Source organism: Amphiura filiformis, chromosome 2 (assembly GCF_039555335.1).
Source record: "Amphiura filiformis chromosome 2, Afil_fr2py, whole genome shotgun sequence".
NCBI classification, from domain to species: domain Eukaryota; kingdom Metazoa; phylum Echinodermata; class Ophiuroidea; order Amphilepidida; family Amphiuridae; genus Amphiura; species Amphiura filiformis.
In genome coordinates this window covers 5,279,001-5,423,179 of record NC_092629.1, presented here as the reverse complement: position 1 = coordinate 5,423,179, position 144,179 = coordinate 5,279,001, and the positions used below count along the sequence as shown (strand labels likewise).

The window sequence follows — 144,179 nt, the reverse complement described above, 5'->3', positions numbered from 1 at the left end:
TTGACCTGGTGGTGAGAAAGTTCAGACGTGAATTTAAAGTTCTCTAAAGAATTGACTGGTTAAGACAGGTGTTAAATGTCTATCTTCTGGTCCAGATGATTTCACATCATCAATGTACCCCACCAAATCCATGGACCAAGGGGGCAGCATCCAACATCTGCTCTTCGCCCAGACATGAAGAGGCACGAACGACTGAGCCATGCAAGGTCCCCATCGATGTCCCAAATAGGCCTACCTGTAGATAGTGATCTCCCATAATATGAAATTGTTCTTAGTTAGTACATGATAGCATGAGAGTCTTCAGATCATCAGCATGGGGGACTTTAACGCCAACTGTACAATAGCGCTTCACAGGTGCTGAAATTCCTTCACTGATCATGTGGATGTTGGTAACAAGGATGACACATCACAAGTGCCAATATGGCAGTGCTGGGGATCTGGTCCCTCTTCAAGCTCCTGAGAAATCTGGGGTGTCGTATGTATGACGGAGTCTGAGAAACAAGGTTTAATGAAGTGATCAACATAGAGGGATATGTTCAAGTGGGCCATTACTGCAATGGGTCTGACCAGGATGTCCCAGGTTGTGGATCTTGGGCAATATAAAATCGACAGAGAATTGCTAGGAAAAGAAATGGCATAGTATATAGGGCAGTTAATTCATGGGCGTACAGTTAATTCAATTAACCCCAGTAATAAAGAAGAAACAATTTTGACGCCCTTCAAATTGGAACAGCCCGAAAGGTTGACTCTAATTTTTTATCGGTCGTTTGAAAATTGAAGAGCAAATAAAAAAAAAAAACACATAATCATTTTAGGCGCTAGCGCCCTAAAATCGGAATCATTTTTTGGGAAAATTTTTATGCTATTTTTATCGAAAAATTCATAAAAGAGGATAATCTAGGATCACGCCCTACTTTTAATAAAGTGACCGTATAATAATACTGGCACTTCGTTTCCTCTTCCCTGCTGCAAATCACAAATGCCGCCTTCTTCTTCCGCCGCCCTTCGTTTTGCCGCCCCTCTTTGACTGCCAGGGTCATGTTGTTAGATGCGTAAGAATACCAAAAAATACGCGCCTGGCTATTGCGGATAGGGTCATCTTATCGTTATATCTTGATCAGACGCACTTATTGATGTTCGACATCCCACTTGTTATACATGGTAAATCCTATAACCTTAACTATAACCATGCCCTAACCCTACTGTCCTAACTATAAACCTGTTGAAAGTCATACTCCTCGGTCTTTGTTTTGATTGGTTCAAGAGGGTGATCGTGTCGAACAAGCAGGTTGTCGGACAAGTGGAGGAACTCGTTCTGTTTTCATGCTTTGATAGGATACAACTACTATACGGTATACATATTATTATACAGCCAAGTCAATGGTATCGTCTACTCGTAAAATCCAAGCAGAGTCATTGTGACTAGGCTATTCCAGCTGAAATCCATACACCCCATGAAAGACATAAACTTAATCTTCTACACAGGGAGTGTGAATGTAACAATTTAACCTGGGGATACCTGAATGGGGGGGAAATGGGTGTTTTGCAAAAATATCGATATTTGGAATCTACACCCCCCCTGTGTGGAAGATTAAGGCTATGTTTTCCATAAATAACGAGGGCTGTATAGAGGGTGTTTTCAACTAGAATAGGCCACTGGCGCGGGTGCAATTTCTGCTTAAGAATCAGATCAATCTAAACCTACTCAAAAAGAAGTACCTACTAGAATATGCACGTGCCTTTTGAGTATTATGGAGAAAATACTATATATACGTCTGGACATTTTACAGAAGAAATTGCAAACTCAGTGATGAGGACTATTTATAACTTAGGGACCGTTCATTACTTACGACAGGGACCGTTCATTGGCCGTGGGACTTACTTGAACCACGAGGGGGAAAGTTAAGTTTTAAATGGAGAAAGGGGAAATAAAATGCATGTTTGAGTGATTTTGGGCATTGACCCAGAAACTTTTGAGTGTAGGGAGTGGGAGGAAATGAAAGAAAAGAAAGAAAGAAAGAAAGAAAGAAAGAAAGAAAGAAAGAAAGAAAGAAAGAAAGAAAGAAAGAAAGAAAGAAAGAAAAAAGAAAGAAAGAAAGAAAGAAAGAAAGAAAGAAAGAAAGAAAAGAAAGAAAGAAAGAAAGAAAGAAAGAAAGAAAGAAAGAAAGAAAGAAAGAAAAGAAAGAAAGAAAGAAAGAAAGAAAGAAAGAAAGAAAGAAAGAAAGAAAGAGAGACAATTACAAATATTATACATCTTGTTCATCGATACGTTAAACATGTTAATTAATTTTACTTGCAAACATCTTCTCATACAATGGTTTAATTCCAGTCAAAGATTTTACAAATTTTCATCATGTTCAATCGAGGCATAAAGATCTGCTTATTTGTCAACTTATGAAAAAAAGTTTACGCAACGAATAATAATTTTACAGAGTACTGATTATACGCAGGTAGGAAAATTGCCTATTTTATGTTGTCGTCCAACATGTCCAATAATATCATTAAACATTGCTGTCATTTAGTAGGCAGTAATTAATTGCTGTCGTCAGAATAACATTTTAACATGTCTTACACTGCTGTCTTCAGCAGAGAGTTTTTAACATTAAATATTCAATCAGTAATAACATTTTAATATTACGCAAAGTGTCTGCAATAAATAAAATGCCAGGATAACCCATAAAGTCTTGCAAATAGTAAACTTATTTCCATATGCTGTCTTCAACATAAAGACAAGGTTGGTGCCTGGGAATATTCGGAGGACTCAAACTGCAAGCAAAAAAGGTCTAAAGTAACAAATTAAAAGTATAAATATGAATGGCAAAGACTTGATAAAGGCACTTTGAGGTCAAATTTGGGGCAAGTGTTTTTTTGGCCCAAAATCCCCTAAAAGTTTTTTGGCAACTTCTTTTCGTTAAACGTATAAAATTCCAGGGTTAAGACCAATCTTAACTTTGGTCATAATGATGTAGATAACAAACATTGTTGTCTTCTGTAGCTAGCATGTAACATTGTTGTCTTCAATAGGAAACATTTAACATTGCTTCAGTAGATAACATTTAACATTGCTGTCTTCAGAAGATAACATTTAACAGAATAACAGTTAACATTGATAGAAGATAATTCTTTGATTTGTCTTCAGTTGATAACATTTAACATTACTTCTTCAGTAGATACATTTAACTAGTCTTCAGAAGATAACATTTAACATTGCTGTCTTCAGTATAATTATCTTCAGTAGAACAGTTAACATTGATATCTTTGAAAGATATTGATTTAACAAGATAAGACGGGGCCATTGCTGTCTTGAAAAAAATTAAACATTGATTTAGCCTTAATTGTCTAGCCCTGTTTTGGGTATCAAGAGATTGACAGTGTCCAAATTGATTTGACCAATATCATGATCTTCGAGGATAAGCTTCAAAATATAAACAACCATTTTGTTTTGAGTATATAAACTTAACGTTGCTTTCCTTTGTAGATAACAGGTGCTACAATTTAACATTAATGCTTCAGCAGATAACATTTAACATTGCTGTCTTCAGTATATAACATTTAATGCTGTCTTCAGTAGATACCATTTAACATTGCTATCTTCAGTAGATAACATTTAACATTAATTCTTCAGAAGATAACATTTAACATTGTTATCTTCAGCAAATATTAACATTGCTTCTTCAAATAGCTTTAATATTGCTCAGTGTCTTCTAATAACAAGAGAATCAACATTGTAACTTCCCCAGATAGATGTTGGTCTAGTGTGACACAAAGGTATTTTATGGATGGAATAGGATTAATTTTATGACCATTTAATAACATTAAAATGTCCAGGGTTATATGGTCCTGATAACGTTTAAAACGTTTGTAGGAAAACACTACAATTATATTTTTAAATGTTTTCAAAAAATGTTATTTAAACTACTTTTTACAGACTTATTTTTTGCCAAATATTGTTAATCAATTTGTTAAATAAGTACATTATGTTTAAAATGTTTGAACCCAGCAAGTTATGTTTGAACTAATTATGTTTTAAAATGTTTTTTCAAAAACCTTTTAATGTAACATAATAGTTAAATGTAGGTTCATATGGTCAGCAAAGTCTGACATCACGTTTTTTAAAACGTTATTGAAATATTTTGGGCAAACATTTTTCGCAAAATATCCTTTCAACTCCCAAAATAACACTGTAACAGCGTTTTGTATCAAGTTTTCAAGATGTTATAATGTTATCAAAATCGTTTTTATACCCTTTATATAACCCGGATCATATTAACAGATTCTGTAAAACAATCTGTTTGCATATGCAGTATATTATGTGAAAATGTTTTTTAGTTATCGTTTTATACTCTTAATATACCCTTTATATAACCCGACATTTAAACGTTTTGTGACAACCTTTTATAACCTTTTGCGAATGATGTCGAAAACGTTTTGTGTTTGCTGGGATAATTGAACATATTGCTGTCTTCAGTAGATACCATTTAAAATTGCTATCTTCAGTAGATAACATTTAACATTAATGTCTTCAGAAGATAACATTTATGAATTGTTAGTCTTCAGCAGATACTATTTTGACGTTGCTGTCTTCAGTAGATAACATTTAACATTGATCTTCAAAATATAGCATTTAACATTGCTATCTTCTGTATATAACATTTAACATTGCTATCTTCAGTACATAACATTTAACATTGCTATCTTCAGTAGATAACATTTAACATTTCTGTCTTCTGTAGATAATATTTAACATGCTGTCTTCAGTAGATAACATTTAATATTGCTATCTTCAGTAGATAATTTTTAATAATGCTGCTTCAGTATATAACATTTAACATTGTTGTCTACATTACATAACATATATCATTGTTGTCTTCAGAAGATAACATTTAATATTAAAACAATGCTGTTTTCAGTAGATAACATTTAACATTGCTTTTTGAGTAGATAGCATTTAACATTGATCTAAGATGCCATCTTCAGCAGATAACATTTAACATTGCTGTCGTCAATAGATAACATTTAACTTTGCTATCTTCAATAGAAAACATAGCATGACTAGTAACAGTTGGTTCGTAAAATCAGTGCGGGTAGAGTAATGCTGTGCTATCGGATACGCAATGTGATATTGTTTTCTCATTCTATGTGACCCTAATAAGAAATAGAACAATTCAAACAGTGTCTTTACGAGAATTTGTTTCTGGCGGGTTATTTTAAAATTAAAAAGTGAAATGATTTAACATTACTGTCTTCAGTAGATAAAATTTAACATTGATGTCTTCAGTAGAAATAATATTTAACATTGAAGTCTTCAGTATATAACATTTAACATTGCTATCTTCAATATAACATGCGAACATTGCTATCTTCAGTAGATAACATTTAATATTGCTATCTTCAGTAGATAACATTTAACATTGCTTCTTCAGTATATAACATTTAACATTGCTATCTTCTGTATATAACATTTAACATTGCTGTCTTCAGTAGATAACATTTAATATTGCTATCTTCAGTAGATAACATTTAACATTGCTGTATTCAGTAGATAACATTTAATTGCTATCTTCAGTAGATAACATTTAACATTGCTGTCTTCAGTAAAAACATTTACATTGACCAGAACATTTAATACATTCAGTAGATAACATTTAACATTGTTGCCTTTTAGTAGATAACATTTAATTATTGCTGTCATCAGAAGATAACATTTAACATTGTGTCATCAGAAGATAAATTTAACATTGATCTTCAGTAGATAACATTAACAAATGCCTTCAGTGATAACATTTAACATTGCTGTCTTCAGTAAATAACATTTAACATTGCTGTCATCAGTAGATAACATTTAATATTGCTATCTTCATTAGATAACATTTAACATTGTTGCCTTCAGTAGATAACGGCTAACATTGCTGTCTTCAGAAATAACATTTAACATTGCTGTCATCAGTAGATAACATTTAACATTGTATCTTCAGGATACTCATTTAACATGCTGCCTTCAGTAGATAACATTTAACATTATTGCCTTCAGTAGACCACAGTTAACATTGTTGTCTTCATTAGATTATTATATATCATTGAAGAAGGTAACATTGAACATCCTTCAGTAATAACAGCATCGCTATCGTCAGTAGATAACAAACATTGTTGTCTTCATTAGATATCATATATCATTGCTGTCTATGAAGATAACATTTAACATTGCTGTCCAAATATTGAACATTTAACATTGCTATCTTTAGAATGATGTCTTCAGTAGAATAACATTTAACATTGGTGTCTTCATATATAACATTTCGCATTGCTATCTTCAGTAGATAGCATTTAACATTTTATGCACCTTCAGTAGAAACATTGCATTAGCTGTCTTCAGTTGACAACATTTAACATTGCTATCTTCAGTAGATAGCATTTAACATTGCTGTCTTCAGTAGATAACATTTAAATTAGCTGTCTTCGTTGACAACATTTAACATTGCTATCTTCTTCAATATAACATTTAACATTGCTATCTTCAGTAGATAACATTTAACATTGCTGTCTTCAGTAGATAACATTTAACATTGCTGTCTTCAGTAGATAACATTTAACATTGCTATCTTCAGTAGATAACATTTAACATTGCTGTCTCAGTAGATAACATTTAAATTATTGTCTTCAGTAGATCTTCAGTCTTCAGATAACATTTAACATTGCTGTCTTCAGTAGATAACATTTAACATTGCTGTCTTCAGTATATAACATTTAAAAGACTCTTATTGCCATTTGTTTAATGTTGCCTATGGACTTAATTTTAGGTTTATGTTTATAAGTACAATTTTTGGTTTTAACTATTGCTGTTGTATTGTATTGTATTGTATTGTATTGTATATAACATTTAACATTGTTATCTTCAGTAGATAACATTTAACATTGCTGTCTTCAGTAGATAGCATTTAACTTTGATTTCTTCAGCAGATAACATTTAACATTGCTGTCGTCAGTAGATAACAGTTAACATTGCTATCTTTGATAGATAACATAGCATATCAGTGCACAGTTGGTTCAGTAGAAACAGTTAACATTGAACTGTCTATCAGTAGAATTTGATATTGTATTCTCATTCTTTACCCTCAGTAGAAATAGAACAATTAAGCAGTGTCATTAGAGAGGATATCATATTAGAGAAAGTGAAATGATTTAACAGTAGATAACATTTAACATTGTTGTCTTCAGTAGATAACATTTAACATTGCTGTCTTCAGTAGATAACATAACATTGCTGTCTGCAGTAGATAACATTTAACATTGCTATCTTTAGTAGATAACCTTTAACGTTGCTATCTTTAATAAACTCCTCAAAAAAGTTTGGAAACTTTCAAAGACAGCTGTATATCAGATATTTTTGATATTATCTTACATTGTTTCATACCAGTGAAACCATTGTTGTTTCCTGTCAACAATGACACCTCATTAATAATTATTCCATTGCTGTTTCTTTGAAAGACAGATAACATTTATACATAACTGCTATCTACAGAAGATAACATTTAACATTGAAACTGTCTTCAGTAGATAACAATTAATATTGATATCTTCAGTTTAGATACAATGGCAGATTTTGGCACATTTTGTTTGAGACCTCCTTGTCTTCATTAGATTACATTAACATTGAGTTATGGTCTTCTGTTTTGACAGGAAAGTACAATGTTTGTATTGATATATGAAACAATATGGAAATAGATTTCAAATATATCTGATATAAAGCTGTTTTGGAAAGTTTCAAACATTTTTGCTGTTTAGATAATATTCAACATTGCTATCTTCAGTAGATAACATTTAACATTGCTATCTTCAGTAGATAACATTTAACATTGCTGTCTTCAGTAGATAACATTTAACATTGTTGTCTTCAGTAGATAACATTTAACATTGCTGTCTTCAGTAGATAACATTTAACATTGCTGCCTACAGTAGATAACATTTAACATTGCTGTCTTCAGTAGATAACATTTAACATTGCTGTCTTCAGTAGATAACAGTTAACATTCTGATTAGTACATAACATTTATCATTGCTGTCTTCAGTAGATAACAGTTAACATTAACTGCTCTCTTCAGTAGATAACATTTAACATTGCTATTAGATAATATCTTGATATCTTCAGTAGATAACAGTTAACATTCATTAGATATCATTATCATCGCTGTCTTCAGTAGATAACAGGATTAACATTGCTTGTCTTCAGTAGATAACATTTAACATTGTTATCTTCAGTAGATATCATATATCATTGTTGTCTTCAGTTAACATCGCTATCTTCAGTAGATAACAGTTAACATTGTTTTCTTCAGTAGATATCATATATCATTGCTATCTTCAGTAGATAACATTTAACATTGTTGTCTTCATTAGATATCATATATCATTGCTGTCTTCAGAAGATAACATTTAACATTGCTGCCTACAGTAGATAACATTTAACATTGCTGTCTTCAGTAGATAACATTTAACATTGCTATCTTCAGTAGATAACATTTAACATTGCTATCTTCAGTAGATAACAGTTAACATTGATATCTTCAGAAGATAACAATTTAACATTGTTGTCTTCATTAGATTTCATTTATCATTGCTGTCTTCAGAAGGTAACATTTAACATTGTTGCGGATTTAACATTGCTGTCTCAGTAGATAACATTCAACATTGCTATCTTCAGTAGATAACATTTAACATTGCTATCTTCAGTAGATAACATTTAACATTGCTGTCTTCAGTAGATAACATTCAACATTGCTATCTTCAGTAGATAACATTTAACATTGCTATCTTCAGTAGATAACAGTTAACTTCATTAGATATCATATATCATTGCTGTCTTCAGAAGATAACATTTAACATTGCTGTCTTCAGTAGATAACATTTAACATTGCTGCCTACAGTAGATAACATTTAACATTGCTGTCTTCAGTAGATAACATTTAATATTTCTATCTTCAGTAGATAACATTTAACATTGCTGACTTCAGTAGATAACATTTAACATTGCTGTCTTCAGTAGATAACTTTTTTCATTGTTGTCTGCAGTTGATAACGTCTAATTTGAGCTAATTTACTCATTTCTAAGTAACCAATGTCTTCATATGGCCATAAAATGTAATAATTACATTTGGTTGACAATCATCATGATTGATATCCAAGTTGTATAGTGTAATTCGTCGCTACGGGGCATAGATTTAGAAAATGTGAAATACTTTTAGTGCAATTACTATCAATTCTTGTGAGCTATGCTTTCATAATTTTAAGAGGGAAAATCACATATAATTTGATACATTTTTTGCTTATTGTGGGATTCTTCTGAATTTAGTAGAAATGGAGTATACTGTTATGATGTAAAACATCTAAGACCCTATTTCATTTGAACCCGAAGATAAGTTACGGGTAGTGGTGAGAACAAAGCTCTCCGTCCAACTTGTACTAAATGCACTGGATGAAAATAGTATGTGAAATTCAAGCTATTTCGATTTAAAAAAAAAAAAGCATAGATTCCTTCTTGAATAGCAGAGAATTCCCTCTTAAAAGAGTGAGAGAGTGAGAGAGAAAGAGCTCACAAAAACGTGGAAATAATAAGAAATAATGGAAATAATATTTAAATCGAGTAAAATTTCACTTCTTTTTTTTCTTTCTTTCTTTCTTTCTTTTTCTTCATTTATTTTCCTTGAATTATTGTATTCTATCTTCTCTTCTTTTTAATTTTGGTAAACATAGTAAAGGCAAAAAGAGTCATAAATGAAATAATTGGCCTACATGAAGTTGAACATTGCACCTTAGTTTTAATGCGTTAGCAAGCAGATCATTAATGTAAACCAATATACCAATATGTATTCAGATAATCCCGCCATGTTTACACGCTAAAACACACGCGTACAATTTAAGTTAATTAATTTAAATCACCACTAATTGTCGATCAAATATGTTTACCTTTGTTTTACGCCAATATTTATTTAGACTATACACACTTTTTCGATACCGCTACAAATTATAATCCGAAATATTGTTCCAATGACATTTGTAATAATTGCTATTAGTATTACAACATTGCAACAAGTGGTAGGTCTATTAAAACAAGCACACATGATAAATCATAATTTTCTGCGTAAGATAGATGTACATGATCAATATGGATTATGCCCACAAGTTGTACGTGGTGGCTAAGCGATGAAACACGTAAAAAAAAAAAACAAATACGGAGTAAAGACTAGTTGAATACTGAGTCCCTAGGCAAACAGCTTCACTGTGCAATACGCTACTTAAGTAAATATAGAGCAATTAGAAATAGTGGAAAGTGTCAAAAGAAAGCTAGTAATTGATTTTAAGGGTACAAGCAAGATTGACATGTACATTGTGAATGGGGTTTTATGCGGAGGAAGGGGGGTTAATTTGGGATAAGGAAACTACAAAGTCTGGAGTCAGGTGCAGGGCTATCTGGTACGGGGAGAAATGGGATGGATGAGTGCGTAAAATGGGCTAAACATGCAACCATGTGTTTCCGCCTGTTTCGATTGGGGCAATATAAAAGTGGCAGTGGTAAACATGATAAGTAGTTCATGTATACACCATACATCATTAATGACTGAAGGGTTAAACCTACTTTTGGCACACTTTGAGTACTAATCAAAATGTTGCAAATTGCATTAATGTTCAGATGATGGATGGACATTGTATTCGGGTTGTTTTACTTTTTAATTTTAGTGTACGCGTGACCAATATTGTAGTGTCTAAACTGGATCTAGCGGGGCCTGGGGCCCAGCCCCTCTAATAAATAAAAGGAAGACAATTTTAACGAATTTAAAGCGATATAAAAATTAGGACCCTGACAGTCCGGATCCATGTATTACACCCCACCCATATACCATTATTTGCAAAATTTTCTCACTTAATTTCTTCTTTTAAATTGTTTTAATCTTCCCCTGTTCCTCTAGGCTCCATTTGGCCCTGTAGTAAACCCGGCCCTGTCTGGTTCACGCTCCTACATGTGTGTCCTCAGATTTTAGCCTGGTCCAATATACTCTAGAGTGAAAAAGATCAATGCTCTGGCTGCATGTAAAGTATTAATAATATCATGCCCGTCAATTCAGATATCGCTCTTTGCTAATGTGAGAAAAATACAATAAACAAACAAAAGAACCAATAAGGACAATAACCTTACCTCTCACTAAAAGTGTAACAAAACTATCGAAAAATCTACATGCGTTAAGTACATGAATACCCATTGAATCTAGTGGAGTAATTTGTCAATTTTAGCCTCTTTTCAACTTTTCATCCGTATCCGTCTGAAGCACACCTGTGTTCAAGGAGAGGATACTTTAAGTATTTCTTAAGAAGGCTGTGAGATGATGAAAGAGGTAGATTTAGATAAATAATTGTTGCTTGGTGTGCTTTTTGTTTAGCCTTTATAGTTCCTCATAAGCGACGTGAGAGAATCAAACATATTCATAATACAAGTGTAGTATATATTGACTTAATTGATATACTTCCGAACGTCAGACCAGAAAACTATTTACTATCATTTTATTTTTAGGAAACAGAGTTATTTATTTATTTATTTATTAACCATATTTAAACAGGGTAAATCCTACTCAACAAATATTACAATGTTGATTTTCAGTCAGAGTGGCCCTGAGACAAACATATAAAAGCATTAAATCCAGATTATACATTATTAAAACCATAAAAAAGTTGAGCTTACATAAATATTACAGAGCATGAAAATACCTTATATAAATATTATACAGCATGAAAACCTTTTTGGTAATTAAAAATAATTCTACACGAAGTATTTAAAAAACATATGACATGTATGAGCTAAATTAGTTGTTAATAATTTCAGGTCTTTTTGAGTTTCTAATTGCATTAGTGAGTTGACTTTGACGAATATCTTTCGAAATAACATTCCATAATACGCTCCTTTTGTATTGGAAAGAGCTTTTACCATAATTTGTATTGCACTTTGGAACATATAGATCGCTCTTACACTACCTCTAGTGTTAACAGAATGAATGATATTAACTGGACGAAACAGATCATTGAGGTGGAGGGTAATTTCAAAAACATCATACATCCAGTTAAGAAAATAAACGGTCTCTTAGCATTCAAGAACATGTCGTTTATAAAGAGTTCTGGTATGGTACACGCCAGTATACAATAACCGTGTTTTGGAGTTTTTTTGAAGACTTATTTAAGCTTATTACACTGCACTAAAAATTGTGTAAAAATATAGTAATCAATTCTCGGGACAAAACGGCTTAATTCTTCCTCATGAAAATTTACGACAAATATGCTGTTATTTCAAGTTACATGACCAAGATACCATTGAATCTCAACATTATTCATATACACTTTAAATACATTAATTTTACTAGTAACAGAGTAACAGCGCTTTTGTTTCTTCTTACATTTGCTTACATAGATTATTATCAAACAATTAGTGTATTAAGATCTTTTAGACTTATTTCATTTCAACATCTTTGCTAAAGATAGTAAACATAAATCAAGGTATCCGTCTGGCATAATGTCAATGAATGTTTTAGATCATTTTGGCATGTCGTTAAAATAAAAGAAATAAAAAGTATTCCATAAGTATAGATGATACATAGGGCAAGAAATTTCAATTGGGTACGTATTGTTTCAAACCATTTTCTTTCAATCTTTAACTAATTCAATGTGCAAGAGTTTATGATTTACCATGTCAAAGGCTTTACTTAAATCTACAAAGACTGCTCCAACATAATTATTATCTATATCTGATGATCAATCGAAGGAGAGCTGTGCTTACAGAGGTTGATTTACGAAACCAGATTGTTTACAAAATATATTGTTATCGCATAATTATAAACATTGTAGCTTAGAGATACTTTTATAGGTAAGATAGAAATGGGCCCAGAATTGGAAAACTTCTTGATTACTACCTTTATAAATGGGAATGCATATCTTTAAATCATCTGGGGAAGCAACCTTTGTTTAAGAGACATATTGAATATCTTACAAAGGATAGGAACGTTTGGAAGTTTAATATGTGAATCCACTTCCGAGAATTGGTCCATAACTTCCGATTTGTGACTTTTTAAACTTAGTGTCAACACCACACCTTCGAACATTATTTGATTGTTATTTTACATCACAAACGAATTTGACAACCAATGTGAGAAATGTTCATTAAAATCAACTTAGATGTTGTTGGATGCATGTTACCTTTTCTTTACTTGGACATTCTTTAAGTGTTTTCCATTTTTCTTTGTATCAGCAGAGCTATTGACAGAGTCCTCTCTTTGCATCTTTCATCTTCTTATTTATTTGAGAATTTTATATTCATCCCAATGTTTATTTCAGCAGCACCATTAATTGCTTTTTGGTGGTGATAATCAGCCACGGTTTTTATGTTGTCCTTAAATCTGATGTTTTAGGAACATGGTCACAAACCTGGTAGTAATTCAGAGGTCCTATTACACTCTTAGAAAAAATGGTTCTAAATCAAACTGGTTCTTCAGCTGTCCTATATGTAGAACCTTAATTCTATAGGTTATAAATGTTTCTGGAAAGGCTAGAAAGAACTATTTTAGACCCTAAAAGGGTTCTTGAAAGGTAGAATCATTTTGGGATTCTTTCAATTGTTAAGAATACTTTCTCTTGAGGGCTTTTCATACATCATTACAGACAAGAACCCTTTTTCTAAGAGTGTCAAAACAGTGGGACCAGAGATGGATATCATGGATATTGGATTCCGATGACCAAATTATCGGTAGATAGTAAATATAAATCGAGTAATGGCAATAATTGGTCCGAAAATTAAGGTACATATCCATTCAAAAATACTTGATGAACAAAGTTTCAAATATTTTCAGAACAACGTAAGAAAGGGTGATATTTGGAAAATATTGATATGATCTTTTCGATACATTCTGTACATGTAGCCTAAATAAATTCTGCTTCGAATGCATGTTCCACATTTTGCATATGCAGTACGATCAACCGTTTTGGAATAATGTGAATTCATTCGGGGAGGAGGGATGACTTTTTGGTACATGTTGATATCCAAACCACTGGAGCAATTATGTCACAACTTGGAATCATAGTCCAAACATAGCATTGACAAATCGGACCAGCCACCTTTAAGTGTCATCATTATTCAGGCATTATATGGAAACCCGATCAAGCAGGCATCACGAAATGAGGATGTGTAGTAAGTAGGACAGATGCAAAGGCGTAGATCGGGGGGGGGGGTATTTTGCCAGGGGGTGGTCCATACAATCAGCCTCCCAATGTTGACGCCTCTATGTTGGTTTCTGACCAAATCAACATCATATTTGGCCATTTTAGCCCCAAAGGTGCATTATTCAGACAGGCAAAGAAATTGACAGACAGACACACCGACACACAGACAGACAGGACAGCGGTACTGTATAACTGTAGATATCATAATTAATGAAAATATCTGAAAAATGTCAGCTATTTTCATTTAAAGGGACACTTCGCGATCCACAGCCTCATGCCCCAACGAATCCAAAAGGTTGAGATTTTTACACAGCGAGACCAAATTAAAGAAGGTATGAGGGATGCCGATGTATATTTAATTTCTTGAGATATTTCGTAGCTGAAAATGCGACGGTGCATTAAAGATTTGTAACATGCGAGCACATTGAAATGCTGGTATCAAAGACCCACCCTAAATTGTGTCGGATTGTAGAATTGTGCAGCTTCCTACAGAGAGTTTGGGCCAGAGAGGTTTGCGATTATGAGCTGCATGGACATGTTGAAGAAGGGGCGTAGCAAGAACCTCGGCCCCAAGGACACGGAGCAGTATGGTGCCAAATTCAATTTTGGAATCAAACTGAAGTTTTGGGGAGATGTTTTGTTGTGGATATATCTCTATTGAGCCATATCCTAAAAAGAGGGATGCTGTAATCACAAAATGCCCTTTTAATTGTATCAAAAGTTAGAAATGGCTCTCTCAGGAGCACCAGGGATTTTAGATCACTAGTACAGTGCCAATTACATGGATTAATTAATGTATACTGCAGCAGTTAGTCCTAAATCTTTCATTGTCTCTGTCTTGTCCCCACATCAAGTTGGTTTATCGTTCTTTCTATCATACAGTTAGTAATAAGATAAATATGTTTTAATACTTCTGATATAATTTTTCGCTTATCCTAACCAATACAAAATATGTTTGTCTCAAAAAAGAAAAAAAAAGTACAACTTAAAGTTTCTTAAGGTCAACTTCAGTTCATTGATTATGCCAATGAAAATGAGACGAGTATGTATATTGCAACAACACAATTACTATTATAACAGAATGGCAAAGAAATACAAGTTGCAAATTAAAACCAAGGCAAGCGTATTTCAAAAGAACAATCACGACTAAACGAAAACAAAATGCCGAAAAAGTCGTCAAACAGAAGAAGTCACAACAATGCAATCAAAGACCTTGGCGTGGCTGGCTGTCAGTCCATGGAGCAATCTTTGATGTTTTTGTTTTTAAGCCTTTCAATGCGTATGGACTCTGAGCGATGGGCGAGTGAGTTTCGATCAACGTATAAAACTACAAACGCTTTTAGAAGGTCACGTTCATTTACGCCGCAATTGCTGATGCGATGTGCGTTGCCGATATATCGATTACTTTTTTGCCGCAACTCACCGCAACTCGTCGCATTTCAAGTTAAGGTCCGTTCATACTACAATTTGCGAGCGCTTTGCGATCCGTTTATTCTAGAGCGATATCGCAATAAGTTATACATGTTGCGACGAGGTAATTTAATCGTAGGCATATCTTGCTGGTATATATGGACAACTAGTGTGTAACACTGCTATATTCTGTATAATTACTCGTTCGTATAAGTATATAAGACACTGCTACATTCTGTAGAAAGTATTTTTATCATGGTCTAGAATACGTTAAAAACTATCTTCTTTTTTTGTGACCGATGGTATACAACACTTCAATGGTGTTATATATTCTGTAGATGTAGTACTTAGTTAATAGTAACACTATACTATCATCTGTAGATAGACACTATTTAACGCTATCTTCACATCTCCTGTAGATATCAAACAATGCTATCTTCTGTAGATAGCATTTAACACTGCCATCTTCTGTAGATAATGCTTTAGACTATCCTCTGTAGATAGTAATACCTACTATCTTCTGTAAAATAATTTTAGACTATCTTCTGTAGATAATGACCCTGCTGTCTTCTGTAGATATAAAACACTGTTGTATTCTGTAGACGGCATTTAACACGGCTATCTTCTGTAGATATCAAGCACTGTTATCTTCTGTAGATAATTTGTATCATTGTTATCTTCTGTACGATAACAATTAACATTGGTACCTTCTGTAAGATATAATTTAACATTGCTATGCATGCTCACAAACTTACTATAAACATGGTTTTAACGTCACGATAATCTTTGCATATTTATATTATAGCAAAACATAATATAAAGATTATGTATATGTTGATCAACTGTATAAAGGCAGTGTTACAAAAGTATCGTGATCACATGGTGATACAATTTGTCATTGCATATTTTGTTGTAACAAAGTTTCAAACATCAAACAAGAGTGAAAAGAAGATAAGAGGAGACAAGCTGTAATTAATATTAATCAAAATGCCAAAAGAGACAACAAAAAAGTATAACTGCCAGACTCTCCCTTTTACATATACAACGGGATAGAATTTGACAATGTGCGGGAGTACTAGGTAAAAACAGGACCTCTCAAAAGCTGTTTTATCGTAGCCTATAACATGTATGGTGGATAAGCGGCGTGAAACTATCGCATTAGTAAGGAATGAAACTATGCATTGACCTGGCTACTTTTTGAATTGGTACGCGTGCGAGTAACATATCATTCACGGCATCAAGTTTACTATAATGCTCGTTACATACGCATATTATTTCTATTATTACAATTGATAATATACATCAGTTATACTCTATGGGTGAACGATCACATGTAAAAAAGGGCGACAAAGATTGAAAAAAGAAGAAATAAGAAATTGAAGAAAGCGTAGTATAGAAAGTCATGAATGCAGAAATCAGTTGCGATGCCAATGTTGTGTATAAATGCATTTCAAAGGCCCGATATTCTAATGACTTTTGTTCACTTTTAATTTGTAAAAGGCCTGTAAAATCAAATTATTTGTTTCACGTATTATGTCGGGGTATATGCTAGGCTATATCCGCGTCATTTTTTTTCTCTTCCAAAATTGTACATGAAAGAAAATTGAGTATAAAGCAACTTGTAAATCGCAAAACCAAAACATCCATACATACAACAAACTTTAGAACATAATTTCAAAGTTTTCTTTCGTTCATAAGTTTTCTTTCGTTCATATCATCATGTCATACCGCTGCAGTTTGTTGTACAACGATCGGTTTCATTGCAAATGGACACAATTGCAACTTTATCAGTCACAAATCAACACTATTCACAAATAATTGTTCCAACTCATTATAAACCAATAACAATGCTTTCTGCCCAATCAGGAGTGTTTGAAATATTAGACATTTTATATTGTCGAGGTATACGTCTTAATATTATTGTCATCGATACCTTTTGTTAAGAATCAGTTTCTTCTTTTGCCCAACGTAAGGGCATTGCATTGAGCGCAACGCAGCCCATATTCATTTCTTGCAACCCGAATTCGCCGACCAAAGGGCCACGCGTTTTATAGCCTATATCCATGCTTTAAACCTGCATTAACCACACGAATGCGAAAATGAACAGGATTTGTTTGAAAACTTTTTATCTGGTTAAAAGTTTTGCGATAAATGATAGATTGCGTTTTTATGAGAATCTGTGTTTTGTTTTTCGCTTGATTTTTCCCCCTGTGAAACATGAGACTGTCTGTAGGCCCCTAACATTGGCCTAGTTGATGACGATATTATTGTACATGTCTTTCTGTCTTCCTGTTTTTATTATGGCAAAGTCTGTTAGGCCTATTTTTAGAAGAACCGGTAAGTCTATTAGATCTAGGAAAACAAATAGGATAGGCTTGTTGGGTCCGTGTAGGCCTATATGACCGGCAAATCGTCGTTTTCGTATTTCCTTTTCAATAAGAGAAATCCGTATTTTTTTATACTTAGTGTTATCTAGAACGGAAATATGATCATAGATGGCTTTTTTCGTTTTTATTGGTTGAATTGAGAACGATCAACGATCATATTAGTCGGTGTTTTTTAGTTGAAAATGAAAACGATTGGCCGGCTATATACACGGACCTTATTGCCTACTTGTGATATCGCCAATATCACCCATTTGATCGAATGTAGGCGAATGTAGGACTAGGCCTGTTGTCGAATTTCACTTTTCGACATAAGTTCTTGAAACTCAATTTGAAGTCCAAAACTCCCCCCTGTGGTAACATCTCCATTCTCCCATGCACTAAGTAAGTTTCGTAAGAAAATTAGATTTTATCTTTTTCCCAACAAAATTTTAGTTTTCAGCAATTATATACGAGTGCATATAGCATGCATGAAGTTAACGAAATTGTGTCGAAAGGTTCGAGCTTTTACGAGAGCTGTGAACTCAACCAATACGAGCTCGCGAACTCGGGTATTCACGAGGATAACGCTGTTTTGACCTACGCATTCGTCAGTGTTACTTTGTCCTGTATTTTAACCCCATTAATTGCCCATGTATCATTGCCAAAACGCTCTATTTGTGCACGTGCAAAATTGACGGCAAAATTTGAGCCGCAGCATGCGGAGTTTTCTGATAAATATTTGCTTCCTGTAAATGGAATTATGGTCGTAGTTAAGAATGAAAAGAAGCGGCAATGGCTCTTTTTAAATATGGGAAGAAACAAGACCTTTCATGTTATTACTATCAGCATTTTTTCCAAAGTACAGAATTAAAGAGCAACGGCATAAATTTTCCCACTTTTTAATGTCTGGGCTACCAGAGGAACTTACGATTAGCAACTATTTTAAACTGTTTGCGATTTCAGTTTACAGCATCTTGCGAATGGTAGTGAGCTTTGGCAAAAATACATTGATCATTTCATAGCGAGTGTGTAGAAGAATTCAAATATCACAGATATACTTTTTTGTAGGCTTGTGGTTCTTGAATTATGTAGTAAAGAAAGCTGACACAACATCACTTTTTGTAAAACGTAGGCTATACATACCTCATTCAAAACAATAAATCAAGCAAGTTTTCCAAAGTATATACTTAGATTTGTAGAATGAACTTTTGCAAAACATCAAAGTGTTATTTTTCAATAATATAGTGATTTTGATAATTAAAATCGATTTTTTTGGCTGCTTCAACCAACAATACCTCATCTACCCTTAACTTGGTTTAATTTAATGATCCTGTTCAAAAGCTATGTCCGATTATAAGGGTCTAGAAAACGAGTTGGCTTAATGTAGGCTACAGTCTTTTCAAATGAGTTCGGCATTCGTTTTCAAACCCGATTTCTTGGCATATTTCTAATGTTTACACATGTCCCAACTTACCATACCTTACACCTAAAATGGAATCAACCAAATTCATTGTGTTTTTAGGACAACAGAACAAGTTTGAATTCAAGTCATAATTAGGCATATATGAGTATTATTTGATATTAAAAGGACTCCTTGCATTCAGAATACAATTCAATATGTCTGATGTGCTCTCATGTAGGTCCCAAAAAAATACTGTTCAAACGTTGCTATCCGAGCCCTTAAGGGAGTTATTTGCATATATTCCATAGGTATATTATATTGCAGTTCATTAGTTCATGCAAATATATTGAAAAAGAAAATTAGGTGTTTCCTCCCTCCGAGAAAAATCATGCACATGGGGAGGGAATAACACCTCTTATATTAAGCCTCAGGATCAGAACCCATACCATTTATCTTGTGCGTCAACTTTATTTGTCTCAATTTGTGAGCGCAAACACCGTTAGGTCGTGCTCACTTTGAATAAGACTCAACTTTGAATAGCCAAGGACAAGTCTCTCAAAGTCTCTCATGGAAATCTTGAAACTCTGTGATATCATGGATGAAGTACTATACTCTACGGTTCTATTTGGTAGGTTTACCATCCTGCAATGGATAAACCCTTCTTGAAGCCGCTCATGGAAATCTTGAAACTCTGTGATATTATTTAGCCTATATAAAGTACTACTTTACGCTACTATTTATCCTCTGCAATGGATAAACCCTTCTTGAAGCCGCTCATGGAAATCTTGAAACTCTGTGATATTATTTATATATAAAGTACTACTTCACGCTACTATTTATCCTCTGCAATGGATAAACCCCTTCTTGAAGCCGCTCATGGAAATCTTGAAACTCTGTGATATTATTTAGCCTATATAAGTACTTTACTTACGCTACTATTTATCCTCTGCAATGGATAAACCCTTCTTGAAGCCGCTCATGAGGAAATCTTGAAACTCTGTGATATTATTTAGCCTATATAAGTACTACTTTACTACCACTATTTATCCTCTGCAATGGATAAACCCTTCTTGAAGCCGCCTCATACGAAATCTTGAAACTCTGTGATATTATATAAAGCTACTTTACGCTACTATTTATCCTCTGCAATGGATAAAACCTTCTTGAAGCCGCTCATGGAAATCTTGAAACTCTGTGATATTATGTGCTACTTTACGCTACTATTTATCCTCTGCAATGGATAAAACCTTCTTGAAGCATCTTCTTGAAGCATGAAATCTTGAAACTCTGTGATGTTATGGATAAAGTATTACTTCACACTAATCAAGTAAAGAGGGTGTTGTTATATAGGTTTATTTATTTACGATGTCATTCATATAAGTGAAGAAAAGTCTCTTAACTCCATGCTGATTGGTTACAAGGAGACTATTATGATTTGTTGAGCCAATCAGCAGCATGATAAGAATGATGGTAGGGCTAAAAGAGGCTTAACCCATGAGGTACTACCATTGGTTATACAAGAAGACTATTATGATTTATTGAGCCAATCAGCAACATGGTAAGATTGGTGGTCGGGCTGATGAAGCGTAACCACATATATACTACCCGCGCGTTGATTGGTTACAAGAAGATATTGAGCCAATCAGCAGTATGATGAGAATAATGGTACGCCGAAGATTAAGCTTAAATATCTATAAGCTGTATTTTAATTGGTCACTCAGATGGTCGTATCGTGTAATTAACCAATCAAACACGCTGTAAGAAAGAACAGTGTAGGCCCTATAGAGTTAAACATAGTAGTCGTAAATCGTTTAAAAGTACTGTCAAATTTTAAAAGAAATGAGTTCAAACCAGTTCAAAACACCATGGTTTTATAAACTTTCAAAGCCATTGATTGTTAGCTATATCATCTATGGAAATGAGAGTAAGACTTAGCACCGAATACATGTTGAAATTTGTGCTTTACTGTTACATAAAACAGGGAAAAGAATCCGGATATAGCTTCGTTTAAACACCAGCAAAATAGCCAAGAAATTGAAGACGGTTTTAAAAGCTTTTTCAAGTGCTACCATGTGGCTGCCAGATAAACAGACCAATATAATAGAGCTGCACAATCAGCTATGAAATACGTGGAGTTTATATAGGGAAAGAACATCATTTTATCGCCATCAGTAAAGCGCGCAGTTTTTTCTATACTATTATGTATACAACTATATACGTAAAGAGAGTGAAATCTGCGCGCCAAAACGAAGCTCAAATTTCGTTCGTCTGCCTTGCTGTAGCACTCGCGGGATTATCACAGCTGACTAGAGCACTACTTGAACACCAATTGGATTTAAACAGGCGTCTCCTTCACAACTAAAGAAAAAAATACTTCTACTTTATCTTCCTTCCAAACTCGCTAGATTATAGATCTGTGCGTAAGTGTCTTCAAGTGTTCATTTGATTTTGAAGGTTTGGACTAGTTATTTCATTACTAGATTTTCAAATTATTCTTTTGGATCTTTTGTTCTGTATGTGGCGATGGTGCATATATGAGAATAAGTGGATTGAAGTACCTCAACAATTTGAAGCGTGGTGTACTTAAGCCAAGTTTGTGTATCATTCTATCTTACTAATTAAAATATGTATAGTGAAACATTGTGTGTGTGTGGTTTAACGGACATGAACAAGTTTTGAGATGGACATGGGGTGGCTTGGACTATCAAAATTGCAGATAGAGTGCCATTGGTCCATGTAACAAAGTTGAGAAATCGAACACAAAATAAGAAGGAAACGGATAAAACTTACAAATACACAAAACTAAAAACAAAGCAAAACATCAGCTACCATACCAAAAGAGCAAATAAAAACGCTAACGACTAACATAGAAGTACTAGTACTGCGTTACTTTTAACTATCGATGAAGTATCTATCTACTGCTGAGATTGAAGAACCTATTGGTATTGATGAAGTAGCTATCTACTGCTGATATTGGTAGGCCTATTGATGAAGTATAGCTATCTACTGCTGATATTGGTATTGATGAAGTACCTATTGGTATTAATGAAGTAGCTATCTACTGCTGATATTGGTATTGATGAAGTACCTATTGGTATTGATGAAGTAGCTATCTATACTGCTGATATTGGTAGGCCTATTGATGAAGTATATGCTATCTACTACTGCTGATATTGGTATTGATGAAGTACCTATTGAGTATTAATGAAGTAGCTATCTACTGCTGATTGGTATTGATGGAAGAACCAATTGAATATTGATGAAGTAGCTATCTACTGCTGATATTGGTATTGGTAGGCCTATTGATGAAGTATTGATGCTATCTACTGCTGATATTGGTATTGATGAAGTAGCTATCTACTGCTGATATTGGTATTGATGAAGTAGCTATATACTGCTGATATTGGCATTGCTGAAGTAACTACTGGCTGATATAGGTGTTGACGAAGTAGCTATCTACTGCTGATATTGGTATATTGATGAAGTAACTATCTACTGCTGATATTGGTATTGATCTAGTATCTGATCTATCTAATGCTGATATTGGTATTGATAAAGTAGCTCTCTAATGCTGATATTGGTATTGATGAAGTACCTATCTACTACTGATATTGGTATTGATATAAAGAAACTATCTACAAGTACTGATATTGAATATTGATGAAGCACCTATCTACTCTGATATTGGTATTGATGAAGTACCTATCTACTGCTGATATTGGTATTGATGAGCACCTACTAGCTACTGATGATATTGGTATTGATGGCTAGCCATCTACTACTGATGATTGATGTTGATGATTAAGTTATCTACCTGCTGATTATATTGGTATTGATGAAGCAGCTATCTGCATATTGATGATTAAGTACTTTCTTTCACTGCTTATATTGATATTGATGAAGTAACTTTATCTACTGCTGATATTGGTATTGATGTAAGTAGTTGGTTCTCTACTTGCTATTGATATTGTTACGAAGCGTGCTATCTACTCAGCTGATATTGATATTGATGAAGTACTATCTACTGCTGATATTGGTATTGATGAAGTAGTTTCACTGTTAATTTCATTGCATTATCAGACTGCTGATATTGGTATTGATGGAAGAAGCTAGCTGGTATTGGTGATGATGAAGTAGCACTGCTGACATGATATTGATGAAGTAGGTATATTCCTGAACACATTGACGCTTATCAGACTGCTGATCCGAGGTGACGAGTACATAACTTGTATTGGTATTAGAACACTAGTGTATTTGAAAATATGATAAGCATCTTGCAATATTAGTGTTCTTTAGTATAATGTAGAACACAAAGTATTGATCAGACATGTTTTCACATTGAGTGTTCTACTGATAATGATTCACAGTATTCTAGGGAAAATGGAACGGCATGACAGAAGTGTTCTGAAAACGACTCCTGGAATATTCCGTCATTGATCAAGATGGGATGATCGATGAGTCGTGAATTGGAGTGAGAGTACAGAAGGATTTGGGAAGTGAAATATTGGGCATTGGAACGCTATTCCTATGATCTGTTGACATTCAAATGATGAAGCATCGGAGAGTAAACAAGAAGGTGAGATGGGCGAGTGAAATTAGGCGTTGCACTGTTGGCCAGGATTGATCGGCCCGTATAGTTGACAGCGATGAACAAGCATCGGAATTCTTCGAACAAGCCATTATCTTGTTTATACTACCATGCGATTTGTTTATTGCACTGTCGAGCCGGAAAACATAAAGGAACACCAGGCGATGAAAATCAATGTAAAATAAAGGTTGAACCTAGCCTTATCTTGGTATTTATGGAAAAAACCGTTACTGATTTCATCTTCTTGAACATGTATCATCTTGATACTACCATGCATTGAACACCGAGTTTAAAGGATTAGAACAGTAACTGAGATGTAAAATTGTATGTAATAACCTTACATGTTTAACACCAGTGTTCTGAAAATAATGTTTGAACACGTGTCATGTGTAAAAAACCGTTACATTTTGAACGCGTTCCATGTGTTCTGTCCAATTTACTAGTGTATCTAGATGAGATATTGGTGATTGATGAACACCATAGTATCTACTAATGATTTGGTATTGATGAAGTAGTTATCTAGTGTTAATTGTGTTGATGAGCAGTTAACACTGTGTTATTCTAAATGATATTGGTATTGATGATTGTGTCATGTGTTAAAAACCGTTACATTAATGAACGCGTTCTATGTGTTCTGTCCAATTTACACTGTATCTAGTGTTGATATTCTTATTGATGAAGTATATATATACTGCTGCTGATATTGGTATTGATGAAGTAGCTATCTAGTGTTGATATTGGTATTGATGAAGCAGTTATCAACTGCTGATATTGTATGCATGAAGTAAGCTATACCTGCTGATATTGGTATTGATGAAGTAGCTATCTACTGCTGATATTGGTATTGATGAAGTAGCTATTATACTGCTGATATTGGCATTGATGAAGTATTAATCTACTGCTGATATTGGCATTGATGAAGTACCTATCTACTGCTGATATTGGTATTGATAAAGTAGCTATCAACTGTTGATATTGGTATATCTACTGCTGAAATTGGTTTGGATGAAGTATTGAAGTACCATAGTTATATATTGCTGATATTGGTATTGATGAAAGTAACTCTGCTGCTACATTGGTATTGATGAAATACCTATCTACTGATGATATATTGATGAAGTAGCTATCTGCTGATGATATTGGTATTGATGAAGTAGCTATCTACTGCTGATATTGGTATTGATGAAGTGCTATCTACTGATGATATTGGTATTGATGAAGTAGCTATCTACTACTGCTGATATTGGTATTGATGAAGTAGCTATCTACTGATGATGGTATTGAAAGTAGTTATCTAGTGTTAATTTCGGTATTGATGAAGCAGTTATCTGCTGATATTAGTATTGATGAAGCTATTTACTGCTATATTGGTATGAAGTTGGCATATATTGGTATTGATGAGTCGCTATATTGGTATTGATGAAGTAGCTATCTACTGATGATATTGGTATTGATGAAGTAGCTATCTACTGTGGTATTGGTATTGATGAAGTATATATCTACTGATGATATTGGTATTGATGAAGTAGCTATCTACTGCTGATATTGGTATTGATGAAGTAGCTATCTACTACTGCTGATATTGGTATTGATGAAGTACCTATCTACTGCTGATATTGGTATTGATGAAGTAGCTATCTACTGATGATATTGGTATTGATGAATTAGCTATTTACTGCTGATATTGGTATTGATGAAGTTGTTCACTGCTGATATTGGTATTGATGAAGTCGCTATCTGCTGATATTGGTATTGATGAAGTAGCTATCTACCTGATGATGTTGGTATTGATGAAGTAGCTATCTACTGATGATATTGGTATTGATGAAGTAGCTATCTACTGATGATATTGAAGTAACTATTTATGAATTAGTAGCTATCTACTGATGATATTGGTATTGATGAAGTAAGCTATGCTGATGATATTGGTATTGATGAAGTAGCTATCTACTGATGATATTGGTATTGATGAAGTAGCTATCTACTGCTGATATTGGTATTAATGAGTAGCTATCTACTACTGATAATATTGGTATTGATGAATTGTATTATCTACTGATGATATTGGTATTGATGAAATAGCTATCTACTGCTGATATTGGAATTGATAGTTAAGTTGATATCGGTATTTATGATGTAGCTATCTACTGTATTTCGATGAGTAGCTATCTACTGATAATATTGGTATTGATGAAGAAATAGCTATCTACTGATGATATTGGTATTGATGAAGTAGCTATCTACTGCTGATATTGGTATTGATGAAGTAGCTATCTACTGTTGATTTTCGGTTTTATGAAGTAGCTATCTACCGTGATATTAATGGTATTGATGAAGTAGCTATCTACTGATGATATTTGATGAAGTAGTTATCTACTGTATTGATGAAGTTGTAAGCTATCTACTCATTGAATTTCTAACCGTATACAAAACAGGATGAAAATAGCTTTTTACAAAGATGATGAAGTATATTCTATTGATGAAGTATTGGACAGTATAAGTATGCTTTTCATTTAATGACATATATTGATATTGAATTGATGAAGCTATCTATGGCAAAATTATGTGCTGATATTGGTATTGATGAGTCATTCTACCTGATATATTGGTTATTGATGAAGTAGCTATTTACTGTTGATATTGGTATTGATGAAGTTGATAGTGATATTGCTATGAAGTAACTATCTCACTGCTTATATTGGTATTGATGAAGTAGCTATCTACTGCTGATATTTGGTATTGATGAAGTAGCTATCTACTGCCGATTTACTATATGAAGTAGTTTGATGAAGTAAGCTATCTACTGATGATATTGTTATTGATGAAGTAGCCATCTACTGCTGATATTAGTATGATGAAGTAGCTATCTGACTATTGACTACTAGTGAATTGATGAGCTAGCTATGCTGATATTGGTATTGATGAAGTAGCTATCTACTGCCGATATTGATGAAGTAGCTATGAAGTATTGATGAAGTAGTTGCTGATATTGGTATTGATGAAGTCATATCTACTGATGATATTGGTATTGATGAAATAGCTATCTACTGCTGATATTGGTATTGATGAAGTAGATATCTACTACTGAGTGATATTGATGTTGTATGAAGTACTGATGATATTGGTATTGATGAAGTATTACTGCGTGATATTGATGAAGCAGCTATCTACTATCTGCTGATATTGTTATTGGTATTGATGAATTAGCTATTCTACTGCTGATATTGGTATTGATGAAGTAGCTATCTACTGCTGATATTGGTATTGATGAAGTAGCTATCTACTGCTGATATTGGTATTGATGAAGTAGCTATTGATGATATTGGTATTGATGAAGTTGCTATCTACTGCTGATATTGGTATTGATGAAGTAGCTATCTACTGCTGATATTGATGAAGTACAGTATTGATGAAAGTAGCTATCTACTGATGATATTGGTATTGATGAAGTAGCTATCTACTGCTGATAATTGGTATTGATGAAATAGCTATCTACTTTTTATATTAGTATTGATGAAGTAACTATCTACTGCTGCTGATATTGGTATTGATGAAGTAGCTATCTACTCTCACTGCTGATATTGGTATTGATGAAGTAGCTATTTACTGCTGATATTGGTATTGATGAAGTTACAGCTATCTACTGCTTGATATTGGTATTGATGAAGTAACCTATTCACTGATGATATTGGTATTGATGAAGTAGCTATCTACTAACTACTTTTATATTGGTATTGATGAAGAAGCTAACATTTTGCTACTGCTACTATATTGGTATTGATGAAGTAGCTATCTACTGATGATATTTAATGTTATTGATGAAAAGATTTTATTTGTGCTATCGATATCATAGTATTTTGATATTGGTATTGATGATAATTGTATACTCCCAGACGCCAACCAAACAACATAAACTTAGCAAAGTATTGCTAATTGTAACAACTTCATATTTTATTTTGTGGCATATTATACGATGCTCCATCTATTAAATGTGGTATTCTAGCTATATTCTACTGATATATTCGTTGCATGAAATATTATTTAGTTCAATTATTTCAAGCTGATATTGGTTTCGTTTGATTATGATGAAGTATGTCTATTTCTTATCTATATAAACTGCTGATGTACATTGTAACAAAGGCTTTGATGGTATAACGCTATTTACTGATGATATTAGTATTGGCAGTCAAATTACAATTATGTTATGGAGTATTCAATTACTTCAATTTTGTTACGTATGGAATATATGCTGTAAATTGGTATTGATGAAGTATGCTTATCAGTATTGGTCACCATATCTATTTACTGTTGATATGGTATTATATGTGATAATGTGATATACTATTCATTGATTGTATTGATGAAGTAGTATCGTATGATTATGGCTATTGATGTAGTTATTCACATATATTGTGGTATGATATTGGTATTATTGCTGTATGAAGACTATTTACTGTTGATATGGTAAGCTAATTATCTGCTGATATTACCATTTGATGAAATAGCTATCTACTGCTGATGATATTGGAATTGGTGGTAGTTATGACTAGTTGATATAGGTATTGATGAATGTAGCTATCTACTGCTGATCGATATTCGGTTTTCATGCTGATAGCTATCTACCGCCATGATAATGGTATTGCTGAAGCATTGCCATCTACTGCTGTTGCGGTAAGTTTTGATGAAATAAGCTATCTACTGCTGATATTGGAATTGATGAAGTAGTTATCTACTGTTGATATCGGTATTTATGAAGTAGCTATCTACTGTTGATTTCGGTTTTATGAAGTAGCTATCTACCGCTGATAATGGTATTGATGAAGTAGCTATCTACTGCTGCTGCTATTGGTATTGATGAAGTAGTTATCTACTGCTGATATTGGCATTACATATCAATTTGTAAGCGCTCTTTAGCAAAGTCATAGTTCATTGAATTTCTAACCGTATGACAAAACAGGCGAAAATAGTAATTTTTGCACAAGATTTGCAATTGAAAGAGAATTGGCCATTGCTCATTAAAATGAAGCTAGTATATGGACAGTATAAGTATGCTCTTTCATTTAATGACATACATTTTGAAAAATATTGTAAGAAACACTGAGTTTTTGAGTTTTAAAACCTACATTTTGGTCAAAAATTGTGCTGGGATTAGGTACTGAGATTTACTACATTCGCCTTGCTATAAACATTGAATTGCGTTATCTGTTGACCTAATGAAAAAAGTGTTTTTAGGGGAAGTAGTTGGTATTGGTATTGATGGCGTAGTTATCTACTGCCGATATTGGTATTGATGAAGTAGCTATCTACTATCTACTGCTGATAATGATGATATTAATGAAGATAAGTAGCTATCTACTGCCGATATTGGTATTGATGAAGTAGCTATATTGATGAAGTAGCTACTGCTGCTGCTAGTGATATTGATGAAGTAGTTATCTACTGCTGATATTGGTATTGATGAAGTAGCTATCTACTGCCGATATTGGTATTGATGAAGTAGCTATCTACTGCTAGTGATATTGATGAAGTAGCTATCTACCGCTGATAATGGTATTGATGAAGTAGCTATCTACTGCCGATATTGGTATTGATGAAGTAGCTATCTACTGCTAGTGATATTGATGAAGTAGTTATCTACTGCTGATATTGGTATTGATGAAGTAGATATCTACTGCTGATATTGGTATTGATGGCGTAGTTATCTACTGCCGATATTGGTATTGATGAAGTAGTTATCTACTGCTAGTGATATTGATGAAGTAACTATCTACTGATGATATTGGTATTGATGAAGTAGCTATCTACTGCTAGTGATATTGATGAAGTAGCTATCTACCACTGATAATGGTATTGATGAAGTAGATATCTACTGCTGATATTGGTATTGATGGCGTAGTTATCTACTGCCGATATTGGTATTGATGAAGTAGTTATCTACTGCTAGGGATATTGATGAAGTAGCTATCTACTGATGATATTGGTATTGATGAAGTTGCTATCTACTGCTGATATTGGTATTGATGAAGTAGCTATCTACTGCTGATATTGATGAAGTACCTATCTACTGCTGATATTGGTATTGATGAAGTAGCTATCTACCTCTGATATTGGTATTGATGAAGTAGTACTTCCTATCTACTGCCAATATTGGTATTGATGAAATGACTATCTACTGCTGATACAGGTATTTATCTACTGCTAATATTGATGCTATTGATGAAGTATATCTACTGCGGATATTGTAACACCCTAATGCTGATAATTATTGGTATTGATGAAGTACCTATCTACTGCTGATATTGGTATTGATGAAGTTACTATATACCGCTAATGTTGGTATTAATGAACTAGCTTTTTATATATCTACCGTGTTCAAATGCTGGTTTATATAAAGAGTATAAGGGTTTTCATAACATTTTTACTTACAGCAAACTTACAGAAAAATGACGTACTTATTTTACAATAATATGTTAACAAAAATGTTGTTGTAGCGTTTTAAAACGTTTCCACGGCCTTTATCAAACCCGACATTTAATGTTATTAAAACTTTTACCAAAACAAAGATTTTAAAGCGTTTTTGTGCTGGGTCGATATCATCTCACTATTTTGAGCAAAGAGACAATTGAGTAAGAGTACGCTCAACCTTTTTAAGGATGATAATTCTGATACTCCCAGACGCCAACCAAACAACGTAAACTTAGCAAAGTGTCTAATTGCTAATTGTAACAACTTCATATTTTAATTTTGTGGCATAAATACGTGTTGCTCCATCTATAAAATGTCATTCAAACTCGTCCAAGATTCATGAGTTTTCTGACTGTATATATTCGTCTTGCATACACAGAAATATTATTTATTCAACATTTCAAGCGTTACTTACATTTCGTTTATTATTGACAATACATTTTTACTGTCTTTTTCATTTCTTATACAATTAAGTGTTCATATAAACTCCTTCACACACTACTCTAATGCGAATACGTATAACAAGGCACTCACATCGCAACGCTTTGGCAGTAACGCTATTTATAAATGATAAGTAGCATACTTGTAGCGTCAAATTCAATTCGTATGTTATGCAGTAAAATTCAAGTATGTACTTGGGTTCAATTTTGTTTGTACGTATATTAGTACGGTAAATTGTGTGTATTGATGAAGTGCTTTAATAGTGAGATATAAGCACCATTCATATCCATTTTGTTGAAATATTATTACATACATACAATATCGTGATAATGTAATAGATATACTATTTCTATTATTGTTATATGTGTGTTTGAAGAAGCCAAGTACGGTTTTTAAAACATGTATATAATATGAATGCTAAGTGTGGTTTTCTTGTGGGCCTACATATCTGGGGTTTTGTAGTCATCATGGCCATTGAGCTGGACCCGTAAAAATGTTCAGTAGTTACTCGTCGTACTAATGGAATAACCTTTTAAACTAACACACCCCTCCTCACCCTAACTTCGTCACCAACACCCATACTTCTGATAGCATGATAAGCTAATAATCTGCTGATATTACCATGGTAAGCTATCTACTGCTGATAGCATGGTAAGCTATCTACTGCTGATAGCATGATAAGCTACTGCTGATAGCATGGTAAGCTATCTACGGATGATAGCATGGTAGCTACCTACTGCTGATAGCATAGTAAGCTATCTACTGCTGATAGCATGGTATGTTATCTACTGCTGATAGCATTGTAAGTTATCTAATGCTGATAGCATGGTAAGCTATCTACTGCTGATAGCATGATAAGATATCTACTGCTGATAGCATGGTAAGCTATCTACTGCAGATAGCATGGTAAGCTAAGTACTGCTGATAACACGGTAAGCTATCTACTGCTGATAACATGGTAAGCTATCTACTGTTGATAGCATGGTAAGCTATCTACTGATGATATCATGGTAAGCTATCTACTGCTGATAGCATGGTAAGCTATCTACTGCTGATAGCATGGTAAGCTATCTACTGCTGATAGCATGGTAAGCTATCTACTGCTGATAGCATGGTAGCTATCTACTGCTGATAGCATAGTATCTACTATCAACTACTGATAGCATGGTAAGCTATCTACTGGTGATAGCACGGTAAGCTATCTACTGCAGATAACATGGTAAGCTATCTACTGCTGATAACATGGTAAGCTATCTACTGCTGATAGCATGGTAAGCTATCTACTGCTGATAGCATGGTAAGCTATCTACTGCTGATAGCATGGTAAGCTATCTACTACTGGTGATGAAGGGTAGCATCTACTGTAGCAGCTATCTACTGCAGATAGCATGGTAAGCTATCTACTGCTGATATTGCATGGTAAGCTACTGCTGATAGCATGGTAAGCTATGTACTGATGATAGCATGGTAAGCTATCTACTGCTGATAGCATGGTAAGCTATCTACTGCAGATAGCATGGTAAGCTATCTACTGCTGATAGCATGGTAAGCTACTGCTGATAGCATGGTAAGCTATGTACTGATGATAGGCATGGTATGCTATCTATGCTGATAGCATGGTGTAAGATTCAGTAAGCTTCAACTGACATGATAGTATGGTACGGTGAGCTATAACATGGTAAGTTATCTATCTACTGATAGCATGGTAAGCTATCTACTGCTGATAGCATGGTAAGCTATCTACTAGTGATAGCACGGTATAGCTATCTACTGCTGATAGCATGGTAAGCTATCTACTGCTGATAACACGGTAAGCTATCTACTGCTGATAGCATGGTAAGATATCTACTGCTGATAGCATGGTAAGCTATCTACTGCTGATAACATGGTAAGCTATCTACTGCTGATAGCATGGTAGCTATCTACTGCTGATAGCATAGTAATATCAACTGCTGATAGCATGGTAAGCTATCTACTGCTGATAACATGGTAACCTATCTACTGCTGATAACATGGTAAGCTATCTACTGCTGATAACATGTAGCTATATACTGCTGATCGCATGGTAGGCAATGTAGCCTACTACTGACAGCACAGTAATTGCTATATACTGCTGATAGCATGGTAAGTAATCTACTGGGGATAGCATGGAAAGTTATCTACACCTGAGGGCATGGTAAATTGTCTACTGATATTAGCAATGTAGACTATCTACTGATAATAGGATAGTAAGCTATCTACTGCTGATAGCATAGTAAGTTATCTAGGCCTACTGCTGATAGCATAGTAAGCTATCTACTGCAGATAGCATGGTAAGCTGATAGCATGACAATATATCTAGGCCTACTGCTGATAGCACAGTGAGTTATCTACTGCTGATAACATAGTAAGCTACTCTACCGATGATAGCATGGCCTGGTAAGCTATCTACTGATGATAGCATGGTAAGCTATCTACTGCTGATAGCATGGTTAGCCTTCTACTGCTGATAGCATGGTAAGCTATCTACCAATGATAGCATGGCCTGGTAAGCTACTGATGATAGCATGGTAATTAAGCTTTATTATGTAAGCCTAGCTAGCTTGTTAAATCATTTACTGCTGACGGATATAGCTTGGCGAGCTAGCTATCTGCTACTCATATCATGATAATTTATCTACCGATATGTCTTGTAAGAAATCCGTGTAAGCATTTTGGTTTGGTTTGAACGGCTCTAATAACATGGGATAGGCCTACCTTTGCTTTCATCCGGGTGCAGATTATGTTTGTAAAGGAGTGTTGTACCTATACAGGAGGCTTGAGATAAATGGTCGATACCATGTAATTCCGAAGACAATGCAAGAAATATCAAACATGCAAATGACACTCAAAAATAGCATGTGACTTATCTTTTATTAAATTGACTCATTAACCCTGATTAAGATCGGTGACCCAGTTTTTTTTTTTTTTAAAAAAACTACACAACACATAGTAGTAGGTTCTGGCATACCAAGTTTCACCAAATGGGTCAAATGGTTCAGTTTTTTAACTATATATTCTAGACAAAGTGTTCACTGCTTAAACCACCGAAATTTGGATTTCCGTTCTTTTCCGCAACTATTGTTTAACAACAACAAAAAAAAAAAAAACAAAAATTAGAAATAACTACTTTTTTATACTTAACTCCCAAATGACGGGACTCTATTTCCGTAACGTGGACAAAATGGTTTAAATTTAATTTGGTTTTCGCTGGTTGAACGCCGGTATATGAACGCTGTACAAAATTTTCTTCAATAATGCCAAAGTTTGTGTACATGATCACACTATTTCGCCACAAAATATCTTAGTATGTTGCTTCCGGTACGGGTCATGTAGGGTTAATTTTGTTTGTCACTTTTTGAAGTCTGTGCAACCAACTATAGCAATATGACCGTAAAAGGCACATTTCCAATGAGAATAGTGGTTATTGTCACTGTGAGCAAGTATCTTCTGCCATGTGTTTTTGGTACAACTTTCTGTGAACAGCGCCATGGCTGTACTTCAGCTAGCAATCACAAATTAAAATGAGCGTAGTGATGATGGCGCTATTACAAACAATTTCTTGGTCTCATGTTGCTGTTTTCTGTGTAGCCGAGCTATAAAAACCAAACTATAGTATTTTTTTTTAAAGTTACAATTAACAAACATGGAATTGTGTTTTATATGTAATGATATTTGACTAGATTGTCCAAGTAAAATAAGATGTCACTCAGGGGTGTAGGCAGGGGGGAGGACGGAAAAACATTTTTATGGTTTTTCGATCAAAATTGGCAAACTGTAGCGACCAAAAATGCTTTCTTGGCCCCTGATTTCACCAGATTATAGCCAAATTTGACCAGAATTGGACAAAATGGAACTCAATCTTGTTTAGGCTTAAACAGGATCATCTGTCGAATTTGACTAGAAATCTAGTGAGATCTTATTTGTACTTTGAATCCAAATGAGCGGACTAGGTGGTTTTAAGAGTGGGAAATGGGGGAATGTGGGTGAAATCTGGGGGTTGGGATTCGAAAAATTGCCTAAAATTTGGAATAATTTTTCCTCCCAAAAAGTGGGATATTCGGTGACCTTTTGCAAGCTGTCAATTTCACCAATCATCTGATTTCCAGACAGTAATAAACATTAAAATGCCAACAGATTCAGTCAAATTACTGTCACTTTTGTCTCCATAGAACGTTTCTTTCACAACTTTAGTTTGGATTGGCGTACTTCCTGTCTGATTTTCTTGAGAATGGGGTTGTTATCTCTCGTCGAATGTCGTTTCATCGTACAGCGTAACATCGCTTGTCGATCATATCTTTCCTCTCGTTTGAATTTCCTATACTGGAATGACAAAAAAAAGGCAAAATAACGTCTCATTTACAAAAATACATGTAATCACACACTTCACACTTAGATTTGATGGGTTAAAATGAAAGGTTCAAGCCTTTTAGTTCCCCATATCCGGCATTCTTGTTCCAAAACCTGCCAATTTTGCCCTTAAATTGGTTTGTTGTCTTGACATTCACCACATCTTCAGGAAGATTCGATTATTCCAGGTGTCAATCACTCTCTGGGAGAAGAAAAACTTCCTTAAGTTTAGGCCTTTGTGCAGCTGCTTCTAATCAGTAGCCAACGTGGGTGGGGTGGGGCGGTGGTGGCAGAGTGCCCTCTTTACCAATAAAGAAAGAGAAAATCGGGAAGGCAGAGGAAAAGAAATGGAGAAAAGCCCAGGAGTCCGTTTCCCAACATACCGGTACCGAAATTGGCCGGCAAAATTCATGGGCCAAAATAGTGTGAATACCAAATGTTGCGCGTTATATACGCGCCCACATTGTCCCAATCAAGTCCTTGTTTGGAAGCTTGAAGACTTATGATCTCTCGCAAAACACGACATACGAATAAATCCCACCCATAATAAGAAAATAATGATCATGTGCAACCAGGAATTTTTATCGTTTTGTCCCACACTAAAACCGAAAAGATTGTTTTCAATACTTTGTCCCACAACGACTAAGAAAGCTGTTACACCCCTGCACGTAACCGTGTCAAGATTATGTGTCTCACCTTTAATCTATGGACGTAATTATACCATCGTCTCATACTGTCGCCTCCTTTGTACCTGAATGACTTCATCAAGGCAAGAGACAGGTTGTCAAAATCCAGTGATTTGGCTTTTGAAGGTAGGCCTACCACATAACATGATGTACTTCTTCTAAGGTACGTTGTTGTAGCAACAGGTGCCTCACACCCAGAGGCAGATGTTCCAGGATTCATTGCTTTAACGGATGACTCTTCATCAGAGACTAATGTCGGGAGATTCGGCTGTGAGCGCGAAGATGCAGCGTCTTTAATATCTATTGAGCGTGTGCTGTTTGAATTCAAAGATCCCGGATGACGAAGAATGCTATAATTATCCTCATTAGTCAAGTTGATCCAAGTTGTTCTGGAATCTGACATATTTTGTCTGAAATTGATAACATTCCGCATCAAGGTTAAATATAATTTTATCTATGCAAACATACCTTTCAGTTTATTCGTCGAACATGCTTTATTATGTTTTAAAAAATCACGTTTTATCGCTCTTTTCGTAAAAGAGCTAAATGAAAAAACCGCTGATGCCCGACCGGGCCCGGCAATCATTGATGTTTATAAAAAATTGATATACGGTACTTATAAATAGCCTCACTATTATCATTTTCTGAAGATAGCTCACGTTACATTCATGTTGCCACATGTCTGACCGTGCCTTCCGTGAACCGCGAAAGCCGGGTAATCGGCTAGTTTCCATTCTCATTGGTTTCATTCGACTCAACACCGAACAAGAATTTGTCTTTTAAAAGACAAGTTCACGGATCAGGTGTATAGTACATGTACTTTGAGCTACTTTGGTCTAACATTTAATATTCAAATCTAACCTACTCTGCACTTATTCGACAATAAATAAGTGATATGACGCTGAATAATGATACCTGCGTCTTGACTCTGGAAAACAATATTTTTAAAAAACCTCATTTTGAATTTTTTATGTGTGGCCAGGTCTACTCACTGTTGGTCATGTTGGTTGGCTTTCTCAGAAATGGAGACCCTCACAGCATCACATGAAGCGATATCACCATTCTCACGTTCAGCTTCTTCAGCTCTGTCTTCCTGAGGACTCATACGCCGAAAATGACTTGCAAAAATGTAGGCTACGACTAAGGTTGTTCCAATCATTCTGTAGACAGTTAAGCTATTGGTACTGGCGAAATGATTCAACTTTGCCCAACTTTCTAAACACAGACTTAGTCTTACATGTCTTAGCTCACTTAATGAAGATTGCTGTCGTTTTGGTACTTTTGTTGATGCGTATCCGCAAAGTGTTGCCAACACTTTAAGTCGACGACTTTAAAAAAACCCTTTTATTATATTAAAACAAAATCTTTGTCCAAAAGCATGACAAGATGTAAGCATTTTTTTATATTGAAGGAAGTCCAATGAAGCAGATAAGCTGCGAAAGTAAGGGCTGCGAAGTTGATAACACCGTGCCCGTAACCAAGGTTTAAAAACGCGCGCGTAATATTTCACGCTTAGGACACGCGTCAAGCGTGTCATTTTTAATGTACGCACGCACCAGTTGGGAAATTTCGCTACACGTTCAAGAGCCCGGAAAAGTTGGAATAGTTCAAACTTGACTTGCCATCGATTGTCATCATTACTTTTTTTCCTCATAAAACTGGCCCAAAATCTTTACATAAAACTGGCCAATCTTGTCAGACAAGAACATTGAAACACGTGCCTGTAGGGGAAAAAATCGGGACCGACCGGTTAAGCTGGTTAAATTGGTTAACGTGGTTTCAATACAAAAGATAACTGTGTCGACTCTCATTCATGAGTCTTGAGACAGCATTGCATTTGTAGCTATATCACAGCATCTTTTACGAGTGGTGGGATCAATTACCTTTGTTTTAATATCCCTCATTGCCATGATTGCAATTTATTCGAATGATTTGCAATTAATGGTTGCACTTTAATGTTGTAGTCATGTAGCTGACTTAAAGGGGACTGGTGGTTATCTCGATGTATCTTTCTCCACCCACCAGTTCCAAGTAGGCCTACAGGGCAATAAAAACAGAAATAAAAAAATGAGTCTTGAGACAAATGATAGCATAAATAAGCTGAGCTACCGCCTACGCTTGTCCTTGGAGGATGTGCTGTGCATTGGTGCAAGTAAAAAATCTTGGCTGCCTACAGCTTCTGGTCAGAGGATGATTTAAGCACTTCCCAGCAAGTCTTGCGGTTAGCACAGCTGTGTGAGTGAACATAACACCACTGCCCGCCCACTGCATACACACGTGCATGGTTAAATTTGAATTTGGACAGGCGGCGGATGACATGATCGTGCCGGCAACTCGTGAAACCGCCCGGCCGTATGGCATTTTCCATATACTCGGTTAGTTTTGTGGGGTTCATTATCGAACCCCAACGGTTTTAGCTTGTATTTATGAAAACATAGGCCTATTTGTTTGTGATATTTCAAGCGTTTTAAAATTTCAAAATAATCCCATTCAATTACACGGTTGCCGATGAAAATTTACTGAATTTAGGGACTGCACGTCATACACCACCTGAATTTGGACAGATATATTTACAATAAAAACACCTTCAAAAGTTGGTCGATTTCACATTTTATGTTATCTACAGAAGGTGTGAATTATCCTTCATGCATACATCACTTTAGATCTGAAATCGACGAAGTAATAATGACACACGGGCAATTCTAAAACAACATCTTTTGCCCAGAGTTCAATGGGATTTGAAAAGTAAAGTGGCAGTTGAAACTCTAGTGATAACACTTTTACAGTGCATGATGGGGCTTCCTTAAATCATCCTCTGGCTTCTGGTGGAGGTACCATCTCCCTCAGCACTGGAAGAGCTTGGAAGGGCCAGCGTTCAGCCAGCGTTTTGAAATTGCCGGACGGAAGATATTTGGAAACATAATAGTTTTAACTATCTAGGGTGATTTCTTAACAGACAGGTAACACACTCGTCAAGGTCAAATGGACCCAAATCGGTATAATTGTCCTATTTTGATGTGTTACCAAGGTAACGAAACATCCTACATCGCACAAACTATTATTTTTTTGATTATCAACATGATCATTAAAAGACAAATAAAATAATTTGAGATTATTTTCAACAAAATCGGGAACAATCCTGTGAAGCCAAAGTTAATTACCCATTTACTCCAAAACCTTCAGAGATACTTCCATCTACCATAACGGCACTATTGGAGTCCTTGTAGAGCACCTGGATGGCATTGACCACAACATTTGGTATTCCATAATGCCGCAGCACTGAAACATGACGGTCCTGTAAGTTGATGGAGTCGAAGGCTTTTTTGAAGTCCACAAAAGTGACTGTCAAGGGAAGTTGGTACACCTTGAAGCCTTTCATGATTATCCTCAAAATGTGTATTTGCTTAGCACAGCTGTGACCTGATCTAAAGCCAGTCTGGTTGCTTCTCAGTACAGGATCAATGTGAGGTCGGATCCTATTCAGTAGGATCTTATTGTACACTTTTTTTTTTTTGGACATAACCTTACCTAATAGATAAGGTCTAATAATTTACACCTTTTCTGAATCCTTATGACTAAAGGAACACAAACGTTTTGCTTTTTTTTACCAAGTCCAAGCAAGTTTAAATCTCTTCTGTTACCTCAACTTCTTTATCAATTTTCAGTGTTGTCTATCTAGACCCCCAATTTGTTTTTGATTCAAGAGAAAGGAGGTGGTAGTAAATCCAATCTCAACTGCCACTGAGGTTATCACTCTACTCCTAATATAACTCCTTATTACACAAGAAAGAAAAGGAGACAGAGGGGAGAGAAAAAGAAAGTATGAAAGACACAAAAACGAAAGTAAATTGATATTATAGGCCTATAGAGCTATTTAGGTCCAGCGGCTGTGAACTATGAAATTGTCTTTTTTATATATTTGACTCACAAAATACCATAAGTGGAAATAGCCAGTTCTAAATCCAAGCCCTCGGTAAAATTATCTATAACAAATTCAAATAATCAGACTTATGACATGTGTAATGATTCATTTTTTAATAACTTTATTTACAGTATGTTCAGACTCAAATCAGAGTACTATACAAATGTTGGAGTCAGTGGCGGTGCAATAACAGGAACTTCTTAATCTTATGCTGCAATTTATTTTGTAGACATGTTGAATCTAAAAGATCCAGCCTGCATCAGGCAATTGACCTGTTGGACTGGTAATGTGATAGACGACTGCATACATGAGATACACATGCTGGTAGCAAATAATCCCATGACAAGTCAAACAGGTCAGTTGCCTCATGAAGTCTGGTGCATGTCTACAAAAGTAAAACCTGATTTCAGCTACAGTATCAATGAGTACATTCACTTAGCTTTTACAGCACCTTGCTAGGTCGGGGGGGATCCTCGACTTTGGTTTGGGTGGGGATGTGCGACTACCCAACTTTTGATGAAAAACAGCCCCAAAATTATTTGGAAAATGTTCGCCAATTTAGCTAAAAAAATATAAAACATTGAAACAACACCCTTTATTAAACCAAATTTTCATGAAATCAAGGGCTATTAATAAACCAAAATGGCTGAAAATGCATGCAAGTCTAAACTAATGGCAGAAATGCACCCTGAAGCACACCCCATACCATCATTTCCACTAAGTACCCCCCCCCCCGGCCCAGGGGGGATAGAATCCACGACTATATTCTCTTCATGACGTCCACAACCCACATTATCATTTCTTATCAAAATGGACATTATCTATAATTAGCCATGTGATTAAAAATAGCTTTCCTATATTTTTGAAAGATTTTTCTTGCAGTAACATGACCAAAATCGATTTCCAGTTACATGATTTATGCCAATTTTTATCCCCCCAAAAATGTGGGAATCTGGGAATTCATAGCACCCTCTTTTATGTCCCCCTTGAAAAGGAAGCTCCTTTCTATCAACAGAATTAAAACCAGAGAACCCAGACTCCTCATACCACCACATACAATAGCGCCATTGGCTATGGGGGGAAATTTGTGGTATTCGGATCCTTGCACAGAAATGAATGAAAACAAGTGTGTGTCTTGTCTGAAGCGTTAGGTATCACATACAGGTCGCATCAAAAGCACCTCTCAAATGCGTTTAGTATGTGATGTTGCGCTCACATGACAACGATTGCCTCAAGCCAATTCTGAGTGAAACCAAATACCCCAATTTTTGCTCCATGCATGTATCAAGATGGCAGTCAAATTCAGGTTCTCATATTTAATTCTGTTTTTCTACCTTTTGCCTTTCACAAACAGTCACATACATATGTTTGCCCACTAATTAAGTAAAAACAAAATAAGCAAATATAAATATCTTTGTAAATTTCCACACTGCATGAAATTTTAATTTAGCAATGTGGCTTTACAATATTATTGTTTGTATACCTTTTTCACTGTACTCCAGATTCAAAATTCAAAAGGTTTATCCTCTTAAAAACAACTATACATTAACCTTCTCTGAGCCACTCGCTTAAATGAGACACAAAACAACAATGATAAGCAACAGTTAGCCAAAGCAGGTTTCCCCCAGTACAAATGATAACAATTATTTCATCAATTTCTGGCATAAAACCAAGTGGATCACATCAGGTCATGCTATTAAGGCATTACTGCATAATTCTACCACTGACTCCAGTGGTGGCCACTACACCATTTTCCACTCTGATGTGGCAGTGACACGCTGAGGCAGCTATTTTGTGTGCGCATCTATGTAGCATCTTTAAGTGTGTGCGTGTCTATGCCAGTACTTTGAGCGAACACTAGTGATTTGAAGCTGCGTCCAGTGATAGGCGCACTGACGTCACTGCCACATCAGGGTGAAAAAAGGTATAGCTAATCAGCTCTGCCACTACATCATAGCATACGCTAGTGGCAAACTGAAGTTAGTGGCAAAATTATATGTTAATGCCTAAATCTACTTCCTGGGAAACATTCATATAGTACACAAATGTATAAAAATAGTAAAGTGTGCCGCCTGTGAAGCACCATATCTTACACCAATAGTCATAATGATGTCACCTATTGAATATTTATGAGTGTGTTAAATCACAGCAGAAGATAAAGCATTCCCATGGTGCATTGCAAGAAATTAGCTAGCTCGCACATGGACCTCAAATATTCATTGCTTTAGAAGGTAGCCAAAATGATGTCACCTATTGAATATTCATGAATATCAAGTCTTCCCATGGTGCATCACAAGAAATTAGCTAGCTCACACATGGACCTCAATAGTCATTGATTTAGAAGGTAGTCAAAGGGTCAAAATGATGTCACCTATTGAATATTCACAAATATCAAGTCTTCCCATGGTGCATTGCAAGAAATTAGCCAGCTTACCCATGACCCTAAATATCCATTGCTTTAGAAGGTAATCATTGGTCATCAACAGGTATCAGTTCCACATCTTGGAAGTACTATCTCAGACCAAAAGAATTGTCTCAGTCAAATAACTGTCTCAACTTTGGCAACATAACATTATGATTATGCTGGTTATTGTGACTGACATACTGCAATGCATGATGGATATGCATGCTTGCAATGCTATTATGTTGGATCTCATCAAAGGAGACTCATAGCAGAGATTCTTAACTTCCCATTGTGCCTCAGTAATTCCAGTGTTTCTATAAACTAACACATAGACAATTGTTTTCACTGTGGTTTAAGATAATGATTGCAATATGCATAGGGCTATCCCAGTTGAAATTCATACACCCCCTATGGAAGATATGTCCATCTCCCACACAGGGGTTATAGCAGGGATGCCAGTGGCCTGAAGTGACTTTGCAGGCAAAGCCTAAAAAAGTGTGCACATTTGGCCTGTAAAAGCCTTAAGGGAAGGGGGTATGAGCGTTTGGACAGTATTTATTTTGGGACATTAGAGCACATCAGACATATCAATTGCATTCTGAATACGAAGAATGTCATTCTGATATCAAATAATTTTGATTTTTTGAAATTTGCAATTTAATACACATTTTATGGCAAATCATTAAAAATTGATATTTTTGATATTTAACAGTACTCAGTAAACTTTATAAATCTGATGATTTATAAAAAGTTATGTAGGTGGGATGAAAAGCCGACGATCAATTGTAAATTTTGACCTTTCAGTATTGAATATATGGATTTTTCCCCAAAACACACACACAAAAAAGGTCTTTTTGGGGAAAAAATCCATATCTTCAATATGAAAGGTCAACATGTTCAATTGACCATCGGCTTTTCCTCCCAGCTACATACACTTTAAGAATATATCATTAGATTTATATAATTTACTTTGAGGACTGTTATATATCAAAATTTGAAAAATATCAAATTTTTATAATTTGTCATAAAATTTGTATTATATTGTGATTTTCAAAAATGAAAATTATTTGATATCAGAAAGACATGCTTCAGTATTCAGAATGCAATTCGATAGGTCTGAGGTGCTCTCATGTTCCACAAAAAATACTGTCGAAACGCAATAAACGCTCATTCTAGATCCCTTAAACTGGCTGAAACTAAAAGTGCAGAAAGCCTGAGTAACAGAAAGCCTGAAATCAAGCTATTACCTGAAAACTGACATTCCTGTTATAGACTTAAAAATAGGGGTGTAAAGTGGAGTCACTCATTTCATTTGAAATTCACCCTGTGTGGAAGATTAATGTCATGTCTTCTAAAGGGGTGTATGGATTTCAACTCGAATAGCCTGATCTGTTCCAATGAGGCCAAATGAAGGTATTTTACCATTTATAATCAACTTGCACAGTATTATATCATATTATGTACTATTATTGGTTACAGGGCAATAGTCCAAAGGGTCATTAGTCCAAAACCCCAATAATTTTTAAACCCTAACCCTTACCCTAAACTTCACCCTAAACCTATAAACATAACCCTAACCCAAACCATAACTCTAAACTTAGCACTTCCCTTTACCCATACCTAACCCTAACATTAACCCTAATGCCAACCCTTAACTTCATGCCTAACCCCAATCTTAACATAAAATGCCCTACACCCCACCTTTAACCCTTTTCAGACTAATAACCCTTCAGACTAATGGACTGTTCCCGTACTATTCTTGAAATCATCACAACCCAAAGTTTGTTTGGCTTATAATCGGCAAAAAGATGCACGCAGTTGAGCGCAGCACTTACGCTAGTTGCGTAATGCAAGACTGACGTGCGCAGTAACAAAAACTGAATAATTTTCATCAAACTTCAGCATCTTGCTTTTTGTCTGTATCTCAATTTCACACTGAAATAGGCTATTCCATTTGAAACCCATACACCCTGTATGGAAGATATGACCTTAATCTTCTACATGGGGAGTGTGAATTTCAAATGGGGTTACTTAAATGAGTGACTCCATTTGAAATCTACACTCCCTGTGTGGGAGATTAAGGTCATGTCTTCCATAGGGCAGAGATGCCAATGGGTTGTGAAAAAAAAATCTGAAAGTTGCGAACGTAGGGAGCGAAGCTTAAGGGCCTCTGGTGGGGTCCAGGGGCAAAGCCCCGGTGGGGTCGAGGGGGCAAAGCCCCTGGAAGCCAGAGGGTTTGTACACATTTTACACTGCAGGAGACACCATTTCTGAGGGTAAAATTACATTCAAATGGATTAAAAAATAAGGTTATTTTGAGAAAACAAGCCTAGATAACAAGCCTTGAAGACTATCTATTATGTATATATAAATTGGTGTGTTTCATACGTACTGATATCTGCATTGTAATTATTACTTGATATGTGCAGAATGTCATAAATAAAAAAAAAATTGACATTATGGTTAATGTTTGAAAAATATACTGATACCCAAAAAGCCTGTTTCGGAGGCTTCACATGCAAAAAACACCATACTTAACAAATGGGTGAAAAAATTAACATGTGATAAATCTACAATATCTGCCGCATAGAATCATTGATTCAATACACACAAGAAAATAACAGCTTAGATGATCCCAACACTGTTGTTTTCAAAAAACTACTTCTGCAATGTTTAACAATTGTTAACATGAAGCCTCGAAACAAAAAAAAAATGACTTGCTGTGATAATTTAATTTTTGTCACAACTGAAATTCAATACTTAGAAGCAAAGCATGAAAATTGGTAATTGTGATATTTTTTACCTATTTTTTTATGTCAACTTGTAGTAGTTAGCCAAATATTTTACTTTCATGATCACCTGTGTTGTTAACTGAAGCCTCCGAAACACAAATCGCTTGAATTGCCAATTCTAAAAATAACTCCAATTTCTGTGAAACTTGGCTGGGAGGTTCCTTTCATCAAGTAGTATTTGTACATGAAGTTAGACATTCAAATTATTTTAGGAACCCAATTAAAACTTAAAAAATATGTTTAAGGTTTGGAAATTTCCATTGTAAATGACACTTGATGTTAAAAATTTTCAAAACTGCAATTACAAACATAGCAAAACATGGTATAAAATTTAACTTATATCTGTTGACTTACTTTGGAATGGGATTTCACATGTATTCCAGCTTTCATCTCATAATTTTCTGAGGTTATGTAAAATACATTTTTTCTTAGATTTTAACCAAAATGTTATGCAAATGTCAATTTTTTTTATTAGAAATCAAAAGGTTTAAGCCTTGAAACATTATTTTACTGGAATTTAAGTTGCTTCTATGTATGATTTCAGTAAACAGAAACATATTTAAGTGGTTTGAAAGTTTGACCCTAAAAATCAAAAGTTACACCCTTTACTGTGAAAATGACCGTATTCTTCAAGGCTTGTTTTCTCAAAATTATACCATGAAATATGCAAATTAGGTACCTAGGCCCAGGCAATTTTAGCAGAATTAGCACCCCAAAAGGCCATTTCTAACATAAAAAACTGTTTTAGACTTTTTTGAAAAAATGCTTCCTTCATCCCAAAAAAGTGGTTTTAAATGTTCAGTTTCCTATACTTTTGTACATGAGAGACATTCTCCAAAGTATTTTTTGGCCTAATAACATGGCCTACATGGCTGAAATGGATATATATATAATGCGCAATATAAAAACGATGATTCATCAAATTGTTGACCCCCCCCCCCTATTTTGTTGTTAAATTTTCAAAAAACATTTTTGGCCAAAAAAGCAAGTTATATGCCCTAAATTACTTGTTATTTAATGTTGGAAACCATAGAAATACTGCTACTTTAAAAAAAAATTGCCAATTTATGTTTACAAAGTTGGATCAAGTTGTACATTTTAATTACTTTTACTTCTACTGAACAGCTAGCAATATATACTAATTCAATGTGTTCCTGACTGTTCAATAGAAGCAAAAGTAATCAAAATGTACAACTTTATCCAACTTTGTAAAATAAAATTGGCAATTTCTTTTTAAATAGCAGTATTTCTATTGTTTCCAACCTTGAATAACAAGTAATTTAGGGCCTATAACTTGCTTTTTTGGCCAAAGATATTTTTTGAAAATTAAAAAAAAAAAAAAAAAAAAAGATTTTTATTTTTTTTTAAATTTTTTTTTTTTAGAAAATCTGATTTTTTGGGAAAAATACAAAAAATCGGTAAAATCGGAGGATTGGCATCTCTGATAGGGGGTGTATAGATTTCAACTGGAATAACCAATTGCTGCTTTTGGCCAGATTGTATCAGATGGCATCACATTTTGTCTGCAACATTTCATTATTCATTGTCATGTCACTCGTGAATTGAAGTGACTTATCCATACTGAAAAACCAATCGCCAAACTGTACACAAGAACTGTGTAGTATACTGTATAGAGCTATTTCAGTTGAAATCTACATCCCCTATGGAAAACATGACCTTAATCTCCCACAGAGTATAAATTTCTAATGGATTCACCCATTCAGGTAACCCCATTTGAAATCTACACTCCCTGTGTGGGAGATTAGGTCATGTCTTCCATAGGGGGTGTATGGATTTCATTTGGAATAGCTTGTTGGTACACTTACATGAGGCAATTTCTTGATGCAATTAACACAAAATGTGGCAATTGACATGCAAAAAAGGCAACATTTCAAAAATGGCAAATTTCCCTCCTTATTTGATAAGGATCACTGTGGCGTGATGGTTTAAGGAGCTTTGCTCTGTGTTCATTATAGGTCCATTGGAAGGAAAAATCAATAGAAAATGTTGCCATTTTTGAAACTCTACTTTTTTGTCAAATAAATGGATTCCAATTGAAGGAATTAAGTGAGCAGGTATCCCACTGTGCAGTACAAATTTACCGTTTTGTTTTTGGTCAAATCGTTTTAATAACATATAACGGGTTATATAAAGGTCATGAAAACATTTTAAAAACATTTTATATGAAAAAATACTACAACAGGATTTTTTACATGTTGTCAAAATGTTATTACAAATTATATTTTGGAAAATATTTTTGGCAAATATTTGCATCAATATTATGTTAAAATGTGTTGCAGCTAGTTTTCAAAAATGTTTTCGGAATGTTATTAAAACAATTTGTACCGGTTAAATAACCTGTCATTTAAACATTTTTGTAAAACATTTTGTGTTTGCTGGGTTATCTTATTGAGTATTATTTTCTCCATGGAATGGCCTCTTCGTTACGTGTAACGACACTTTTAGCATGCAGTGGTTCTGACAAAGTCACTGGGCTCAAATTCCTGAGACATCTTCGATGACACAATGTGGCAGCTTCATGTCCGACTCTCCTGTCAATCAAACTCCCCACGGCCCATGATTGGCTAGTATCAGGCAACTTGGGCGGTGCTTTCCTTAGTTACACTTTACTAACCAATCACAGGCCATGGGGAGTTTGATTGACATTATCGTCAGATGTGAACAAGTTTATATTTAATGTTGACATTTATTACAGGTGCCGTCAATCTCCTTGTCCATAAATCTGTAAGAAGCTTCCCATCTGCAATAGCTGCCAGGTGCCATATATTTATGCAGATATTGTCAAATGTCAATAGGGCAGCTGTAATTGCAGATAGTAGCTTCTTGCATGTTAAATAAGCCCTCTCATCTTTTTATATTCGTCTAGATTCAGTGACCGTCGTGGTGCTGGGCCCAAGTTCAGGCCATCCGGATCATCTGGGTTAAGTGCTCTGGATTCTGCAAGGTACCAAGATAAAAACAAATTATGAGGCCGGGTTGTTTGATGAGATCATTAATTAAATTTGCTAACAAAACATAATGTTCAATTCTAGACTTGGATAATTATACCAATAGCTATCACCAATAATATACCGGCACACACATAGTTTTTTAGCTATTTTTGACATAGATTTTTGTTTCTTATCAACTTATTCATCCTTTCTGTATTTATCGTGTAAAACAAACATATGTACATGCGACACTGGTGTGATTTGTTAAACTTGCATGACTGAATGATTGGACCTCATGGATAAACAACAGACTTTGCCTGTTTGCAGATAGGCTGTGTCTCTATGTTAATGCTCACCATCCTCAAGACATAAGGAAAGAAAAAGAGCAAGGTACAACAACTTGACTTGGGGAAACAAGTAAAATACAGGCTAGACAGTACGCAGAGGGGGGACAAAAAGGTAGTTAGTGGTAGTGAACTTGCTTTCATTGAGTAAATACACAGCTTATTTTGCTCTGGGCTTGTTGTCTAGCTGTTTGCTGCCAAATTCTTTTTGAACTTGCCTTCAGTTTTTTACTTCAGCAATTTTTTCTGTTGTCTGTCCCTGAAGAAGAGCAGTTTATCTGCTTTAAAGTCAGTTAATTTTTTTGTCTGTTATGTGCACAGTGATTTTCTTCACTTCCAGTGTACTGTTTTCCAGACACTTCTGTGGGCTCCAGAATTGGCAATTTTTGGCCATCAAACTTTGCCTGCTTTTGTCCCTGCATTGATTGTTTGGTTTATCATGTCTGTTTATGTGCACAGTGATTTTCATCACTTGTTACAGTGCACTTTTGTATTCCCCCAGGATCCCTGTTGTTTTTGCAGGCTTAACACTTCTGTGGACCTTAGAATTGGTAATTTTTGGCTATTGAACTTTACCTACTTCCATGCCTACATTTGTTGTTTTTGTCCCCTTCTGTGTACCCTCTAGTCTGTATTTTACTTGTTTCCTCCCGTCAAGTTGGTGTACCTTGCTCTTTTTCTTTCCAGTTGATCATATATTCAAGGTACCCTCTTGTATTACTTATTGATGCTTGATGTTGTTTTGTGTCCTCGTTCGTTGAATTTACCATTGCCCACTTTTCCTCAAGACATAAGACAAGAAAGGAAGTAACTTTTCTACTTACCACTCATAGGAACATCCAGATCTATTTTAATTTCAAAGTCATGAGCTTTAAAGAGGTCCTCAGAGACTTTCCTTTCCCCCACCTTGGCTGGTGCACCTTCTTGACTTAGTGCTGCTAGTATATCCTACAACAAATCAAATACATACATATTGGGATATTCTAGTTGAAATTCATGAAAGAAATGACCAAGGCTTATATTAACCAGGCACCCAGGCTTTTTTTACCCCATGGTTGCCCAGTTTTGGCTCCTAGTGTATCCAATATTTGACACTACAAACTATAGGACCAGGAGCCTTTTGGGGGACCAGGAGCTCATTTTAGCTCCTGGTCCAGGCATACTTAATATAAGGCCTGGAAATGACCTTAGTCTTCCATACAGGGTTACTTGAATGGGTGGTGACTCCATTTGAAATCTACATCTCCCTGTATGGGAGATAAAGGTTATGTCTTCCATACGGTATGAATTTCAACTGGATTTGCCCATTAGTACATTACAACATTAACAAATACACATATCTGTGATTTAGAGGAGTGCCAACTCAAAATTGCAGTGTACAGGGTCTTAGCATAGATTTGACAAGTGTCTGCCATTTTTACTAAAACTGCCTGTCCAGGGTGGTTCAATCAGTTCAAATAACATATAGCCTTGATTTAATAGCCTGGTATTTTTTTGAGTTCACAGAACTTTATATTCAAGTATTATCTTCATAATATGTCACAGGCCTTAAATTTGCCTGTTTCAGGAGAAAACTGCCGGTCTCAAAATGAAAGGTGGACTGGTGGTGGTTATCTAACACTCTACCTGTAATGCTATATGAGCCATATTGGTTTGTTGGAGGGCAAATAGTGTACCTCCTGCGTTTATCGTCTAAAGCCCAAAATGTGACAGTACTTAAGCGAGAGCGTTACAAAGAACTTTGAATCAAAGTTTCCCAAAGGGATACTGCATGCTACATTGGATTTTAAAATCTTCAGCTTTGAGACAAACTATTGTTTGCATTTACCTACTACACTTTGATCAGCTCGTAATCGACGGGCCTTATAACATCACGGATTAATATTAAAATATTTTATTTAGAGAATGATCTTGTGGGTGATGTGGGTGTGTACTTACATCCTGCATACTCAGCTGTGCTTCCTTCTTTTTCTTCTCCGCCTCTTGTTTTTTCCTCTTTTCGTCTTCTAGCTTCTTCAACAACTCGGAGCTCATGACATTCTCCTCTCTGGTCTGAAAGTGGAGAAGATAAATTCTATGTTAACCACAAATTATTGGCCTCTAAGAACTATTTAGATTGATTACAAAAAGGGGTATATAACACAAATAATGCTTAACTGTCAGTCCTGTGTACTGAAGATCGAGCCATACCTGTACAACAGTCAATTTCGAGAAGAGTAGGGTGTTATCCCTTGACTGTCTCAACCTGTCCCGGTGTTAATTGGACCCCAATGAAAATAAGCTTCACACAAGGCTTTCTTGGTTTATCCAGTGTTGTCAACCCCCCCCCCCAAATAAATTAAATTAAACAAAATCAAAATCTGACAAAAAGATCTCCAATTTCCTGAGACGTCACTCCAGCCGAGTCACAAGTCAACATTTCAGCGCCAGCCCATTAGGCATGAAGATGTGTCTCGGATGAGACGTGATACTGTAGTATGAATTTCAAATGGAATTAGCACATTACCCCCCAATTCTATTTGAAACTCACCTTCCCTTTGTGGAAGATTTAGGTTGAATCTATCTCAGAGGGTGTATGGAATTCAAATGGAGCTGCATAATGTGTTCATTCCATTTGAAATTCATACTCCCCCTGTGGGATATATTTCCAAAATCTTCCATAGGGGTAGTGTGGATTTTAAATGGAATAGCCCAACATTATTAGTTACTAGATTTCATGGTTCTCGGGTCGGGCGCTTCTCGTGATAGGCCTATTTCTAATTACCCAAACCCGTTACCCATACCAAACCTGTTACCCATATAACTGCCCTGACTTTTTAAACCACTATGAAATGCGTCTCTCAATGATCAAGACCCAACTTGACACAACTTAAGGGTAGATGTGGTATTGTTGGTCGAAGCAGCCAAAAATCGATTTTTATTGTCTAAATCAATATATTATTGAAAAATAACACTTTGATGTTTTGCGAAAGTTCATTCTACAAATCATATACTTTGAAAACTTGCTTAATTTCTTGTTGTTAATGAGTTATGTATATTTTACAAAAGTGTTGTTGTTTGGAAACCCATCATTCGCCTCTTCCAAGCCCTATCTGGACGTGGATGTAGGCCGTTACTAAAGTAATGAAATCAATCGCGAGAAACGTGAACGGAAAAAAACGGTTATAGGCACTGTACTCCGCGCACACTCCCGTTGATACTCGCGATAGCGCACCGCGAAAGCACGCGATAGTGCACCGCGAAAGCACGCGATAGTGCACCACCGCATGAACGCGAACCGCAGCGGACAGAGGGACGGACGGATGGACACGCCGTAATTAGTATTAAGATTAGGTTCAGCGTCGGTATGGTATGGGAAATTATTGTACGTATAACAATGAGCCAACGGTAATTTATCATACCATATCGACGCTGAACCTAATAACTAATTTATCATACCACTAAGTCATTCTAAATATTGAAATAATTGAGTTTCTAATTGTTGCAAAAATGGGAAAACATTACAAAAATTGGATGATTGCTCTGCGTATTATGAATCACGTGCATCTTACGTGCCCAGGATACGCGAATCACTTCATGCCAAAATGTGACTAGATACAAAACTATATTTAGTTGGCAGTGTGTTTATGTTTCCCTTAGTGGTATGGTAAAACCTTATTTCCAACAGGCCTAAGTAGCCTACGCAACAAAGACTTATGAGAGGTGTAAGGCCAAAATGGAGATGAAGCAGCCCTCAAATGAAATGGTCACAGCCAACATTATATAGAGTTAATAGACTTGTAGCTCATGAGCTAGCTCGACTGTTAAAAAAATGAATGACTCGATTCGTGTAATTTTGCTCTACTCGACCATGAAGTGACTCAACTCATTGCAACTCTTGTTTATAATGAAAGGCAGAGATAAAAAGACTTTATCGCCTCTGACGTCATCTATCTTGAGCACGGTTTGTTTACAAGTGTTGTGATGATGACTTGCTGAACGTGGCGGTATAACCGGGCGCCTTGTTGTTAATTTTGCACCTTCAAACATACAAACCATCTCAAAAGTCAGGTCTTTATAGTAGGAAACTTTCTTTCCGGAAGGCACAATGTCAATAATGCCTAGAAAAGTTGCTATTTGCCTTATTAAAGTACGTAATTTTTCGCCATTTTCTGCTATTCCTTTTCTCTGATCGGCACCAGATAAACCGGCCTTCCTTTTACGTGCTATTAACCAATCAAGGCTCGTAAGGAATTTGATTGACGGTGACGTCAGACGCGATAAAGTCTTTTTATCTCTGTCTTCCATTATAGTTACCCTTCTTTACAACATGGCATAATAATCACATACAATGCATATCTTTGTTGAACATAACTGGTACCTTAATAATTGTGCATACCTTTGTGACAAGGGTAGGACGGCAATGTCTTCTTGTGAATGGATCTGGCTCGGCATGTTTTAACACTTTGATTTCTTCTGCCATGGCTCTCTCGGCTTCTTTGATATTTCTTTCACGATTTCTCTGATTTATATACCTGGGGAAAAAAGAAAGAAAAGAATGCTAAAAATGTTGACGTACAAAAATTACACTTTGAAATCTATATATAGTGGCTAAAAACAAGGATTTTGCAGTTCTTAGTACCGTATTCGTCAGAGTATAGTCCCACGTTCGAGTATAGTCCCACCCCCATTTTTCGAAAAATTCCAGAAATTGTAAAAAAAAAAAAATTGATAATTGGTATTCATGTCATACTCTATTACTGATTTCAAAATGCATTCGAATTCAATGCATTTTGAAATAAAATAGAGTATGACATGAATACAAATGATCAATTTTCATATTAAAAATACAAAACATCTTTTTTTTTTATTTTTTTTTTTAGGTCAAACATGAATGATCCTAGCATCTACGGTCTAGGTCCAGGGACACTCCAAAACCGAAAAAAAATTAGAGTATAATCCCACCCCCCAATTGTGAACAATTTTCACCTAAAAAAACGGGTGGGACTATACTGTAATACGGTAATTACAGCAGTGTAGCTATTCAACTTGATAATCCGGAAAAAATCTGGAAAAATCGTGTGACGTTTGGGCTAAAAAGCCCCAAAATGGGCTGAAAATAAATAAAGTGCGGAAAATTGGACAAAAAAAAATCTGAAATTCCCGATTAATCCTGCAAACTTGTATCCTTGTGTGTTGTGTGAGTAAAACTATGAATATGTTGATCTTCATTTGAAAGACAGCAGCTCCAAGATTCAACTTCAGACTATTGGCTTCAGATTTTCTTATATTTAGTTATGAATTTATTTATTACGTTTGTCGAAACGCCAGGCAAAACCCAGTAGTGACAAACAATAACTTGAAGGGATGTCTATACATGAATAACACCAAATCCAACATAGAGAATAAATAAATAAATTATCAGATCATTAAGCTCACATAGACCCCTTTCTATTAGTAGTACAAAATTACAATTATTAGCGATTTTATATTTTTAACATGTTTTTTTGAAAATGTCACATCCAATCATATTGATACAGTTTGTATACCACCATGTGAGACTTTGTGTATCTTTGGGCTATCCCAGTTGAAATCCATACACCCCCTATGGAAGACATGATCTTAATCTCCTACATAGGGAGTGTGAATTTCAAATGAGAGTCACCCATTCAGTGTTGTCTGTTTTAGCTCCAAAATGGCCATTCCAGTTGAAATCCAAACATTCCTATTGTAGACATGATCTTAACCGCCTACACAGGGAGTGCGAATTTCAAATGGAGTTACCCATTCAGTGTTGTCTGCTCCAAAATGGGCAATTCCAATTGAAATTCATACACCCCCTATGGAAGACATCAATGAGTGATTCCATTTAAAAGTTAAACCCCTTGTGTGGGAGGTTAAGGATATGTCTTCCATAGGGGGTGCATGGATTTCGACTGGAATAGCCCTTTGGTAAAACTATTTAATGGTAATCAACCAATGAGTGATATATCGACTGCTCAGTGCAGAAGTGGGCAAGTGCAATAGCTGCCATATGTAGCTGTCATGTTAGATGAGAACAATATACTGTGGCGAAATTGCCAAATGTTCACAGGGAAGCTACTGCATTTACCCACTTCTGGCACTGAGCAGTCGATATATGAAATCCAATAACTTACGTGATGGCGTTAACATTTTTATTTCTCACTCTGTCCAACTCAATAGCTCTTTCTTCTACTTCCTCCAGTTCTGCAGCATATTTATTGGCATCTTCTACGCGTCCTTCTTGGTGAGCCATATCCTGCAGATATCCAGAAGAAAACAAACATTAGTTTTCAATTAAAGTGGTACTACACCCCTTGATAAATTTGTGACTATTTTTGCATTTTTCTCAAAAAATAATAACATACTGGTAACAAAAGTTATGTATATTATAGGGGCAAGTAATCCAGTTACTACACTGGAATTTAAAAGGGATTTTGCCTAAACTACTCTACCAATTAAATTTGTGAATATTCTCAGTCATCCAGGTAATTAAACCAGATGAACAGATTTAATATTCATTTTATTATACTCTACCAATTGATCATCAGCAAGCAGTAATTGCTGTTACAAGTTGCATGGTAAATTGACACATGTATGCTTGTTTCTAAAATGCCAAAATGTAACCTTGGTGAGTCTTAAGGCCAGGCTATAGTCCGACGGACAAATTTGTTGGATATTTTCCTTTGTGACAGACTTAGCTTGCCGAGTTCTCTGCAGCGAGTCTCTTTTTCAGTGATTAAGAGTTGGGCCTCAGGTTTTTGCTTACCCTTGCTTTCATCAGCGATGTTTTCTTCATGGCATAATTCCTGGGGTTTCTCCTGAACCTCTCTTTCTCTGATACAATCTGTGAAGAAACAATCAATGGGATGAAACACTATTAGTTCACCTATATTATATTTAGAAGCAATGCAGCAAGGAGGGGGAAGGGAGGGTGCCACTCCTCCACACACAGAAGGCTGTTAGGCCCTCACGAGTACTTCTGAAGAGTGAGGGCCTAATGGCCTTTACGAAACAGATCTGTCAAGACATGTAGTAGTACAAGTCCAAATCTTATGCTTTTATATGGCGTAATACACGGTACTGTCATCCAATTTTTGATATGGTTTTCCTTTTTTGCAACAATTAGAATGTTTAAAAATTTAATTATCTCAATATTTAGAATGACTTATTGGTACGATAAATTTGTTATTACGTTCAGCGTCGGTATGGTATGATAAATTATCATTATGGTCATGTCTTCTCCATGGGTTGTAAAGTGGAGTCACCCATTCAGGTAACCCGATTTAAAATTCACACCCCCTGTGTGGGAGATTATGGTCACATATTCCACAGGGGGTGTACGGATTTCAACTGAAACAGCCCATTTTCGCCCCTTACCTTTGCGATGTCATCCTCCTTATAGCTGTATGAAAATGCATTTTTGATGTCCGCTTGTTTTGATTCTACATGGGCCGTAGATGGAAGTGTGTGTCCCATTAATACCATCTGAAATATACAAAACAACATGCTGTTAACATCATGGCACTACTGCCTTTCTTACAGTGTCCCCGATTGGTCAATTATATGATATAATCATCTGAGTAACCAATCAAAATAGGGCTTTTATATCTCTTAGCAATTAAAAGCTTAATCCCCTTCAGCTGTACAGACTACATATCTTACTATAGACCACTTGGCATCAATGTGCATCAACAAAGGCGAGGGATTGGTCTTTTGATATGCTAGAACGAACCGCTTCACTGTTCAATGGCTTTTTTGTACTACCGGTATATGAAATGTGGTGGGATATTTAAAATACACATGCCCTGAGCAAACTACGATGCACACGCACACTGCAGGGCACAGAACAATGGAAAAAGCCATAATGGGTGCGCATACTGCCAGGCAATGATGTCACATGTCAAGTGGTCTATATCTCTCATTGTCCAAATATGTGATATAGCCTACATTGTAGTTCTTGTTGTAACCAATCAAGGCAGTTCTTATAGCTATGAAATTATTATAATCTGATCTACTGGACTTACGTTTTAACATCAGTTGGCCTGATGATGCATCCGAGATAGGATGTGAAATATTGCCACTCACAAAAACGTAAGTCCAGTAGATCAGATTATAATAATTTCATAGTTATTTATACCTGGATGAATGAAAATCTTCATAATCGCAGTTCTTATAGGCCTAATAGCTCAGTGGCTTGGTTGAATAATAAAATTAGAGAATAAAAGATAGGATTTTGTCTTTTGCCTATCCAATATTGTGTCATAATGGATGGGCTGGCCAATACCATAAAACCTCGTCTACAAGCATATAGGGTGCTTTTAATGAAAGCTAGATTAATCCAGACGCCATCCATCGACAAAATTATTAATTATTTAATTATTAATATTATGGAGTTTTAGCAAATAAATTACAGATACAAGCATATACAAACAACTACTATTGTAAGACCAATCAATTGCATTGGGATATTTATGGCTGCTTCGTTTTAATATAACCTTCATCAAAATCACTCTATATGCTTGTAGACAAGGTTTTACGGTATTTTGAGTAGTTGATTTTATTCTCATTCTTATTCAGTTTAAGTATACTTTTATAAGTAAAAGTGCTTTTATCCAGAAAAAGTTACTTTTGTAAGTACATCCCCGATGTTTTAAATGAACGAAACTGTTGCGAACATCTAAGCCGCAGAAACGCGTTCTTAATTCGCATGTGTATTACGCGAACGCATTGTCGCGCAATCATTGAGGATCTACATGCGTGCCATCAGTTGCGCTAACTGTCTTTCTGACTATCCGCTATCGTGACATAATGTATAGGTGAAAACCAATCAAATTGCACATATTCTTGACAAGACGCACCAACTGAATTAGAAATGGGTTTACAAAAGAGAGCTGTCAATCAACCTACAATGCAGGTGGGTGGACAGATTTTTCCATTATCTTGTTTTCTATCTTAAACTGAGGCCTACCTTAAAACAACCTGTTTCCAAATTTAAGTTATAATGCTTCAGAGGTTTTGATATGGAAGCAAAAACGTGTGTATATCAATGCCCCATATACTTCCAGCGATGGTTTTGCATGTTTTAGATCACACAATCTAAGCAAAACACATCTTGGGGGTATTAAATTTTACTGAGGGATAGAAAACTATGATCTTTCTTCGCGTACCATAATCTGTTTTGATGAGAAAAACTGGGTGATGATGTTGCCGACCCATCAAGTCACACAACATTAACTAATGAAACTTTACATAATTGATTCCAATCACCACAATCTGTTACCGAGCAACACCAAATCCGTAATAGAGAGCTATAAATCAAATTCTGAATGGGATGTTCCATTTAAAATCCTCTCTCCCTGTGGAAGATTTTGGAATATCTTCCATATGGAGTATGAATTTCAAATGGAATGAACACATTATTAAGCACCTCCATTATTGGAATTTATACATTCTCTGAGAAATTAAGATTCAACCTGAATTTACCCCCAGAGGGAGGCTGAGTTTCAAATCAAGTTGGTTAATGTGCTAATTTCATTTGAAATTCATACTCCCCAGTGGAAGATATAAATAAAATCTTGTACAGGGGGAGTATAGACTTTTAATGGATTAGCCCAATAAAACAAATGAGTTACAAAATTGAAGCCCTGCATGCTTTTATCGATTAACTTCAACAAAGGATTCAAACTGGCGGCCCCTGCTGTAACACAGTCTATTCAATAAAGTGCACGTTTAGTTTCTGGGAATAAACTGGTGTGTATGTCAGAGATATTAATATGCTTCTATCAATTCAATTGGTGTTACCTGAATGGGTGATTCCATTTAAAATTGACACCCCTTGTGTGAGAGATTAAGGTGATGTCTTCCAACTGGAATAGCCCCATCTCAGCAGAAAACAGGAAGAGCACTTGTATACACGGTTAGCTTCCCCTGTCTAACACCCTCTGAAGACACTTATCATACGTATCATACACAGAATATACCGCACCTTGTGATTGTAAAACCTAGCCAAATAAAAATCCATGACGTTTGTCATAATAAAAAAATCCTCACAAAAGATCTGAATGACAAACATTGGGCAGGAAAAACCTCCTGTCATTGGCCCCTGAATATGTTTAAAGCAAAACCTCCTGTGCAACCTCTGAGAAGTTTTGTTTTAAACATGTTCAAGATCCACAAGTATTTTGCTTATTGCAAAAAGGCCCAATTGCAATAGCTGCCCTATAGACATTTAACATTGTCAAAGTCTATGGGGCAGCTATTAATACTTACATCTTCTTTCCATTTAAAGAATTCTCCATCTGTGAAATCCTGATTGGAGACAAATTCCAAACGATACACTCTTTCTTGTGCACAGTATCTGTAAGCAAAAACAATGCCAATTATTACTTTGGTGAACTATACAATCTGGCTTGACCATGAGAAAATGCTTGAAAAAAACCCCAACAATTTCCTTATCTAATTTTCAAACAAAGTGACATCATTGTACACTTATGTAATTTGCGGAACCAACAGCATTTGGAAGGTATTTGGGTGCATGATGGAAATGACCCCTGAATGACCTTGGACCCCACAATTTTTTGTTCATCTTTTAGATACTAGCTATAGGCGATGCATGTGTGCAAGTGACGTCTTACCTAGGATTTGACAAGTGCTCGTCATTTCACCAAAACGGCCAGTCCAAAATTTGATCCTGAAAACATAAACCAGCCAGTTCAAATAGCTATGAAGTAAAATCATCTTCAGAGCGGCAAATCGGCAGTAAAGTATGAAACCAGCATTACTTTTGCCTGTTCCAGGAGCAAATTTCCTATCCAAATGACGAGTGGACGGGTGGCTAGGTAACACCCTGAATATAGGCAGTTTCTACTGAGGTGGGGAATGAGTCAACCAGCATTAGAAACGGCTGACATTCTTGGTAGAAACATGCTACTTGTTAATTTCTGAGTGTCCCTCTTGGCATACAAAGACCTACCGTAGTTTCAACCCTTTGTTGGTTCTTGAGCCTCCTAGTTGGTATATTTTAGCAGTTTCTACTACATCAGTTATTTCTGCAACCTAGGAATGAAGCAAGAAATTAGTTTAAATAAGTTTTAGATCAAATAACAAATTTGCTCAAGGAAATGAACAACAATGTTCGCACAGTATTTTTTCTGCGACATGAGAGCACATCAGACATATCGAATTGCATTATAAATACGAGGGATATTATTCTGATATCGAATAATTTGTGATATAAAACAAATTTTATGGCAAATCATTAAAAATTGATATTTTTGATATTTAACAGTCCTCAAAGTAAACTTTATTAATGTAATGATATGTACTTAAAGTGTGTAGCTGTGAAGAAAAGCCAACCATCTTTTGACCTTTTGACCATTTGTATTGAAGATATACATTTTTTCAGATCTTGTGCAGACTTCCGATGTGATGGACAAATAAATATTAGTAAGCAAATTTAGGGATTCAATCATGTTTCACAGTTGTCCATCACCGTTTAACAACGATGCGTCTGCGTGGTTTGCTCCCCGAGAGACCATGCGAGTTGTTAAACGGTGATGAACAATGGTGAAACAAGATTGAATCACTTTCAACAACAAAAGCAAGCTAAAGATCATCTAATTCACATGATTATTTCATGAGGAATGTCAGATAGTCATTGCCACTCAACCTTAGGCCTACAAGAAGATCAGTGATTTCTCTGTTGATATCACGTGAGCAATGAAACTACAAAATAAAATAAAGCCGCTATCTCCTGAAGAACACACCTGGTGAATCTATTCACCTAATTTTGAAATGCTATGATGAAGGGAAGTCTTGCTATCTGTTCAGTTACCTGAAGTGGCTACTTGATTGACAGGTCCATTATACATGATATTGTAGAATACAACATTTGACTCACCCAAAACTCACTTCCCATAATGCATTTCAATTTCAATTTTTTTTACTGTATTACTATCTAGTGTAACATGGGTCCAAATGTACCTCAATGAACAGATCCTGTCCATATCTGACAAAATATGATTATTTCCAGACTGTCAACCCATGCTTAGCCAGTCTATCCTCAACATGAAAACAAACGCAACCTGTACAAAGTATTGGGAGTGTCATTTTATGAAATAAGGTGATGTATAGGGACGTGAGAAGCCAAGAGGAAATTTACTCAAAAAAATATGAAAAAGAGTGTAAAATGCCAAATATGGACTGAAAATAAAAATAAAATGCATACATTTTGGCAGAAAAAAAAGAAAGAGGAAATCAGCTGAAAAGATGAATTCTCACATCATGTTGCAAAGGATTGTGGGAAGTGTCAGATATCTTCTCTGGCAATAGACTCACCCTGTACACTGATTTGCCATTATTTTGACCTATTCCTATCCTCACATAGCACCCCGTTACTGTAGGCTTGAAGTAAGGCATATGACACCACCTGTTAGATTAAACAAACATAGATACATTAAAGATAGAATACCTGAATTGTCATGCACAAGGATAATGCCTTCTACTACATCAGAGCCACCACCTCTTCAATAGATAAGGAGCAATGTACTATTATATTATTGGGCGCAGGGTAAGGCATGGCAAAAAAACACAATTGGGTTTTTCACGCCACAAATCGCACATATGGATTCCAATTGTAATTTTGTTGAGTCCTCGGACATACAGCCAATTACGAGAATCATTTGGAAAAAAATCACCTAAAAATTACAAGTTATAATTTGTGTTCACATAAAATTTAAAATATATACAAATTATAACTTTGCCCATTTTTGAAACAAACTTTTAATTTTTTGGTGATTTTTTCCTAAAGTTTAAAACGTTGTGTTTTTTTGAGGGAAATTAAGTATTTGCTTGGATTTTCATGAATCAAACTGCATTTATTGCCAGGCCCTACCAAGGGACAACCCACTGTGAAACTCTGTAGACAAAGCAGTCTATATATGGGCAATTCCATGTTAAAATGACATTTTTTCAAAAATATAAACTTTGCAATTGGCAATGATTGATGATATATTTTGATTATACACCCTTTAAAGTTAACAAAAAATTGATTTGAAGGATTTAATGTATTTTCCTACATTTTGTTAATAGCAGACAGTCAAAAGTAATTAATTTTTTTTCTCATTAATATATGGAACAAAAACAATTTTTTTGTGTGATAGTGTTGTTTGATACATAATTTGTCAAAATAAAAAATAAAAAATTAGGAAGCTGTGTTGGTAATGGTCAGGATGGCACGGCAAGTTATATAATGTTAAGCATGTAACGCGAGTCACAAAAAGAACAACTTTTTAATGCAGTAAAAAATCTAAAAGGTTATAAATGTTCCCTTTCATTTTCCTCCTGGTTTGGGTCATAACTCATAATTATTTCATAAGGTTTTTGGTTTGCTACAATTGTACAACCAGAGACAGACTATTCAAAGTGGTAACACGAGTCACAATGTAACGCGAGTCACGATATTGTAGCGCGAGTCACACATATTATACAGCTCTCTATACAGTAGGGCTAGAAAATAATCCATAAATAATCACTAAAACTTCTCCCTCCCAATTTTACCCTCCCCAGGACTCATAATTATTGTACATCACTTAACAAATTGCAGGACTGGAAACCGTTTTTGTCCCCATCTGTGAATTCAAATTCACAATTTGACTTTCCATTATAAACACCCACTACCACCATTCCACCCCAGTTTCTCCACCTAACACGCAGAACAGAAGAACATGTTTAAAGTTGAATTCCACAATATAAATTAAATAGAGCATGTTTAGAGCTTTCAAATTGGGCTGTGTTATCAAATAGTGAGTGTAACAGTCATGTAACATAACGCGAGTCACGCACTAAGTTGGCCATTTTAAAAATACCAAACTCAAATGTACTTGTAGTTTGCTTCTGTAGTATAGCTGCAGTAAAAGGTAATTACTTAGTGGTATCAACTTTTGTGTGCAGCTTCTTGTTTGAGGAGAAATATTGAAAAAGTAAAAGCTCAATTTGGAAGGGGTAATTTTAGTAACAAAAGTCACAACCACATTTTTGCCAATAAATGTTACATCGTTACATAGAGTTATTCACAAATTACAAGTTTACATGATTTGATACATGTAAAGAGAAGATAAATAAATAAAGTCTGAGGAATGTGTTCCACATTGATCAGTGGCGGCCTTTTATATTTTGCTACTAGGGGCTCTGCAGTCTGCAATAAGCAGACCTCCCCTCTCAGCCTGCCATAAATTGCTTGATCCTCTTCTCGGCCTGCCAAAAAATCCTTACCCCTATTTGCACATATGGAAAATTTTTAGGAACCCATTTTGCAAACCTTAAATGGTCTATATCAGTTTTGCATATACACCAGGCACAAAAAGAAACTCATCAGTTATAATCACCCTTGATGTTCAACAACTTGATAATTTTGCATTATTCTGAAATATACATTTTGTTAGTTGGATTTTGCTTTCTCGTTTGACATCCTGTTCACGAAAATCGAGCAAGAATTGACCAAGATATGTGCCTCCAAACCCCCAAAATCGAAAGTTGCAATTTTAACGATTCAATTGTGCCTGTTACACTGTGTGCTTTATTGATCGGCCCGTGGTGCTTGGGTACAACACAGCGATGCATCCCATTGAAAATCGTTGAAATTGCAACTTTTAATTTTGGGGTTTGAGAGTTTGGAGGCGCATGTCGTGGTCAATTCTTGTTCAATTTTTACGAACAGGGTGTCAAGTGAGAAAGCAAAGTCCAATTAACAAAATGTACATTTCAGAATAATCCAAACTGATCAGGTTGTTGAACAGCAAGGATGACTATAACTGACAAGTTTCTTTTTGTGCCTGGTGTATATGAATGTTTCCATACAGTTTTTCAATGCATTTTATGTAATAAATGTATATGAAAATTGTATTCTTATTCAAATTGCCAGCTTTTTTAATTTCCACCATTAGCCCCCATTACCACCACCCACCCCACCCCACCACACCCCAGAGGAGAGGGTCCTTTTTAATGCTGAATTACAGTATTTTTATAGTGCTAAAGTAAAACTGACCACAATGGAAATGAAATTGAGCGTGTTTAAAGCTTTCAAAGTGGGACCATGTAATCAAAATAGTGAGCGTAACGCGAGTCACGTAACGCGAGTCACGCACCAATTTAGCTAAAGTTGGCCATTTTAAAAATACCAATCTCGAATATACTTGGTGTTTGTTTCTGTAATACAGCTGAGATATAAGGTAATTACTTAGTGGTATAAACTTTTGTCTGCAGCTGTTTGTTTGAGGAGAAATATTGAACAAGTAAAAGCCTAATTTTGAAGGTGTAATTTTTTTTTTTTTTTTTCACAATCACATTTTTGGCTAATAAATGTTCATCTAGTTATTTACAAAATTAAAGTTTATGTGATTTGATATGTTGGGTCAGTAAGTACATGTGGAGAGAAGATGAATAAACCAACTCCTTGTTCAATTGTATTTATATGACATTGAATGTGCTGATTTTATCAAAAATGTAACACGAGTAACATGGAATTGCCCACATGCAGAACTTGTAGTTTTGTCCTAAAGAAGCCCCAGCTAATCCTGACAAAAGTTTGACAGTGTTATACTTATCCAGTAGCCAACCCAATGAAACCCTCAATCTGTTTCATGTAAAAAATAATATATCTCCTGTGCTATATCAGGCGAAACAGATACGGTTGGGTCTCAAAACAATACTTTTATTCTCTAATTCAGCAAATCACCCATAAAATCATGTTTGCATGTGATTGATGTCCACTCTTTATAGCAAGTTCAACCAGTCACTGCCGTGTACAAAATTGGCGAATCCATTCAGTCATACGAAGACGCAAAATCACACCACGCTAACTAATTATTATCATATGGTGATGGATGACTATTTAACAATGTAAAAGCTTCTACTCAATACAACTTTGTTAATCGCCTAGGGTAGTTAATGGAATGAATACGGTAAAAACATGAAATACAAGATGTGAGGACACTATTAATTCCATTTCCTTTTCTTACTTTTCCATCTTATGTCTTGACAGACGAATCTTATTCAATTCTTCCTTTGTGCTGATAAAAACAATCTTCTCTTCCTCTTCGTCACTGAAACATAAGAAATACATCAAAATGATTTGAAATATTTATAAAATGGAAGGCACCTCTGTACCTTAGGGCAGGTTGTAGGTGAGCATGAGCTAGCGAAATGATCTAAATTTTGCAAAATGTTTATTTCTTGACTATCGACCCATGCTTAGTCAGTCTATTCTCAAAATGACAACAAAGGGATCTTGTACACATGTAATGGGAGTGTCATTTGATGAATTGAGGTGATGTATCGCTGCTGTCTTGATTATTGTTTATTTTCATTACTTTCTTACTTTTTATTTTTATTTTTTATTCATCTGGCAATTAACAACAAAATTGAGACAAAACAACAAATTACTTCCACTGTACATCACTACTACAGTTGTGACTGTGGGAAAAAAAATAAGCAATCACCAAAAAAAAAGTAAATGCAACCATGGATAAAAATCTACTTACTCAGATCTTTCACTGTCTGATGATTGTGATGATGATGATGATTCACTCCCTGATATGCTGGACGTTCTCTTGGGCTTCTTTTCCTCCTCTTCTTTGGCAGATTCATCACCTGATTTGTCATCATCTTCTTCATCATCATCATCGGAGTAAACTTCACTGGCTTTGAGTGTTTGCTTTTTGGCTAGGAGAGCATCAGCTGTATCAAAAGGACAGGATTTCTGAATACTTATGTAGAAATAAAACTGAAACTCCTGCGCTAGGAGTGTTTGTTTTACTATACATTTAGTTCGAATTCGCTTCAAGTTTAGTAGTGACGTCAATGCTTGTTTGAGGTTGTGCCAAATATCTAAATTCTCTCGGCCGATTGTTTTTAATGATAAACAATGATTTATAAGGTTTGCTAAGCTCATTTTTTGAATAAAGTTGTGTGATAGGAATTACAAACATGCACATTATTTTGCTAATTTGACACCAAATATATATGAATATTCACATGAAAATAAAAAAATGCAACCCTATTTTTTTTAGATTTTTGGGTTGGTCGCAAAACGGGAATACAATCTTTTTGAATTTGCAACCTAACCTTAAGGGGGTACTACACCCCTGTGGTAAATTTGTGACTATTTTTGCATTTTTCTCAAAAAATAATAACACACTGGTAACAAAAGTTTTGTATATTATTGGGGCAAGGAATCCAATTACTACACTGAAATTGCAGTGACTCAAGACAAGCGGTTCAGTATATATATATGATAGGAAATGAGGTACATCCTAGCGGTACCTTATTTCTTATCATAAATAACAAACTGCTTGTCTTGGGTCACTGAAATTCCAGTGTAGTAATTGGATACCTTGCCCCTATAATATACATAACTTTTGTTACCAGCGTGTTATTAGTTTTTGAGAAAAATGCAAAAATAGACACAAATTATCGAGGGGTGTAGTACCCCCTTAACTCAAAAAAATAACACCTTCACAAAAATTAACAACTTTTATAGTAGCAGCGCCCCATTTCAAAAAACATTTGGACCAATCTTATGATTGATTTACCACATGTTATCCCTATTAGTTCAACATCATATCGATCAGAAGGCTTCGTGAAATGGGCCCTGTTAGGCTTACCTGTCTTCTTCTTCTGTTCCCGAGCAGCTCTTAATTTGTTGATGGCCTCTGCTTTTTTGTCCTTCTTGTCCTCCACAGTTTTCCGCCTCACCCGGCTAAGTTCTGTCTGGGAGGTTAGTTGACTGCTAAGCTTCTTCTCTTTGGTCTCTGTTTGTTCTGTTTTCTTTAATCTCCGTCTTTCTCTTTTGGCTTGGCGGAGCTTCTTTTCAATTTCAAATCTGCAACAAAGGAAATGATATTAGTTAGCATTTGTAACACAATAACAGCAATTATTATCCTCTACTACAGCAGGAGAAGGCTCTTTGACAAATATCCCTTCCATTCTACCGTTATAAGCTTTTTTGTGCTGTTAGCTCATCCCTCCATCTTCTGTTTTGTCTCCCTCTTCTTCTGGTCAGGTGCCTAAAGTATTTTCCACCCTTATGTGGCAGTTTTTACTCCAAACATTTGGAGGTTGTCCAGGTCTCAGTACTATATGAGAGAACAGTAATGATGCACACATCCACACCCTACACACACCCCAGACACATACACAAGCCAACTATATGTAGGGGTGCCCTTGTCCCAATTATTCCTTCTCTGTTACTCCTTCTCTGTCATCTTATCCAGGTGAACACTGTTGTCTTTCACCCCGACATACCCACCCAAAGACATACCACCCAGCCATTAACACAAGCCACTAAGGTCAGCTTTCTCAAAGCTTGGCTAGCCCTACCAATGTGGGTCCATTTTATTGATTAATCTTTCTAGGTGATGTATGATGTGAAATTATAATCACTAGTAAATAGGACTAATTGGGCTTAAGCCTGATGGCTTTAGGAAGCCTGACCAGCTAGCCATCCTTAGAGAAACCGGCCCTTAACGTACCAACTGACCTTGTTCTGAGTACTTCACGTTTCTCCAGACGATTATAGATCTCTTCCTCTCTCTCCTTCTCTGTCATCTTTTCCAGACGCAGCCCTGTCATCCTCATCTCCTATTAGGTTCTCATCATACCCGTCTGTAAATTGGGGTTCCTCCCCCGAACTTTCATCAGATCCACCCGCGCTGGAGTCAGACACTTCACCTAATAAAATAATATGATGGGCTTGTATGAAACAAGGCAAGACAAAAATGCTCCTATTGCATAATATATATCACAATTAAATTTCACTCAAATGTAAGTTCATGTGCTGGTGACAAACAATTCCAAAAGTTTAAACTAAAGGACCCTACAGACTGTAGAATATTTGATGTAACATCTCTATGTTAAAATCTATTCCCATTCTATTTCCAGTAAGTGTTTTTAAAAGTGGTAAGTGTTTTTGGTGGCGTAAAATCGATAATATATTTTTACCAGATATTCTACATAACATAATATTAAATTTATGTCATCAAACATTTGTTAGAACTTAAACATATTTTACTGGAAATAGAATGGGAATAGATTCAGGGTTCCCGCACCTTTGAAGCCTTTAAAATTCAAGGACTTTTCAAGGACTTTCAAGGTCCAAAAGCATGATTTTCAAGGACTTAGCACAACACAAAAGCTGTGTATTAACAAAAGTGACAGCTCCTCTCCACTCCCCAAATTTTGTCAAAATTATACTTCAGGTGAAATTCCAATTTTCAAGGACTTTCAAGTACCTTGTGCAAATTTCCAGGACTTTCCAAGGCCTTGAAAAGGTGTTTTCAAATTCAAGGACTTTCAAGGACACCCTGTAGATTACATAACATCTATAGATATATGTTACACCAAATATTCTATGTCAAATACTCAGGGTCTGTAGCAGCTGTAACTATCATCAGCACACAAATTCATTAACCTTGAATTTTGAATGTACATGTATAACCATCATCTTCATCAGAAGTAGTTCTAAGATGTTATGATGCCTTTTGATGACCATTGTACTTTTAGTCAAATGAGGGCATTGTTTAAGGTTCATCAACTAAACATTTCTTGGCCATATACTGCATCTTATAAATGCAGAGCCTATGAAAGAATATTATATGCCCTTTAATTATATTCTACCACATGGGAAGAGGAAACCGGGACGGCCGTGCACACTGTACTTGCAGTATGTCCAGCACCTCCTGGGAGATACTGAAGGGTTGCTGCAGCCAAACGAATTGTTTAGCTAGAACAATATCGCAATAGTTGGAGAAAGCTTGTAGCCAGGTGCTATTTGACATTAAATTGTGGCGCCTGGCATGCTACTTTATACGACTCACAGGTGCAATTGCATTACGTACATCCAGGGCTGTCATGCTTCTTGATCTTCTTCTTTTTATTCCTCCCTCCAGCCACCCTCACCTGGGCTAGACTTACCTTCCTCCAATGATGACATATCCGAGTCACTACCAGCTGAGCCATCTTGAGTACCAGACCTGCTTACACGTCTAGGACTGCCACGCTTCTTTATCTTCCTCTTCTTTTTATTCCTCCCTCCAGCCGTCCACTGTTTAAATGAAGCAAGAACATGGCCATTAATTAAATGTGTGTAAAGAGAGGAGCATACATGTGATAAAAACAATTTATGAAAGTTAGAAATTCATTGGGTGTGTGCACTCGTAATCACCCACTTTTGGGGATTATATGTGTGTTTTGTTCAATCATGCAGTTTGCAGAATTATGCCAGTTAAATCCCCTAAAAGTTTGCAATCTTTTGCTAGATGGTAATTTTGTCCCTGCTTGCACGATTAAAATACACACAACACTATTATACTGCTTCAACCTAGAAGTACAAACCAAATCTGTGGCATCGGGGGTCGATTCTTTGCGTCACACGCACTGCGTGTTAAAATATATTATGTATAAAAAGTGTAGTGCGCTCGGCAAGTACAAATCTCGCAGCATTGGCATGCCAAAGAAGCATTTCCACATGCATTGCACTGAAATAATTATTCTCATACCTCCAGTTTCCAAGGTCTTATTTACTTTGTACTTCTGAGTTGATGGACTATATAATGTCCTTGGTTGACACACAATTTCGGGTAGGGGTGTGTGAATAGTGTGATCTTTATCCATGGTGATCCATGGATCTTTATCCATTGTGCAAGTTGTTTATTTTGTGGAATTCTTGTTTATTTTGTGGAATTCTTGTTTATTTATTTATTTTGTGTAATTCATGTGAAGTATAAACTAAACTACATTTTTGCGTGTTGCTATTTTCATGCCTATTCCACTCCTAAAATTGGCAAAAATAAAACCCTCATGGAAATATCATCCAGACAGTATGATGCACTCAGACTACAATTTTAATGAATATCTAAAAGATATTTGATATAATGTTCCCTTTTGAAATTCAACATATTTTGGTTTGCTTTACGGAACTGCCAGGGCTGATTTTACAATCACAATTTAATTGAGTGGAAAGACCAGCCATGAATTTCATGCCTCACGCACATTCATGCAATTCATAAATCAGGTATTAAATTTTGCTGCAGAATGCACTGATCATGCAATCAACAGGAAGTAGTTCTGACTATCATCTCTGACTGGGTTTACTGAATTATCTCTATGCGGGTTTACTGACTTGTGAAACTAGATGAAAAAATCAGATACGACAGAGCCTGCAAGACAGCGGAGAAAATTACCTTTTATCCCACTCAAAAGCAGGGCTACATTTGATTGAGGCAGCAATAACAATAACATTTATTATACAAAGGATTATAATCAGAGGCACTTGTGGTGTGTCGGTGAACAGGCTAAATCTTCCATTCCAATATTTTTCTTGTTTTCGTTCGATGTATACAGCTGACTTTCTTGTGCTATTAACGTGCTTGTAACTTGTGAAGCAATAGCCTATTAAAGAGATCTACTGACAGGACATCCGGCTCATCAGAAAAATTTGTTTCAAAGTTACAAATATTTTGAGTGTCATTTGAATAGAAATGGCTGTTCATCGCAATTCACTACCAGAACCACTAAAAGACGAGGAAGCCAAGCACATTCTACATTTCCTACACCTTATGCCTGGTACTTCTTTACTTCTAGCGATAACAGTAGATATTCTACAGCGTGGCACTCAACAAGCAGAGCTGCTTGACATAAAGATGTACTCAAATAAGCAGACACGCCGAATAACTGGACGTCTACGATACAACCATGCAGAACAGGTATTGCATAGAGATGTTGATCAGATTATAAACAATATAAAATCTAATAAATGCAGTGATCAGAAAAAACACTTGAAGTTAAAAGTTCTTATGTTGATGAATAACTCTCCATGTGGATCTTGCGTTAAAAACCTACTGAAATTCAAAACCAAACTCCAGCAGTTAGGATTCAACTCTCTTGATTTCAAGATTAAATTTCAGTTCTTTTATCGAGTTTACGACAAAAGGAACAAGAAGAACATTTTAAAATTGCAAAGTGAAGGATTACAATTGACAGCACTGGATTGGAATGAATTTTACAAGAATTATGCAATCTGGGTCAAATATGACCGAGGAGAACCAATGCTCACTACCCCTGTCGAGGATGAGAATGAAGAAGTATCTGATGAAGAAATTATCCGGTGTCTATTGACTGTTGCACAGGACTCTGCAGTAAGATTTAAATTAGACCAGAATACAGAAACCAAAGACGCCATAAGTAGTCTGTTGCAAGGATAAACAATGAAGTGACAAAAAACATACACCCCAGGGTGTTGCATGTTTCCAACAGGGGGGCGTTTATTAGAAGTAAATTTTCTGTGAATTTTTTTTTGAAAATCGGGTTCAATTTCCTGATGGTGCTCCTGTAGAAAGGAGGAATTTACGACTATACTTACTACTACTGGTGGCGGCACATAGAAAATTATATTTCGTGGTAAATACAACAAAATTGCACCCGTAAGTGCATTGATCAAGCAAGAATCTGATGAAATTAGTGACATTCTGCCATAATTGGGCAATGAAATGGATGGTAGTTTGAGTCATGTTGTCCATGAAAGTTAGCGATCGTCACTGACATGACTGATGCAAGTTTTAAGCTTATTCACACGATATGGCATGGAAATGTTTGCATTTTTGTCAATTTTTCATTGAAAAATTGGAGGGGCATTTGGAATGTTTATTACAGACTATACGGTACCGTATGTGAAATATATGTAGAAGACTGATGAGGATTACATGATGAGTGCATCATTTGCAATTCTGTACATTTTGACATACTTTGAGGGTCTCTATTTGCTTCTATTATGTATTTCTTTTTGAATGTTTTTTTGTTGTTGTTGCTGGAAACATGATCCATCAGCAGAGTCTTCATGATCAGAGTCAGTTTTTCAACAAGAAGAGGTACTATAGGGCCTCACAAAAAACACACAATTTTTAGGCCAAAAATCACACAGTTTCTTCAAAAATCGAAAAAATCAGTGATACTCCAAAACAAAATAATTTAAATTTTCCCCCACACATTTGGAGAGTGCAAGTAGAGCCAATTGCTAGGATCATATGTGGTTTGATATCATGCATACCCGGTACTAATGTATTCAATTTTTTTTTTTCCAAATGTCCAAAAATTTTTGCTTTTTTAGTCAGGCCTAAACTATTATCTGTTTGCCTTACTTGAGTCAGTACCACGCAAGACTTAATACATGCTCACTGACATCACTGTCTTAAGGAAACCCAATGGACCCGAGACGAAAATACTAATGTCAATGAAAAGGTACCTGATCAGGCTCAGAAATTTGACGCGAATCCGTGAATCGATTCGTGCAAAGATCAACCATATGGATTTGCGTAGTGCATTGGCAGTTTACAGACAAAAGTAATATGTACCAAGTTTGACTCCTGGTTTGACTATTTATACTTCATTTTTTAAGCAACAGAACCCCCAAAATGGCGAATTATGGTATAATTTACTTTTAAAATCATTAATTAATAATTTGTACAATAATAAGGTTTGAAAAAGTGAATTTATTTTCAAAAACTTCAATTGCTTAAGTAGATAATGGGACCTGTTTAGTCAAGGGTTTGGTTATTAGCCATCCATGCATCTTTAAGGGTCCTTAGGGCTGGGGTATGAACGTTTGGACAGTTGGGACATTAGAGCACATCAGACATATCGAATTGCATTCTGAATACGAAGAATGTCATTCTGATATCAAATAATTTGATTTTTTGAAATTAGCAATTTAATACACATTTTATGGCAAATCATTAAAATTGATATTTTTGATATTTAACAGTACTTGAAGTAAACTTTATAAATCTGATGATTTATACTTAAAGTGTATGTAGGTGGGATGAAAAGCCGATGATCAATTGAAAATTTTGACCTTTGATATTGAAGATATGGATTTTTTTCCCCAAAACACCAAAAAAAATTAGGTCTTTTTGGGAAAAAAATCCATATCTTCAATATGAAAGGTCAAAATTTTCAATTGACCGTAGGCTTTTCCTCCCTGCTACATACACTTTTTAAAAGAATATATCATTAGATTTATATAATTTACTTGAGGACTGTTATATATCAAAATTTGAAAAATATCAAATTTTTATAATTTGTCATAAAATTTGTATTATATTGTGATTTTCAAAAATGAAAATTATTTGATATCAGAAAGACATGCTTCAGTATTCAGAATGCAATTCGATAGGTCTGAGGTGCCTTCATGTCCCACAAAAAATACTGTCGAAACGCAATAAACGCTCATTTTAGATCCCTTAAGAGCAGCCAAATCTTCCTAGCAAAGTTCCTTGTCATTCGTAATGCTTCATGGGTGCTGGTTGCTTAGAAACGGCATTTTTATCAGCTTTCCAGCATCTTCATTGGCTATGCTCTCTTTGCTTAGTATTTGCATGGTATCATTTGGTTTTTGTCTGTCACACCGGAAGGATGGTTTTTGTCCCACCCACCCACCCAAATATGGGGGTGAAATAATGAGACAATATAAATTTTATTGTCAGGTGAACAAAATAATATTGTGTTGATTTCAATTTTATTGGTAATTTGTTTGGAATTATTTGTAAAATGTATACTCGGTTGTATCATTAAATAGTCTTCCTTTTGGGGATATGTTTCAATGGGTCTATGCTGCAAGTGAAGTAAAAAGGGTTAGTAAAATGCTGAGTTCCTTTATATCCTGAGGGAGCTCTTTGGCAGAATTGAGGTCCCCTTTTCTACCTGTGGTGTATATTTAGTTTATAAGCAGAGTTCCTTTTTATCCTGAGGGAGCTCTTTGGTAGAATTGAGGTCCCCTTTTCTACCCTTGGTATAGTTTGAAAGCAGAGTTCCTTTATATCCTGAGAGAACCCTTTGGTAGAATTGAGGTCCCCTTTTTTACCCGGGATGGAAAATTTGTTTGCATAACCTTTTTGTTTTAGCAAATCCTTTATTCGAAATTGTGGTGTATATATTAATATAGTATAAAAGGAAGATACTGATATTGATAATGATGATTAATGAGATAATTGTTATGAGGTAGTCATAAGATTGGTACATTGTGTTGTAAATATTATAAAACGAAAACATTAGTAGCAGCAAGAAATAGTAATGATCTTTTCCGCCATTTGATTGAATCATTAACAAAAATTGAAATTGGAATTGATAACAAGTCTAATTTAATAGTTTTGTTAGTAATGCTTTTAGCTTGTTTGGTTTATAAAAAGTATAATGCTGAATAACTTTCTTTGAAGAATTTAAATCTGATATTTGTTGACGCTTAGTTATATGTCATTCTTGAGTTAAGATTATTATATATTGGAAGTGAGTAATGGCATAAAGCACTTTCGGTGTGGCAGGTGAATGCCTTGTATCAAAGTTTGTGTCTCTTTACCCCATTAAGGGGGTACTACACCCCTGTGGTAAATTTGTGACTATTTTTGCATTTTTCTCAAAAAATAATAACACACTGGTAACAAAAAATATGTATATTATTGGGGCAAGGAATCCAATTACTACACTGAAATTTCAGTGACTCAAGACAAGCGGTTCAGTATTTATGATAGGAAATGAGGTACATCCTAACGGTACCTTATTTCTTATCATAAATAACAAACCGCTTGTCTTAGGTCACTGAAATCCCAGTGTAATAATTGGATTCCTTGCCCTATAATATACATAACTTTTGTTACCACTGTGTTATTAGTTTTTGAGAAAAATGCAAAAATAGACACAAATTTATCGAGGGGTGTAGTACCCCCTTAATAAATTTGTGTCTATTTTTGCATTTTTCTCAAAAACTAATAACACAGTGGTAACAAAATTACGTATATTATAGGGGCAAGGAATCCAATTATTACACTGGGATTTCAGTGACCCAAGACAAGCGGTTCGTTATTTATGATAGGAAAAGAGGTACCGCTAGAATGTACCTCATTTTCTATCATATATTCTGAACCGCTTGTCCTGAGTCACAGACATTTCAGTGTAGTAATTGAATTCCTTGCCCCAATAATATACATAACTTTTGTTACCAGTGTGTTATTATTTTTTGCTAAAAATGCAAAAATAGTCACGAATTCACCATAGGGGTGTAGTACCCCTTAACTATCTATGACCAATACTGATTTGAGAGGGCATTTTAAAAGCAAAAACAGCCATCGGTTGCGGGCCGATCTTTTGTTCGCCAGTGTCGCCATCTTGGATGACTAAATCAGACTGCATGAGGGCACTATTTTATCAATCATTGTGCAGCGGGAGCGGGATGTAGATTTGCGCAAATCAAAAATTCTCTTGCGAGAATCCAAATGGATTCGCCCGCACTGCCACAGATTTCTAGGCCTGCTGATGAAAGAATCATACATGCTGTTTAATTTATAGCTAGATGTTGCACAGAAATAAGCAGTCAAATTTAAATTAGAACAGAATATAGAGACTTTGAGATTTAAAATTTAACAGAATACATGAATAGAGAGACCAGAAGTGCTTAAAAACAGTCTGGCGTGAAAAAATGAACTGACAAAGAAACAAACAGTACATGGTAAACTGTGATTTCACAAAATGAAATGATTGTAATTTTGTCCTGTAATCAAGAAAGTATGAAGTGTTAGAAAAGCACTATTAAATTTAATTCTCTCTTCATGCCAATTTGGTGATCTCAATGTTGTCAATGATATACCGTACTGCAGAGTATAGTCCCACCTTCGAGTAAAGTCCCACCCCAAATTAAAAAAAAAAAAAAAAAAGAATGGGCAAACAAGAAGAAAAAAAAAAAGGGTCATTCATGGTTGATTTAAAAAAAAAAAAAAATATATTATAGGCCTATGTGTTTTGAATAAATTTGTACTCATGTCATACTCTATTAATGATTTCAAAATGCATTAAATTTGTATGCATTTTGAAATCATAGAGTATACATGACATAAGTACAAATGTATTCAAAACACATAGGCCTACAATATATTTTTTTTTTTTAAATCAACCATGAATGATCCTAGCATTTAGGTCTAGGTCCAGGGACACTCCAAAGACGAAAAAATAAATAACTTTAAAAACAAAATTAAAAGTATAGTCCCCCCCCCCAATTTTGACAAATGTTCACCCCAAAACGGAGTGGGACTATACTCGCGTCAGTACGGTACTATAGTGGGAATTCCAATTGAATGAACGCAGCTTTTAATAGCGTGACAAATTTTTGCGTACACTGCGTGATGTACGCCAGCGTGTCGCGACTGTGCGTGAGTAATGCGCAAAAGTGAATCAACCATGCCAACGCACTCATGATTGGTTAGCATTGTATCCAAGGTCGTATGCGTTAACGTTGTAGTTTGAAATACGCGATATACGATCGCGGTTGGATCGAGTGCAGCTGTTGAAAGCTGCGTTCATTCAATTGGAATTCTTACTATAGATTGAAACCATTGATAAGTCAATGACACTGATACTTTTGGTGGTTGTATTTCAGCTTTTTGTGTAATTATAATATACGTATTTTTATCTTGTTCCATCATTGCTTGCCTTTTGTGCAGCGTTCAGAAGCTGTTTGTAATTTATGAGTTTATAATTATTATAATAATTGTTATCATTACATGCATATGAATAAATACACTTGAAAGAAAAATATATAATGCAATACAAAATTACCTAATCATGCAATCAATATATAGAGTTGGGAAGTAGTTCTGGCTGAATCATGGTCAAAATGAAACAATTAGGCCTACATGTATATGGCTCTGGTTTTTTTAACATGTATCAAAAGGCTAAATGACACTTTGGGAGACCCCAGCAGAAATACATGACCTATTTATGGATAAATTTTTATATTTTTATGTAGTGTAGACCTAGGCTAATCTCCCATAGCTTAACAAAATTTGTCCCAGTTTTCTTTCTGTACTTGTGACAAGACCAAATGTCCAATTGTTAACGGAAATTTGTCAACCTAACAAAAGTGACCAATTTGTTTTGTTTACAAAATAAAACCAGATCAGCTCTGAGTATTCTGTTCAATATTTTATGAACACATGTTAGTACAAGATCCAAGAAATCCAAGATTTACCTAAATAATTTCTAATATGAAAAAAATGTGAGCACTTGAAAATTATGTTTCGGACGTTACATTTTCTGTTAACAATCTTGCTCTATTTTTAACATGGTCTAAGTGATTGTTTTATCAAGTAAAACATACACAAATACTTTTAATGTTTGCCTCAGGGCAATATAAATAATTGCAAGTGCAATTTTTGTATTGGTTGAATGTTTTCAAATTATGGTGAAGCATTACTTAAATGGGTCTCATTTTCCGTTAACAGTTTTGTAACATCCGAAAGAATACATATTGTCTTATAATTATGTGAAGAACAATACTAGCTTTGAATTTTCATTATTAAGTTGAAGTAGACATGACAACAAGTATCTAAATGAAAAATGATTTCACTTCCTCTTGACTTTGTGTAAAATGTTGGCCACACAACATTTCCGTTAACAATGGTAACATCCGAATCAAATGTAACATCCGAGACAGAAAGAGTGACATTTTATTGAAGAAATTTAATTAGAGGGGAAATAAAAAGGTCAAATGGATTGGAAATCATGGGAAGGTCATACAATTGTAGTAGAAATATTTTTTACCATACCCAGGTTTGTTCTTTGAGTGTGCAAACTGTTAACATGTCAAGTTTGTTTCGGATGTTACAAGGCAAAATGTTAACGGAAAGTGAGGCCAATAACAGGGCATTGTAGGAAGATTTTAGAGTATACACTTAAATGAATGTGAATTTCTAGTAAATATGGTGTACATTCTCATTTTCCTAATATTGCCAACTCCATTTCACCTTTGTAAACCTTGCTAGTGGAAAAAATTACAAGTTGTTAGCTCTACAATATCTATTGTCTCTGTGCACAACACATAAGATAAAAAATGAAAATATATTCGGTTGAGAGCCCCCGAATAAGAATATATTGATGTTCTTTGCGTTACGTAATAGTATGACTATTCCTGTGTGGGAGAGTGTGTGAGTAACCTCACTTCAGGTTCGGTTTCTATCACGGCAACACGTTCTATTCTGTTGCGCAGTTGTTTTTCCCGCTGATTTACACTACAAAGGTTTTCCATAGTTGGCTGTTTTTATGGCGATATCATCTGTATATTTCATTAAATGTGCAGCATTTCTGTATTTTGCAAAATGCATAAGGTGTACATCCACAGAGCTAGCGCTATATTTATAGTGTTTTTCCTGAACATTGCGAAGAGTTTCTTGGTTCATCATTGTAGGCCTACTCAGAAGCGGCTGGAAGAAAACGCTCCGATTTCACGTGATTAAGTTAAGTAGTTCGATATCCCAGTATTTTAAATTGGGATCATAGTATCGTAATTATTTTAATAGCAGTAATTACTGGTGTATCTGTATTATTTAAACCGTTATTATGAGCTATTATGGCTCGACAGTAGTTGGAGATCAGTTGTTATGGAGCAACTACTTGCATTCCTATGGTTAATTTAGGTTTATTTTCGATCAGATTTCAAGGAGTAGGTATATATCATTAGTTACAAAAATCTCAAAAATACAGGTTAACAAACACGATGCATGATGATCTGTACGTTAATCGACATAACAGGCGATTTGTAGTAACAAGAAAGTCAAGATAAGGCGAGAAGGGATAAGAAGTCGGTAATATTCCGTAATAATATAGGTTTGCCCGGCGCTGTTCGGGAAAAATTGCATGTACTATTCGCATTCACCACTGAGATGCCAGGTAGGTCTCACATCAGCATCAATATTGCATTTAAGAGTTCTGATTTTCATTCATGATTGTTGGTTTTTATCTTCCATACAGTATACAAGACGACATATAGCTGTTTGTACACAATGAAGAATGAGATGGTGGAATTAACAGCGTGATCTTTATCACCGCGTATTGATTACGAAGCTAACGAAGCAAAAGACGGAACAATGTTCGGGGGACTGAGCAAGTTAAGTGAATGATTATAATTTACATAATCACTGTGTTTTTGCATCAATCATTTTAGTCACTCTTGTAGAGATCAATAATTTATTAAATACGTTTTAATCTGGATTGATCAAATTCTAAGTGGAATCCAATATTAAGAGGTGAGTTAACCAAAGAAATGATTGTTTTAGGACTTGGAAAAATATCACAGTAGTAGATTTTAGAAGTGTAGGCGGTAGTTTTTTATACCCGATCTGTTGGATATTGTTTTTATTATTTTGTGCTAGAATGCGATGAGTTTCAGAATCTAATTAGTGTTTTGATGAGTCAAACATTTTTTCAATAAGGATCGCATACCTTAGACCATGTTCCTAGTTTTTATAATAAAATTCCAAGTTTTGTTTGTTTGTTTGTTTGTTTGTTTAAACGGTCGATCTGTGTGGAGACACGCTTGGGTCCTTTAAGTTGGATTCTAGATTTAGACGGTATAGATGTGTTCTCTTTTGATCATGATGGTCATCATATTCAAATAAAGTAAAAATTGTTAGCATCACCAATAAGCTTAATTCCTACGGTGATAGTCCATCCGATAAAAATTGGTTGTTCAGGGACTTTGATTTGCCCCTAGTGGTATTCGGTACCAAATGGACTTAAATATGTCCCGGTGATTATACTAGAGTTACAGGAATGGAATCCTGGTAATTCAGGAAATGCAATATTTCATTGGAAATTATGTTTCAGCCTCGTAGAAGGGTCAATGCTAAATTTGTAAAAACAAAGAAATAGGCAGAGGTGTATTCCTCGGATTAGTTAACAGCCCGGTGTTAACAGGTAAGCCACATTAGCTGGCATACAATCTACATAATGTATTGACACGAATTTAATGATAAATATTGCTGTCTTGTTCTGGTGAGTAGATCTGTAAAGTTGCTGTTTTTTTACTATGCTGTCAGAAAGCAAGTTTTTCAAAACAGTTTGGAAGGGTGTTTGGTCATTGTATAAAGGCGGAAGTGTAAATGCTCTCGAGCAGCAGGTTTACCCAAACAGTTTGGACGAGTATTTTGTCATGGCATAATGGCAATAGTAATGCTGTCAGACAGCAAGTTTTCCTTCCAGCCAGTTTGGTAGGGTGTTTGGTAATGGCCTAATGGCAAAAGTAATGTTCTTAGGCAGCAGGTTTATCCACACAGTTTGGATGAGTGTTTTGCCGGGGTGTTTTGTCATGGTCTAATGGCAATAGTGATGATGTCGGACGGCAGATTTTCCCAAACAGTTTGGATCAGTGTTTTGTCATGGTGTTCGGCAAAATTATTGCTGTCAGACATGTCAGACAGCCGATGTTGTTATCCAATCACTATTGGATACCGAGATAAGCTCAATCAGTTGATGAGTTTTTAGTAATCATATTATATCTATGCTCTCAGACAGCAGGTCGTTATCAGAAAACAGAAATAACAGGTAGGCCTATGTGAAGTATAAGCGGTTTATACTGATTGTATGACTTCTGATCCTCGTTTTTGGGTTGGTTTTCAGCATAATTGTCAAAGAAGACACACAGTGCAATTTTACTGTAACCAAAATTCTTATAAAATAAATTAACTGTTGGGCGCTATGACCGGTGGTCACTTGATATGAGTTTATATAGTGGTGCAGACTATTAAGCCATTATACTAGTAGCACAGTGTCATTTAGGACTGGTTGTCATTTTGTAAAATAGATTTACACATTTTTTAATGATATTGTGATATAGTCCTATGCAACAATATTGTGACTGGTTGTCCTTGGATAGTGCAATTAAGTCCGATATTTTGGCTCTTTTCTTTTTCTTTGGTCAGATATTTAATAATGGTTTAAACTGACAGAAAAGATAGATTTTAATATGGCATTATTTTAGTGGCTAAATGCTATAATACTAGACAGGTATGAATGGTTGTTATTTAGTATCATAAGATGCTAGTGGCTTATACTTTCATTTAAAGCAGATTGCGGTCATTTGGTAAGATATTAGTGGCCCAGTGCAGATATCCCGGCCATGACTTCTCAGTTACTATGGTAAGATATTGATCATAATATTGGTAGGCCCTAACGGTAAACAGGATTGGCTCTTTGGCTGGTCGTTATTCGATATAGCAAGATATTGTAGTGGCAGAAAAGACGGGTAATATCTTCATATGAATGGCTGCCATCTACTAATGGTTGTGGCTTAGGCCTAGTGCCATGTAAGGCAGATGGAGTCTCGATCATTTGGTATTCTTGTCTGAGATTATTATAGTGTCGTAGTCCAGATAATATTAAGGTTATGACTTCAATTCTATTATGCTAAGATATCGATATCAATAATGGTGTGTTCACAATCAAGACAAGCTCTATATGGCTAATCGTCATTCAGTATGGCAAGGTAAGTTAGAGACATAGATCCTGTCATGTACTCATGTTAGTGGCATCTAGTCCGAGATAAGACAGGAGGCCGGTAGTCATACAGTATGACGGGTTATTATGACAATGTGCTTTATAAGGCAGGTATTGTGACCCACTTGTCATATAAATTCATTCAAGATGATATAATGGATCAATGCTATATAAGTCGTGTAATATGATTGGTTGTCATACAGTAGTCTATGTCAATGTTTTAGTGCCTAAGGGAGTTACGTTTTTCGCATAATAGCGTCAGAGAAAGGATTTTTTTAAAGGATTAAGGAGCAAAGATTGATATTCATTTCAAAATTTCAAGCAGGTTGGTATATGGTTCGTCAAAAATGTTAAGATCGGGTCATTATCCAGGATTGTCATTAATTGATATCTTAGAAGTTGTCATACTTTGCAATTAGAGCTACAACTGTTCGTTAATAGTGTACATTGCTAATATGTCGTTTTATTATTTCTTTTTAAGAATCTTCTATATTTAATAGAAGTTCCCTTATGCAAACTTTTGGTTTGTCAGTTCTGAGCTCTTAGCATGGCATATGGTCCACATAAGGCAGAAGACTGGTCTTCATTCAGTATATGTGGTATTATGGCAAAGTGTCATATAGACAAGTATTAAGGCGTAGTGTCATATAGTTTGTCAAGATAATATTGGTCATAGTGTCATATCAGGTAGTATGATTGATCGAGCTGAATTTCTTATTTCTGACAATAATTTCAGTCATGACAATTCCGATCTGAAGATTTTGAAATTTGATTTTATTATCTTCATCACTCGGAGGGATTAGGAGTTCTCATCCCAATAATTCATGAGTTGGGTTGTGTTTTTCTGCATGGTAAGGATTGTAGACTCAAAGTCGCAAAATTTGCATTTACGACATTATTAAGTTTCTCACAGATTTGTGTATTTTTTTGCAGATATGTATGTGCGGAAGACTTGCAGATGTTACTGTGAAGCATGGCGATTCGAGGATTGCAATATGGACATTTCTTAATTTAATAATAGGCCCATTCCATTTTCACAAATTTGATTTGGGTTAATCTAAGTATTAATCAAAGAGACTAACCAGATTGGCATTTTTGGATCATATGTAAAGTTTAGTAAAGAGTGACGACTCTGATGTGGTTCCAACTGTTGGAATGCACGGTGGATTTGACTTCCACGATTATGGTATTTTTTGCCAGCAGCCCTGACTTTGGACTTCATAGCATGGCACAGTATGTGCTTCTCGTTTGGCAGCAATAAACCGACACCAAAATGCTATATTTGTTGTGTGTATGTTGTGTGATGTATGGATAGTCATAGTAAGGGTTTAGCAAAGAAATGAAAATATATTCGGTTGAGAGCCCCGAATAAGAATATATTGATGTTCTTTATGCTACGTAATAGTATGACTATTCCTGTGTGGGAGAGTGCGTGAGTAACCTCACTTCAGGTTCGGTTTCTATCACGGCAACACGTTCTATTCTGTTGCTTGCAGTTGAATTTAAGTAGTGTGTGTCAAGTTGCTTCTTCTCAGAAGCATGATTGTTTAGAATCATTAGTAAATATTTTTATTAAAGCCAGTTTTAGTCTCGGGTGGGATTTTGGTCGATTAAGACTGTTTATAGCGGGAAGGAAGGAATCAACACCACGTTGGCATGGGATAGCCTAGGCAGGAGCCAAGTACTATGCCCTCAGATTTTTCTTGTTCAACAAAAATAAAAAATAACAAATAAAACATTGTGTTCAAGTTTTTTTGAGGTTGCGCAGCCCCCTAGTTATCACGTTGATTCCTGTGGTAGGCTGCCCTATTGTATTAGCGTAGGCATGATATCCTAGTTCTGTATAGCATGGCACAGTATGTGCTTCTCGTTTGGCAGCAATAAACCGACACCAAAATGCTATATTTGTTGTGTGTATGTTGTGTGATGTATGGATAGTCATAGTAAGGGTTTAGCAAAGAAGCAACATAATTAATTTGGTTCACTCCTTTCAAATTAATTTCATTACTGACATATACACATTTCCTAAGAAAATTATTTTAAATTTGAAAAGCAACTTACACTGAATATTTCTCCATACACTAGCAAAATACTTTGATTTAAAATGTGTTTCGGATGTTACCCGTTTTTTGTTAACAAGTCCAAAATGAAGTTGTAATTTCAATAAACATTATAATATTTTAGCATTAGATGATCTAAAATTTATTGAAAATAATAAGTAGCAATTTTGTCATAATCATTTATTTCAAAATTGAAAAAAGCTGCATTTTCATAAAAAGTGACCATTTTAACATAAAATATATAATAGTATGTACATGTGTTAGGCCTATATTGGAATCACTTTGCACATATACCAGAAACGAAGCAGGAGAAATACTTATTATGCTTCATACAGCTTCATTATGTCTGATAAAACAATAAATTATCAATGGAAACAAATTAGCCACTAAGAAAAATACTCTTAACAACAGAACAAGTTTCATGGGAATTATTTGTTAACACAGACTTATGAGCTGTTTTAATACAATCAGTTTTTGCATATTTTATATGTGTGCAAATGATAAATGATCGTGCCTTGCATTAAAAAATTTCTGAGTGTCCATCATGGCAACATACCTGTTGTATATGGTCATTTTCACGGTAAAGGGTGTAACTTTTGATTTTTAGGGTCAAAATTTCAAACCACTTAAATATGTTTCTGTTTACTGAAATCATGCATAGAAGCAACTTAAATTCAAGTAAAATAATGTTTCAAGGCTTAAACCTTTTGATTTCTAATAAAAAATTGACATTTGCATAACATTTTGGTTAAAATCTAAGAAAAAATGTATTTTACATAACCTCAGAAAATTTTGACATGAAAGCTGGAATACATGTGAAATTCCATTCCAAAGTAAGTCAACAGATATAAGTTAAATTTTATACCATGTTTTGCTATGTTTGTAATTGCAGTTTTGAAAATTTTTAACATCAAGTGTCATTTACAATGGAAATTTCCAAACCTTAAACATATTTTTTAAGTTTTAATTGGGTTCCTAAAATAATTTGAATGTCTAACTTCATGTACAAATACTACTTGATGAAAGGAACCTCCCATCCAAGTTTCACAGAAATTGGAGTTATTTTTTAGTTTTTGTTATTCAAGCGATTTGTGTTTCGGAGGCTTCAGTTAACAACACAGGTGATCATAAAAGTAAAATATTTAGCTAAGTACTACAAGTTGACATAAAAAAAATAGGTAAAAAATATCACAATTACCAATTTTCATGCTTTGCTTCTAAGTATTGAATTTCAGTTGTGACAAAAATTAAATTATCACAGCAAGTCATTTTTTTTGTTTCGGAGGCTTCATGTTAACAATTGTTAAACATTGCAGAAGTAGTTTTTTGAAAACAACAGTGTTGGGATCATCTAAGCTGTTATTTTCTTGTGTGTATTGAATCAATGATTCTATCGGCAGATATTGTAGATTTATCACACATTAGTTTTTTTCACCCATTTGTTAAGTATGGTGTTTTTTGCATGTGAAGCCTCCGAAACAGGCTTTTTAAGGTATCAGTATATTTTTCAAACATTAACCATAATGTCAATTTTTTTTTAAATTTTATGACATTCTGCACATATCAAGTAATAATTACAATGCAGATATCAGTATGAAACACACCAATTTAGATATGCATAGATGATAATTAAGTTTACTGTTGTTTGGAGGCTTCATTTGTTTGGAGGCTTCAATTGTTAACGGAAAGTTTGTATTGGGTCCCATTTTCAAACGGTGATATATATCTCCACGATTTAAAAACATGTGACTTGAGGATCTACTTTGCTACATTTTGATAAATAGATTGGATGAGCTCTTTTATTTATATTTGCACAAGCTTGCTGAACAGTTTGTTTCGGAGGCTTCAAAAAGGTTAACGGAAAAACGGCTATTTGTAGTTAAGATTTTATAAAAATTTTAAAAGCTTGCAAAACGGCTAATTTTTGTTACCCATTTCAAGTTAAGATAACAACTGTTATAAATCAAGAAGAAGTGAAGAAATAACCAAGAATTATGAACCAAAGCTACACCCACAAAGTTTGTTAACAATTGTTAACGGAAAATGAAGCCTCGAAACGACAAATATCGAAGTCCGGTTCTCAAAAATACAGGGCCGTTCACAATTAAATCTAATGTGGAAGTGTTTACTGAACATATGACTGTACTTTCAGGATAAGAAAAATTATCCATGAACTAACTGAAGAAAACACAGGGTTTTACAAAAATGTTACTGTTTTTATAGTTTTTCAAAATGGCAATATTAAGTACATTTAAGCCTGCTAAAACTGAACGCAGTAACTCCCAAAGCTGATTATGCTACCCAAGGTAGCTGCTAACTAGATGACTTATGTGGCCAAAAATTATGGAATTCTGTGGCTTTATTAGAACACTACGGATTAAAATGTTAAAAATCCAAAGTTACACCCTTTACCGTGAAAATGACCATATGCAATGATCTCATGTTTGTTAATTCAACTTCCAACCATCAAACTTTGTAAAAATGTTAACATCATGTAACATCCGAATCACTGCCTTTAATTATACACGTATTTGTACATATTTGAATCATTTGAATAATTTCAACAGGTTTTCTTATTCAAAGTGATTGATATTTATGCTAAAATAATGAAATGTCACAAATGTTTCCCTCAATAAGTTCAATTAGATTGCAATTGCATGTTAACAAAATGTAACATCTGAAACACTCTTAAGTTGGGAAGACATACAAGAAAGGCTGATTATGCTTGTAAGAAAGGTGTAGCCCTTTGTATTATCAACTTAATGCTTCAGGGAGCTAATTAATTTGGTTTATTATGATGTCCAGTGCACATTTACAATAAGGATGTGAATAACAATGTATATGAATAAATGCCAAATCAGTACATGTATATCACATCTAAATTAAAATTTTCTTCAGTAAGATGAAAATATCATTTAATGATGATAAAATTTGCAAGTAATAGGTTTAATCATCTGACAGTGATTATCACTTACATTTTTGAACTAGTATGTGCTTAGAAATAGGGCCAGATACCTGCAAATAATGCATGTTAACATAATAATGTAACATCCGAAACCCACAAGTATCTAGAGTTACATTTTTACTATAAAGGCATTATCAAACTTATTTTGATATGTCAGTACTTGGTTATCATTACCTTGTTCACATATGGATTAGCAATATATGTGGATGAAATTAATTACATTTAGAGCATATTTTTGACCACCAAACCTGCTATTTTGCCCATTTTTCAGTTTCATATGCCTGGAAAGTTACCTAAAAGTGATCGCAGAATGGCCATATTTGGTCAATAGTAACTTGGACTCATTATTTTCCTATGACAACTAATTTGGTAACTAATGGGCATTACAGTAAGCAATATCTAGCTTTGGCAACAAGTTGCTTTTTTAAGAAAAAATCTCATTTGGCTAAAGGGTCTACAAAGTTTACAGACCAAATGAACAGAATTAAGCTCCAAGTTTTATATTTTCATAAAATTCAAGTCATCTGCTTTGAGAAATGACATATTTTAAGTGTCTTCTGTCAATTTCATATTTACCCTCTCAGTTCACACTTTTGATACATGTTAAAAAAACCAGAGCCATATTGCAATATGCACCTCATGCAATCAATGTACATTTACTGAATCGTCTAGCCTGTAAAAAAACTCTGTGTGGGGTTTAATGTGTATGTATGTAACCAATGGTGATAAAAAGCCGTACTGTTTGTCAATTACATGAAAAGTCACATAAGAACAGACAAAACCTGCAAAACAGTGGAAAAAAATATCTGGTTCAAAAGCAGAGCTACATTTGTAAAGGACACTTCAATAAAGTGGCACGGAGATGAGCAGGATATCTTCCATAGTCATTACTATTCTTGTTTTCATGTCATTCAATGTATAATTGTACGCTTACAGAGCTATGTCTTTGTGCCATTGTGCAGCAATACACATGTAGCCTTGGAAATACTGACTGTTGATTTTGAACAAATTTTGCATCTCAGTTGAAAAATGGCTGATCATCGCCATTCACTACCAGAGCCACTGGAATACCAGGAAGCCAAGCACATTTTGCAGTTTCTGCACCTCATGCCTGGCACTTCCTTACTCCTAGCAATAACACTGGATAATGTATGGCACAGCACAAAGGCATCTGAAACAAAGCTTCTACTTTTACACATGTACTCAAATACACAGACTACAGACCAAATAACTGGACAAGTACGATACAACCACGCTGAACAGGTACTTCATGGAGATGTGGACCGGATTATCCAACTGATAAGATTTGCAACTTCTGAACTCACCAGTGATCAGGAACAACACTTGAAAGTGCTTATTCTGATGAACAATTCTCCGTGTGCTCCTTGCGCTAGCAAACTCCTAGCCTTTAAATACAAACTCCACAGGCTAGGATTTATATGTCTATGTAAATCTCTGAAATTCCAGATCAAATTTCAGTTCTTTTACCGACCCTACCACACCGAGAACAGACAAAACTTGTTAAAATTGCAAGACGAAGGAGTGATATTAATGGAACTGGATTGGGATGAATTTTACAAGAATTACTCAATATGGGTGAAAAGTACACACACAGAACTGCCACGTGTACAAACACTTCCTGCCCCAGATACAGTAGAAGAGCCCAAATTGATACCACTGGGCAGCTTGCTGGGTGCAGTTTTACTCCAAATGGTCTGCATTTCTCTCTTTCTCTTCATACAATGGTCATTCCTTATAACATACACGTACATGTATTTGCTACTTGGGTTTCTGTTTTTCCCAACTGTTCACTTTGCTCTAATCATAATAAAGTTACTCCCATTTTTGATTCCTGTGAAATTCTTCACCATCTGTTTCGCTTTACTGCATTGTTTGGAAAGAAACACTAACCAGAAAAAGGGAGGATTAGTCGCAAGGCAAGCCGGCACGATATTCAACAGAAGAAATCTGAATCAAGATGCCGAAAAGGACTTATCTGATGAAAAAATTATTCAACGTCTATTGGCTGTTGCACAGGACTCTGCAGTGAAATTTAAATTAGAACAGAATCTGGAAACCAAAAATGCCATAAAAGGTTTGCTGGTATCGAGGTGAAATGTCTCAAATTAATCCAGATTTCATCCCTGGGCTACCCACAATTTCCGGGTGGGTGAAATTTCACTAAAATTGGTAAGGCCAAAAAAAAAGGGTTTGTCTCAAAGCTTGCGTATGCATTTGTAAAATGGCGAGATTTGAAAAAAAAAAAATGCGGGGATTTTTTTGTAGTTTTTTCCAAAAATTCCGCGAAAATCAGACTTTTTTCCTCAAAATACCATAAAAGTCGGGGAAAAATGCATTTCGCATTTGTTTTCAAACCACTCGTGAGCTTTGAGACAAACCTTTTTTTTTTTGCCTAATCACAAATCGACTGTTTTTTCATGATTTCTTTGGAAATACAAATTGGAGCGCCAAATTTCAGGATGGTAATGAGAAAAATATGATCTAAAAAGTATTATGATACCAAAAACTCTTCAACAATCTATGGCAATTTGACCCTGAACTACAAAATGACCTTGACATTTTTTGTCTCGCTACAGAGCCCAAAAGTAGAGATACATGTCTGACAATAATTATTTTTTTTACGTATTTATTTTATTTTATAACACAAAATAAAACTGATCAACATAATGTAAGATTATTTATTAAAATGATCATGGTCAAAATGAAACAATTAGTAATGCAATATCGGTTCTGAACCTAATCATGCAATCATACATGCATCTACACGTATCTGAATCAAGGAAAAAAACCCCTCTGTGTGGGGTTTAATGATGTGTAAACAATGTAACCAATGGTGATTTTGATAAGGCTAAAAAAAATAATACTATGTCTCAAAGCCCATGGCAGTTTCACAAACGAATGCGGAATGAGATTTTTATTTTTTTGAAACTTGATTTTGAATTAAGATGTCAATTGTGGTTGATTTACACAATTGAAGTACAAATATCAATTGTTTTATACCTATACACAAATGCAAGTATCGAATCCAGTAGCTTTTCTTCCAAATTTGTCACAGAATTTCATGATTTTACTGCAAAAAATAATGAAAAAAAATAATAATAATAATTTGCTGTTTCAGCTGACATGTAGCTTATAAATGATTGTGAAATTTGCACATAATTTTTAGTACCGTAGTTGTAACAATGTTATAGAAATGCTGACACCAACAAACACATTTTTTTTACATACCAGTATTGATTATTTAATTGATCAATACCATGGGCAGTGATTTTGACGCAATTTAGGGAAAACCCAATGTTGTAATTGAGAACTGGGACATATGTGTACATGTACACATGCAGCACAGACCAAACAAGATAGCTAATGCAAAGAGTGCTTTTGGTTTTTAAATCAAACTTGAAATTTGTTTCCTGTAATTCATATAGAGGGAATATTAATGTGATCAACTGATGAGTATTATATGAACAAGTCGAGTTAAATTCATTTTTTTTTCAGGTAGTGTAATACAACAATCGGAAGAAAATGTTTACACCTAGACAAAATCCTACTGCAACAAAACGATGCCATGACTGTGAAGAGCAATGTGGATTCAACTTGAATGGCAACTGTGACAGTTCTGTCAAGCGGCAGAAGTTGGATTTGAGCTTAATAGAAAACTCACAGTTGTCTTCAAATTGTTCCCCACATGATGTCAATGGTGATGACATGAAAAATGGCACAGAGAAGGTTACTGCCAATCCGACACAGCACACTGTTAAAAAACGACGCCATGACTCCATAGAGGAACAACACGGAAACCTGGACGGGAACCTGGACGGGAACCTGGACTGGAACCTGGACGGGAAACTGGACGGGGAAAACTGGACGGAAACTGGACGGGAAACTGGACGGGAAACTGGACGGGAAACTGGACGGGAACCTGGACGGGAAACTGGACGGGAAACTGGATGTGAACCTGGATGTGAACTGCAAGCCTTCTGTCAAAAGGCAAAGGTTGGATTTTCATCAAGGATTCCCTACAGAAAATGTCCCATCTGATGGTGATGAAGTACAAAATAGCACAGAGGTGGTAAGTGGTGAACATCAACTTGAGAGTGAATGTTCAAGAAATACATCTGTATGCAGTCAAGAGGATGTATTAGAAGAGGTGAAAGGTAATAAGGATGTGGTTAAAAAATCTGTAAATCCTTCTACTACATGCAGTCAGGAGGACTGTCAGAAGACTACTGATCAGACAAAATGTTTGACAAATTCTCCTCATGATAAGTTAGAATGTCAAGTGATCAGTGAAATATCTTTGAAACCTTTCGGAACAAACTGTAATCAAAATGTTGAAGAGAATGATAAAGATGAGTCTCTGACAGTTTCTGCTGCAAGCGGTGAAGATAATGCGGCAGAAGTGGGAGACCATGGGAAATTGAAGGAACCCAATTTGACAGAAAGTAATTGTCAAATTTCTGTTGCATGTAACGAAGCAAAGATAGGCGAATGCAACATGCAAGCTCAAAATACAAATTCACAAAATACATCATGTCAAGTATTTTCAAGCACATGTGGGGATTTGTTCATTGAAAGCAAAGATGCAGCTCCAGCAACCCATGAATCAAACCAAGAAAATAAAGATTTCCAGATTAAAAGTAGTCTGGTACATGTACTTGAGCTGACTGATCAAGATGCAACTTTTATGATACGCCTTTTCAGTCACCTGGTGAAAGGTACTTCCGTATTACTTGTAATAGAGTGGGGGGAATGAAATCATATTCATTCAAATGTACAGGAACCAAACCAAAACCGAGGGCCATAAAAACTCAAATCATGCTGAAAAACAAATGTGTAATGAAAAAGATGTGATCATCCAGAAAATCAAATCATGTCAGCAAAACAGTTGTGTGAAGAAATGTACGAGGGGGTATCAAAAAGTTTTAGAAATCGCCCAGAAGTTAAAGAGCTGTATCAATGAAACAGGAGCTTGATGTCACTACCTGCCTATGTAACCGCATAACCAGCAAAATGGATAAAATTGAGGCATTCAGCATGATTAAGTTCCATTTGAAGGGTTACAGTGCCCAGAAAATCTGTGATGAAATAAAAAATTCCTTTTCCAAAAAGCGACAGTGACATATCACAATCACCACCGAAGATAACTTTCATTTCATCATCAATTTTCTAGGCACTGCAACCCTTCAAAAGCAGGATCTTAATAATGCTGCTTTCCTCAATTTTCTCAATCTTGCAGTTTATGCGTAGTAATTAGGGCAGCAGGTTATTGGCATCTAGTGCCACCTGTAAAAAAAGTAAACATACCTAGTATGAGACCATTTTTGCACCATAGTGTACACCAGGCACAAAAAGAAACTCGTCAGTTATATTCATCCTTGCTGTTCAATAACTTGATAATTTTGGATTATTCTGAAATATACATTTTGTTAATTGGACTTTTCATTTGTCATTTGAAACCCTGTTCGTGAACATTGAGCAAGTATTGACCAAGATATGCGCCTCCAAACTCTCAAACCCCAAAATGAAAAGTTGCAATTTTAACGATTCAATTGTGCCTGTTACACTGTGTGCTTTATTGATTGGCCCCTGGTGCTTGTGTGCAATACAACGATGCGTTCCCATTGAAAATCGTTGAAAATGCAACTTTTGATTTTGGGGTTCAGGCTTTGGAGGCGCATATCTTGGTCAATTCTTGTTCGTTTTTCACGAACAGGGTGTCAAATGAGAAAGCAAAGTCCAATTAACAAAGTGATTGCACTGACAAAATTTCATTGATATAGCTCTTTCACTTCTGGGCGATTTCTAAAACTTTTTTGATACCCCTCGTATAAAGGTTATATTGTTTCAGAACAATTCTCCTTGTGAACATTGCTCCACTGATCTTTTAGAATTCAAAAGAAGCATTGAAAATTCACTTGAGGAGCAATTTCAGATGGAAGTACAATAATGTGACTGGCCTACAGAAACTGAAAAATAATCACATCAAATTATCAATCTAGACTGGGTTTATTTCTATGGTTTTCTTTGTGAATGGTTATCAAGACGTAGATGTAACGTGAAGAAAGAAATGGTAGAAACTGAAGCAGATGTTCGAAAGGTTCTTTATGCAAGTTCAGATGGGGATATCATAAAGAAGTGCAAACAAAGCAATAATACAAGAGAGTTTCTTGAAAGTCTGATGCATTTGCATGCTATCGTTCCACCTGTACACTGCATACTTTCCTAATCCATTTATGCTCAGATCCATAAAAGAGCACCATATTGTTATGTTAACATGTATAATAACTGAGTACCGGTAGCACTAAAAAAAATAAAATAAAAACAAAGAGAACTTATGAATTTGCACATTTCATTTTTAAAACATGAGTATATTTTGTCTACACATGTATCTAGACTTCACAAAAAGTAACGCAGCCGTTATTAATACACCAATAGCTTTGAAACAAAGACAACAAAGCTCCAGGCACTGACGACCTAACCAGTGACATCTTCAAGGTAGGCGGTGCAGAGATAAGCATACAACTAGTCAGACTGTATAACGACATATTACATCAGAAAAAGATACCCAAAACCTGGAAAGAGGCTTAAGTTATACTGCTTCACAAGAAGGGCGACAAAGCAGATATTAAGAACTACAGACCAATAAGCTTACTGTCCCATGCGTACAAAATCTTTACAAGAATAATACAAAACCGCATCAAGAGAATACTGAATGAGAATCAACCAAGAGAACAAGCGGATTCAGAGAGGGCCACTCAACTACCGATCATCTTCATGCACTAAATCAATAAATAGAAAAGGCAAATGAATACCAGTTAAGGGGGTACTACACCCCTCGATAAATTTGTGTCTATTTTTGCATATTTCTCAAAAATTAATAACACAGTGGTAACAAAATTTATGTACATATTATTGGGGCAAGGAATCCAATTACTACACTGGAATTTCAGTGACCCAAGACAAGCGGTTAGTTATTTATGATAAGAAATAAGGTACCGATAGGATGTACCTCATTTCTTATCATAAATAACGAACCGCTTGTCTTGATGAGTCACTGAAATTTCAGTGTAGTAATTGGATTCCTTGCCCCAATAATATACCAGAGATGCCAATGGGTTATGAAAAAAAAATCTGAAATTTGCGAACGTAGGGAGCGAAGCGACCGAAGTCTCGCCCCCACGGCCGGGGTCCAGGGGCCGTTTAAGGGCCCCTGGTGGGAATCCAGGGGCAAAGCCCGGTGGGGTTGAGGGAAGCCCCCAAAGCCAGAGGGTTTCTACACATTTTACACTGCAGGAGACACCATTTCTGAGGGTAAAATTACATTCAAATGGATTAAAAAATAAGGTTCTTTTGAGAAAACAAGCCTAGATAGCAGTATTGAAGACTATCTATTATACATGTAATATTCTTCAAGGCTTGTTTTCTCAATTATACCATAAAATATGCAAATTAGGTACCTAAGCCCAGGCAATTTTAGCAGAATTAGCACCCCAAAAGGCCATTTTAACATAAAAACCAGTTTTAGACTTTTTTGAAAAAAAATGCTTCCTTCATCCCAAAAAAGTGGTTTTAAATGTTCAGTTTCCTATACTTTTGTACATGAGAGACATTTTCCAAAGTATTTTTTTGGCCTAATAACATGGCCTACATGGCTGAAATGGATATATATAATGCGTAATATAAAAACGATGATTCATCAAATTTTCAAAAAATATTTTTGGCCAAAAAAGCAAGTTATATGCCCTAAATTACTTGTTATTTAATGTTGGAAACCATAGAAATACTTCTACTTCAAAAAAAAAATGCCAATTTTATTTTACAAAGTTGGATAAAGTTGTACATTTTAATTACTTTTACTTCTACTGAACAGCTAGCAATGTATATTAATTCAATGTGTTCCTGACTGTTCAATAGAAGCAAAAGTAATCAAAATGTACAACTTTATCCAACTTTGTAAAATAAAATTGGCAATTTTTTTTGTTAAAATAGCAGTATTTCTATGGTTTCCAACCTTGAATAACAAGTAATTTAGGGCCTATAACTTTTTTTTGGCCAAAAATATGTTTTGAAAATGAAAAAAAAAAAAAAAAAAAAAAAAAAAAATTTTTTTTTTTTTTTTTTTTTAGAAAATCTTATTTTTTTGGAAAAATACAAAAAAAAATCGGAATTCTGATTTAAATCGGAAGATTGGCATCTCTGATATACATAACTTTTGTTACCAGTGTGTTATTATTTTTTGAGAAAAATACAAAAATAGTCACAAATTTACCTCAGGGGTGTAGTACCCCTTAAAGCTTTGCGTTGGGTATAGACTACGAAAAAGCCTTTGACTCGGTAGAGCACAGAGACCTATTCAAGGATATGTACAAATCATGGAGGACATATACACAGACGCAACAGCCATTATTCATCTTGAAAATGATGTATCCAAACCAATACACATCAAAAGAGGTGTAAGACAGGGTGATACAATTTCTCCTAAGATCTTCACAGCCGCCATGGAAGAAGTGTTCAAGAATTTAGACCTAAAACCGAGAGGAGTCAACATTGACGGAGATTATCTAACAGACCTGAGATTTGCAGACGATGTTGCATTAACAGCTGCATCAGTTGAGGATATGGAGGTGCAACTAAACAGCTTGAACAAGGAGAGTAAGAAGATAGGACTGAATATACACAAGGGGAAGACCAAATTCATGACAATTTACCAGACAAACAAGTCCATTGAAGTAGAGAATGAGCAGATAGAACATGTAGAAAGTTATAAGTATCTAGGCCAGACAGTAAAGATGGAAGACAACACGAGAGAAGAAGTCATGCTAAGAATAAAGGCTGGCTGGAGTTGCTTTGGCAGACACAAAGAAATCCTATGTGACAAAAGACTACCAATGACACTGAGGATGAGAGTCTTCAACCAGTGTGTATTACCTACAATGACCTATGGTTGTGAAACCTGGACAACAACTAAGTTTTTAGAACATAAACTCAAGGTAGCACAGCATGCTATGGAGAGGAAAATGCTACATACATGTATCACCATACGTGACAAAGTAAAAAATGTGGAAATCAGGGACAAAACAAATGTCAAAGATATCATGGAAAGGATCAAGGAGGCAAAGTGGAGATGGGCGGGACACATAGCTCGTAGAGACGACAATAGATGGACAAAGAGGTTAACGGAATGGCAGCCAAGAACAGGAAAGAGAAGAAGGGGAAGACAAAAAGCGAAGATGGCGTGATGATCTCACATTCTATCTGGGTACAACCTGGGCAAGAGAAGCACAGAACAGAAGCAAATGGAAGCTACTTGAGGAGGGCTACATCCGACAGTGGGTGACACAGCCTGTGAGGTGAGGTGAGCTTTGAAACTATTAATCGTATTCACAATATTTTAACATTTTGAAAGAAGGTTGATTTATTTATGCGCATTTTGAGTACCCCATTCGTCCAATGTCATTCAATATTTTACAATACCGTTGTGTTAAAAAAGTTGCAGCTACATGTATCTGTATTGATTAGACTATGCCATAGTCGAATTTTATTAAAAATATGTTATTATTAGTCATGATGAACCCATTTCGTTGAACTGAACTCAAAATTATACTGATGTTTATTAAAATTAAAATATTCAATAGTAAAATGGTCATAAAGAGTTAAAAATATCAGACGATTAGTGACAATAAAAGTAATTGAATGCAACATTATCTTGCATAATTATAACGGCTCACTTTAATACTGAACAATTCTGATTTTGGAATCTCCGAAATTTCGACTATGAACTTTGAATTGTAAGCAGAACTTTAACCCCTGGACTTTGCTCTCTAAAAACACACTGTCAAGCATACTTGTTTATCAGTCCATTAACCACAAGTACTAAGCATGGACCGCTAGATGTTTGATGAGAGATTAACTTTCAAGCGTCAACACAAAAAGCGCCAAAATACCACAGACAGTTGTTTACGGTGTAGTTAATGGTAATGGCGCGGGCCCAGACGATTTAAACCATAGCGAGGTATGGGCGACCAATCACAAGGCAGATCCATTTAAAGATGCATTACATCATGGACAATTTTAGTTAGGCCAGAAATTGGCCTAACTCTCCATAGAGTCCCGTGTTAAAAATCTTAACCGCAAGGCAATGTCAGTAGTCCACTTGGGAAGCTAAGAAACAGAGGGAGTAGGGTGACTGATCAGATGTGAAAATCTATCAATTGTGCACACATTAATTTTAAAAATCAGAGTTTTAAGCTTAAATACAATATCCAGAGTATGCACAATGGGCAAGTGGACTACGGGGTAGTCTACTGTATTGATTTGAAGTCAGCATGAAGATAATGGGGGCTAAAAGTGCCACAATGCTTGCGTTATAACATTGATCGCTGTAAATTGCAACTTTTATTGGGGATTTTTCTTTTGAAAAACTACAGTGTTGTTTTAAATATATTGAACAACATAACAATTAGGTATCAAAATGTGCGTAATATCCTTCTTTCTAGATGTTAAAAATTGTGAATACGTATTATGATTAATAGTTCTGTTCAAGCCACTATATAGTGCATTTATAATGGCTGCGTTCCTTTTTTGAAGTCTTTATTTTATTAGTGCTGACAACTAGAGGTATATATTGGAATTCTCTGTTATAGATTGTCCACTTCCTGGGGGATGGTACATGTATTGTACAGTCTAAATATTGACTGGTACACCATTTTGGTACTAAATTATGTATGTACTTTCCTAAATCATTAGCAAATTATGAAATTGACACAATGTCATCAGCAACAATTCATATCACAATATAAATGCATCGCCTGACGTGGACGCAACACCAAGTGTTCTTTGGAACATGCGCAGTAGTGTCGAGAATGCATGCACACTTGTATTGATGACATAGTTTCAGTTTTTATTTGCAAAGGATGTGGGGATAAAAAAACATACGAAAATGGGCAACAAGTTTTAGCATAAAAACTTAAATCAAATTACATGGATCCCATGACTACCAAATTATATACCGGTAGTTTTGATTAGCTGGTCTAATTCAAAACATTACATAAATTTGTTCCTTTGAAGCCGTGTATGTATCCCTCAAGCTTCTGTAATCTTGGTATGTGCTACCTGTAATCGTAAATTTTGGTATGTCCTGTAGGTATTTACAGGTGACCTGTGACCCACATAATACATTGTACATGTGCAGTGACAGCTACCTCAGGACATAGCCCTTTCAATATTGTGTCAGCATTATTTGGTTGGTGGCAGCCACATTTTCACAAAATTGTCAAAAGTTGCAAAAGAGCCAGCAATTTTGCTAAAATGTGTATTGTCTGTTGCATAATCAGAAACGAAAGAACTAGCAAGTTGCATTTAAGTGATGAATGAACTTCACCGAAGAATGTGTAGGGAAACAAAGAGCAATGTCATGCAGGGGCAAGATGGAGTGGGAGAAAGTTGCAAGTACCGTAGTATTTACAAGGCCCGAGGAAGAATCAGAGTCGATGGGATCAACTCTGGTCGACAAGCCAAGACACGTTATATTCGACACCCAGACAAGCCAATGTGTCAACTTGACACAGTTAGTTCAAGGTGAGCATTTCAAAATGGATAAGACAATATTGCCTTCCTTATTAGACTTTTCGAAGTATGGCATGTACACAAAAGGAGGGTGCAGTCTTCAATCTGGGTAAAACCTGGCAAATTCAAAGACTTTACCCACTTCGTGCAGCGCCATCCTACTGTGTCCGCCATATCTCGCAAAGGCCAAGGCCAAAAAAACAAACAAGTTTGTTTCTTTGTAACCAATAATTAGCCAGCAGTCTGAAAAGAAAAGAAAGGCCAATCCAAACTTACATCATCATCGCTCTCCGACGTTTCTGAGTCCAGCTCACTTTTGCGAGTGCTGTCATTAGCAGGTTTGGGTTCCTCCTCCTCTGAATCAGATGCTTTCGTTGCTTCCTCCTTTTCACCTTCCTCTCCTTCCTCTCCTTCGTTTCCTCCTTCAACTTCAGGTGCCTCGTCTTCTGACCCTGACCCTGTCTTGTCCTCTGTTTCTTCGGTCGTCTTCTTTCGCTTCTTGGATAACGACAACAACTCCTAAAATTTTCAAATAAAACGAGGAGCAAATTAAAAATTTAGCGAAATAAATTATTTTGTGAGCATTTCGTGATCCACAGCATCATCCCCCACTTTTCTCAAAAAAAGTTGAGATTTTTATACCACTGGAAACCTCTGGTTATGTGATGTTTATGTGTAAAAAATTCTTGCAGATTAATTCACTTTGTTAAAATATCATGAAAAGAGATGAATTTGTCTGTGTAGGGAGACTAAGAGAGAAATTCGTCCATGGTGTAGCTGTTCTCCCTCCTTACACACAGCTACACCATGGACAAATTCATCTCTTAATCTCCTGTACGGACAAATTCAAATTCTTGGTTGTAACTTGTGCATTTTCTGGTCCATGCTCTAGTTGAATCACACTTTTTTAACTTCACACTTTGAGCCCACATTCAAACATCTAATAAATTGGTAGAATTCTGGTTCAAGGTTGCTCATTGGGTCGATTTAGCCACTGGCCCGCTGGCCCTGACCAGTACTTTTCTTGTTGGGCCAGGAGATTTTCCATCTGGATGGCCAGTTGGGATTTTGGCATCACTATAAATTTATGACAGGGATTAGAAAAACAATGAAGTAGAATTTGGGCCAGTGGATTTACCCTTGGGCCGGCCCCAAACCTTCCCAGCAAAGGCCAGCTGACTAAATTGCTCCTTATGTCTACCCCTGCATTTATTATGTTTGATGAATCCAAGTGTGTGAAAATATTGGATCCAAAACATATTGGATGCTTTACGACCAATATTTATTGATCTCACTACGAGTTTTATAACACCGGTACTTGACTCGACTACATCTCATAAAACTTATAGCTAGACCAATAAATATGGGTTCAATCAATCAATCTTCAAATTGGGATGTCAATAATATATCAAGTCTGAGAAGATACAGCACTGTACTTTAAAATCAATGTTTAATTTTTATGACTTGCTTCAAAATTCAAAGTGAAATAAAGTATTTCACCCACATAGTTAGGCCCTATATTGATATACCGGTATCTAAGAATCATAAAAATCGTAGGGCGTAGGCGTAAGTTTTTTGTGAAAATTATATATGGTATTGGACAATTGGTAATCGCAAAATTTACAAGCTGTCATCCTCATATAAAAAAACTGGGTACGGTACCACATTTTACACGTAAAAGCCGATAGCACAATGACGGAAACCACCGAACAACGCATTCTAATTATAACCCGAAAGTCATGATGTATTTTATGAATGAACTCCAGTCTTTCCATCACTCGTCTACACTGTGTCTGTGCATGTACTCGTATGCTTCGTAGTGACAAGATGGTCAACAAATGAGGGCAGCGGTCTAGAACTCTACCCTTTTCAAGAGTACGCATGCACGATGGAGTCCGGGAGCAGCTGTAGGTCATCAGTGCCCGGGAGCTGCCATTTGGCTATGTATGCGTTCTGCTTGCTAGATACAGCAGGTGAGAAAAATAACTTTTTGTAAATCAAACAAAATTTTCGATAACGGGTCATACTTAGGATTTCAATTTTTTATTACCGGGGTAATGAAATTACATGTTGTTTTGAGGACTTACAAAGCTTTTTTCAGGAAGTTTTGAGTTTATTTCAACTGGTAGTGTAGGATCGCAAGGTGAGTGACTTCGTGATGAGGTTTCCTTGTTTCAACAATATGAGACGCAGGCAAATAGGGTCATGTAAGCATGCATGGTGATGTTCTTGAACTCAGAATTCGCTGGTATCGTTTCCTACTGTAATGACTGTCTTGGCATGCGTAACATTTAAAGAAACCTTGAAACAGACCTGTACTTTGATAGCCACACCTTACTCGAGAACTCTAGCTTCGAATTTGCACACGATAGTTACGCATTCGATGCTAGAGTGCGTTGCTATCGTTTTTCGGTCGGACAGCGGTGCAATTTTTTGCACCGGAGGTTATTCATAAATTTTGATGAAAGTTATTTCGATGAGTTGACTGTATCTTTTGAGCAAGATTTGCCTATCTTGGACAGTCTAAAATTTTGCTGAAGTGTAATTTTAGCAAAATTTTTGATGCAATCGCCTGTTGTGATTGGCTGTGTTTACTTCTGAACTTCCATTGCTTTACACGGTGTCATGCTTCAGTGAATCCGACTAGATTTTGAATGCAAAGGTCTCTAGCCTACAAAATGTGAAGCTATCGGTGAGCAAATTGTAGGTATGACAGGTGAATTCAAATTTGCCATCAAACTGAGTAAAGAAAGCCAAAACTGAAAACCTTTTTGTCATAGCACTTTCCGTAGTTACATCTTGTCAAAGATTGACTTTCATCAAAAAGATTCAGCTAACAAAACAGCATTTCGGTGGTGTTTCTAGATCTTAGTCTCAAGATGATAGCAGCTTTTCTCTAGGGTCCACAACAAGTTATAAGTTCCCCCTACATACTTTTAAAAATAAATAGAAAAATACTTGACGAAGACTACCCATACCCATTACACATTTGCATTCCGTTTTTAACAGTGTTAAAAGTTGCATAAGTCCATAGGAGTCAACTCTCCAACAATAAAGTAGGCCAGGAATATTCATGTGTTTGTTAAAAAGAAAACTCAATCTTTGGTATTCTTCATTTTCAAAAGCAAAGCAGGTGTTTAAATCTTTTCTTTTTTAATGATAAATGGCTGAATTGGGCAGGATATGTACTGCAGTGAGAAAAGACCATACATCTCCAGTTCATCACATGTGAAAAGTCACATTTAAAATCATGCCGCGTTGCCCGATTTCCTTCGCGGTCGAGCAATAGGTTTGCTGGATAAAAATGTATCAGTGAAAGAAATTGCTCGCCGTATGGGAGACTGGAGTTGCACCTAATGCGAGTCGAAAATTGAAAAAAAATTTCAGGTGACAGGAGAAGTGAAAAATCAGCTGAGTGAGAGCACCAATAAATATGGGTTCAATCAATCAATATTCAAATTGGGATGTCAATAATATATCAAGTCTGAGAAGATACAGTACTGTACTTTAAAATCAATGTTTAATTTTTATGACTTTATAATTTTTCAAATACAACTATGTAAATATAGAATATATGATGGTAAAATTAAAGCCAGGCGTCCTCCAGCGTTGCAGATTTTCTCGAAAATTATGAATTAGGGAAGAGACACAGAAAAAGCAGTTTTGCTATTTAAAGAGAAAAATATGAACTTAAAAGGGCATTTCGTGATTCACAGTCTCATCCCCCACTTTTCTCAAAAAAAGTTGCAATTTTTATATCACTGGAAACCTCTGGCTACATAATGTTTATGTACAAAATATTTCTTGCAGATTAATTCGTTTAGCAAAGATATTGTGAAATTTGAATTTCGTTCTGGTGCACCAGAATGAAATTACAACACATTGTCTATGGAGCAGTGTAATACACATACATTGTAATCATGCATAACTCATGAACGCAAAAATCGAATCAACTGAAATTTTGGGAATAGGTTTTTTCGTGGATATCTAATGAAAAATGACATTAATAGAGGATGCTAGGATCACGAAATACTCCTTTAAAAAAGCGAAATTATACGGTATTTTTTTAAAATGAACCAAGTAATAAAATTGGCTTCAAAATTCAAAGTGAAATAAAGTATTTCACCCACATAGTTATGCCCTATATTGATATACCGGTATCTAAGAATCATAAAAATCGTTTTTTGTGGAAATTACATATTGGTAATCGCAAAATTTACAAGCTGTCATCCTCATGTAAAAAAACTGGGTACACGTAAAAGCCGATAGCACAATGACGGAAACCACCGAACAACGCATTCTAATTATAACCCGAAAGTCATGATGTATTTTATGAATGAACTCCAGTCTTTCCATCACTCGTCTACACTGTGTCTGTGCATGTACTCGTATGCTTCGTAGTGACAAGATGGTCGACAAATGAGGGCAGCGGTCTAGAACTCTACCCTTTTCAAGAGTACGCATGCACGATGGAGTCCGGGAGCAGCTGTAGGTCATCAGTGCCCGGGAGCTGCCATTTGGCTATGTATGCGTTCTGCTTGCTAGATACAGCGGGTGAGAAAAATAACTTTTTGTAAACCAAACAAAATTTTCGATAACGGGTCATACTTAGGATTTCAATTTTTTATTACCGGGGTAATGAAATTACATGTTGTTTTGAGGACTTACAAAGCTTTTTTCGGGAAGTTTTGAGTTTATTTCAACTGGTAGTGTAGGATCGCAAGGTGAGTGAATTCGTGATGAGGTTTCCTTGTTTCAACAATATGAGACGCAGGCAAATAGGGTCATACATGTAAGCATGCATGGTGATGTTCTTGAACTCAGAATTCGCTGGTATCGTTTCCTACTGTAATGACTGTCTTGGCATGCGTAACATAAAAGAAACCTTGAAACAGACCTGTACTTTGATAGCCACACCTTACTCGAGAACTCTAGCTTCGAATTTGCACACGATAGTTACGCATTCGATGCTAGAGTCTTGATTACTATCGTTTTTCGATCGGACAGCGGTGCAATTTTTTGCACCGGAGGTTATTCATAAATTTTGATGAAAGTTATTTCGATGAGTTGACTGTATCTTTTGAGCAAGATTTGCCTATCTTGGACAGTCTAAAATTTTGCTGAAGTGTAATTTTAGCAACATTTTTGATGCAATCGCCTGTTGTGATTGGCTGTGTTTACTTCTGAACTTCCATTGCTTTACACGGTGTCATGCTTCAGTGAATCCGACTAGATTTTGAATGCAAAGGTCTCTAGCCTACAAAATGTGAAGCTATCGGTGAGCAAATTGTAGGTATGACAGGTGAATTCAAATTTGCCATCAAACTGAGTAAAGAAAGCCAAAACTGAAAACCTTTTTGTCATAGCACTTTCCGTAGTTACATCTTGTCAAAGATTGACTTTCATCAAAAAGATTCAGCTAACAAAACAGCATTTCGGTGGTGTTTCTAGATCTTAGTCTCAAGATGATAGCAGCTTTTCTCTAGGGTCCACAACAAGTTATAAGTTCCCCCTACATACTTTTAAAAAATAAATAGAAAAATACTTGACGAAGACTACCCATACCTATTACACATTTGCATTCCGTTTTTAACAGTGTTAAAAGTTGCATAAGTCCATAGGAGTCAACTCTCCAACAATACAGTAGGCCAGGAATATTCATGTGTTTGTTAAAAAGAAAACTCAATCTTTGGTATTCTTCATTTTCAAAAGCAAAGCAGGTGTTTAAATCTTTTCTTTTTTAATGATAAATGGCTGAATTGGGCAGGATATGTACTGCAGTGAGAAAAGACCATACATCGCCAGTTCATCACATGTGAAAAGTCACATTTAAAATCATGCCGCGTTTGCCCGATTTCCTTCGCGGTCGAGCAATAGGTTTGCTGGATAAAAATGTATCAGTGAAAGAAATTGCTCGCCGTATGGGAGACTGGAGTTGCACCTAATGCGAGTCGAAAATTGAAAAAAAAATTTCAGGTGACAGGAGAAGTGAAAAATCAGCTGAGTGAGAGCACCTCGTTGACGTGTCACGTCCCCGGGGTCACGTCAGAAGATGTCAATAGTAAATCTGGCTGAAAACAGAAACGGATCCGAATAATGCACTTGTTAACAGTATAGGATGACACATTCCCTACTGAACATCTTAGACGTTAAGTTTTATTTCCAAACTCATGAACAGGCCTGACATACTGTATTGTTTGAAATTTAACTCAGGGACTCAGGTGCAACTTTTAAAACTGCCTCTTTTTTACATAATGAACCATTGTGACCGAACGCAATGATGTGTGACACTACAAATTGGTCCAGATTTATAAAACAAATAAGGTTACTCATTTAACCTTTTACAATTTTACATTTCGTTAAATAAGTTTCGATTTATTTCAAAAAGCATTAGGGGGAACTTATAAGTTGTGCACCCTATATGTGGAACTGCTATCAAAATCCCTCTAAAATTCATGTGCGAGTGTCTCATCACCCAGTCAATGAATTTTGAAAAAAGCAGGTGTGCTACAAATCGCACTCCTGGAAATAGTCAGGCGAGCTACAGGTGTGCTGTTAATTGCACTCGGTAAGGATTTTAGGTGTGCTATCATTTGCACTCAGTAAAGTTTATGTGGGCTATTTGAATTATTGCACTTGATATTCAGATAAGAAGCATTGGTGTTGAATGTGGGACTACAGTGTATAGGTGGGCAATCAAACTTTTTACCAAGTTAAAATTATGCAAATTTGAAATTTCCTAGCACTGCCCCACGCACCCACTGCATGACATCACGTGCACAGAACTGACGAATCGTGTGCGTGGGATCGGTGAAATTTTGTAAAATTTGGTAAGAAACACCTCGTGCATATTGTCCGTCCCGTTGAAAAACTGGATCCTCCGCAGTAAAATCCACCATGACCACTTGAAATAAGCTTCCAGCAAAGTCAGAAAAAATATACCATGTCCAACAAAAATTATAACCAAAATTACAGATAAATGAAATTTGAGTATCTTCAGTCATCGAAATTTTTGCTCGTTTGACGCCAGAAAAAAGTCAATTTTCAAACGGCAATATTTTCCGAACGGAACCATTGATTTTCATTCCGTCTTTGCCAGGACCCAGCAGCCATCTAAAATATTACAAAATACATGAATATGCATATGTCTGAGCCCAGTAAGGTCAAAAATTCATTCATAAAACCATGTCGGGTTAATTGCAACGATTCTGATCGGCGAATAAGACCACGTGTTTGTGACGTGTTGGGTTCATGAATATTTAATGAGCAGCGCGCTCCTGTCTGACACGGTAAAAAAAGATAACGGGTATCACCAAAAGTCCAATGCTATGCACTTTGCATGCTTGGTGGTGCCTGGCGTGCTAACTGTCTCCTTTTTTTCTAACTTTGTACAGCGTGAATGAATGGGGGTAGTTCGTTCGTGGGATGGGCTTACTCAAACACCAAACTTTCGACACGAATATCGTCCCGTCTGCCTCGGTGTTTTTCAAACCCCATTACATCATTAAGCTTGTAGGTTTTCCATGTCTTATACTGGACCCATTTGTTCTTTTTGTCCGCCATGATGAGTAGTATAAACTGATATTTCTATCGGCAAACCTCGGTACAATTTTATCATAGCGCTACACTCACCGCTGACAGATCACACGTGTGTAGGTCGTATCAAAATATTAAATCAGCCTTGTTCAGCTTCTAAATAATTATACAGTTCAGTTGAATGCATAAGCATTAGGCCGTATGAAATTAATGTTTTGGTTCTCGTCCAGAGGATTTTCATGAATTGATGAGGGAGGGAGGTGTTTTTTTGTTGTTTTTTTCAATATAAAATTAGCATTGTCAGTATTTTTCGGTCTTCTCCAACAGTGCTCGAGGAAACGATGAGGCCCTTTTTTTTTTTTCAAATGTGAGATTCTGAGGATAAACCCTAGAGTACCACAAAAGACTTGGAAATGATGCTTGTTCTCTAATAAACTTATTTATATGTATGAAGATTTCATAAATCATTCCAAAGTCTAAAAAATTGAAAAATCTAAAAATCAAAAAATCTGACAAATCCCAGAAATTGAGGAGGGAGGGGCGAGAACCAAAATATTAATTTTACACGGCCTTACCTCATTTACTACGGTGGTCAATGGCATGTCACATCTTTATTGTGACATGAACAGCACGTTATCATATTTCGGTAGCGTGACCTCACAAGAAAGGTCAGCTAATTTACATATTAAATTGTCGAAAACGGCCAATCAGCGAGTAGAAAAGATATTGTTTGGGTCGTCACCTTTGTAAAGGCTGTGACGTCGATTTATTTTATGCAACACACTTTCGGGAACCGCTGCAAATGACTTACTTTGGAAACTCCTTGAGGTGACAAGGTGCGCTATAAATTGCACTCGGTAAAGTGATTTAAGGTGGGCTCTATGCGCGCGATCGTACTCGCGCGCCTTAAAATGCATTGACTGATCACCATAAAAAATCATATATTTGGTTCAAGTGAAGTATAGACAACACATTTATGTAGGTTTCCTTGACCAGGCTGTCCAATCTGTTATTTTAAATTTCTATGTAAATATGTATTATACACATGTCACTTGTATGACCCACCCTAGGACCCCCGGGGGATGTGCGTCATGGTTGGGTCATTTACCAACCAATTAGTGACGCAGGGTGCGGTCATTTACTCAATATATGCGTCACAACATACCCCGAGGGGTGTGTCAGTGTCAGTCACTTTACCTAGGTGCGTCAATGGTTAGGTGCATCAGTGTCAGTCAAAATATCTAAATGGCGAGTCAAATTTGCGTCATGAGGACAGTCATAATCCTTAACATGTGCGTCACAATTTTGACGAGGGGCTCAGTCATTGTCGGCAAATGTCCGTCATTGTTTAGACGCACATGTGGGTCATGGTATAGTTAAATCCGACGCACCTTTGTAAAGTGACTCACCACCCCCGGTGGTCATGGGGTGGGTCATACAAGTGACATGTGTATTATGTTTGGGCCCCGGTCTAGGCGAATTTGGCTGACTAGCAAAATGTGTTAACTTGAACTTTTGAAGGTTTGCCTCTCATACTTACTAACTTACAATGTAGTACAAATTGGCTAGACTTAGCTCGAGCAAGCCACACCAGCATGACCAGGCATTTTGTGGCACTAGCACTGCCACTGGCACTAGGTAGGTAACCCAGGCAAACCTTAGTTAACACATTTGCTGGTCAGCCAAATTCGCCGACAATGTCAATGCATTTTTACATAGAAATTTAAAACTTGTGCCCGAAGAAAGAAACCTACATAAATATGTTTTCTATACTTCACTTGACCCAAATATATAATTTTTTATGGTGATAAGTCACCCGCACATGGAATTTCAGAGGGATTTTGATAGCAGTTCCATTAAAAAAAGCCCGGGGGAGGCACTCCCTATCTGAAATGGCAGGGATGTGCCTCGGCCATGTTAAAAAGTAGGGGGCATTCAGGTCAAATGTACAATTACAAAAATATGGGGTCATTTAGTACACAACCTGAAAAAAATGGGGTCATTCGGTATGAAACTTTGAAAAAAGGATGGTCATTGGGGTAACAAAAAGTAAAATGGGAGTCATTGAGTATACAGGATTGCCAAAAGAGTATCATTAAGTACACATACTAGTAAATAAGTGCCAAACTGCGTAAAAACAACTTGGCCACCTTGGAAATGTGAAAAATCTCATTATTTCTGGAGGAGAACACAAATACCACCTAAATTTGGGAATTAAAAGGGGGGTCATTGGGTATAGCAGGAAATAGAAGAAGGGGGTCATTGAGTACATGAATTTTTTTAAAGGGGGTCATTGGGTAATAGGTAGGACCATAACACAAAAAAGGGGGTCATTGGGTACAAGCCGGTTTGAAAAAGGGGGTCTATTCCGAGGCACATGATGCACATCTTTCATGGAAGTGCCCCCGGAAAAAAAGCTGCTATCGCCATGAGACTAAGATCTAGAAACACCCCGAAATGCCGTTTTGGGGAATTTTGCTAGATGAATCTTTTTGATGAAAGTCAGGCTTTGACAAGATGTAACTTTGCTACGGAAAGTGCTATGAAAATAAGGTTTTGGCTTTGTTTACTCAAGGGCTTTAATTTGATATATAAAATGATGCAGTTTGATGGCAATTTGAATTCACCTACATGTAGGATACCTACACTAGGTGACTAGCAGGTTCAGGGCTAAATGTCGAACCACTGGGTACAATGACAACGTATGGAGAAATTTATTTTTGTAAACAATTTCAGGTCATTATCAAATTGATATTTTGTACAATTTGTACAGCTATCTAATCTACCCTATCACGAACAAACGCATACCTGTACGTCCTCAATGTCACGTAAACACTGGTCATCGCCACTATATTGATGAACAAAATTGATAAAAATTCTTCAGCAGAATCATTGCCTCACCATGCTATCTCGACTACAACAAAAGAAATTGAAATTTAACCTATGACCAGGTTTGACCTTTGACCAGGCTTGTCGTTGTCAGATCGATTTTGATTTGCATATATTTGCGTGTGTATTGATTTTGGTGACAACGATTGTAGAATGTTACCAAAACAGGTTGTGTGGCAACACCTTAATAATTTTTGTTGTACAGTCGTTTTATTGCAGTCGACATTCTCGATTGCAGACAATAGGCTACATTTATGACTTCTTGTGATTAACAAAATGTTATCCTGTTTTGATTGGAAAAATAGAAAAGAAAAAAGAAAGAAAGAAAGAAAGACAGAAAAAAGGAGGAAAGAAGGAAGAAGGAAGAAAGAAAGAAAGAAAGAAAAAAAAGAAAGAAAGAAAGAAGAAGGAAGGAAGGAAGGAAGGAAGGAAGGAAGGAAGGAAGGAAGGAAGGAAGGAAGGAAGGAAGGAAGGAAGGAAGGAAGGAAGGAAGGAAGGAAGGAAGGAAGGACTCGGAAGGAAGGAAGGAAGGAAGGAAGGAAGGAAGGAAGGAAGGAAGGAAGGAAGGAAGCCAGGAAGGAAGGAAGGAAGGAAGGAAGAAAGGAAGGAACTTAGGAAGGAAGGAAGGACTCAGAAAGGAAGGAACTTAGGAAGGAACTTAGGAAGGAAGGAAGAAAGGAAGGAACTAAGGAAGAAAGAAAGAAAGAAAGAAAGAAAGAAAGAAAGAAAGAAAGAAAGAAAGAAAGAAAGAAAGAAAGAAAGAAAGGAAGGAAGGAAGGAAGGAAGGAAGGAAGGAAGGAAGAAAGGAAGAAAGGAAGAAAGGAAGAAAGGAAGAAAGGAAGAGGATATTTGGTTCACTTTGTCGGCATTTTGGGATTTTTGTCCCCTCCACTAGTTTCGGGCCTGGCTGACACATCTTCCACACTGCGACGGCGTGAAATAACTTTAAACGACTGCTGCGTGTTAAACGACTGGCAAAAGAAACAATAACATTAGGACTAGTGCGCCCAAATAACGTCCCGATTTTGGCTGATACCTTTAGACTGGCCTGTCGTAGAAATATACGATTTGTTATTGAAGCCATGATAGGCATGGCACTGGTGATGCCACATTGATGTGGATACACTTATTTTGTATATGAAAATGTAATGAACATTCACAATCTAAAAACGTGTCACTTTTTTTGGTGCGGGGCACTTGACTTTCAGTGACAGGGATATGCGGACAGCAGTTCGAAACTAGGGGTCTTTCGGTGAAAGCCTAGACCCCGGAAAAGGGGGTGTTTCAGTGAAACTGGTGAGAGGGTCGAGGGAGTTCAAATGGGGGTCAATGTGGCGCACATCCCGTTACCCATTTTGAGTCAGTACCCCCCCCCCCACCGTGGGCCCGGCCCGTGGGTGGGATTACAAACTAGTTGGGTGTGTATGCGGGGGGGGGGGGCCAAACTGCAGCGCAAACAACTTGTGGCAGCCCAGGGGTACGAGGTGCGCAATTTGCACTATTTGGGCTAAAAATGAGGTCAACTTGGACAGACACCCATTAGGCCTACCAGACCTCAACATTGGGGGGGTGTACACAGTACGACGATACTCTCGAAGAGAGGAATGTACTCACCGGTAGAAGAAGAAGAAGAAGAAGAACCATCCCCCCTGGGATTCCCCCTTGTTGTTCCGCATTACTCCATTGAAAATTCAACATCCCCCTCCTGTTTCTACCAAAATTCACCCCTCAAAGCCCACACAAAATTTAGGGGTCCCCCCTCAATGGCGGCGCCACCAATTTTTAGGGGGGCATTGAGTAGAAAAATAATTTCAGGGCGGGGAAAACAAAAAAAAAAATTTACGGACAATTTTTGCAATTTGTGGTTTTACTGGGGGGTCTGACTGGGAGACCCCCACCGTGGCGTAAATAACGATCGCTCCCTTATTGTTTCCGCAAATCCGCCATATTTACGGGATGATACGTCACATGGAAGGAGGCCTTCCATGTGACGTATCATCCCGTGAATATGGCGGAGTAGGCCTACTCAAATGCATTCAACAAAAGCATGATTGCAATCTACCGTGACAGTTCGTCTCACACACATAACCCTGCACTACGATCAAATAGGTTGATGACAACATTTGATTGAATGGACTGCACTCCGCCATAACTACGGTGAAGGACACCGCTTCAAATCCTTTGTTTGGAGCCAATCGATAAACGAATGCAAGGCCTCTATATCATCTCTTTATTGAACTGCGACATTTAACCTGGCTAGTGTCATCCTGCTGGTCAGGTCATACTTCTCTATAAATTTTGAGCGACTGCTGACTTGGCAACACTGAAATCTATATTAAAATATTAATTATCTATTTTTCATATCGCCAGCGATCACAAATCGCACATAGCGCCTACTGAGTATTTAATAAATCGATGACGTTGATCTATTTAATATTCATAAGCTATTTGCATATTTTGTTTATCTGGCAACTTATTAGATACCGACCATAATGCCTTGCACCATTTCCGCACACTTTGACAGTTCATGGAGGAAAAAAGCGGAAAAGTGAAATCACATTTTGCATCAAACAACAACAAGAGTTATTTATTCTAAAGGATCGGTAATGATTAACAGCTGGTCTGCAGTATTTGAAGTGCATATTGAAGTTTGTAAGTTTGTGACTTCGTATATTTAATGAAATTGATATTATAGGAAGCTTAAATTGGCAGGCTCTCGTGCAATATCTCTATATCTTACGCGTATATCTGGACGTTCAGGGTAAGTCATACTGAAGTATGACTTACCCACACAGGGTATAGTTCAGGGCATGGGCCATCATGCCATGGATATCATATTGGGCCTGGCATTGAAAAGATTTTTTCTTGATTGTTTTTTTTGTATTGCAGTTTTTGTACTGTCATGTCATGTCATGACTGTACTGTCTGTAGTTTTGTATTGCATGTATTGTATCATCATCATGATCATCAAATCATGATTCATGATCATTGCACTTTTGTAGTATTCTTGTTTCCCCTAAATTAAAAGATTAGACTAATTTTCTCATGACATGTTTTTGTGCCTTTTGTATTGTAGTATCTAGCATGGTAGGCTTCATTACATATTTACAAAACATTTGCATTATTCATGAATGCATTGTACATGTGCATGACAGTACTGAGATACATGTAGAGCATCCATTCAATTTTTACATAGACTTGACATCGATTGTCTCGACACTTTGAAACTGCATAATAGAACAGGAAATGGCATTACCTCATCCAAATTTGCGCCACTGTCACTGTCAGAACTACTTGTATCTATAATCGCACGACTTTTTCGTTTGGACATAGTTAATTTGGAGAAAATTCAGCTTCTTTTCAGTAGCCGAATCACAAGTTTCTACACCAAAAAATTAGGTCACGATATTCACCTTTGACCTGACCTAAAGCCTCTTTCAGTTACTAGAAAAATTAAAGCCAGTAGGCAAGGTTATTTTTGTTTTTGCTATGAATGTAAATATACATTATCAATCTTTAGTTGATATTTTATAAATATCATATAAATTTCAGGAAAATTGTGTTTGATAATGAAATTTTCCAAAATATTGTTTGCCAACTTCTTGATTTTTTATCAGTCTCGTTTACCGTTCTGTTATGCACGTATTCCATCGCACACAAATTTCATATTTCGCAATCGATAAAAGTCTGTAGCAGAGACTATGTTTTTGTTTATGCAGCTGATCGACCTTTTCGTCGTCATTTGCCAAAAATAGCAAAGTAATGGCAGGACAAAAACAAAACGACTCTCTTTCGAGGGAATCCCATCGAGTTTTAAACCCAATTTCTTGGGTATTTTAACCCAATTTACGGCATGGCGCATCGTCCAAAACCTACAGAACATAGGAGACAAGGATCAAAGCGTTTGTGTCAAGAGAAAGTAGTTTGCAGCGGTGAAAGCCGACATCGAATGTAAACAGTGCGGTACAAAACAATGCCAAGATTGCGAAACTGTTTTGCACAATAAATCCAAGCTAGCACATCATGATCGAACTAAAATTGAGCAACCGACATTTCCTAATGGCATACAGCCGTGTGAAATGTGGTGTAACCCTATAAACAGTGTAGAATATTCATGTAACGAATGTAAGTGTGTTCTATGCGCTGAATGCAATCGGGATTTCCACAAAGGAAAATTGACCCGACATCACAGAAAACAAATCCCCAAACCCGAAGTTTGTATAGACATTGAAAGCGAAGAACAGTTCCAAAACACTGGCCTGGCACTAATCAGTCCAAGCGAAGAAGAATTTGGTGTCCCAGGATTTGTCGGTGCTGGCTTTCGCCATAGAACGCAAGTTGAACCGCTGTCGTCCGGTAGTAGCCCGCCATCGTTTGATGATTTTCACAGCATTCCTGTGCCAACAACGGGACCAACAGCAGGACTTCCACAACTTGGAAGTCCGCCAGTCTTTGAACCATTTGGTATTAAACAAAGCAGTAGCTATCAAAGTACTGTAAGCCACACTTCTAACGATACAGGCGATTTTATCACCCTCACAGGCGCTTACAAAAGCTTAGATAAAGAATCTCTCACGTCACAGAATCAAGCAGCACCGTTGGAGGAAGATATTGATCGATTCAATAACCCAGAAACCGATGCACTGAATTTTGAATCGGCACATTTTTCTTCTGTAAACTCTGATGATTTGTACGGACCTTCCTCGATTACCGACAAAAGTCCCGATACAGTTTTACGCAATAGAAAAGAAGGCACATCAAACACTAAATCTCGCTAAGGAACATATCCTGTAGGACCACTTCTTGCCACCCCGGTAGCTTTGATTGGTGTTAGCAACCCTAAAGATCCAAAACAACCTCTGAATCCACCTCGTTGCCAGACTATTTCCCGGCAACCGGTTATGGCCACTATGCAGGGTGAGACAAAGAAGAAGCCGGTGGCTAAGATTCAAGGAAGTCCGTCGCAGAGTTTGATGGTGAGCTCGACAGAGGCGGAAGATCTGCTTGGGCCTTTGGAATCTCTTGGAAGTGATATGGGGAGGAAGTCTAGGAAAGAAGCCATGGTTAGAGCTACTCATCATAGAGATGGTGGATCTTCATCTGGGAATGCTTTAGATCAAGATCTGATGACAAAGATGTCAATGAAATCTGTAGATTTGAAGTCTATAGACCATGCCCATGGGTTTCTTTTGGTTGATGAACAAGAAGTACTACAGGTACATGTATGGTACAATGTAATTGCTCACTACATGTAGATGCATGAGCCTTTGAAAAAATAATTTCAGTTTCTAGCTGTTTTACATATACATGTACCGTATTGGTCCCAGTATAGTCCCACCCGCTTTTTATGTGAAAATTTAAAAAAAAAAAAATTTTTTTTTTTTAGTTTTTTAAAAGTTTTTTTTCGGTTTTGGAGTGTCCTGGACCTAGACCTAGATGCTAGGATCATTCATGGTTGACCTAAAAAAAAAAAAAAAAATTCAAGATATTTTGTATTTTAATATGAAAATTGATACTTTGTTTTCATGTCATACTCTATTAATGATTTCAAAATGCATTCAAATTCAATGCATTTTGATATCATTAATAGAGTATGACATGAATACAAATTATCAATTTTCATATTAAAAATACAAAATATCTTGAATTTTTTTTTTTTTTTTTTTTAGGTCAACCATGAATGATCCTAGCATCTAGGTCTAGGTCCAGGACACTCCAAAACCGAAAAAACTTTTAAAAACTAAAAAAAAATTTTTTTTTTTTTTTTTTTTTTTTTACAATTTCTGAAATTTTTTGAAAAATGGGGGGTGGGATTATACTCGAACGTGGGACTATACTCGGACGAATACGGTACATATGCACTTTAAAGCCATTTTATAACATTTGCTGAGGAAGACGGCCTCACTGAATTTTTAAAATTACTTTTTTTACACGATTAAATTGTACTTTATTAAACCAATATACGGTACCCTGCAAAAATCAATATCTAGGTGCTGTAGCTTTGAATAAAACGCCGGAATCTGTGCTTTATTACGATGGAATTACTAGTCGAACGCATACACGATGTTCATAACACACAGTACGTCGGCGTATGGGACGGTGATACACAACAAAGGGTCGCACTACACAACATGACCGAAGGAGTGGTACGATCGCGACATGTGCGCTGATAGTAAATTCCAATTTTCTTTGCTTTGCCGTAGTTGTTCGGCTCCAAATTAAAAGGGGATATATCTGACAGTAAAAGCTAACATTTTATGGCAAAGAAATGCTAATCTATTTTGTTTGAAAATGTTATAATATGGCTTTAAGTCCAAGTGCTGGTGCATTGAAAAAAAATTGTCATTTTTATAGATCTATAGTTGTCACTAGAAAAATTCCAAGGGTGCTTGTATGTATAAAATGTCTTCTTACACTTGCAATGTCTGTAAATTATTTTTCTTTAGGGATGCAAATTAGCTTCTGGTCACATGATTCAGTAAAACTCTATTTCATGAATGTAAGGGGGCTGGCATTTTCTTCGGAAGCTGGGGGTCCCAAAAATACAGGGGGGGTCATAGAATTTTCAGACCAAAAATATGGGGGGGTTACAATTTTTTTAACACCCCACTTAGGGGGGTTATATAATTATTACGGGCTGGTGACTCAAAAGTTTATCGCACTGCGCACACATTCTTAAACTTCACAATCACAATGTGCGTACAATCTATGCAAAATTTTTACGCGCTCCGTGCACCTTCTTTACACTTACGGTAAAAATTTCAACGCGCCCCGCGCACTTTCTTCACTCTAGAGTTTTGGCACGGTCCGCGTCTTAGTTCCAGCAATTAATAATTTGTCTTGAGTCTGTGTAGGTGGAAAAGGGGGGGGGGGGGGGTGTCATAAAACTTTTCGATCCAAGATACATGTAGGGGGGGTCATAAAAATACTGCCCGTGATAGGGGGTCATAAAAAATGACTCCGTCACCGACATATTTGGGACCCCCTTCCGAAGAAAATGCTATCCCCGTAAAGTACAATAAAATACATCATGGTAGGTTTCTTATAAAAGAAACACTGACATAGTTTTCAACTATCCGGTACAATAGGTTTTTACCGTACAGTCAATAAGATGAATGTGCTGCAAATTTGGAGGAATACAAATCAATCATGGTCTATGATAAACTCATAAAATCAATATCATTACATGTATATGAATATATTGCAATATTTACAGGTCAAGAATCCCCAAGAGTTCATCGACAAACTCCACTGCAATGAAGACACCACGGTCAAAGTTGTGTCCATATTTGGCAACACAGGCGATGGCAAATCTCACACCCTTAACCACACCTTTTACGGTGGGCAGGAGATCTTCAACACATCAGCCTTGCAGGAATCCTGTACCATTGGAATTTGGGCTGCAATGGATACACGCAATAAGATAATTACCATTGATACAGAAGGTCTTCTAGGAGTTTCACCCAATGAGAATCAGCGGACTAGACTACTCCTAAAGGTCTTGGCTATATCAGGTATGATATGGCAGTGTCATACTAACGCTGTTACTTCCCTATTCCGCAATATCAATTTTGACATCCTTGTCTAATTTACAAACAGAGAGGGAGACAAAATGCTTGTCAAAACTGTTCTGATTGAAGTACATATTTAACAGTTACATGTACATGGTGATCATCATGTTTACCTTTAATTCTTCAATACATTCTATTCCTAACAGATGTAGTGATCTACCGCACCCGTGCAGACCGCCTTCACCGTGACCTATTCCAATTCCTAGGAGATGCATCCAAAGCCTACCTGGGTCATTTCACTCCAGAGTTACAGGCAGCGCAGCGCGCACCAATATCCCCGCATAGCATGGGACCTGCTGTCATTGTTTTTCATGAAACAACTCATACCCTGCCTTTAGGTGAAGGTAAGTTGCTATCGCTACGGACCACAATAACCTCAATTAAACTATAATAGGGCACAATTTGACCTCAAGTTGCAGAATATGAGTTTTTGTCTTTCAATGAATGTACAAATGTATTGGGGTTAAAGAAGTGCACCCTGATAGATGAGCATGTTGTATGGGGATTGTTCGGAGGTTTCTTGATCAGATCATTTCTTATACGCATGAGTGGATTTTAACATGATCACCTGGGTATATATATATTGGCAAAGTTTTCTCCTCCTGCCTCTATTATAGTTAATGATTTCGAAATGCATTGAATTTGAATGCATTTTGAAATCATTAATAGAGTATGACATGAATACAAAGTATCAATTTTCATATTAAAAATACAAAACATCTTGAATTTTTTTATTATTTTTTTTTTTTTTTTAGGTAAACCATGAATGATCCTAGCATTTAGGTCTACATTAGGTCCAGGGACACTACAAAACCGAAAAAATAAAAAACTTACAAAAAATTTATTTATTTTTCCCCGCAATTTGGGGGTACTTGGTACCCGTTACCCGCCAAAAATGCGCCTGGTACCCGGGTACAAAATTACCCGAAAATGCCAGGCCTAGTCAGCTTCAAAGCCTGCAATCGGCATAGTTGATGCAATCCGATTCCGATGATACTCAATGGCAGTAAAATTATAGCGGTTTGAATTCTCAGGGTAAAATGTGCTACATAAATTGTTATTTATTATTATGATATAAGGTGCATATTTTTCGCTGGTCACAGTATCAAATCATGTACTGTAGTAAAGATTGTGTAAATGATTTATTTTTATTTTAAAAAGATTTCTTCCTTATGTAAAAATGGCATAAAAAGTCAGTTCATGTGTAAATAATGTAGATTTTTAACAAATAGAAATGAAGAAAATGATGGAACTTTGTTCATTTCCTTCATTTTGAAAACAACCATATCAAAATTATTCTTCAAATTTGCATTTCAGAACGACGCACGCAGCAGCAGTGGAAGTCTTAAGGCAGCTGATACCCAGCTTCAGGAACGCTTCAAGGATCACGGCTTCAGCATGGCAGCATTCAGTTGTGTTCAGTATGTGGGCACACAGACGGTATCACCACCAACTGATTTCACCAAGCTGCAGAAGATTGTGAAGGAGACTATTGAGAACAGCGCTGTTAGATCACCCAGGTCATTGTCTGTCATATATCAGGCACTTGTGGTACGTACATACTTACATTAGCTTCCAGAGAAATATGGCACTCTAGCTCTGATTGATGCGCACAGCCTGTTAATGAATGACATGCGCTATACTTTCTAGAACGCTGCTCTGCGTGGATAGCTTCTTTGACACATAACCCGGTCAATCATATTACCGGCGGTCAGTTGTTATGATTGTCAGACAATTGAATTAGCCAATCAGAACCCCACTTCTGTGTTTACGCAGTGTACTCACTCAAAATGTAAACAAGTGCTGTTCTTTTCTGCCAGAAAGTGTAAGCACTGATACTCTGTGTAATAGTACCTCCCCACTTCACAGGTACATTACAGGGTTCGCAGGTTTTTGCTGCAGGTGGAAAAAAACATGGTAAAAATGGCAAAAACTAAAAAAGTGATAGATAGTTTACTTTTTCATCTCAAAACAAGTTACAAAAATAATTTCCTGAGTGTAACAAGGCCAGATTTTGTAATTCTAAGTAACATATCCCCCACTCCCCCTGCATGGCATGGTACTGGATTATGTTGTACCAGTAGCAAGAACTTGCACTGGATCAAAATGGCAGAATACAAGTTCTTGACTTGACTACTCCTCAAGAAGGCCCTACTTGCTTGCCTAATTGTGCTCTTTCAGTCGAAATCCATACATGCCCTATGGAAGATATGACCTTAATCTCACAAACAGGCAGTGTGAATTTGAAATGGGTCATAATATGTCTTCCATCTGGGTGTATGGATTTCAACTGCAGTAGCACATTGTGAATCTGACTCATCAATTTTTTAACTCAAACAATTGAATAATTTCTTGTTTCAAAATTTGCTTTGCAGGTTCTGAATGAGAAGTTCAGTGGTGACATAGACAAGGCGATTCCCAGTACTTTCCCTGATGAGTACTTCACATGCTCAGTGCGCTGCATGTCTTGTAACCAGCGATGTTGTAAGACTATGAATCATATAAAGGATGATGTCAGACATATCATAGATTCAGAGAAAAGATGTCAATATCAACATCAGTATGATAACAAGGTCTTTATATGTAAGGTAAGGATATGATACACAAAGGATGATGTGATACATACAGGGTGTCCCAAAAAAAAAATATTTTGGTTTATTAAAGCTAACAATTAAAGGTTTCTTTACATACCAAAATACATTTGTTCAACTTTTCAGAAATAGGCGAAAAAGAGGGCGCAATGAGGGGCCTCTTTTTTGTGGACACCCTGTATCATAGATTCAGAGAAAAGATGTCAATATCAGCATCAGTATGATAACAAGGTCGTAAGGTAAGGATCACTACTAGACAATTCCAGAAAAACACAACACTACTTTTTTGGGATTAAAAACTACCCCGAGATAATTATAATCATCACACGCAATTAGGTTCTCATTACTATAGTGGAATAATGTTTTTTTTCTGATCTTCCCACGAGAAAATAATACAACTTTTGTTTTGCTTGGTTTAACAGCAAGATTCCATGTTTGATAATAACTGTAAAGAGAATTGAGTGCATTTTGAAGATCTTGTTCATTAGGATATAATAATTGTATCATCGGCATATAATAAGACAAACAATTTAAGCCTATTTCAACGTCATTGTCGCTTACATAATTACCATTTTGTTTAGGTCATTTAAACCTTGAGGGTACAGACCACAAAATAGCTTTCCATAGACTTTACGTGCAAAATAGGGTCACGCTTTTAGGTCATGCATGTAAGTCGAGTTACCTTCAACTTTGGAATATGTATTTGATATCATCTTAATCAGAAACAAATTCTGCATACATTGTAACATATCTGAAAATGACTCCATATTTTCTGTCTACTTTTTGAGAAAATTAGCGCTATGTAAAAAGGACAGATTAAGTTCAAAATTCTTAGAACAAATCCAATTTTGATGTTACATACCTCGATCAATGACAGTTTCGTGCTAACACTTAGCACTTTCTCAAATTGAATGACCAATCCCTGCACCTCGACGGCTGCTGCCTGCTGGAGCTGATGTTGGTGGCGCTGTTGGTTTTAGGACTTGGTCATATAATTATGTGCGGAAGAAAATAGTTCCCTTCGTCTCTGATGAGTGTTTTGGCCCCCTCTTCCTTATCAAGATGGCTTCAGATGGCTTCTTTGATATATCTCTTCTTTCTGTTCTTTTCTCTGTTTTTGATTTCTGATTGGTCCCATCCAATAACATGATTTCCTCAGAGACATGATCAGAAAAGGACAGATTTTCCGGTGTTTACACCCGACTGCTAACCGTGTTTTGACCCTGTGTGTTCATGCGCATATAATCGGAAAAAAATCACTTAAATTTTCATGTTTTCTTTTCAAATTTGTAGAGATCACATTCACAAGTTCTAGTAAAATACGATTTTCAACACTAAAATAGTTAATATGGTACCAATTTCGCACAATGTTTATGCAAAAATTGGGACTATAAGCGTGATAAATTTTTGCCGGAAACCGCTTCACAGGCGGATTTAGTGGTATGTACCCTTGAACTCCATCTCTTCTGATAGAGGTTTCTAGGTCATTGAAAAAAGTTTTTGCCTTGACAATCTCCAACAATACACCTGAATACATTGATTAGAGAAAGAGTTATTCAACTTGACACATAATTTGGCCTGAGCATACATAAATAACAGTTATTACTTATGAAGGACTTCATCAGTCGATATTGGGCAGTTGATAAATTCATTAATAGAGTGATTAACAGTTCTGGGATCAAAATTACTTACATTTACAGCTCCGTCATTACCAAGATTACTTAAGTGATAAATCTTTAGTTTCTTCTTTCCCTTCCAATATAGCAAAAAACAAGAGTTAGGTTAGGGTTAATTAAAAAATACATAATTGTATATGATACAACAAAGTACTTGCAAGTGGAGGAAACCCATCTTCATTTGTTTTTGTTGTTGTGGTTCATATCTTCTTTTGACATCTTACAGACTTGTTATGAGAGAGGTGTTGAGGTAGTTGTAGTACCCAAAGCTTCCTCAGCTGCTGATGGATCCTGGTATGGACTTGTTACATATGCTTGGTCTGGGTAAGTGGCTTGCAAAGCTCAAACAAATATATACAAACATACATATGTTGATAAGCTCTGCAAATGATGCATCAAGCACTATTTGCTGCAACTGATATAACTCTTGTGTTACAAACATACATATGTGCCCATCCATCACAAACTGGTCGTAAAGTCGGCATTTTCCATTTTGAGATACAATCAAAAACAGTATATGGATTTCTATGTAAAATATAGTAGGAATTTGACTTTTGATGAACCATAACTTCACTTCCAGATGTCCGATGAAGCTGGTTGAGGTGTCATTTTAAAGCTGAAAGTGCATTCTTTTAAAATCTGCAATAAACAGAAAATGATCTAGAGCTGACTTTACTACCACTTCGTGGTGGATGGTCACATATTTAAATACACATAAACTCCCCACTAGCTACATGTTCCTGCTATCAAACATGGATGCTGGGTAAAACCCAGAGGATGTTGCTTTCATTATCTAACTGTGTGCACACCGGGTCAAATTGCTGCGAACCGTGGACGATAAAGCTAAATGATTTTTTACTCCATCGGCATTTCATGCTGCTATGAAAGAGTGAGGACAGTCCCCATTGCATACACTCATTTACATGTATGTGCATGACAACCGAGGACGTCAACCCAGCATATTCAGTTTTTACTATACTACTTTGGTCAGTAACCAGACTTTTATATATATTTAATGTTATAGCTATGTGTTGGAATGCAAGAACTGTGGCATCATCTATCGCAGCAGACAGCATTGGTATGGCAACATGGATCCAGAAATCACAGCCGTCAGAACAGAGATCAGACATGTCTGGCCTGGGGTAAGTCATACATGCACAGTGGGCAATTCCATTTCAAATAGACGTTGCTCCACAAGCCTCGGTACATTTTACAGGTTACACTGATCACTACAGCCTCATATCATTCCATAAACCATTTAATAACAACTCAGGTACTTTGCAGCTTAAGATCGCACACCTTAGACATTCCACCATTAACCTTCACAGCCAGTATCAGCTCCCAAAGTTTTGTACGGGTTACAACAAAACAAGTAGCAGTAAGTACAAGCTAACTCAACTTTTCCACAAGAGTGTACTAAACCCTTTATTGGATGAGCTGACTTGGCTGCTAAAACAATGTGTTACAATCAGATCTCTTTCTAATTAATATTATTGTTTCAATCCTGTCAGGGTCAAACCGTATTACAAGGAACTCACAATGCAGCCAGGAAATTTGTTGATGGAATATCCTATGTGGCAGACACTGTCCAATGGGTTGGGGCAAAACCAACAAAGATGGTGACGCAATGGATGACGGATCAAATTGCCCCACCCTACTGGACACCCAACTCACTAATTTCAGTAAGTAATCAAACTGTTATGTCATGATACTTTGTACCCATATTATAGTAAGATGTTACAAGGAATATTTATTTAGTGAATATTTTTTCTGGGCAAAAAAGTATTGATCTTCGATAAAACAATATTATCTTGATACCAAATTTGGCATAAATGTACATTTACAATAAACAAATGTACTCATATTTTCAGAGGTGTCCCCCCACACTTCATTATGTGATACTCAATTTTGACCCTTGTGTATAATTTTGGTAGATGTCCAGGATTGTGTGGATGGGGTACCAAAAGGTGTCCAAAAATCATAACGAGATTAGAATAGCAGACCAACCCATTTTAGATATTTTTTGCAGCAAGCTCCCGGGTTACTTGGGAACCCTGTATTAGTGCTATCATATATATTTAGTATACATAGCTTTACTTTTTTTTTTTCTTTTTTTTTTGGTGAAAATGTTTTTTTTTAAAGTTTTTTGTTGGAACGGTCAGTCGGGTGAATATAAGAAAATAATGTATTATTTTTCCTCATCGTCACTGTTACAGAATTGCCATAAATGTCGCAAACATTTTGACACCAGTAAGCAGATCCACCATTGCCGCGCATGTGGGGAAGGTTTCTGTGATGACTGCTCAGAGAAAACGGCACCTGTACCAGAGAGAGGATGGGGTGATGGACCAGTCAGAGTCTGTGATGATTGCTATGCCAAGAAAATGCAAACAGGTAAGATTAATGGTGTGCCGACTGGAGGGGTGGGTGGGCGTGATGGTGTGAGGGAAGAAGGTGATTGTTATAAGAAAACAGCGCCTTTACCTGAGAGAGGACTGCACCAATAAATACAAGAGATTATTCGTAACCTCATTAATATACGTGATACATGCGATCCAATCATTTTATTTATTTCCTAAAACGCAAATTTGTGAGAGTACTGTGTGTTATTTTGTAAAATGAACAGATGAAAGTGAGGGTTATGAATGAGGTTAAGAACTTTGCATCGGTAATATGTCGGGCATTTTGCTTTGGACCTCGGAATATCCCTTGGTTCCAAAGGCAAAATGTTTAGATTTTTCACAATGCCCTGCAAATAACCGATGCACAGTTATTGACCTCTAAATGGTGTACCGGGGTGAAAACCATTACAAATGACAAAACTGGGATGTGCTGCACACATGGACTACATTAGTGACCACTCTTTTAAGGTCTATTTTAGTATATGGATGGATCATGTTTCGAACTGTTTGGACAAATCAACCATATTTGCTGGACATATGGGTAATTTCTTTCAAAATTTGATGGCGAATTAGGGTTTTAGGTATTGATGCATCATATTTTCTTGGAAAAAGTGCTGGGTCCACTTTTTGCTTCTTGATGCACCAAATTTGAGTATCCCCCTACCAGAAAAGCCAGTCATTAATGAAAGAGTTAATGATGTTGGTAAACCAGTCACCAAAGGTAGCATAGGAGAGCTGAGACTGCATCATATTTGGTGTCACTGTTGGAAGGGTATGTAATGTACATTTACCTCCAGGCATGTTTTACTTACTTATCCATTTTGTTTTGGTTTTCAGGCAAACTTCAAAGCCAGCCATTAGTGGAAGAGTTTGATGAAGATGGTAAACCAGTCACTGCAAGGAAAGTTGGTGAAGTTGTGCAGACAACATTCAGTGTGCTAGGATCGGCAGTCCAATATCCATTAGGTAAGCTGAAACTTTTGTAGGAAGAAATTGATAAAAAAGCGCAGTGATTTATAGTGCGCTACGCACAGGCTCAACGTCTAGACATTGACCCACAAGCTTCAGCACACTTTACAGAAGCATTCATTGAAACATAAAAGCAATCTTACCAGTTATGGTGGGTTGGAAGGTAGCATGAACTGGCTGTGTTTACACTCAAATATTGAAACAAATAAAGCTGACACACAAGAGAAATGGTATGAGTTCTATAAAGGAGATATCAAGACTTCATGAAAGGAATGTCATTTCCTCGGCATGTGCATGATTTATCTTTGGAAGGAGAAAACAACCAAAACTTTTGATATATTATTGGCCTTCATTCAATATCTGCGAAACATACAAAATAAAAATGTGATTATTGACTTCCTTTGCCCATTTTGTATATGCCCATAGTGTATTAATATAAAGAATGCACTTCACTTTTTCAAATGAAATGGCTAAAACTGGAAAAATGTGGCACCTGCCATCCCTCTCACCTTAAAACAACATATCCCATTTTGTCTTTGCAACTATCTTACAGGATTAATGGTGGATGCAGCAAGACCAGCCTACTGGATACCAGACAATGACATCATCGAATGCTGCGTCTGCAAAATAGAATTCACGCCCAAAATACGCAAACATCACTGTCGCGCATGCGGCCACGGCGTATGTAATGACTGCTCCAAACAGCGTAGATCTGTACCGTCACGTGGCTGGGACGAGCAGGTTAGAGTGTGTGATACCTGCAATAAGAAAACAGAAAGTTTATAGCAACATTGAAAATTTTACTAAGAGCGTTTCTGATTGGTTAATTATGCGGCCATTTGAGCGACCAATTAGAATACAGCTTGCAAAATTTAAATTTCCAGACAGCTTTACACACAGTTTACAAGGGTACATTTTACAAAGAACAATTTCATATTGTGGGATAGGCTTTTATTTGTCAGACGGCAAACCCGCTAAAAACTCACTGATTGTTATATATGAACAATTTCATGTTTACAAATTAAGAAAAAATTGAACAAGTTACCAAGGAAACACTATTTTCGAACTGTTTTTAAACATTTTCCACAATTTTGTAGTAACATTTAATGTCAGGTTTTAAAAAGCTTGTACAAATATAATCATTTCATAAAATATTACTGCTAGGAAAAAATGGTAGTGTGATTTTTTTCATAACGTTTTATTTCACATAATGTTTGTGGCAACATTTGTGTGATGTTTATTAACAAAGATTTTATGAAAATATTTTGTGTATGCTGGGTAGTGTGTCAATTAAGATAGAGATGTTTGTCAACCTATTGTTAAGGTTGGTCTGAACCCTGGAATTATGAAAACTTTCGGGGCTCATAACTGCTAAATTATTAGTCTAAAGAATATAAAAGTATACATTTTAGAATGGAAATGACTTGATGAATTCATCTGTGAGGTCCAATTTGGGCCAAAATGCTCATTTTGGAGAAAATCCCAAAAAGCGGGTTTTTGGCCCAAATTTTAGTTACTGCAACGTAACAAAAAACTGTTTGGCCAAACAAATTGTTTTATTAATTTTTAAAAACTAGATAAAAATATCTAGGGACCGTTTTTTCATTTTTTGAATTTTGACCAACTTCACCAAAAATATTTGAAATTTGGGCGAAAAATCAGGCTTTTTATGATTTTTTGAAAATTTTGCATTTTTTGACCATTTTGGTGCAAATTTCTCAAAGTTGGTCAAAATTCAAAAAAATAAAAAACGGTCCCTAGATATTTTTATCTAGTTTTAAAATTAATAAAAAATGTTTTTGGCCAAACAATTTTTTTGTTACGTTACACTAAAAATTTGGGCCAAAAACCTGTTTTTGGGATTTTCTCCAAAATGAGCATTTTGGCCCAAATTGGACCTCACAGATGAATTTAGCAAGTCATTTCCAGTCTAAAATGTATACTTTTATATTCTTTAAACTAATAATTTAGCAGTTATGAAGCCCGAAAGTTTCCATAATTCCAGGGTTCAGACCACCCTTAAGTGACTTTAAGGCCTATTCAATGATCTACTGATTTGGAAAATTGTAAAAATCATCAAAATTAAGTTTTTTGCACCTTTACTGGTGGCATAGATGTGCTAACATAGCTTGCTAGTGCTAGTGGTCAAGCCGAAAGTTGTATATTAATGACAAAATAGTGCATTTTAAATGAAGCTGTAATATCTCAACTTAAAGGAAATTAGCTACATGTATTTGAATTAGGCTGCAGTACCTTGTTTATTTGCCAAATTTTTCATTTTAAAAATAGTTTTTATGACTTATCCTTCGTTTTAATACATTCACATTATACACATTCACAATTTTTAATTTTTTGTACAATTTCGCAAGGATCACTGAATGGGCTTTTAATTTTTTTACACTCTTGCTGGGATCACTGAACAGAGGCCTTTAATAACATGAACTAAATGAAGGCTTATATTTGCTGGCAACATGTAAGGCTACAAATTAACCAGAATATTTGATCATGGTCTTAGAATAAATAATCTGTATGTAAATATCATAGAGCAGGGAAACCTGAAATGTGCATTTGACCTTTGACATGAAGAAAGGGTTCACAAGTTCTTTGTAATCTACAGTAGGTCAGGTCCACAGTCAATGATTAATTTCATACATTATAAAGACATACACTGACCAAGCATCAATGGCCAATCAAAAGGTCAAACAAATTTGGCCCCATTGCAAAGAAATTAAAAATGGGATGAATCCTTAAATCCTTGTAAATGAAACTTGGATATATTTGTATACATGTGATCAATTTGATTTATTATACAAATACTCATATTAACAAGTTCTTGTAAATGAAACTTTAATATATTTGTATACAAGTCTTAAATTGACATAATATATTGTACATGTACTAAATCAGGTGTTTGGGTAAGCTTATATGTAATATAGTGCAATACAGTCATGTACATTTTATCGCCCTCTGTATATTGTAACTGCGAAGCAATCAAATTTCTCGGCTAAGTGGAGCTTATATAAATATTGAAAAAAAGTAGAAAAAAAGTAGAAAAGTAGTGGCTGCGTAGGTTTGAATAATGATAAGTAAAAGAGTCCAAGAGCAGAAATATTTGGTGTCAAACCACATTTGTATAGATTTATTTGCATAGCAAAATTAAACACTTAATTTTCGGTCATAGACCTTTGTCAAGTGATGACCTTTTGCGTGCGGGAAAACAAAGGAAGAGGAGAGCACAGAAACGCAGCGAGGAGTCGCATGAGTCGTCTTGATGAAAACATAGATTGAAAGGCGCGAGGTTTATCGCGACGCAAAGGGGGAAGACACGCAAAAGGTCAAAATCAAAATTACTGCAAAGAAAAATGAAGGAAATAAAGAAAGAAAAGTAAAGTAAAGAGAAAAGAAGAGAAGAGAAAAGAAAAAATAGAGTAAAGAAAAGAAACCCGAAAAGAAAAGAAAAGAGAAAAGAAAAGACAAGAGAAGAAAAAGGAAAAGAAATGAAGAGAAGAGAAGAAAAGAAAAGAAAAAGAAAAGAAAAGAAAAGAAAAGAAAAGAAAAGAAAAGAAAAGAAAAGAAAGAGAGAAAAGAAAAGAAAAAGAAGACAAGACAAGAAAAAAGAAAAGAAGAAAAGAAAGGAAATGCAAAAGATGAAAGTAATGTGAAAAGTTAAATATTGAGGTTGAAGACATTAAATTGAATGTTCATCCCATTGGGTTGAAGTGTGCCAAGATTAAATATGATGCGTTGTTCCTCGACTTTCCGTTTGTGAGTATTATGCACTTGGGTGAGAGCGGTAACTGTAAGGTCCGTGATGGTATGACTATCCCCTCTAAAATGTTGAGGGACGGGTTTGGCGGTGTCACGTATGAGGATGTCTCGTCTATGTTCGGTGAACCTATCCGCCAAACGCCGTTCAGTTTCACCGATGTACAGAATGTGCGGATGTCGCCGACACCCAAGTGCATAAATCACATGTGTAGAAGTACAAGAAAACTCGCTTCTGATGTGGTAGGTGCCTGAAGTGCTGCTGACACAATTAGTATCAGATATGTGGTTACAGGTATTGCAACGACGGTGATGACATGGAACAGTGCCACACGCTGAGCTGTCGGTAGGATTGAGATAGGAGTGAACAAGCCGATCTTTAATGTTCTTATCTCTACGATATGATATCATGGGAGATTCAGGGAATATTTCATTGGTAGAATGGTGGTCTTGAAGGAGTTTCCAATTCGGATGATGATGTTGCTAACGGTGCGGTGTTGGGATGGTATGTTAATACCATCACTGGACGGTTAGAACCATTACGGGGTTGCTTGATACGAAGACATTCGTCTCTTGTGATGTTCTGGAAACGTTCGACGGCTGCTGTGGTGACATCGCGGGGATACTCACGATCAGTAAAGAAATCAATCATCTTGGTAGTTTGCTGATTGAAATCGCCATCATCGCTGCACAAACGTCTTAAACGTAGTACCTGTGAAGATGGGATAGAATCCTTACATGATCTGGGATGAGAAGACGAATATGTGAGATATGAATGTGAGTCTGTAGGCTTGTAGTGGATTGAGGTAGATAACGAGCCTTGTTTAACACTGATGGAGATGTCAAGGAAAGTAACCTGAGTGGTAGATATATCCCAAGTAAACTGAAGAGCGGGATGGAATGTGTTTACAAAGTTCATGAATTGGAGAAGATCCTCCTCACTACAGTTCGCGATGCCCAAAATATCGTCGATGTATCTCAGGAATAGAATGGGCTTAGTACCTTGGTAGCGGGCGAGAAATTGTTGTTCAATAAAACCAACGAAGATGCATGCGTATACTGGACCAAGTCTAGAACCCATTTTGACGCCAATGTAGTTGCAGGTAGAACTTGTCGTTGAATTCAAGCAATTGAGAGTGAGTACTAACTCGGCAAGACGGCACAGTGCGTCGGTGGAGGGATTTTTCTCGGATCGCTGATCGAGAAAGAAGCGTAGAGCTCGGAGTCCTTCATCATGAGGAATGCAAGTGTATAAAGACTTAACATCCATAGTAAACAAAAGAAGACGTTCATCATGTATATCCAGTTCATTGAGTATACGAAGAGCGTGTGGGGAGTCTCTGACATAGGTTGGTAGAGACTCAACGATAGGTCTTAAAATTTCATCCAAGTACTGTGCGATCCGTTCAGTAGGGCAATTACATGCGGATACAATAGGTCTCCCGGGTGTGCCAACTTTATGGATTTTGGGTAAGAGATAGAATTTGCTCGTGCGTGGCAAAGGGTTGATGAGATAGGTGGCAGCATCTGGAAGTTCGTTAGAGTTGACCAATTCGTCAATAGTTTCTTTGACAAGTTCTTGGTGGTCTTCAGTAATGTCACTATCTAGCTGTTGGTAGGTCGAAAATATTGACTGGCTTTGAAGATACCTTCATTGCGCAAGATACACAAATATGGCCTATTCAGAGTACACTGCCTGTACATTGGCAAGGAAGTCGCGGGTTAAGAGCCAGAAAGCCTCAACTGACAATCTCCTGCTTCCACAAAATGAGCATAAAGTCGCCAGGGCACTATTTTATTTTATTTATTTTTATTTTATTCATTTGGCAACAAACATCAAAAATAGAAAATAACATAAAGGAGGCCTCCTGAGCTGCCAGGGAGCACTGAAAAGCACAGGAAAGCACTGTCGCCGAAAGGCGCAGTGCCCCCAACTCAGCAAACCTCAAAATAAGTTTACACAAAAGTTATATACAATTTAAAACAAGAGACAAGAAAAAATTGAAGTTGAAGCTATGAGATGTTGTTTAGAAAACCCCTGAGTTGTTTTTTAAATGTGGTAAAGGTGCATGTGACAAGTGAATTCCTGATATCATTATTTATATTTGACCATATGGCTGGAAAAGAAACAAGCAATGTGTTTATAACAAGCACTATAGAAGATACAGTCCATTAATCATGACAAAATTCAATAGAAAACAAAAGACATTGTGGAGGGAATATTGATTTTTGAAGGCAGAAGCAAGGAGCCAACTTTATGCTCATTTTGTGAGAGTTGGTAATACATGTAGTGAGTTACGGTTTTCTGGTTCTGAACCCTCAGAATTTATCTTTTAATAGTACCACAGTAAAAGATTGTAAATGTAATTATACTTTATAATATTTTTGGCTTATCCAATAAGGTCAGACCAAAAAAGTGTATATCTGGCATTTTTGGGGAAAGCTTGAAATTGAACAATAATTTGCGTCTGAAGCTCAAGTGTTTTGCATTGATCATTCAAGATGTAGAATGGAGACAAACGCACACATTAATATATTGGTGGAATGGCAAATTAATCAGGGACTGTCTTTTGGAATTTGCAGGAGAGCATTAAAAAGCTCTTCTGGAGCCTTCATGGAGAGCTGTTAAATAGAGCATTTACAATAGAATATAAAGAGAGAATGGTCAACTACATGTAAGGAGAGCTAAAAATCGCTCTCCTATAGTAGATTTAAGGAGAGCAGTAAAGAGCGATTGCTCTCCTCAAAAGGCAGTCCCTGAATAATCTAGTTCTCTTGGTGGAATCATGCAATGAGTCTGTAATCCTCCTTCAAATCGCCATAGAAGTGATGTAATAATCGGATCAACTACCATAGCAATAGGGTAAAACAATTTTTGAATATATCACACTTCACTGGTATGTTCATGCGGTACCTCTGCATTGAACCATATCATGCTGATCACTCGCACTTGTAAGATTAGTATCTTTGAAAAGAGCGGTATTGTATTCAATCTATGATTGCAGACATACACTGGTGATGAGTGCATCCTGTTTGTAGTGCAGCATGCTACATTCAAAAATTGTTTGACCTTATTGCTATGGTAGTTAATTTGATTGTTACGTCACTTTGACAGCGAATTGTGTGCCTAGGGTCACTCAAATCTAATTGTATTAGGATATTATATATATGGCCATTGAAATCAGAAAACGCACTCCCGCGCTCAACCGTGATCGAAACCATGAGCTCCCTTCATTATATAATGCCCTAATCTGATCAGTAGAAAGGACATCAAAGGTAGAAGGACATACAACTGTATCAATTCATCATTGGAGCCCTCTTGATGAGGATGTGTATTGTACATACCAAAGTATTGAGGTAAATTTCTCAATATATTTGTGTTGAATAGCAGTTTAAATCTACATTGCCTACTTTATGTTTACTTTATCTATCTACCACTACGTATGAATATCCACTTGTCTATTTGATTTTGTTTTGTAGTATAGCTCAATTATACCTGTTTTTATTTCAGATTATGGATATCTTTAACATTTATTGCTTGCCATTCAGTACATAAATTGCATTACAATTTTTTAAATAAATCCAATGTTGATCTCAGAAAATTAATTACATTCTGATGGAGGGAGTGTTGTCATAACTTGAGCTGTTCGCAGGGCTGTCAACTTTTTGGAATTGCTTGGTGTGAGACACTCTCGAACAGAGGCATTCCTTATTTTTGCAGACTAAATCACTACAATGATAATTATGACCAGTGTCCGAAATAAGGAAAATATGGAGGTTATCCCGAGGATAACTAAAGCATAAATTCTGCTTGTCCTCAATACATTTTGGTTGTCCCCAAAATGTGTCATACTTTTTGAGGTCAAATATAGTGGTTGTCCAGGGGATAAGTACATAGCTCAATATGGTTGTCCCCAGAGGACAAGAGGATAAGTGCTTATTTCGAACACTGATTATGACCCATCATTATTTGAGCCACTGCGCTCGAGATTCTAAACAGTGGGAGGGGGTAGGGAAAACAAATTATTTTTACGATGCGTGAGATTTTACTCCTTTGACAGCTCTTTGTGCGAGATTTACTACCTAGGGTTGAGATTATATTTCTTTGGTGTGAGACCGTGAGAAAGTCACCGAATGTGTGAGTCTCACGCCCAAAACTCTGCTATTTCTCAACCCCCTCCAATTGCAGTTATGGTAAATGGGAAAGTTAACAGAATTTGAAACAGCAGCGTAATCTCTTTCATGATAAAATTTCAACTTGTAAAATATTGTTCAGTTTGATATGCTCTCAATGTTTGGTCAAAAAACTGTTGAAGCAAATTTGTACTATTGCCATAAAAATAGATTTTTTCCGTATAAACAGTTTGTTTTCAAATGTCGGATATGGGTCCCTTTCAGGGTTCGATTTAGAAAATAAAATTTACTTGCACAACTCTGATTTTTTCCTCAAAATGGGCTGAATAACACAAAATTTTGCATGCAGAGGCAAAATTCTACATGCACAGAGCCAAAGTTACATGCATTTGTGCATGTAAAACCCCTCTAAATCGAACACTGGACTCCCTTTTTGATTTCAAGCGGAACCATGTACCAATGTACACTTGCTGGCCAAAAAACTGCATTTGTTTACATAATGAGAGTGTACACAGTGTAAACTCAGATATGGGGTTCTGATTAGCTAATTCAACGGTCTGACAATCATAACAAGAGCCCATTAATCTGATTGGCTGAATACGTGCTGATGAGGCGATCAACACAGTGGTGCTCATCAAAGCTTGGCACATTGCTCTTGAACAGGGCTTGTCATCAATCAGAGCAAGAAAGTGCTGATGAAGCGATCAACACAGTGGTGCTCATCAAAGCTTGGCACATTGCTCTTGAACAGGGCTTGTCATCAATCAGAGCAAGAAAGTGCTGATGAGGCGATCAACACAGTGGTGCTCATCAAAGCTTGGCACATTGCTCTTGAACAGGGCTTGTCATCAATCAGAGCAAGAAAGTGCTGATGAAGCGATCAACACAGTGGTGCTCATCAAAGCTTGGCACATTGCTCTTGAACAGGGCTTGTCATCAATCAGAGCAAGAAAGTGCTGATGAAGCGATCAACACAGTGGTGCTCATCAAAGCTTGGCACATTGCTCTTGAACAGGGCTTGTCATCAATCAGAGCAAGAAAGTGCTGATGAAGCGATCAACACAGTGGTGCTCATCAAAGCTTGGCACATTGCTCTTGAACAGGGCTTGTCATCAATCAGAGCAAGAAAGTGTTGATGAAGCGATCAACACAGTGGTGCTCATCAAAGCTTGGCACATTGCTCTTGAACAGGGCTTGTCATCAATCAGAGCAAGAAAGTGCTGATGAAGCGATCAACACAGTGGTGCTCATCAAAGCTTGGCATATTGCTCTTGAACAGGGCTTGTCATCAATCAGAGCAAGAAAGTGCTGATGAAGCGATCAACACAGTGGTGCTCATCAAAGCTTGGCACATTGCTCTTGAACAGGGCTTGTCATCAATCAGAGCAAGAAAGTGCTGATGAAGCGATCAACACAGTGGTGCTCATCAAAGCTTGGCATATTGCTCTTGAACAGGGCTTGTCATCAATCAGAGCAAGAAAGTGCTGATGAAGCGATCAACACAGTGGTGCTCATCAAAGCTTGGCACATTGCTCTTGAACAGGGCTTGTCATCAATCAGAGCAAGAAAGTGCTGATGAAGCGATCAACACAGTGGTGCTCATCAAAGCTTGGCATATTGCTCTTGAACAGGGCTTGTCATCAATCAGAGCAAGAAAGTGCTGATGAAGCGATCAACACAGTGGTGCTCATCAAAGCTTGGCATATTGCTCATGAACAGGGCTTGTCATCAATCAGAGCAAGAAAGTGCTGATGAAGCGATCAACACAGTGGTGCTCGTCAAAGCTTGGCATATTGCTCTTGAACAGGGCTTGTCATCAATCAGAGCAAGAAAGTGCTGATGAAGCGATCAACACAGTGGTGCTCATCAAAGCTTGGCATATTGCTCATGAACAGGGCTTGTCATCAATCAGAGCAAGAAAGTGTTGTTCTACTCTGGAACACAAAGCTAACTGTGTAATTCCAGTGCTTGTGTCACCAGTGGGTGTAGGGGTGTGTTGGTCAGACTGCGGTCGCAACGTTCATGTGCTTTGAACAATGTGTATGTCATGTATGTACAAACAGCATACACAAGTTTGAGTAGTATTTGATTGCATGAATTAATCAACTGGACATTGTTTTATTAAATCTCGGATTTTGTTACAAAAATGGAACCTAATATTTTAATTCATTTAATTTAATTTCCCTATATACTCCAATGCAAAGGCTCAATCCAGTTCTGGGGAGTATTAAGGAACTGTTCAATATTAATGCTGAGGGATGGGAGTTTGAAAACTTCCCCCTTGCGTCTGCTCAAACACTCCCCAGCAAATTTGGATTCCCTGTTAAAACTCGTACTTCCTCTAGCATAAGTAGTAAACGGTCCCTAAAGTGTGATATATTGAGCAATAATCAGCAATCCTAACCGACAGAATAACACAACTGGTAGAAAGCCCTTCGGCCATTATCAGACGGGTCTGAGTTTACAATATTATGAATGACAGTTCTACATGGACAGTCATTAAAATAACTATTTGCCTATACATGTTAGGAAATTTTACCCTTTCACCTCTGTACTGGTGCTCATAATTATTGCACAGCCCATAGATGTAAACGTTTTACTACAACATTTGAAGATGTTCTTAAATGTTTTATAACCTTTATACATTGTATAACCAAATATACATTTTCTGTGTAATGTAATGTATGCAGCATTTTTTCTTGTTGCTTTGTTTATTTGGCTTTAACAGTATGCCATGCTCCTCTACTCAAGTTCCATTGTGAAAAATGTTGAAAATTTGTCTAAAATTCTGAATTTTTTGCTCCAAATAGTGGCATGTTCTTTGATGGGGGAGGAGGGAAAACCAACTTTAGGGAGAAAATATCCCCACCACCCCATGGGTGTCACCACTGTGTTGAAATATAACTCAAGTTGTATAAATACATCACTGTTGTACAATGTCCCCATTGGTTCTGTACATATTATATCTTGCATTATTGTTTATAGGTGTAATTATGTAATCAGAGATCTGAAAATATCAAAAGTTATCATGGAGTTATATGTCAGTATGCATAAAATAAGTTAGAACAGGTCTAACTTTAGGCATGGTCTAAATATGGAGATTAGTCCTATGGAGAAGGAATTTTTTTGGTATTTGCATGTACCTTATTCTATGTTATTGCAGATCATGTAGCCTAATATTTATAGATGTCTGCAGTTTAACTATAGGACTAAAAGGAGGAAAAGAAAATAGCAAAAGGAACCCTCCCTAATTTTAGCCTCCATGGTTAGACCACGTCATGTTTTGTGCATGCAGACCATAGAGTAAATATATATAATTATGTGACTTTTTTGGTATTATTAAAAATGTATTAATATCATTTCATATATTGTACAGTAATGGCTATTGTTGAAATCCATACACCTCCAGATATGACCTCATTCTCCCACTGGGGGTGAGAATTTTAAATGGGTGATTCCATTTGAATGTTCTACTCCCAGTGTGGGTGATTAGGGTTATGTCTTCCATTGGGGGTGTATGGATATCATCTGGAATAGCCCAAAGTTATTAAACATGATTGGCAAATGCAACAAAGTAATATTGTTGCTTGATTTATTGTGGATGTTTACAGGTATGGATCCAGGGGACAGAATATTGCTTTGTACGTTAGAAACCTTGTAGTCAAAAATTACGGACACAGTATTTAAGAATTTAAGTTTAACACGGCATATTGAGATAGAATGATGTGCATGCAGTTGGTTGAGCATTTACGCTTGTTGGATAAGTTGTGACTGGCATATGCGTTATTGTGACCAGAGCTTGGAAAACACATTAATTTCCTGGGAAGCAAGCTAAATTTCACACAATTTATAGCATTTTTTTATATACGAAAAAGACAATATTTCCCTCAAAATACCAGATCTTCCCTCCAAACACCAACATTTTCTGGGAAGGAGCTTCCCAAAATTCCCCACTTTTTTGAGCCATGTATGTAACCTTTCACAAGAGCAAGTTGTTTGGAACATTATTAACGTGAATACACAGTAACAAGAAATTGAATAATTTTAGCCAATTCTAACTGAGCCAATCAAACTATAGTTTCAGATCAAAGGTCACACAGGTGGGATTATATTTCTAAAATATTCTCTTCACATTGAAATATCACAAGACGTGTCATGTCAAAAACAGACACTTTTGGTTATCAATTTGGAAGTTTTTACATATCTTAAATATAGAGTTATTTTGCCCCACAATGCCATTTTCCCTAATGAAATTGGACATTCCTAAGCAAAGATATTGAGTTCGTAAGTTATGGCGTTATAAAATTGGAAATTGAGCTATCGGCCTTTGAAAATATTGTGGTGGATATGGATGTCGACGAGAGAGGGCCTCCTTCAGTCACATGGTTTCATTGGCTGTATAAGCGGGGTGCAATAGCACTCTGAGCCAGTCTGTCTGTAGCCGTGAGTGTGGTTGGTCGGTGACTGGTCAATTAGCTCTCCCTCTCTTCTAAGCATCCAAACCGCCGCTCTCCGCTCCTGATTCCACTCCGATCTTGGATCAGCCCAAAGCCCAATAAAGGTGTTGAGCCAATTGTTCTCATATCTGTGTGTGGCTGGGAGTATTTCCTTTGCCAGTGTCAGGTACGATATGGTTTGTACACCCACAACATCCTAAGCCTTACTTTGCCAATCGCTACCATATATACCGAAGGCATGTTCCGCTACATTTGGTGGCAGCGGTGGGATATTTGTGACACTGGACTAGTATCAATATCTCAGGGATTGCAGGACGAGCAGGGAGAATGGCGTCCAACTTCGACGATGATCAAGATTGGGTGGAGGATTTCCACAGCCAGGTGCAAGAAGAGGAAATCGAATGACTCCGGGAGCGTGATAAGCAGTTGGAGTTAGAAGCAAAGGAAGCAGCGAAAAGGAGTTTGGATTTACAAGAGGAGATCAACTTACTGAGAGTGAATGGTGAAGACGAGAGGCAGATATTCATTGATGAAATTAAACGCTTACGGACAAAATTAACTGAGAAACAAAAAGCAAGTGAGTTAAGCCAACCAAGGATTGAGCCACCGCCAGAGTTCTGCTCAGAAACAGTGTCTTCTGCTGAAAGAAATCCCCAGCAGCAGTACGGGGAGACGGTCAATGTCTCCGGAGGGGAGAGGCATGTGGCAGCTCGTGGCTCAGATGAGGCTGATCACGTGGAGTATGCAAGAGCATCAACTCCAGGAGAAGAGCAGGAGCAACGCCAATTTCAGGAGATGCAAACGATTCTCCTGACAAACGCAACCAAGGACAGTTGGACAAATCGAGTTACAAAAGGCATGCAAAGGACACAAAATGATGCGTCGTGTAGTCCGATGGAAGATGTGAGCATTATGATGGAATCAAGAATTGTTCATGAATTTGAAAAGCCACCGGGGTACGGAAGAGCAACGGCATCCGACCCAGATGTGTTTATCCGGGAGCCGAGGCATATCAACAAATTTATGAAAGAAGAGCAGCTGACGCAAAGTTGTGAAACTCCAGCGGTTCCATATGCACAGGCAAGTGTTAATTATGGACAAAGATCCCAAGTCGGGAGACCATCAGGACGCGGAGGTAGAACAAATGAAGTGGGAGAATTTGAAACAAGAAAGTAGTGAGCTCCGTCAAATGCTAACGGGTCAGGTGCCATCCGACAGTCATAACAAATATAAGAAACGGGCTCCGACATCACATCATGTAGTCAGCTCAGAGGTCCGAAGGAAGGATGGAGGTAATATGAACCCGCGTAATGTCAGCATACAGGGTGTCCCAGAATGATCTGTACCGGGAAAGATGGAATTGTTTAGGTATGAAGGACATGTTGAATGGTCATATTGTCTTGCATTTTTAGTTCTACATATATTTAGCTTTCTCAGATTTTTTAGATTTTAAAAATTGGACGTTTCTAGTAGAAGTTATAGAAGATTGCGTAAAAATGGTGAATTCTAAGTTTTGACAACGCAACCTATTTTGAAAATCTGTAACATTACTAACCGTTCAGCACAAAGTTATTTGGAAAAAGTTATGCAGGTATTTTAGTTGTGCCCTGTTCATATTTCCACTAAATAGCCGATATCTATCTATTATTTATGACGTTACGAAGCAATCATCATATGGAATTAAGGATTTGTGGCCTAATCCCATTCTCTCTTTGGCGGTAGTTTTAAATCATAGGGCCTGCACTTTGGCTCGTTTTTTGCAGGTTTACATGGTCCAATAATCACAAGATGACTGACATGTGGTAACAAAGGAAGCAGTCACTGCAACTTGATTATGTCCCATATGATTGGCCATTCAAGACACCCCTGTGAATATACTATAGCGGCCTTTTCAAAATATAATACCTGTTTGCTTGACTGTATTGACAATACCCGGGAACAATACACACAGTATATGCATTGGACAAACTTTTTACAATAAGCATGATAAGTGATGATGTGACCTCCAGATTTATACATCGTTCGTCTCGCACACTGACAACATTTGATTGAATGGACTGTAGGCTACTGCGCCGTGATTACGGTGAAGGACACCGGTTCAAATCCTTTGTTTGGAGCCAATCGATAAAAGCATGCAGGGCTTCTATACCCATGTACAGTTTATCCCTACATAACCTATGTCTTGAATACTCTGGCAAAGTTATGTAATAATCGGATTAATACTATATAGCAGTAGGTAAAAACAAGTTTTGAATAATCCGCGCTATAAAGTCCCATTCAGTGATCCCAGCGAAAGTGAAAAAAAAATCAAATTGTTACGTTTATAAATTTTTTTTTGACAAATAAATGGCAAAAAAACAAAACAGGAAAACGACAGTATTGACGAAGTTGAAGCCCCATTCAAATAAATGTAGCTAATTTATATACTGTCAGTACCGGTATATAAATTACAGACTCACGTAAATGCATTATTTTTTGTCTTAGACACACGGTTTTCGGCTGAACCACTGCACTAGCAAGCTATGTTAGCACATCTATGACAATGACGAAAGGTACAAAATCAGCCATAGGCCTTTAGATAGCAGAAGACACAAAAGTGGTGTTTTATGACCTTTGACATTCTTTTGTGGCGAGTGACATGGTCTTTCAATTCACGCCGAGTGTCCTTGACAGGTTTGACTATGCTTCAGTGGTCATGAAAGAATTCAAAAGATAACCTCTGCCCCAATAATCCCAAGCAATTGTCTGAAACTGCTCGTCGGATCATAAGAACTCAGTCCTCAAATGATAGTCATAATAATGTCCAAAATTTTGATGATTTTTACGATCGTCGGGATGAAAAAAAATCACAAAATCACTGAATGGGCCTTTAGTTCCCTCTCCTTACCCTGGCAATATAAATCAAAGAAAAATAAAGAAAGAAAACAAGAAAAGAAAATTAACCAAATTAAGGGATCTGGAATGAGCGTTTTGAGCGTTTCGATAGTATTTTTTGTGGGACATGAGAGCACATCAGACATATCGAATTGCATTCTGAATACGGAGAATGTCTTTCTGATATCAAATAAATTTCATTGTTTGAAATTCACGATATAATACAAATTTTATGACAAATTATTAAAATTTGATATTTTTCACATTTTTGATAAATAACAGTCCTCGAAGTAAATATCATAAATCTAATGTTATATTCTTAAACAGTCCCTGGCATGATACCATACATGTATAGGCCTATGTATAGTAAATTTGTCTGCTTTATCTGTTTTGTGCTGTTTAAGCAAATAGTTAAACATAATTTCCATAAAATGTAAGCTTTTACTGTCAGCTAGATATGTCCCATTTTAATTTTGAGCAGAACAAGTGAGGTAAAACAAAGAAAATTGAAATTTACTACTACTAGCGCCAATGAATGTTATACGATTGTAAAACGGTACGATCCTCTGGGGGTGTGTGTGCGTATGTGTGTCCTGCACGCGTATTTTTTTTCTGCAACTATAACGGGACACAATACGATACCGGTATGTTATAAGAATCAAACTTACAAGAAAGATGGCTCTTGTCAAATCCTACAATTCTGTCAGAGAAAATATGCATATTTGCATTAAATTTTTAATTAATTGACATAATTGATTAATTAATAAATATTTTATTTAATGATTTACCATAATTCCAAATATGTCAAACAATATGTCAAATTAAAGCTAATGAAATGCTTTATAAATTGGTCAGAGCGCATTTTGCAGAATGCATTTAGTACTTTAGTTACATGATTCCAAACATTCTATTCCAATTTTTTGCTATACACGCATAGGAGCTGTACTTTTTAAATCCGCGCCTAATCAATAATAATAGTCTTTCACTCCATTGTCAAAGTACTGTGCTCCCTGTAGCTGTAGCATTATGGAGTGACCAGGTCCTAGAGTGTGATGGTTTTGTAGCAGATGACAGTGCTCATTCAAGCCTGTCAAGGTCAGTTAGTAGCCACTTGCTGAATGGATGGCCATGATCAGCTATCAAAGAGATGCCTTGTGCAGCTGCCAATCACAGTAGAGGTTTGATAACATTTTGTTAAAAACCCAAATGTGATATAAGGACAAAGCTGTGCATGTTGGTACTTAAGAGGAACTATCTGTTATTTTTGAGAATATAATTGCCACGGTCAAAAATAGATTTTCTTTATACTTTCATATTTGATGGACCTTGACCTCAAACTAACACACATGGGATAAATTTCGGAAAAATATCCCCGTTGCCATGGTAACAGGCAAATTTCAATTTTAGGCCTATTTTCACAATTTTGCATTTTCAGCAGTCAAATTGTCAAGTTTTGAAGCCAGTGTTACTAATATACACATTATAAATATGATTTTTTCTTTATAAGGTATGAATAGGTCAAACCTTAGATGCCGCAATGAAAGTATAAAATTAATCACCAGATGTCAGGGTGGGTTATACCATTTATTTGAAATAGGGTGTTTTTCAATTTTTTCAAAGTATGAAAATATACCAACTTTGTATAGCTCATAAACCATATGGTAGTGTTCCGATTTCAACATCGACCACAGCATGTTGAGAAGATACATTGGTCTTATGAAAAAGTATACATTTGAGCTTTCGGAAAACACATCTGTATATACAGTGTTGCCAGACATTTTCCTATTTTTCGAAATTCAACACAAATCTCACCTTAAGTTAAATGATGTGAAAATGAAACATCATCCTTTCAAGGAACATTTATTAGAAAGAGAGTTTTTATTCATATCAAATTTGATCAGTTATAATGGTCAATGTTGTTCTAAACCACATGGGTGTTGCCATAATTGGGGTTTAATTGTGATTTGTGGATATTTTCAACTTTTTACAAGCCATAAAAATACCAAAATGCATTTCTATAATAAAGAAAGAAACATCGACCTCGTCATGTTGAGATGATATATTGGCCTTATGAAAAGTTATTTTGATCTGGGGGCGGGGTAAGACATCAGTTTATACAGTGTTGCCAGATAAACCACATGGGTGTTGCCATAATTGGGGTTTAATTGTGAGGTGTGGATATTTTCAACTTTTTACAAGTCATAAAAATACCAACTTGCATTTCTATAATAAAGAAAGAAACATCGACCTCGTCATGTTGAGATAATACATTGGCCTTATGAAAAAGTTATTTTGATTTGGGGGTGGGGGGTAAAACATCAGTTTATACAGTGTTGCCAGATATTTTCCTATTTTTTCAAAATTCAACACAAGTCTCGCCCTAAGTTAAAAGATATGAAAATGAAACTTCACCTTCATACGGAACATATCTTTTTAGAAAGAAAGTTAATTTCATATTCAATTTGATCATCTGGGATGGTCAGTGTTATTTCTAAGCCATATGGGTGTTGCCATAGCTGGCATTTAATATGACAATTTAGATATTTCCAGCTTTTTACAAGTCTTAAAAATAGTACACATCCTTAAAATTATTGTGGAATGAACGCAATATTAAGGTTAAAAATTACCCTAAGAACACTTAGTATGTGAATTTAAATTTGAGTTCGGAAAATATTTCCTTCTATACAGTATTGCCAGTTATTATCACATATATTCAAAATTCAATGTATGTCTCACTTTAGGATTTATATTGTTTAAATCGCTGCCATGAATAAACCACATAGATGATGCCACTATAAATGGAGTTAATAGTGAAATGTGGATACATTTTCAATTTTAAAATGACACCTTATTAAAGTTACAACTATAGTATTCCAATTTTTCACAAAAAACACCCAAAAAGCACACAAATTTGTCCTAATTTGGCGCTTTTATGGGCACTTTTGCCTTAATGCACCCAATTTGGTGTATTGTCTCCACTGCAAACCCACCAATCGACATACCAAAATTGCTAAGGTACCCCCAAAACCGTGGCACATCCCCGTATACCTTTAACCAGGGAGAACCCCCTCCGGCGTCATGTCATAGGTATACTGTGCCCAGTAGACCTCTTTTTCTACTTGAAACGGATATTTCCTCAGACAACTTTTATCAACATTTGGTGATTTTTTATTTTGCTTTAACCCTGCAAGTATCTGCAAAAGTGTTCATATAAATCTCCTTCAGTCTTGAAAGCTTAATTTTAGTTGCTTCCTTTTTACAAGCTCATACAAATTCATGTCATCAATGAGCAGGGGATGCTTGAATGACAGAGAATTAGCAATATTTCAATATTTTATTAGAAATTAAGCATGTAGGCCGTTTGTTATGACTTGATGAATGAAGTTGTTAAAACAGATTTTGATATTTTTGCTTATTTTTCCTTTTTTGCCCCAAAATGTGTAAAAATCAACATTTTTTGGATGACCTATATTTCCTTTGAATATTTATCAAATTTCTTAATTTAGGTATAATACAGTGCAGAAAAAGATGTCAAAAATATCTGTTAAAACAGATTTCCAATAAATTGTTCCATTTTCCATTTTGGGTTAAATACTCAATTTTCATGCTGGATATTTGAAACATAAAATGAAAACATGTCCATTGCACTTTTTCCTCGAGATGTACTATAATATCAAGGTTACGGATATATTATAATCCTTCTTATCTTCACTGATCCATCAGATACCTATTGTTATGAATGATCAATGAAAAGGTTCAGAACTGGGCTACTAATGGTCTTGTCAAGTATCTATAGTTATTTTCATGACTGTGTCAACTCAAAAATCATCCAAGGTCGAATGTAGGAAAAGTATGATCAGTTGAGCTGTATTCTCATATCTTTCGAGACATTTGCTGGATCTATATAGTTTTTTGCCCATTTCTTCCCCATATCTTTTTTGCAAGTATAGTTGGGATGTGTGCTTTAATAATATGGGGTAGGCGTAATTTAAACATTATCTTACTCTTATATGCATCTTTTTGCAATGTAACAATCTTATGTTATTTTAATTTATTTTAGCCTAGCTAGTATGTGTATATTGGTAAAAACATTATGGCTTTTATGTATATTTTAAAGTATACATGTTTGATGTTTTCTGTGTTGTATTTTAAGGGGTTGGTCACCCACCTTTGCACAGTATTTTTGTCGGACCTGAGAGCACATCAGACATACCAAATTGCATTTTGAATACGAGGAATGTCCTTCTGATATAAAATAATTTTGATTTTTTTTAATTCGCGATACAATAAAAATTTTAGGGTAAATTATGCATATTGAATTTTTTTATTTTTTGACATATTACAGTTAATTTAATAAATCTAATGATGTGTACTTAAAGTGTATGTAGCTGGGATGAAAAGCCGACCAATAATCAATTAATTAATGTTAATTGAAAAATTTGACAGTTTCATAGTGAAGATATAGATTTTTCCCCAAAAGACCTTAGGTGTTTTGGTGAAAAATCTATATCTTCAATATGAAAGGTCAAATTTTCATATGGACGGCTTTTCATTCCAGCTACATACACTTTAAGTACATATCACTAGATTTATACAATTTACTTTTGAGACCTGTTAAATTTCAAAAATATCAATTTTTAATCATTTGCCATAAAATTTGTATTATATCGCAAATTTCAATATATGTCTGATGTGCTCTCAGGTCCACAAAAATATGTGAAAACGTCGCTATTTGAACCCTTATGACTTATAAAAATATCGACATCTCACTATTAAACCCTAATTATGGCAACACCCATGTGGATTGGAACAACACTGACCATTTATACAACTGATCAAATTTAATATGAAAGTAAATTTCATTTTAATAAACTTTCCTTGTGAAGGTGAAGTTTCATTTTCGCATCATTTAACTTTAGGTGAGACTTGTGTTAAATTTCGAAAAAATAGGAAAATATCTGGCAACACTGTATAAACATATGTTTTCCCCAAGCTTAAGTGTAAATGTTTCATAAGACCAAATATGTATCATTTCAACATGGTGAAGTTGATGTTTCACTTCCACATATTTTTTAAGGAATGCATACCATGGTATTTTGGTATTTTTAAAACTTGTAAAAAGTTCAAAATAACCACATCTCGCTATTCAACCCTAATTATGGCAACACCCATGTGGTTTGGAACAACACTGACCATTTATACAACTGATCAAATTTAATATGAAAGTAAATTTCTTTCTAATAAACTTTCATTTTCAACCTAAGGTGAAACTAGTGCTGAATTTTGAAAAAAAGGAAAATATCTGGCAACACTGTATAAACAGATGTTTTTCCCCAAGCTCAAATGTAAATTTTTCATAAGACCGATGTATCATCTCAGCATGATGAGGTCGATGTTTCATTTTCACATCTTTATTTTAGGAATGTATGCCATTGTATTTTGGCATTTTTAAGACTGAAAAATAGCTGAAAAAGCTTAAAAAAGCTGAAAAAGCTCAACATATGTTGAATTTTGAATTATGTGATAATATCTGGCAATACTGTATAGAAGGAAATATTTTCCGAACTCAAATTTAAAATTTAAATTCACATACTAAGTATTCTTAGGTTAATTTTTAACCTTAATATTGCGTTCATTCCAAACGTTCATTCCACAATAATTTTAAAGGTGTGTACTATTTTTACGACTTGTAAAAAGCTGGAAATATCTAAATATTGTCATATTAAACGCCACCTATGGCAACACCCATATGGCTTAGAATAACACTGACCATCCCAGATGATCAAATTGAATATGAAATTAACTTTCTTTCTAAAAGATATGTTCCATATGAAGGTGAAGTTTCATTTTCATATCTTTTAACTTACGGCGAGACTTGTGTTGAATTTTGAAAAATAGGAAAATATCTGGCAACACTGTATAAACTGATGTTTTACCCCCGATCAAAA

At 36.1% G+C, this 144,179-nt stretch overlaps 4 protein-coding genes across 4 annotated transcripts; 2 read left to right on the top strand and 2 right to left on the bottom strand.

The window, feature by feature from the left end:
- Positions 1-47,202: 47,202 nt before the first annotated feature.
- On the bottom strand, positions 47,203-111,206 carry LOC140145812 (RNA polymerase-associated protein RTF1 homolog). The gene is given in 18 exon segments (XM_072167490.1): positions 47,203-48,052; positions 49,214-49,337; positions 50,328-50,441; positions 52,768-52,903; positions 54,527-54,648; positions 55,159-55,236; positions 55,770-55,877; positions 58,662-58,749; positions 59,365-59,447; positions 60,729-60,819; positions 64,409-64,492; positions 64,931-65,126; positions 66,053-66,270; positions 66,928-67,007; positions 67,009-67,118; positions 68,361-68,490; positions 97,644-97,886; positions 111,049-111,206. Coding segments are annotated over 18 exon segments (2,187 nt in total). The 5' UTR covers positions 111,124-111,206; the 3' UTR covers positions 47,203-47,945.
- A 313-nt stretch (positions 111,207-111,519) lies between these two features.
- LOC140145810 (uncharacterized) lies at positions 111,520-112,570 on the top strand. Its single transcript, XM_072167488.1, is given in 2 exon segments — positions 111,520-111,725; positions 111,727-112,570. Coding segments are annotated over 2 exon segments (924 nt in total). The 5' UTR covers positions 111,520-111,645.
- Positions 112,571-112,693: 123 nt separating this feature from the next.
- Positions 112,694-124,423, top strand: LOC140145811 (zinc finger FYVE domain-containing protein 1-like). Its single transcript, XM_072167489.1, has 11 exons — positions 112,694-113,008; positions 115,009-115,306; positions 115,510-115,711; positions 116,701-116,914; positions 117,739-117,951; positions 119,857-119,954; positions 120,655-120,772; positions 121,142-121,312; positions 121,847-122,024; positions 122,870-122,998; positions 123,555-124,423. Exons 1-11 carry the CDS (start codon positions 112,694-112,696, stop codon positions 123,785-123,787), a joined length of 2,169 nt encoding a protein of 722 aa, XP_072023590.1. The 3' UTR covers positions 123,788-124,423.
- A 2,773-nt stretch (positions 124,424-127,196) lies between these two features.
- On the bottom strand, positions 127,197-135,597 carry LOC140137846 (uncharacterized). Its single transcript, XM_072159642.1, has 2 exons — positions 135,565-135,597; positions 127,197-128,375 (listed from the first exon to the last, which is right to left on the bottom strand). Exons 1-2 carry the CDS (start codon positions 135,595-135,597, stop codon positions 127,197-127,199), a joined length of 1,212 nt encoding a protein of 403 aa, XP_072015743.1.
- Between the last annotated feature and the right edge of the window lie 8,582 nt (positions 135,598-144,179).

Excerpts from the sequence above, each read along its gene's own strand:
- LOC140145811 (XM_072167489.1), top strand. The coding sequence starts at position 112,694 with ATGGCCACTATGCAGGGTGAGACAAAGAAGAAGCCGGTGGCTAAGATT. Across the intron at positions 115,712-116,700 it reads CTGCCTTTAGGTGAAGGTAA|TGGAAGTCTTAAGGCAGCTG; the intron begins GTTGCTATCGCT and ends ACGCAGCAGCAG. Across the intron at positions 121,313-121,846 it reads CACCCAACTCACTAATTTCA|AATTGCCATAAATGTCGCAA; the intron begins GTAAGTAATCAA and ends TCACTGTTACAG.
- LOC140137846 (XM_072159642.1), bottom strand. The coding sequence starts at position 135,597 with ATGCCTTCGGTATATATGGTAGCGATTGGCAAA. Across the intron at positions 128,376-135,564 it reads ATATGGTAGCGATTGGCAAA|CTAGATAGTGACATTACTGA; the intron begins GTAAGGCTTAGG and ends ACCTACCAACAG.